Below are 142504 nucleotides of genomic sequence, written 5' to 3'. Positions count from 1 at the left end.
AGCTGGCAGGCAGAAAACGTAGGGTGGCAAACCCAGGGCTGTCTCCAGCAGAGGCAGCAGGTAGAGCGTGTCCAGTCGGGAGCCGCTGCGCTCCCGCGGCCGCGCTGATGTTCGTGTAACTGAAGGAGCTCTGCAGGAAGGAGCCAGCATAAACACAGCTGGAATGGGCGCTCCCGGCCGGCTGCGAGTCACAGCAGCTGCACTCAGTGCTACCGCTCCCTGGGCACCGGGTGGGGCGTTTCCGTCTCTCTGAGCCCGGTGGGATTGAGGGTTTGACCCTTGTTATTTAAAGCACAACTTCAGGACATCTGCTGTCAGAGCACCCGCAAAGTTTGTGGCTTAATGCAAGTCTAATTAACTGATTTGCCTATCCAAATCTGGAGATTTACACACTTCTATAGAGGCAGCTGTAAAGTTTAACTTCAGCGGTTTATCATGCCCTCAGCCTTTAAATCTCAATTATGAAAGGTGGTGTTTAATGGCTGGCTGGAAAATGGGTGGTTACCAGAGTGTTAATGGAGTGCGGCAAGCCAGGAAATGTATAATCTAATGCCTGTATAGAAATGAAAGGTTCTAACAAAAGAAAATATTGGGGGAGGAGGTACTTAGAGGCTGTTTGTGCTGTTTAGGAGAAAATCAGTACATGAGCAGTAGGGAAACAATGGGGACTGAAATACTGCCTGAAGAAAGAAATAAGAGCTGCTTGTTTTTAAGGTCTCTCTGACCCCCCACCCCCAAAAAAAAAAAAAAAAAGAAAACAAAAAAACAACAGCCATCCTTCTCTGGGTCTTGGGCTTTGCCTTTGTTGCAAAGGGGAAAAAAGGAATGATACGTCGCAGTGAGTTTAACAGAATGTCTGGACCAGAATGAAACAAAATAAAGGAAAAAATAACCTGCTATATATTCCTTTTTTACTGAAGCATGGTTTTACTGCCCAGTTTGTGCCATTGGAGGCAGAATTGACAGCCATGCTTCATCATGGCAGTGGGAGAAAGTGCTGCAAGGAATGCTTTAATTTAAATGAGAAATGCCCTAAGAAAAAAAAAAAAAAGAAGAAGAAAAGTCTAAAAGCTTGGTAATAACGTTAATAACCACTTCTTACAGGTTTTTACTAGCCCACTAAAGATCAGACAGCATGTTAAGGTCCCAGTGGCTGAATAGTAAAGACCTGGGCCCAGATTATTATTACTTAGGAAGATTCTTTTAATGATTTCTGTTATTAGTTGAAAATCATCTGAATAGTACAGCTGAATGGTCACCATGCTTTAAATTCATTTCAAATGAAAAATGAGAACAGGGTAGAATTTGGGTTTTATGTATTTCTGAAAGCACAAAACCAGCGTGGTGGTTTTCACAGCGGTAGTGCTGTGAATGGGTAGGCAAAGGGCTGAGGTTTCTCTGCTGGGGAGGAGCTCTTCTCGAGTGTGATCAATTCCTTCTGAAAAGCAATTTTGACTATGGCAACAGAATTTCTTTAAAATCAAATTAAAAGCTCCTAAACCACCACAGACTCCTTAATTTCTACTCCGATAACCTTCAAAACAGCAGAGACCTCCATTAGGGGTTAGGATGAGGTAAAGGGATCCAGATAGCATTTCTGGCTTTTGTGCTGCTGCTGCACTGAAGCCCGTGTTGGGGTCTTGCCTGGCCCACTTCTCATGGATTGCCTGCTCTTGAGGGAAGCAGCTGGCTGTTCTCAGGGCAGGGGCAGCGGGGTCCCCCTGTCTCTTGGGAGTTGCTACACAGTATGACAGTGCAAGTATTATCACAGCACAGTTTTTACTTCAGCATCTCGCTCCAGTGGTGGCAGTTCTGCTCGTGTTCAGTACCTTTTTGTATTAGTTTGAATTTGCATTTAAATGCAAAATTCAACTGAGAAGCCTAAACAGTTGTTTCTCTTGCTGTCTTAAGAGGCATATGTCCTCTAAAAAGAAGTTTTTTCCCCTCCAACATAACTCGTTCAGCTTCTTCTCAGAAATGCGATTCAAAAGACCAAAGGCCAGGAACTCTTTTAGTCTATAGGAAGAGCTTTTGGTCGCCACTGATCTGCAAAACAAAAGACCAAAGGAACCTTAAAATCTCAGCCAGGTCTCTCCCCAGCAGAGCATGGGGGTTCCTGAGCAACAAGCATGACTGCTTAGCATTGAGAGTAGGTTACCAGTGCGCAGAGGTTAATGACTCACACGGCATTATGTTGTGTTGAATAATGAGTAACATCTGAAATGACACATGTTGTAATGACTCGCTACTTAAAGTACCAATCTACTTAAGATCCCTTTAAGCTCGAAGAGATCACAGAATAGCGATGTCTTGTTCAGTAGGTGCTGCTTTATTTTATGCCTTCTGGTAGAAGAGATGTACCATGCCTGAGAGCATATGAACAAAACAAGTGAGGAATTGAGTAGGAAGGATTATTGCACTAGTTGTTTTGAATGCTTTTTGGGCACTTATAAAGCACCAGCTAGCATATTTCAGGTTTTGTTTTTGTTGATTCAAGGGTTTTAATCCTGATTGTCACAGTTCCTATATTTGTAGGTTGATTTTAGGAAAGGAAAGAAAGGGGAGCTTTGCCTGCAGGATGAGATTGTCAGAAACTGGTCTGAGATTTGCTGTGGAAAATAAACTGATGCTGGAGCAAAGCAGCAACACTGTCTTATGGTTTGGCTGCTGATGGGCGGGAGTCTAATTAAATGGCACTCTAAATTCTGATGTTAACCAATCTGTGACATAGCTTGCTCCATTAGGGAACTGAGAACAATCTATATTCTTACATACAAAATAAGTTGTTCATGCTGTCATAAGAAGTCTTACCTAATCTTACAGTAAAGTTTTAAACCTGTCAGACTCTACTTGCCTGTCTTACAGTTGTTTCTGCAGTCTGCTCCCATGCCTGGAAAGCTAGTGTGTGACTAAACTATACACTTTGTCTTAGATGTAAAAGCAAGTGTGACACCTAAATGTCTCCAATTGCTAAGAATGGCCCAGGGAGCCGCTGGACCCAACACCTCAAAATGTGGCCCTCTGCAAACAATAAAGGACTTAGTTCTCCAGCTGCTTTAAGGCTGGACTTCAAGTAGAGAAATATAAACACGTCTCTGCACTTACCTGCTGGGATTATGGTGCTTTAACTGCTTGTTTCTAAATATTTTAAGCTGTAATATTGGAGAGAGAAAAAATGTGCATATAAACTCTTATATTCAGGCTGGTTAGCACTACTTTAGACTTTGCAAAACTGTATGCAAGGGAAGAGAATCAGGCCTGCCTGCATTGCTTCTGAAATGTATTGCTCGAATTTCAAACAAACTTATAGGGACCCATCCTTCTCCAAACCAAATAGGAATTCTTTAAAAAGGGAAGAGAGATTCTTCCACTCTCACACTCACCACTCACTCACACACACACACCTTGAAATGCAGGTCATGAAATGATCATTATTTTTATGGGTCTGCAAAGCCTGTAGAAGTCAGAGCTGTGTAATATACATTGCAGAGTGTTCTGCTAATCCTATCTTAACCACAGTCGTGCCTGGCCCAGGGAAGAGGGTCTGGTAACTGAAAACCTGACACTGAAGGAATTCCAAACACAGTCCTCAAACTAAAAACAGCTCTCTCTGCATGGCATGTGCTACATGAGAGCCAGGGATTGTATTCGTTTATGTTATCTGATTTTTCAGCCTTGTATTGTTGATAAAAGAACGGGAGAAGGAAGCACCTCCACCAGCTCAGCCCATAAATAAAGTGTGTATGGTGTGCTTGAGGTTAGTATGACATTGCTAGACATCTGCCTTCTTATGTGGGGCACAAGCCTCTCTCACAGACAGCAGCCACTGAGCACTTCCTTGTGCTGTAGATTCTTCCCAGCACTAAGATACCAAATTTGATTCCCAGTGAATTTTAAATGCAAACCCTTTCTTTGGCTGTGGGAAGTATTGATCTGAAAGGGCAAAGAATATTTATTATAGGATTATCTCACCTATTAAGATACAGAGACCCACCTTAATGCATCTCAGTGATTTCTTTGAAATTTGCAGTGATTTGAAATTTCATTAATTTATTTATTTCATGTTATACGCACACTGAATATTAAGCAACATGAGTTCTTAGAGCCACTGACTACAAACAGCACTGCAGTATCTTTAATACTGTATCTGGAGAGATGGGCACTACATGGTCTTTCAGTTAATTGTTTTTAGTGTTTGTTGGGAAGAGCTTTATAAAGACACAGTGTAATGCATTTGATACTTCAAGATTGTTTGTTTGCATAATTTAATTCTTACATCAGCTTCTCTTTTCTTCTTTAAAAGTAGATCCTCCTGGCTGAGAACAAACATCACACAATCACACTGCATACAATGGAGTTCTTCAGTGAGAATTTGGACACAGATAGGATCTTGTTGCTTTCTCCTGTTCTTTAATCACAGCCTGGGCTGTCTGATGCCATCACCCAGAGTCTCTGAATGTCTTGCTTAGACATGAAAGAGACTGCAGCCAATTGTGGGCTTTCCATTTGCTACTTAGTCTGTGGCTGTCTTTGAAGTGTATTTCAAGAAGTACTCTCTAACAAAGTAAGAAGGCAGGTTTTCATGTGAGATTATATCCCTTGCAAAATATTCCCTCAGCAGCAAGGAGGAGACAGTGATGTAAGAAGAGAGCATTCCCTTCCTTGCTTTTTACCAGGTACTAAGAGGGTGACCTCTGTGACTCTCCCTATAGAACAGAGGGAAGAAAAACCCTTTGTCACAATGAAATCCAAACCCCCAACGTGATGGGGCACAGCAAGAGCAGTTAGACCTTCATTTTGCTTTCCTTTCCTTTCAGATAGCCCAAGCACATATCTCCAAAGATGTTAAAGGTGACCTGCAAATAGAGGTTATCAATGAAATGCAGTAAACCTGGAATGTAATTTTTTTTCTGATTTTTTTTTTTTGAAACATCAGGAATTTATGCCAGTCTACTCTGTAAGATTTTCCACAGTTGAAGAATTACTAAAATGGAGGTTAAAGAAAAAAATAAAAGGGAACTGCAGAAAGTAAAAATTGTTTAGATAGGGCTTTTGAAACCTTCAGATACCTGTGACTAAATAACGTTTTGGGTAAAAGAAGTCTTTCCTAAGTATTCCAAATCCTGTGATTCAGTTTTAAATAAACCCAGAAGCTCTTAAAAATTCTGTGGTAAAGCCAGAAAATACTATAATTTTTGTGCTTGGAAGATAAATAAAGCTGAGATAGAAAAACAAACCTGCTTTAGGCTTTACTTGTCATAGAGAAAATAACAACATGTTAATTGAATACCAGTCATAAGTTACCTGTTTTACTTGGACAAGACTTTTTTGTGCTCTTAATGCTCAAAATGGATCAGAGTTGTAAACTGCTGAATCATTTAAAAAGATAAACTGGTAGAGGTGCAAACCAGCATATGAAGAGAAACACGTTCACAACTGCCTGTGAAATCCGTAATTTCTCTGCAGAGGAAGGAAGATGAGACTTTGCTTCCTCAAAATAAGGCAGACATGTTAAGGGACACCTTGCTCATGACATATTTGAGGAGTGTTTTCACACTGCCCCACCAGTTTCACTCCTTTGTGGAACCTGGTGCTTCTCTCTCCCTTCGTTCAATTGCTTCCTGCAGCAGCAGCCCTGCTTTTAGCTGGACCCACATCCATAATGCACTTTCCAGTGGGACCCAGCAGAACTGAACTATCGGCAAAACCAGTTTTTGAGCTCTGAGATCAGTTCCTTCCCGGGATGTTGTGTCAGCTTCCCTGCCTTCTGCCTGCCATTAATTGCACTGTATCCCCAGGTCAAACAACTGGCCAAAAATCTGGAAAACAGCTGACGGTCAGAGCAGCTCCTACTCAGCATGTCCTCTCAGAGGGCACGCTCCTGGCCTGGTCCTTTTGAGTGGCTGGACCTGCTTGACCCAATTTGTGGATTTTTGATCACTCCCCTGGGTCACTGATTTTCCACTTGAGGTTATTGTTTTGACCCCCACACCATGGGTCACTTGGGAGGTGTGATATGGCCCTGTGAACTCTGAACTCATCAGAAGCCAACAAAAACACTGAGAGAGAGGAGAAGAATTTCATTAGGACCTCCTCAGAGGTGGCAGTGTCTGCTGAGGGAAAAGACAGGAGTTGTTTTTGCTCTTGCAGAAACAAGCACAGCATCTACAAGGGACTGCCGAGTAGAAAGTGTTTGGTTTGGTTTGTTTTGGCAATTTCTTTAGGGATAAACCACAGCATATACTTTTACACCAGGGGCTATTGAGTGAGAAGGGTGTTGGTTCAGAGGATCCATCCTCTTCCTGCTGGAAACTGCCCTCAGTGTCCCAGACTTGCTGCTAATGGTGACAGCATTACTGCAGCCAGAGCTTGGTATTTGCAGTTGTTTTTTCTACCTTAAAAAGATTAACTTTCTGATGGTTAATTTTTCATACTTGAGGAGGGAAGTGCAGTTTTTCCCTGTTTTTAAAGACTGGTCAGATAGAGGTTCATGGAGATTCTGTAGGCTGGTTGATTGCACTGTGAGCAGTTCCCTGAGAATGAACTTCACCAGGCATGGGTGGTAGGTGGGGAAGAATGAATCCTCAGGAAATAACTTTGCTTCAACATGCTGTGCTGATCATAAAAGGGAAAAAAAGTATTGTCACTGTAGCTTGTGTATCTGCAAGTGTAACACCCACTGGGATCGCTGGGGGAAGTGAGCTGGAGAGTGTGGAGCAGCCATGAGGAAATATTTTGTAAAATTTCTCTTAGTCATGCTGCCCAGAGTCAGCCTTTTGGACAGTTACCAGTGTTTCCCAAGGTTTTACTCAGGCAAAGTTCTGCTAATCATTGGCTAGATCACTGCTTGTATTATCCCCAAGGCTTCCAAAATAACTCACGTAGCTTCTGTCTTCCTGAAGCTTTCCTGAAAGGTTCGTGTGAAGTGGATTCCTGTCAGGTCTCAGTGTACAACCTGTCCTCCCAGCTGCTAAAAGGCATGGCTCTGGGCAAGACACTCAAGAATTACACCACCTATGGGTGTTTGCCCTCAGAGAAAAGAAACTGGTGCTGACAGTGAACAACATGGGGTTTTATCTTTTAAAGAAAGATTTTGCTCTTCCCTCATGTTCTTCTGCAGTTTGTCTACACAACCACAGATGGTGTTAAGCTGTAAGTAGAGTGATGGTGGATTTAGTTTGCTAGGAGAGGTAACAGCAATGGGGATCTGATGGGATTAGCTCAGGTAGCTTGGGGCCATTTCTCAGGTCTGGCATGCTTTGATTGCTCAGGCCCATCTTCACTGCCCAGTCCTGGGCCAGAGCAGCCTGAGTGCACAACTCTCTGCACAGTCACAGCTTCTGTGGCAGCAGTATAACACTGATTCCTAAAACTGGACTGGCTGAGCTTTCCTGGAAACAGCTCTTTTGGCTGGATGGCAAAGCACACCCCTCTTTTTTCCTGCACCTTGCAGACCCCTGGTGTCAGTTGAAGCATGAGTTGTGTACTGTAGGCTCAGTATGTCGTGCTGATGGCTCAGTCCTATTCTCAGATGTCATTTTGGTGCCAATTCATCTTGAATTTCTTTTTTTAGAGTAATTCTATTTGCAGTTAGAGCTCTGTCCAAAAGCTACCACTGGCTTTTCGGTGAATTCTGGATCAGGTTCCAAGCTCAGTCCTTTTTTAATGTGATTCATAAGAATTTCATTGATTACAACTGCCAATGAGAACACCTTATAAAACCAATATACAGGATTTTGAGCATGATCCTTATATTAAAAGGTGATGGGTGTAGGTTTGACATTTGTTCCTGTTGGTGTGCTACTTGACACAAAGCAGCTCCTACCATTGCAGAGCCTTTTATGATTGGAAGTACATTTTTGTGCACAGAGGCATTAAAAAGCTGAGTGTGATAGGACTGACTAGTGAACAAGCCTTCATGCAGAAATATGTGGAGCAGCTCTTTGGCCTGCTCTGGAAATTAGGCTTTGTTGCAAGGCGTAGGTGTGTGAGCAGCGACAGTAATTGTCTCAGTACATACGGTTAAGAGGGGTTTGGTATCTCAGAGGGTGGCTTCAGGCCCTTCAGCACTTTGTCTGGACTGTCTCACCAGGAGGTGGGGGGGGGAAGCTGGGAGTGCCTGTCTTTTATAATGTTCTGTTTTTAAAGCAGAAAGTCTCTGGGGAGCATAGGGTCCTAAAAGTCCAAGGCCTGGAATGCTTCCTTTTGCTCTTTCCATTTTAAACAGGAAACATTTGCACTAAGTTATTCCAGGAGGAGAATTGTAGGTTCATTTCAAGGCAGATAATGTTTGTTCATTGCCTGTGTCCGTGATTTACCCCATGGGCTTAAACGAGTGCAGCAGAAAACCACATGTTTTGTTTTACTACATGTTAAACAAGTTCCAGCGGAGTCTGGGAGCCCAGGTTAAGAAAGAAGCAGCATGCTTGTAAAACCTCTGTGTGAACAAGAGAGTCATTGACAAATTTTGAACACCTGATCTGCTGTACCAGAATGATGACTTTTTTCGTAATCTGTGCAAAGAATATTTAAACAGTTGATGAGTTCAGTCCCAAAGACACAGAGCAGGTGTAATTGGTTTATACTTCCAGCCCCTGTTTTGGGTCAAAACTCTGTCTTCTTACCAAAGCTCTTATTTGCAGAGAAGCTTCCTCTGCAGTCAGTGAGTGGTTTTGTCCAAAGTGCAAAGACATTTGCAGTCAGACTGGCAAAAACTCCTAATTAAATTGAACTTTTGGGGATGCTTTGGTGACATGTCTGTGAGAACAATTATTTTTGCCGTTTCAAAAGTATCACAAGTTAAGTTGTACTAAAAAAATATCAAGGCTTCATTAGTGCAAATCATGAAATTAAGATGCAGAAGGCTACAGAGGGGGCTCCGTGGCACATCCTCAGGGATGACACATTCACATGTTGCTTTTCACGTGAACTGGGGCTTGTGAGATCCATACTGATGCAGACAAGTTACAGGGCCGTTGTAATATCAGGCCTTTTAGATCACAGATTTTTTGAAACCTCATTGGCAACTTGCCCATTAAACACAGGTATTGTATCCTGACATCCCTAGTGTTTCTTCCCCAGTTTTTCCAACTATGGTGTTTGGAAAGTTTTACAGGCTGACATATTAGGAGAGAATGGTGGGAAATAGCCTGGAAAGCGTGAATATTTGTGCATGTAAAGCTTATGGGATTTGCAGACTTGCAGACCCAACTCATCTGTTTATCCTCAGGCTAGATAAGATTCAGTCAAACATGCATTGTTTAAAGGAGCTTTGTTTCCATTATGGCAAATGGATCACAGGAGACTGACTTTAGGAGCTGAAGGGCTCCAGTGCTCCCCCATTGTAAAAGGGCTGTGATGTGTGCTAGACCCTTCCTCCAGTGTCCTGGATGTTACAGACTTTTGTAGCATGCAGGTGGGAAGCTTGTTATCCTTCAGACGTGCTTTTCATTCATCAGGACTGTCATGCTTGAGGTGGCATTTCCTCTCCCAAAGTAAACATAGATTGTATGTACAATAATGTATCACTGAGCTAGTAGAATGTGTTTTTATGTGCTTTATTATGTTTTTTCCTCCTCAGGCGTGGACCTGCAGAGCCACTAGAATATTTAACAGGGCCACGAGTAACGTACAAAGAGAGAGATCTTCCCTACTACCACGGAGGACAGCCTGTTATCCACCCATCCAAGGGGAACTACGTCCGTGCGCCGGACACAAGAGTGGCAGAACTGAGGTACCCTCAGTATTACCCAGCCCAGCCCATCCCAAACCAGCACAAAGGACCCCTCCGGCAGGACGTGCCGCCTTCCCCTCCGCAGTCCCACCGAGCACCAGCTTACAGTGAAATTGTCCGACACCGTGGGACCAGTCCAGACCAGTATCAGTACAGGCAACAGGATCCCAGGCAGAAGAACCCCATGACTGCAGCTGTATAGCTGGGCACTGGACTTCCGGCACAGCCCGGGAGGAGCCCCATCGGACATCATCCTTGTAGAGTTGTTCCCAAGCGTAGCTGCCTGTAAGAATGGCACACGAGACCTGGAGTCGTTCTTACTGAGCTGGGCTCAGCGTAGGTGCTTTCTAACAGGCGAACTAAAGCCACGTGAGGTACGATGTGTTTTGAGTATGTGAGGTACCAGACAGTTGAGTGTTTTTTAATTCCTTTTAAAAATAGAAAGTGGCTGCTGGAAATGAAACACAACACTTAATACACCTCAGGGCTATTTACTGAATCCGGTTACACCTTTACAGTACATAGCTGTCTGTGAAAGGGCAGCAGACTCACCAGAGTTTTCTTCAGAGTGCTGTTGTAAAGCCTTTTAAGTGAGAACACAGCATGCAGTGTGGACTTCTTGCAGAGCTGGGCATCTTGTGTATCTAGTGTGTGATCATGACAAGGGACTGCCACAGGGATAGTGGCCACATTCCAGGCACGTCCTGACCAACAGCCCTGCTTTAAGGATGCTGCAGTTCCAGATTTGTGATCTGGCCTCTGTCTTCCTCCGCCTTTTTGGTGGTGGCAGCATTTATCTTGTAGCCTTCATTTTTTGCAGTTTGTATATCAAGAGTCTTCTCTTATTGCACCTGCTGCAGTTGGAGTAGGGCAAAAAGCCTTATCCCGTATGCTTGGGCAGGCTTACAGAGGGCAGGCAGCCACCTGAGAACCATGTCTGTAGGGGGGGAGTGTTGTAGGGGGGGGAGTGTGTGATTTTGAGTGTTGGTTACATATACAGTGTGCAGTCTTTAAATGTAAACGCTGGAGACCAGATCCTCAGCGGCTGTCAGGAAGTGTCGCTTGAGGGGTTTCAGTAGAGCCAGCCTATACGGAAGTGACCAGGGAGGTGGCTACAGGCATGGACTCCGTAATTCATATTAAGTTACTGTGTCAGGTGCTGCCTTGGCTCCATCAGGGCAGCCCGTTGCTGGCCCGCTCCAGGCGGTGTTGGAGCCAAGCGCCTGCCAGCAGCGTGCCTGGCCTGGCCAGCTCAGCGCCGCCAGAAGACACCTGTTCATGGGGGCCACCCTCAGTCCACAGGGAAGCTCGGCCTCGGGCAGCGCCGGGCCCTGCCGTGCCAAGTGCCAAACTACTCGAGTTCCTGCAACCAGAGGCCATCAGGTCACTGGGGAAAGCGGCTTTTCACAGTGGAGGATGAGGGAAAAGACAAGGAAAGTAACAGGAAGGGCTTCAAGACCCTGGGGCTCAGGAGGAAGACGTGAGAATAGCTGTTCGTGGCAAGTTATTTGCAGCAGTGCATAGGAAGAGAGAAGGTGTGGGTGGGGAGGGGCTGTCAGCAGCACAGCAGAGCTGTGGGTGGGGGGACAGGGTGGTGCGATATGTGCCTAGTTCTTTGCCCAAAACAGTCTGGGTTTGCTCTGCAGCCAGGAATGTGTGTCCCCAGCCACAGGGACCTGCGTGACCTGACCCAAGAGGGCTCTGAGTGCTTAGAGATCTGTCTCAAGGATTTTGTCACAAGGAAACCATGCAGTATTGCGACCTAGAAATATGTTATTTCCAAGTGTCCTTAATTCCTTGACTTCTGCCTTTTGGAAGTGTTACTAAACCATTAGGCCTCCTCTCCTCATCAGGAAAAGACTGTGACCTGGCCAAGGATTAAGCATAAGGATTTCTTTGATGTCATTTTGACACCTTTGGTATGCAACATATTAAATCACATAGATCAATTCCCAGGTGTTAAATACCACCAGGAAGGTTTGTCCTGCGAGGAGTGTGTCCTGCCAGCTGGTAATGGCCCTGATGAGAAGCAGCATTTGATAACAACCTACTTTCTTCTCTGCTAATGGTGCTGGTTAGAGCCTGGCATAACCCTCAGGCACAGCGAGCGCTTGCAGCTGCCTGAGTGGCTGGCAGGCTCTAGTGCATTCCCACCAGCCTCCACCCACCAGTAGGCTGGGAAGCAGGGAAGAGGAGACAGCTTTCCATGGTAGGGGAGCACCTCCATGATTCAGATAGAGGGCTGGACTCCCTGGGGCAGGGGCAGGCACAGCTCTAAATCCAGTCAGGAGGAAGCATTGGTGGGAGGGAGAGAGGAAGAGGAATGCAACTGATTATGAAGCAAGGGTGTTTGGTTCTTGTTCTATTTCTTTCTGCCCTCTTCCCTAGTAATGTAGGAGTGAAAAACCTCTGGAGGGAGTGTCGGGTGTAAAGCTGGATGTCTCTCAGTACCCTCCATAAATAAGGCGTATTCCCCAAGGAAACTGTGCCTGTCATGTACGTGCTCTGCACAGCCTTGTACTTCTCTCAGAAAGTTTTAGATGCTGTAGGATACTCAGCCAGGACTTGGCAGCCACAGGATAGCCGCTGGTGTTATAAAGGCCTGTTGAAAGTGAAGCAAAAACAAATTAAAATACTTTCCTTTCCCTCCTTGAAATATAACCCCTGATACATTTGATCCAGCTGTAAAGAAACTAATGTTTGCGACAGTGGCTTTATCAAGCCAGGCCACAATTAAGAACAGCTCTGAATATAAGCTACTGCCTTTGTAAATCACTCTCAACTAACCTTTCAAATGGCATCACAGCACAGTGAACAGAACTTATTTACAATATTTCATGAGCCAGGGCCAAATAAAATCTGGATGGAAACAGCTCCTAGGTTATTTATAGCCTTTGAGTGGCCTGCCCAATGTCTCCTCGTAACCTGAATCTTTCCTTAAGCACTCCCCTTGACTGCATCGGCTCCACTCAGTTGAGGCAGACAGATCAAACAAACACCTTCTGAGCTGTTAATCTTACCTTACCCAACAGGTTATTAAATGATGCTTCTGCTCAGTAAGCAGAAATCAGTAGAGAGCTTCTTCCAATAAAAAAAAAAAAAAAAAAAGTGCTATAATATATGGATGCATCCTACATGTAAAGAGCTAAGGAGGAAGAATAGTGTGACCTAGCTGGGGGAGCAAGACCAAAAAGTATTACAGAGCATCTCATCAATCTCTGGTGCCATTGTTCTGGGAGAAAATTGCCATTTCTTGATTTAATATCTGGTAGAGGTACAGTATTTTCAAAAGTATAATGTGTAACTACAGTATATATAGTCAGCTTTTCTGCAGTATAAAATGTATGATTTTAGCACCATATTGTGGAAAAATATGTACCGTGCAGAATTCACGAGGTGCTACAACTGACGGTTGAAAATACACACTTGCAAAATCCAAAAGAGCCGTTAAGTAACAAGTTGTTCTTTTCCCATATGTCCATATGTTTGGGAAAATTATGAGTCTGAAATGCTCTTGACACGTAATTGCCTCGCACTCCCTCATCCAAAATGTGCCAGTCCAGCAGTAGAGTTACTGACGTAGTGGGTGTGAAGGGAGAGTTGGGTTTGCCATAGGAGCAGCCCTGAGTGTGTGTGTGTGTGTGAACAGGCATCAAGACTGAGGGAGAGAGGCCCGCACTCACGTGAAGCTGAAGCTTTGATTTCCTGAGCTCGTGGCGTGCAGCCTGCATTTCTGGCTCTGGCACAGGGCCAGCCAGGCCCAGCAGTTGAAAGATTAAGAGATAGAAAAAGAGCCTGTGGATTTTCTGAGTGACCACCCACTAGTGAGCCATGATCTTGGCCTGTGAGCCGACATTACCACTGTGATATATTATGATGCAGAAGTCTCTGGACACCCCTCAAATGCGTAAAGAAATATCAACTGCCCTTTGTGGGGGAAACTAAGCATAGAAAAGAAGAAAAAAAAAGCTCTTGCCTTGAAAAAGTGCACACAGTCCTGAATTCCAATTCACTCCAGCTTCCTGATCTAGAAATAGCTTCACACGCTGCCTAATTTTTTTACAGATGAATTGTGCTACCTCTTCCTCCCAGCCATCACAGATTTGTTTATCAGAGAGTTAGTGCTGTGAGTGAATCGTAGCGACTGCTCTGCCAGGGCTGCATCCTGACACTCTGCTCTGAGCAGAGGCTGCTTTGCACTTTCAAAAGGCCTCAAAAGACCTGTGCTCCCTGTCACAGTTGTCCTGCAGAGTTCTTACGCCTTACATGCAAAATTAGAAGTGCTATTCACTATCTCTGCAGAGGAAAGAAGGCTTTGTAAGACACTATTCTGTTACTGTGAGGGAGAGAGAGGTTCTTGTGATCCTGACAGTACCTGTGTGTTTCAGTGAAACTGACTTAAAAATCATGTGTGATTGTTTTGGGGGAGAAATTCAACACATAATTTGACAGGTTTTTTCTAGTACCACATCAAAGGTTTTGATCTTTTGTTACATATGGCTATATAAATTTTACCTGGTTTATTTTGCATTAAAATAAAGGCTTTAAGACTATATATGATTATGTACTGGTTTGTAGAGTCTTTCCCTTCTTTGTGTCTACAAAGTCATCCTCAGCCATGGATGTGATTTGATACTAGAGGATGGTACATCATCAAGCTGGATCAGAATTGGTAAGATGACTTTTTTAACAATGAAACATAAACACAGTAGCCATGTGCTGCTTTGTAGGAGAAAAAGAAAAGGCATCCCAAGGTTTAACTTGATTCCATCTCAAGTCTGCATTGTCTTCAGTTGTATCACCTGAATCCTGATTCCATACCCCAGAACTGAAAGGAAGAGTGAGAAAGAAGTCCCTTGCCAGAGAATTTCAGCTTAGGCAGCTACGTCTTCATTGCTGAAGTTCCCCAGGCAGGTTCATCTCAACATTGAGCTCTTCTCTTGCTGTTGATACCAGCCAAGGTGCTCTGCAGCCTGTAGCAGCTGCCAGGCCCAACCACCTGAGAGGGCTGGAGGCCCTTGCCAGAGATTTGGGATGCCTTGAAAGTTCTGAACAGGCTCTTCACATGAGGTACGTTGGTCATTTAACATGAAGTTGGTAACTCTTATTTTCACACAGTATGCACAACCGTAGATCTTTGTAGGGTCAGGCTGTGGGTTGCAGTGAGATTCAGGTGAAGGTGTTATGTTAGGTGGAGTAACATTCAAAATAGATACTTCAGTGAAAAGACATTAGTACAGGAAGAAGGAATAATGAAGCCTAAGATGGAAATTATGGGTTACTACAAAGAAAAATGAAAGAATAAAGGAACAAAACAGATAGAGAGGTGCAGATTTACAACACAAGGTGTAACAGAAATGGCAGGAATGGGTCAATAAAAATACATGTATACTGCACTCCAGAACATTTTGAATGCAGGTCTTGGTGTTTACGGCCAAGACAGCTCATGGACAACTGTCAGTCAATTTTAGCATGTATTAAATTATAAACCACATAGAAGCCAATTTTAGAATCAGTCAGGTCATAACCTGCACTCACAGCTAAAAGCTGCCCAAGTAAAAACGATACCTCAGTTTCTCCTGCTGGAGCTCTACAAAGAGTAGCAAAAGACAAAGTAGGAATGTGTTAAGAGCTGGAAACTCGGTGACCACAGCTGGAGATAGTAGTCCTTCTGCCTGGACGGTCTCCTGTGGTTTCCCCACAACAGCGCTCACTTCCCTGGGGCATGGGCTCAAGTTAAAATCTATTTCGCAGTCACTTCTCTGTCTGTGTAAAGAAGTATGTGGAGCCATTTGACTGTTAATTAATTTTAATGACCGAGACTGCGCCCTCCTGAGACTTGTCTCCTGCTGTCAGCAGAGTGGGATGCAGTGCCTTTCCGCACGGAGGGTCTGGGAGCTGCGTCACCCCGGCAGCAGTGCAGTAACCTGCTGCAACGTGCTCTGACTGGGCCAGAACATCGCAGCCTCTCAGGCATGAGGAACGTGGCAGCTGTGCTGCAAAATGCCATTATCAATATTGAAGTAGAGCTGAGCAGCTCGTGCAGCCTCCCAGAAGGCATTCAAGGCTTCTAGAAAGTCCCAGAGGATTCTGACTCAAAGGCTCTGGAGGTCTCCTGAGGAGGGTACTCAGACTCCCTTCGCTTGGTGTGGTCATCCCTACAGAGAAGGTATGGAGGTGCTGAGGCATGTCTTGGGAAAGGATGGAAACAAGACTAATTCCCAAGTGTAGAATCTACTCCAGGGGGGACATCTTGGCTGATGGTTTTCTCAGTGGGCTGGATGGGAGTGATCTGACACAGGCAACCAGAGATACAGGATTGCTCTGGGAATGGGTAAGGAAAGGTGAAGGGATGGAGAGTGGGAAATGATAAGGACAGTCAATTGGAGCGAAGGAAAGGGGATGAGAAATTAAAATAGGTTGGAAGAGGGGGGCAGGAGGTGTCAGACCTGAACAGGAAATAGGTGGGAAGGAGAGGGGGTTGTCCCCAATGTCTGAAGTTCACAAACCAACAAGGAAGGTGGGACTTTGTGATGATGCTAACTAGTGCTCCCCAGTTTCCATTTTGCATCTCAGACTTGTGACATCCCTCCACTGTGTCCAGAGTCAAGACCAGTGACAAAGCAGCACAAAGCTACCTGTACCGGAGTGAGAAAGCTGAAGGGCAAGTAAGAACTGGGAGGGAAACCCATCAACCAGTATGGGGAGAGAGATACCCATCACACATCACTGCTCCCTCCCTAGACCACATGCTGGCACCCAGATCTCACAGCCTGTTCCACACACACTTCCCTTCACCTCCCTGTGTACCGCCAATATCACAGTCTCCTTTCCTGACTGCCTCTTTCATCCAGTGGTTCCCTCTGATCACTGATGTCCCCAAAGCCACACTGACCTTCAATATAACTTCTGCTTTCAGTGCTGAGAAGCCTTCCGTGCCATCTGTGAGCATAGCTAACCAACACCAATAATTTTGCTGGCACCTGAAAGAGTCAAAGTAGGTGGCCCCCAGGACCACCCCACATGGTATGGGGTAGGGCTGTGCTCTCAATACAGAGAGAGGGACAAGTAATTTCTGAATCAGTGCTTTGTGGGTATAGATTGTAAGAAAGACACAGATTTCATCTGCCTTTTTTCTTGTCTAGAATAAACCTTTGACATGTGCAAAAGCTGTTTTATTGCTGGCCTGGTACAAAAATCCTGAACTAATTTCAAGGGCCAAAAAGGTGATTATAGTCTTTAAAACAGAATTAATTCTCAAACCGTTCCCAAAATATGCCTGACAAACTAACCCAAGCCAGACGAGTTGGCTGTGCTCATGGTAAAAGGAAACCTCTGTGCAGAGGAAACAGCCCTGCTTCACTTTTCCAGAAGAGTATCTGCATCTGAAAGATATAATTTATTGGGAAATATGTACAGTACAGTAAAATAGCAGAATGAGACATTCAATAAGGCTTCTATATAAAACTGTGCCCTTTGCCTCCAGTGGATAATGAATAAAAATGATATAAAGAAGCAATGAACATTCAATGTTTTATATTTAAAATACATTTGTGTGGAAAACAATGTGGCATAGAAAAAGGACTGAAGGGATCTCCAAGATAATGCCAGAAGCTGCGAGATGTTAGCAGCTTTGTCATATAAGTTTCAAGGTGTAGGTTTTTAATTTTCTCTTACGAATCACAGAAGCAGTCGTGAAAACTGTCATTAAAATTCATGGCAAGAAAAGTAAACTTACATTAAAACCTACCCCATTCTTCTCTGAATTCTTGGTACTGACTAGGAAGAAGTGTCTGCTCCTCTGCCAAAACCTTACCTACACGATCTGATTTAGTCTCTGGGCTCTGTTAAACTGAAGTTTTCATACATCAGATCCTTCAATACGGAGTACAAAGGAAAAAAACCAAAAAAACGAAAAAACAAAAAACCAAAATTTAAAAATTGCAGCCTAGATTTTCAAACCAGCAAGCTATGATGTTAAGAGGTTTCATTGGCCACATTTTTTTTCAAGAATGAAAAGAAAAGAAAACATTGAGCAAATATGAAGAAATCAGTTTATTAAAATTAATAATTAATAAAATTCATAAAGTATTTAATAATAAAACAATAATTAAAATTAGTTATAACTTAATAATTAATAAAATTAATAAACCACCCCTCCCTTCCTCCTAGGTATAGATAGCCATATATATGTATAGATACAGATAGATAGATATACACACACACGTAGATACTGTTGGTTTTGATCTAAAAGCAAGTTTACTTTAACTGCTTATTTCTAGCCTCTCCCTGAAGGAGTCATTATTTACAGCAATGTATGCATGTGAGGAAAGCAGTATAAATGGTGATCACCTGGTTCATGAGTGGATGGATGTGCAGTGCCCCTGAGCCCTGCAAGCAAGACGAGGAGGAAGCTCTCAGAGCAGCATTTCCACATGCTGCATGTCTCTCCAGTGCATGCATCCCTGTAAGTGACGATTTGCAGAAGTGGGCTGAGTTTGCAGGGCAGCCCCTGCCCCTGCTGTGGAAAGGATTGGCAAGGCTGCTGCAGTGGGTCAGGGCTCCTGGATGGGCACCGGGGCCATGGTGCAGCAGCGGCACTCATGACCCAGCCAGGGTGGGGAGGGCGGGTGGCACCTCCGGGGAGATTGAAACCAGAGTATAAGTTAGAGCAGTCACGGGGCTGCTTTTAAGACTGAAGCTGCCTCACAGTCTGCAGGTTAATTTGGCAAGCAGGGGAAATCAAAGGCATGCTAAGCATGCTCGGTTTCCAGCTCTGTATTCACATTTTGCCAAATTAATCACAACTAATTCAGTTAGTGGGGTGTTAGGTTTAAGAAGGGTGTTTCTTATCTCTTTACAGAGGCACATGTACACATTCTCCTTACCATGGAGAATCTTTCCTTCCCTTCTTCTTTGTTCCTCTCTCCCCTCTGTTGGAAATAAGCCCTCCAGGCCAGCCATTTTTCTTTATATATAGCAAGAGGACAGTAAGGTCTCAGTCTAATGGGCATTTAACGCAGTCATGCCCCATCCCTCCCTCCTAGCACTTGGTCCCACCCCGTCCCCATGTCCTTTCTCCTTCCTCAGTTGTAGGGATTTTCATAGCCGTGAAAGGACAATGGAAACTGAGCTGCTATTGAAAAAAAAAGACTGATTTGTTTTTTCTTTGCTGGGCTGTTTTTGACATGGATCGTTTCCCAGCTCAGTTCCTCACATTGCTTTGATGGCACAACAGAGTGGATGGAGCGGTGAGGGGAACCAGGCTGGGGGTGAGGATGGGTTGGAGAGTGGTTAGACTGCTGTTGCTACAAAACAGAAAAGGGGAAGAAAAGAAAGGAAGAATGCTAAATCACAGCCAAAGCACAGTGTATTAGGGGCTTGGATTTGAAAAGTCAAACACCGTCTTCTGCAGCAGTTACATTCCTCTGCACGTTTACTTCTGGCCAGATTTCCTGAGAGCAGAGGCAGCATTCACCAAGTTTGAGTTCTTTAGGCTCTCTCCTGTGGATTTTCTTCTGTGTTCAGCATTAGGAAAAGATGGGAAATCTTGAGGTTTCATGTAGGTTGTGGATTTTCCCCTTCCTGGGATGACACATGGAGGCAGCAGGGAGCCCTGGGACCCCTTGCAGATTGGAGGTAACACACACATCACTCACCTCGATGGTCTGGGATAGGGATGCCCAGGAAGCAGTGCAGTCATGGGCTCATTTATGCAGAGCACACTGAGGTTTCCATGTATTTGGGCTTCCTCAGCTCAGGACAGCTGCTCCCAACGATTCCTGTGAGAGGGGCGCAGGGGTCAGCAAGGGTGCAACCAGCCGGTCCCAAAGCATGGTCAGGGTGCTCACTGTCACAGCCCCAGCGCTATCAGAGTGGCTTTTCTGTAGGACTTTTTCATCCTGCTGGCAGGAGCCTGCTCAGGGATGCCAGCAAATGATTCAAGTCACCCTGTAACATGGTTTGTGTAAGTCATGGGTTTGGCCAGCAGCACTGACATTTGGCTAATGCTGCCTGAGCCTCAGAGATGAGAGGAGCCTGTCTGCCAGCTGAGTTTCAGATCCTCCTTGGCCCAGCAAACTTTGGGAGAACAATTGGAACCCTCGGCCCACACGGATAGTTGTTTGGGGCAGTGTTTCAAGGATTGTAGCTTTTGTTTTGGCTGTTTGGTTACATGTCTCCTCTTGGATGTTTATGCCGAACAAAAGGCACTTGTTCACTCACCGACTTCAATGAGGTTGAGTCCAGCTGGATTTGTGCTTTAGGTGTAGAGTGCCAAAAATTACCCCATCAGCAGCCCCACTGGGAGAGAGCCCGGGGACAACACTGGCCTGGGCACACCCTGCTGTCAGTGTGCACTCAGGAGCAGCGATGAAAACACAATTTGCAAACAGCCTCACTGGAATGGGTCTGGGTACGGAGCCCAGAGGGCAGCTCTCGGGGCTCTCTGTATTGGGGAATGCTTTGATGCTTTGTGTGCCCAGGATGTTCAGGTTTATCCTCTAGCTGCCAAGTAACCTGCTTGTCTGCTTTAATTTGCTAAGCCTTTTTATTTTTAAGAAATCCTTTATTTATTTAAAAAGCACACATTTCCAATTAGTTCACTCTGCTCCTTCCTTGCCCTTCTCTCACACGTCCTATAGCAGGAGCCTCAGCTCCCAGGCCAGAACACCAGCCAGGGTGCAAATATAAAATAGGCCCAACAGCTGCCAAGCCCAGACAGGCACATTGAGTGGGTGCCTGCACAAGGCAGGCAGGCTCCAGAGACAGTGATTCAGCGGCAGGCAGACAAACATGCAGACTCCTGCCAGGTCTGTGTGCAGGGGAGGGCAGTGGGCTTGCCAGGGGCTGTGTGCTGGGGTCCCCGGCCCTATGGAACTGCCCTGGCACTTTGTGTCAGCGCTGGCAGCTTATTAAGCAGGGCATGGGCTCAATTTACTTTTACCCCTGCTGTCAGTCTTCATAAGCCAAGATGTTTTGAGTTGTCCTTATCCTCAAATTAATAAATTCTTCTCTGTAAGAGTGTAAACACAGGAAAATAACTCGACTGAAAAAAACACCCAAAAATTCAGGCTGGTGCTGTGCAGTCAGGACATTTCTTTTCCTGACAGGATATGGGATCAGAGTTTAAAAATATGCATTATGAAACATGTGTTGGGGGGTAAGGGGGTCAGTAGACAAATCAAGCTCATTGTTGTCTGAGCAGGAGAGCCTGTGAGAGGAGACAGTTTAGCAGCAGGTCCCGGCAGTGTCCCCACGGCTGCAGGTGGGCGAGGAGGCCGTGCAGGGCCAGCTGAGGTGACGGCTGGGCCTGTCTCCGCACCCACCGGGTCACCCACAGCCGAGGGGCGAGGGCAGCTCCCGCCGGGTCACCCGCAGCCGAGGGGCGAGGGCAGCTCCCGCCGGGTCACCCACAGCCGAGGGGCGAGGGCAGCTCCCGCCGGGTCACCCACAGCCGAGGGGCGAGGGCAGCTCCCGCCCGGTCACCCGCAGCCGAGGGGCGAGGGCAGCACCCGCCGGGTCACCCGCAGCCGAGGGGCGAGGGCAGCACCCGCCGGGTCACCCGCAGCCGAGGGGCGAGGGCAGCACCCGCCGGGTCACCCACAGCCGAGGGGCGAGGGCAGCACCCGCCGGGTCACCCGCAGCCGAGGGGCGAGGGCAGCTCCCGCCGGGTCACCCGCAGCCGAGGGGCGAGGGCAGCACCCGCCCGGTCACCCACAGCCGAGGGGCGAGGGCAGCGCAGCCGCTGTGGGACAGTGGCCCCAGGCAGAGCTGCTGCCCCGCAGGCACAGTGCGGGCCAGGCTCATGCAGGCCCACACGGTGGGTGCGATGGCCAAGAGCAAACAGTTCCTGGCCACTTCCCTCACACTCGGGGACACGGTGGGGTGGACTGGCATGTTATGCGCCATGGCCAATGTGGGCTAGCAAGGAGAGACTCCAGTCTCCTCTTCCACAGAGGCAGGGAAAGCTCCATGGTTGTGAGCATCTGCTCCCCTTACTGATGTGTCCCAGTGACACAGTATCTGCTCCAAATGCAAACCTCCCCTTGGGATGTAGCTGATTCTCCCCCTGACAGAGGTTGGTCATGGAGATAGTAACCCTGCTGTAGGTGCATTTTTACTTTTGTCTGCAAGGGTTCCCTCAGAGGTCCTCTCTCTCAGAGACACAGCACACACAGGACTGGCTGAGCAAGTGGCTGGCTGCCCCCACGCAGCCCCCAGGCCACACCAGGAGAGAGGTGGGATCCAGGCTGCAGGCCTGCAGACAAAGCCAGGAAGCTGTTGCTGGTCAGGCATTTCAAGGGAGGGCATGATTTCCACAACAATAAACACATCTGATTATTTGATTAGAGGGAAGATGAGGTCCCCAGGAGGAGGTCCTCACAGACAAAAGACAAATATCTTGTGCCTCCACTGGCAGTGACAGGGCAGGAAGATGAGGGCAATGTCCTATTGAGGCTTTGATCAGACAGGGTCAAGCATGGAAGCTAACACGGCTGAAGAGGTTCAGGCTGCAGTCCCACCGCAGGACCGTGCCTGGCCCTCTCCCAAACCTGCGCTTGTCTTTTCTGCAGTCTTTCACCCTGTCTAGGAAGCAAAGTGGGAGCCTCCCGAGACAGATCCTGCCTCTGGATGTCTCCTAGCTTCAGCAAGGTCATGTCCACTCCAAGCTCCTCAGTGCCAGGCGTCACAGCACATCCCTCTACTTCTGCCATTTACTCATCTGCATATGTGGGATAAGCGAGTGAAAGAGGCTTCTTGGTCTCATGTCATGCCTTTTGCCGTGGTGCAAGTAAAGAGCTGCTAAGATGCAGCAGTTGGAAGACAGGAGAGTGTTGGAAGGGCAGAGAGGGTAATTTTCCAGTTCCATTTCTCCTGGACTTCTACTTGGATAGTCTGGCTGTAGTCATGGGCACTTGGGGATTTTCCTGTCTTCTGGAAAGTTGAGCTGTCCCCTTTCGCCCTGCCATAAGAGACCTTGGGGACTCTGCATTTCAAGGGGTGGTTCTCAATGGTGCCAGCAGCTGCAGATCCTGTGATTAACTGATGGTCCTGGATGGAGGCTGGATAAGGTGCTTGGTGTAGCTGTTTTACAGCTGTTCTGTGCCTTCATAAGACAGGTGGCCCAAAAGCCTTGGTGCTCCAATAGCTTGACCCACATGAGTCCCTCTTGCGGAAGAGCCCCAGAGCAGGAAGGCACCATGTATGTATAGAAAAGGGTTTGAAGATCTGAGCTGTGCTTTTACTCTCCGTTGTACAGTATGTGTAAAAGTAATTTGTATTTGGCCCACTGTAGTGCTTGGAAGTGAGAGCAAGAAAGAGATGACTTGGCACTTGGAGACAAGAGTTCTCCAAGATCTTTACAAACACAACACAACCCTTTCAAGTGGGAGAGACCCTTGCTTATCTCCCATGCTGGGGGGAGCACTGGCTGTACAAAAAAATCATTGGTACTCTAAAAAAGAGAGTAAGCAAAGAAAAAAATAGAAACTGTTGTTTCAAATACAGGTTTCTACACAGAGTTGTGTTGCATAGATGCAGTATATAGATCAATGTGTGGGCAAGCTCTGAGATTCTGGTCCTAGCTTACATCTAAAGGTTTGTTTTATATATTAAAACAATCTGCTTCTCCCTTCAATGTATGTATGCTCTATGAGGATTTCTGTGCAGACATAGATGGAATAGGCTGGAGCACTGGAAGTTTGTGCTATGCATGCTTCATAGCCTCTCTCAGTCCCCAAGCACTTTTCAAGCTGTCTGAGTGGCCAAGGCCACAAGGAAATACTTGCCAGTCTGTTTGTCATCTTACACCATCAGTAAATCATCCCAATATCATCTGGCTCGGAGCTCTCAGAAATCTGGACAACCTTGACAGAAAGTGTGGGTAATGGGCTGAGAAATCCAGCAGAAGAGTTTTGGGGAACATGAGACCACAAGATACAGGTCTTCCCTGATCTGCCACAAGACCTTAGGTCTCTGCCCCAGAGTGCAGTTAGAAAGCAGACCCTTAAATGGATGCCACATCAGAGATATTGACTTACCAGTGGCTGGGGTACAATTACTCATGAAACTTCAACCTGGGATATGAGTATCACCAAGAGACAAACAATCCCATCTGCAGCCTGCCCCTTCGAGATGCCTACTCTGTTTATAGAAAAGAAGGGGGTGGTGAGCGTCTGTTAAAATGTATAACTTCCTGGCATCATCATTGAGGAGTCATATCTTTTAGTGGGACTCGTCAATCAAAACTGTCTGATGGCACTGCGGTCAGTGCTCCTCACAGTGGCTGTGGCATAGGAACAGGGACACTAAAAATACCTTTTCGGTCCCAAAATATTTTGACTTATTTGAGGGTGTATATGTAAAGAGAACACTAATATTTCCCGTGGCTGGTGCCCTGCAACCAGCACACCCCTGGGGAAGCAGAGATCTCTGGAAACCTGCAGGGAGAGTAGAGGAGGGAAACCATGACCTCAGGGAACAAAGAAAACTTTGCAAGGCAGAAAGAGATGCTTGTGTAACCTCCCATAACTACCGGCTCTGAGGGGATTGCCAGAAGAATCACTAGGTTCAGCTTAAGCTAATGAAAAAACAGGGAAGAAAGTTGTCTTTTCGAACCTGCACCCACATTCTCATTTACCTTGGGCAAAAATAAAACATGTTTAGATATGAATTCTGCACCAGAAGTAGTATTTTACACCAACTCACAGAGGGTAAATGACTTCTTGTGGTTTATAGCAGTGGGAATTCAGGCATGTAATGTAATAACAAGAAAGGATTTTTAGATTTGTCTCAGAAACCCTGCTAGCTCAGACATTATAAAAAAGAATGCCAAACTTTCATATCTCTTTGAACACAAGACAAGAGTAAAACTTTCTTTAAAAGAGTGAAATACATCTCCAGTCTGAGAAGAGCTGTTTATTTTGAAAAATTGCTGCAGAAAACATAGGCAAACAGCACCTCACATCTGAACAGCTCATTACTGTTCCTCAGTTCTTTACTCATGTAATTAAATGCCACAGAGCAACTGCTTAACCAGCTACTTTACTTAGTAAACCTTTCCTTGGTCATTTGCATGGGATGTGACAGCACAAGATCCAAGCCTCAATCAGGGCTTCTAAGCAAAATCACAAAGCAAATGGTAAGGAAAATCTTCTAGTGCTGCCTCTTGGGGTGAAACAGCAACACAACACAGCAGACCAGGATGGGACATGAAAAATACAGAATGCACTTAGAGCTGACAGCCATAGTGTAATGTGACCCCAGTCACACTGGTATTTGATTAGCAAACATGATTGGGAAACAGCCCTGCTGTTAGGAGAAAGAAATCTTTCATATTCCCTACAATCAAGCCCTCAGCTTTGTTTTATCGGGGAGATGGCATCTGAATGCTTCAGCAGAACAGGCTCTTCTACGAGGGCATACTACCCCCCATGTGTCTCTGTGCACAGGACTTTCCCCAGCAGGGCTGGATGGAGGAGACGCAGCCTGCAGCTGTCCCAAGAAGGTCTGTGCCAGACTCTGGTGGCTTGGTAGCCTCCCAGGCCCCCACTGTGTGCAGGGCTGAAACCATCACACTGCAGAGAGGGAGAGTTGTGAATTTGTGTGCTAGGCTGTTTAGTTCGGTTGTTGGGTGGTGACTGGCGGGTGAGTGGGACACAAAATTTGTGTGCTGCTGCAGGGTCGCTGGCCCAAGCCACCAGTGTTGAGCTCTGTCTCACTCTGTGGGGTTTAACATAAGGACAACCAACAAGTCCTCTTCTCCTCCACCTCTTCCTCCCAAGGCTGCAGATGGTGGGTTCATCCTGCACATGAGCCCGGACGCTAGCCTCTCCAGGGAGGAGGTCAGCATAGCCAACCATCATGAAAGAATCTTTTTAGGGGACAAAATTAAAGGCTTCAGCTTTCCTCTTCCCCCTCCTCACCCATCTTCCCCCCCTGCTGCTTCACCACACGTCTGTGATATTTTATTTCAATCAGCTTTGTTTAGTTCCTGAAAGCTGCCTCACTCCCTCTGTCCAGACATTTCATTTCCCTTGGAAATAAGGTAAATAAAGTAAATAACTGTAGTTAAAATCCCGTGTGAGTACCAAAGCCTGGTGTGCTAGGAAGCAACTAGTGTGAATGATTTTCCAGTGAAAATCCAGGTGCAACCTCGGCAGTGCGACTACTGTCTGCCTTTCAAGCAGATGTCTTCATCTAAAGCCCCCGCCACCACCCCACTCCCTTTGTGCATCCGCACAGGGAGGACGGGAGTGGGAGACAATATAAATTAATATCCATTGGAATGACAGCAGCTGGTGCCTTGCATAGCTGCAAACACGTGTCTTAGAAGTAGAGTGATTAGTGGTAAAACTGTAGAGCTGAATGTTTATGCTTGATCAATTACAGGAAAACAATAGATGGTGGTTTTTTCCAAGTGGGAGGAGTGAGGGGAGGGAGGCTTAGCCATGAGATGATTTTCTTCTTTTTTTTTTTCGTAATGATAGCTTCAAAGAATATGGGGTCCAGTTACTAAAGAAGCTGGCAAACAGCAGCTTCTGAGAAACCCACTGGTTGCAGGCAGCACTTTGCAGTCTAAACCTCACACAGATCTTTTCTTTCCAAACTTCTTAACATTTATGAGGGATGGATTCAGCTGCCCAAAGCAAGAAGCATGTGGGAATGAATTAGGGAGAGCTTTCTAGTGCACAGGCATGTATGCATTATGTGTAGAGGCCTTCAGCTGGAAAAAGTAATTTTTATCTATACTTAGAACCTCTCCTACTGCCCCAGTTAAGCAGAAGTGCTCCTGTCAGAGCAGTGTCAGGTTAGTGGCTGCAGTGTGGCACAGGAGTGTGCCTTCAGCTCCAGTTCCAATTCCTTAGCAGTACTAATTGCAAACACAGTCTGTGTTGCTCTCCTCATCCGAAAAAAAAAAAAAAAAAATTGAGTTACATTTTGCAATAATTCTAATGGAAATGCTAATGGGATGAACAGCAGTATGAGGCCAGTGGATGACCCAGCAATTTCATCTGTGCTGGCAACAGATGACCATCTAAACCATGTTCGGGTAATTCTTCCTCTCATTAGTAGCACAATAACTCATACACACAAATCCATAGGCATTTGCTATAATTTTTTAACATGGCTGGAAATAGAAGTAAGCACATGCAGTATGCAAGCGTTACAGCATGTGTTGGCTGTAAATCTGTCTGGAAGTGGCCTGATTCTGTTCCTGGTTAAAGCAGTGGGAATTTTGCCATTGACTTCAATAGAAGCAGGATGGGATTTTTTTGGACTTATTTTAAAGTGGGGCTTTGTTTCTTTGGAACAAAGTTTTCAGATTCACAGCTATATTTCACTACTTGGCTTGAACTCACATCAATTCACCTTTCATGTGTTTAACAGATGGGGCCTCTTTGCTGCTCACCTTCTGTTTGACATCAGCACTGTTACCAGTCTCCACTGGGTGACAGCCACCAGTGGCTGTGCTGTGGGACTGAGCTGAGAGAAGGCAGGAACTCACATGGACATCTCTGGGCATCTTTGATTCAAACATGTTGGAGCACTTGGAAGAGAAAGTCACTGCTTTCATGTATTCAGCAGGTGAAACGTAAAAAAGTTAAAGAGTCCCTAATATTGAGGTGAGTGGTGATGAGGAGCGTGGGGGCCTCTGCTCTGCCTAGAATGGGTCTAGCTAGTATTTCTGTGTTGTGTCATGTAAAATTGCAATCACTGTGGCTTTCCCAAGCTACCTGTAGCCCTCAGGGATAGCACGGTGTTGCAAGTACTAGGATATAACTATATACATGTATAGTATATACATTCTAGTGTGTAAGGAAGAGGCTTATGTATGGTACATGATCACGTGTTTCTCTGCTGCTGCCACAGGAACTTTTGAACCATTGGGCAATTTAATCAGAAATACAAATCTCCTGCAAGATTTCTAAAAACAGCTGGAGAGATAGATGGACCATGTTAGTGCCACCATGTCAGGAAAAGCCTGAGCTCGACCTTTATTATGCATCCATGAATCCAACCACATGCTAAGCACCTCTAGGAAAGCAGCACTCATTTGTTCCATTGCTCACACAACTAATTGCTTCATTGATATTAATTTCTGGTGGCCACAGTATGAGAAGTCCAGCCCTTCTCATCAAAGACTACAGTTTCATGCTGCTGTTTTCTAGCATTGTCTCTGCTCTCACCTGGCTTCCTTGCTGAGCACTTTCAGCTCCCCCTTCCCAGCTTTGCCTCGGCCCTGCTCCCTACAAAGAGCCTTGGGCTACTCTGTCAATTGTCTTCTCACTTACCGGGCAGACACCTCTTCTCCTTCACACTTTGCTAGCAGTGTGATATCTAGGCCCCCTCTCTCATTACTCACCCAGAACATCCTCTCTCAACTGTTGATGCTTTACAGCTTGTCCCTCTACGCTGCCATCTGAAATTCCCATCACAACAAAAAACTCAGGAATGAGACAATTAACATGTATTATTTCAATAGGAGCCTTAAAAACAAAAAGCTTTTACAACAACTTCCCAGTCAGAACCATAGAGACTATAGTAAGACAGAAAAACTTAAGAAACAGCAGCTGTAAAATATATTTAAAAGCCTTTATTCTTTCTTATCACAATGTGGCAAAAGAGACTAAATACAGCTTTCCATTTGTTTAACTAAAAGCTGCCATTCCTCAGTCTCTTTGATGATAATGATACCCACAGTTAAAATCAAACTGCAGCACACACAGAGAAAAGTTTGAGCTCTGTACCAACTTTGCACAATGTATTATTAATAGCAAGGTTTGTGAACCCAAATGCTCTCAGGTGCTGAGAGCAAGGGGAAGCCTGACTGTGCTGGGCTCATGGCTGATGCTGATAAATGCAGCTCACTGAGGAGGAAAAAGAAAACCCTGCACCTGAGGATTGTTTGTATTACAGTAACCACTGGATCCACTGTGCTGTGCATGGGGAGAGACCAGTCAGGAGTGCAACATCAAGCAAAGAAGTCAGACAAGGGGTGGGAGGGAAAAGGTATCAGCTGTCCCATTTTGCTGACATGGAAAGGAAACAGAGTACGGTAAAGGTCTGGTACTACCCACAGGGTTACACTGGGGTAGGTCTTGGGTCACTTGTCTGACTCAGAATGACCGAAAGACCTTACTGATTCTCCAAATCTGAAGCCACTTGGCCACAAAACCACCCCTCATTTCAGAGTGCCTGGTTATAGTTATTCTAGTGCACGTTTTTACTTCAGCAGATTCTTGCTGCTAAGCCCTAGGTTTGAAGTTCTGAGAAGCACAGCCTGAATTTGCAGAGGAGCCATGTGTTCCTAATGTCCTGTGAAGGCAGCTGAGCACAAGAGTGTTTTCACTGCCCTGCTGTAGAAGTTGGCCAGAAAATTAGCTGCTCCCTGACTGTTTTCATGCAGTCCCAATTCCCTGGAGGACCATCTGGTGCAGTTATTTGAGGCATGGGCTTCATGGCCACCCTATTGACTGTGAAGCATCCTTAGCACCATTGATTTCCAGAGGAAGTTACACTGAAAAATCAATAGGGTCTGTGTGCAGGATCCTGAGGAGAGAGGGGTGACCCCTCTTGGGAAAAAAGGTCTACTGTGCAATGATAAGGAAGCAGCCCCATCTCCAGAAGGACAGTGTGATGACTGTGATTCCAAACATTCAGACAGGGAAGGGAAGCAGGGTAGGGCTCCTTCAGGGCTATAGATTTCTTGTCTGGGAAGTGGCACAAATGTGAGATCTGTCTTGAGATGTGTGCTTATGTCAAAGGGAGGATTATGAGGATGATCTTCATTCGGCCTGATACATCCAGCAGGGCTGTCTCCAGCAAGACTATAGTGCCACTACGAACTTTTGGGGAAGGGTTTGTTTTGTGCCAAACATGCTTTGAAATGTTCTCCAAACACAGAAGAGTTTGGCCGTGGTGAAAACAGAGCTCAGCATGGCTTACAGTTATCAGCTAGGATTCTCTAGATCTGTTCTGATCTCTCTTTTATTAGCAGATTTTGCATGGGTTTTTCTGTTATGAGGTTGCTTTTTGGGGTCACTGACACGTGCTAGGTGAAGTCAAGTGAAAAGCAATGGTTCCTTTAGGAATCACTGACTTTCTGGAACATCCTCACCTAAGTGTTCTGTGTTAAAAACCATCTCCAAACAACAATTCAGCAGCATCAGAAGTTCCTAGTTCTGATATTGCACAGGCATAGTCAACTGGCAATCTCTCCCTCAACAGTTTACAACTTAACTAAATGCTAAAGTAATCCACAGGCTTGTCATCCATGTTGTATCTGGCTCTTGGGTTTTGTCTGCTTTGTCTCTTCAGACTGTAAACTGTTTAAGGCAAGAACTGTCTCTGAGTCTGTGTTTGGACAGAAGAGAGGTCCTGGTCCTTGCACAGCCAGGTACCATAATAAATATAAGGCACAATAATTTATTTTAAAATGAACATCAAAGAAAATAAAAGATTAAAAGGGAAAGAAAACCTTTCACAGATCAAGGCTTTCCCCCATGACAGTGCTCCAGAAGAATGTGCTATCTGCTGGAGGGAGCTAACTGCTAACCCCAGTTGCTGGGAGGGCTGTGTGACGTACCACCACAGAAGTCACGCCGGAATGTGCCTGGGATGGGGAAGGAGAGAGGGAGGGGTAAGAAGGGTGAGGTCAAAAGCTAAACCATGATAAGAAAAAGAGAAATCCCTTTAAAATACACACATGTGTTTTCTTGCCAGAATCTATCAAGCTAACAGCCAAAGCATGGGTAATGGCATTTTGTTTATAAGAAAAAAGAAATAGCTTCTGTCCTAAGAAATTTTTTTGCCAAGTTTCAGGCAAAGGGGGGTCTAAGTGACTTGCTGGTTTAAGAATTTGTGTATTTTTAAGGAGGTGTTTTAGTAAGACTGGTGGCGTGACCCCCTCTAACACTGAGCACACAGCCCTGTAAGTGCCTACTACAGACCATGACACACCATGGAAGGCAGCCTGGTGAAGGCAATGGCAGCACTTTAGTTAAAGATATCATGCTGGTTTTGCAAGGCTCAGCCACTTGAGTCACATCCAGCCATCAGTGAAGTTGATGGATGAACTCGCACCAGCTTCAGCAGACTTTAAATGAGGCCCTTGGTTTGTATCTCTGACTGTGTACAAGTGCACAAATGTGTCCCTCTAATGCTGTCTGTGGAAAATTTGCTGCTGACCCTAACTGGAGTGTGGTCCAACTGGAGCTTCCCCAGAATGAAACTGCCCATGTGCTGCTCAGTGGGTAGGAACCTCAGTCAGTGGGCCATTTGGGGTGCTTTTAGCAGATGAACATACAGAGTTTGGGTCACCTCACACCAGAAGTTTTTTGATTTTTCAAGAGTCTTTGCTGCACCCAACAGTTACAGTGGGGTAAGATACTCAAGTCCCAGCCAAAGCTCACAGTAGCAAAGCCCACAGAATTTCCAGGGTCTGTTGGAAGAACAGATGGCCTTTAGAGTCCCATGGTCTCCTCTTTGCAAGTGAGGAGAAGCTGTGAGAAATCACCACCTTCCTCACAAGCTGGGGGACCAGTGGGTGTGTGGAGAAGGAGCATGCCAAAGCGGAGAGGAACCAAGCAGGTTATTTGTGGAGATGGGGTCGAGAAGGATGGCTCCCTGCAGGCTTGGGGTTTTGCTGCAGTGGCTTCTGATGCCCTTAGCAAAAAGACATGCCTGCTGCTAAACTACGGCAATTCAGAATCTGTCCTTCCAGCCTGGCTCACTGTGTGCCCCCCCTCCCCTACCCCATTTTCTCCTCCAGGTCTAGTCACAGTGCCAAACAACATGCAATCATCTTGTGGGGGTTATTTCTGCTTAATATACCCACCCAGTGGGATTTCAGTGAACATTAAAGTGGTAGATGGAGCCTTTAATGAAGTTAACCTGCTGAAACCAGGAGAGCATTTGGTTGAAGTACACCTGAAAGCCCTGGATTACACAGCAGCTGCTTCAAAAGAACCCATTGCCTCCTTTCATACCACTGCTGTATTGAGAATTAATACAGCACCTTTATATTCTGCCTAATTTAGTCAGCTTGCTGAGGTCTGAAAGCTTTCTTTATTAACTCTGAAGATGCAGGGCCTTTCCTCCCCTGTGTCAGTACCACTTCCCCCCCCCGGCACAGTCTGCTGCACGGAGCAGGCCCCCAGCAGCACCTCTGTGCCCCTCCCAGGGCTCAGCACTCCCTGAGCCAGCAGGAATCACCCTCCCTCTCTCCGCTAATCCCATGATGGGTTTTAACTCCACTAGTTTTCTTCCTCCCTGTTTCCTGCCGTTTATGCTTTTCCCCCCATCCGCTTATTCTGTATCTTTGTTTCTTTCACCACCGCCATTCTCCACTCTTACCTCTGCTTCCCCGCCCCCCCCCCCCCCCCCCTTGTTCTCATTTCTTCTTTCCAGGCTGCCTCAGCACTTCCCTCATTTCCCCGGCAGCAGTCAGCGCAGCTCCCGTACTGTCCCCGGAGCCAGCCGCCAGCTCCTGGCACCGCAGCAGGGCAGCGCTGGCCCGGGTCCCGTGTGGCTGCCTGAGCTTCAGGCCACACCACGGCCGGGCATAGGAGCACTGCACGCCAGCAGTGCTCCCCCTGTGTCAGATACCTGTGTGCAGGAGAAGGCAGCTCCCTCCCGCCAGGAAGATAGGCTGGCAGCTGGAAAAATGGGGGGGACATGTTAGAAGGAGGTGAGCAATAACAGGGTGAATGGGCAATAACAGGGTGGGCAAGAGTGGGGTGGGAGGGCAGTGATGGGGTGGGCAAGCATTTGCCCACTCTAGCACCCAAGAGCTGAAGGGGCAGCCTTTGGGCTTGCTCTGCAGCTATTGCTTAGCACATTAGCAGATGTGGTACTCCCTGTGAAAAATTAACGGGCCAGCTTGCTAATTAATCCACCTCTAGCCTGGAAGTTTATGGACTTGAATGCAATGCGCCAAAGTGCCTTGTCCAAGCTGGGGTAGTGGCCTGCTTTTTGAGTATGGACAAATTCCCCAGCAAACAGTCTGGTTGAAGGCTATGGCTAATGGGATGCTAAGGTAATTATTGGCTATTTGTGGCTATAAAATGAGAGCTTGCAATCATGCACCTGAAGGGCTAATAAAAACATTTTATATGATGCACTCAGAGCTTTTTAGCTGAGGATCTCAAAGCACTGTCTGGAGGAGGAAAAGTGCAACAAGAAGTCTGCATTTCTGTAAAGAATTGGGAGACAGCCCACGCTGTCTGCCCCCGTGTCCTGCGCTCCTGCTCCTTGGATACCCTGCCAAAAATGTTTGAGTCCCTGCTCTCCTGCTGACTGACAATACTTATGGTTTTATCTAGGCTGAGTATCATTTTTCCCCTCTCTCATTCCTAACCCTGTTTCAGTCCTGCTGTGTTGTTTTCTCTGGAAGGCTGTCAAGATCTGCATTGGAAATAGTATGTTTTGACATCAAACTGGGGGAGACAACCTGTTTGTCCAACTACTCTGGAGCCCAGAGAAGGTTGCAGGAATACATGATGCCTTGGTTTTAATTTTATTTTCTTTTAAGCCAGGATTGAGAAAGGAAGGAAAGTTTTTCTGAGGAAAAACTTGGGGATTTCCTGCTTTTCAGACATCTCCTGATGGTCAGTTCATGGGGAGAGAAGGACTCATTTAGAAAGAGGAAGCTGTGATTGAAAATAAATGAGGCTACATGATCAATGTTTAAAAGGAGCTGCAATTAGAGGGAGGAGAAGAGCAGAGCTGCAGAGTGCCAGGGAAAACCCTAGGTACACAGGCCCTCGGGTCAGCAGCAGGGAACTAGGCAGTGTTTGAGGAGGCTTTCTGCTGGAGGGGAGGAGAGATGGGGGAAATTTCACTGCATCACAGCTCTGACTAATGCTTGGGCTGCAAAATCCCTTCAACCAAATTTAATGCAGATGGTACGTTAAATATTACAGTACCATTAAATTACATATTGTCTCATTTTCAGTGAGGTTTTGTGGATGATTCTGACATACAGACATGGAAAAATGCTGCAGTTCCCAATGGGTTTGGTGAGTGCTTACTTGTGGGTTTTAAATACCCGCAGGAAGACTGAGCAGAACCCAGAGCCCTGAGCCCTTTGGCAGAAGCAGGACTTCCCGACATGAAGGGCTGATGAGGTCCAGCCTCCCTTGGGGCACGGAGCTATGCCCACAGCAGCAGCTGCCCCTGGGAACAGGCAGAGGTAAGCTCACAGTACATAGCATCACCTTGTGCTCACTGCCTTCAAACCTGAGAGAGGGTCGGAGTATTAAACGCTCCCAAAAGAAGTATTTTTAACACACTTCTACCTAAGCTGGAATAATAGGTATCACCAGGTCTATTATCATCCTGTCCTGAACACCTGCAGTGGTAGAAACTACAGTAGCACTGCCTGGTTCTTTAGTTGTGCCTTTCCTTTCCTGACAGTGGCATGTTGGGGAGAGGAGACTTGAGATCCGACACTAAACACTGGGCTGGATTTGTGGAGGGCAATTGAAAAGCAGCTGAGAAAAACCTCTGTGGAGCAGCAGGTAACTTCATTTCCCATCACCATTTTCTTTCCTAGGGTTATCTTCTCTTCATTCAGTAACAGATCAGAGCTGTTATCAGTTCAAGGTTGTGTTTGCACTCTTCTATTGACCTTAACCAGGGGAAACAGAACATAATGGAAGAAAAATTGCCCCTGTGCCATATGGTACGTGAGATGGGGCTGTCTCTGATTAGGGCTTGGTAACCTTTTCCTTTTCCATGCATGTCTCAAGAAAGGAATGATTCATGCTGTGGGTTTATATTACACTCTGATATCTGTGTTATGTTTTGCAAGGGCTATTTATACACGCAAAAAATCACACTTCGCTAGCTTGATAGTGGTCTAACTATAAGCGAGTAGTAAATAATTGTTGCATAATTCCACATCAAAATACAATAAATAAGACAGTAGACTCTGTTGCCACTGGCTTTGCATTGACTTCAGCAGATTTTAGAGCACATTTGAGCCACAGAAGATGCAAAATCAGGTATCAAAACACAGAGAAGGAAAAGGGATGCTACAGCCCTCAGGGTAACGGCTGAAATATCAGATCTATCTGTCAGGCCAAATCTGTTGCTGTCAATGAACTTCCACTGGCCTCAGAGGAACTCTAAGCGTTTGTGTTGTGTGAATGTGCTTAAACGGGTTGGCATCATGATTTCATTGACGTGAGCTGGTAATGCTACTCATAACTGATAGACAGCAGAGTACAAAATAATTAGTCTCATCACCCTAAATGAATACCAGTGAAATGTTCTTATTCCCTCTCACCCACACAATGATGTATCTCACTTCTGCCACATGCCAGTATCTCTTCACTAATTGCCAACTTTAGAAATCTGAGATAACATAGCTTTAATCGTTTTGTCTACTGTTTATTTGGAAGTTGAAATCAAAAATCTAGGGACTCATCAACAACAAAAAGGAATTGTTTTTAAACAGCGTTTTGGTGCAGGATTTTAGGGCTCGTTTCACTTGCTTTGAAATTTCACCTCTCAAAGAGGATGGGGGTGTGCGTTAGCCCCAGTTTGCCAGATACCAGCTTTTAAGCCAGTTGTGGTCTGTGGATATAAGCAACAAGTAAACGCAAGGTGCCAGCAGTTCCAGCTTGGGTAGTGACTCCCCACCCTCACAGGGCAAAGGCGAACAAACTTTACGAGCACTGTTAGGATGACTATACGAACGCTGCTCTCGGCTTGTGTTTTTAAAGAGCATCTCGGAGCGAACGGGTTTGGAGCGCGGAAGCCAACTGTGGTGCAGTCCCGGAGGGGGTTTGCGTTTGTCCCTTGTGGCAGCCTTTGCACCGCAGCGCGGGTGCCAGGACCGAGGCAGCGTGTGCTTCCCGCGGCCGCTCCCCGCTCTGGCAGGCGGCTCTGGTCGACGCTCGGCGCTTCTGGGTCTCGGCCGGCAGCGGCGGAAGCCCACGAGCAGGGACAATCCTTGTCCTGATGCTCCCCCATCCGACAATTTCTGGGTGTCTCCCTTCGCACAGCCGACTCTTTTGCCGTTATTTCCATCGGGTTTGGTTCCCGCCTGCGCTGCGGGGCCGTCAGCGCCCGTGCGGGTCCGGCCGGCACCCGCGGCGCGGCAGCGCGGCCGGGACGCGCCCGGCTCCGCGGGGCCGCTCGGTGCCCCGCGCTGCCCCGGCCCCCGCGCTGCGGAGCGGCCGCGCTGCCCGCGGGCGGACGGGCGGGCGGGGCGGGGCGCGGAGGGCGGCGCGGTGCGCGGGCGCGGGGCGGTGCGCGGGCGGGCGGGGGGGCGCGGGGGGCGGCGCCGGCGCTCGGCGCTGACAGCCACATGCCGCCCTGCCTGAAAAGGCTGCGAGGCGCCGGCGGGGAGGGAGAGGAGGCGCAGACGGCGCCCCAGCCCGCACTACCGCCGCCGCGCCCCGGGGGATGCCGAGGCGCCGGCCCCGCGGGTCGCCCTAGGGGAGAGGCGCTCCGCCGGCACCGCCCGCCCCGCAGCCCCGGCGCGGGGAACGCCGCCGCCCCTCGCTGAGCCCCGCCGGAGCTGGTCGCGAGTGGGGCGCCCACACGGGGCGCGGCGCGCCCGGGGTAGGGAGGCGAAGCCCGGCCCCGCAGCCTCAGGTCTTGTGTTGTGGGTTTCGGGTTATTTTTATAATTTGTTCCGGAGGATGGATACGTTTTTTCTCGCCTGGGGATTTCTAGGGCTGTGCTTGCCCGGCTCTGGAGGCACGGCGGAGACAGGTAAGGCGCCCTCAGGGATGAGGGATGTCCCCGTCCGCCCAACTTTCGGGTTCCCGGGCGCGGTCCCGGTCTCACGCATAGATGCTTTGCGTGGGAATAAATTTAGGGAATGCATGAGCGATCGGCCGCGCCGCGCAGCTTTCGCAGCACGGGATTTGGAGCGGCTCATGGTGTGGCGGGGCGGGGATGGCGCACCCCCGGCAAGGAGCGCAGAGGTTGCCGCCGCGCGGCTCCCAACGCCCGGCGTGAAGGGGCGAGGGGATGGAGCCGCATTGGAAAGTTGTGTGCTGGTTTTTTGGGAGCTGCGGCCAAAGAAGGGGAAGCGGTAGGGACCAGCCACATGTCGGACACCCGCATCCGAATGTCCGCAGCCCCGCGCCAGTTGCAACCTCGGGAAACTTTACGTGAGAAATTAAAATCATCTGGCGGGAGCAGAGAGCCGGGGCTGTGCCGGGCTGGGAGCGGGCGAAGCTTAGCGGCGGCATCCTCAGGAAAGGCTGTCCGCGGTACGTGCGGGACCGGCACGCACTTTGCAAACGCTGGGCTGTCCCGGGACAAGGCGGGTTCATGGCAAGTTTTGGGACGCGAGTGTATTTTTCTGTTCCTCGCTGACGAGCTAGGCTGGACTGTTAGGAGGTGATGGGATGAAACCTGTCTTTGCGTTGCTTCGGCATGGGAACAGGAGTGGGGCAGGCTGAGGATGGGCCCTGTGCTCCCCGATCACTGGCTTTGAGTCTCGCTAGTGGGGGCAACAGGGTCCCGATCTGGAATAGTCTCTGAAGGAAAAAGAAACGCCATCCAGTGCTCTCTCGGGGCTCCTTCTGCCTGGCAGGACGGTAGTGCCAAGCCAGCAGCAGCTGCTGAGCTGTGGGTTTGCCTTCCTGTTAGTCGGGGCCTCGGGACATGGCCCAGGGCCCTGAGCTGCGGTCTGACCCGAGCAGCGTTAGATGATGGCAGAGTGCATTCTGCCTTCTCCTGCCCCGGAGCTGAGTGGCCTCCGGCTTCCCCTTGAAAATGGGATGTGAGAGAATCTCTGCTGCCTGGGAAAATCCCTCTCTGTTGCAGTGGGAAGCACAGATATTGCCGATAAACATTCAGCTGCCGGTTGGCATGCCCTCCTTCCTTACGCTTATAAAAGAAAGAAAGAAAAAAAAAATCCCATCTTTTGTTCAAGCAGGAAAACGAATAGGCACTTGATGGGGTGAAGAGAAAGGCAGTGTCCTGGGAGGCCCTTGCTGAGCGCAACAGTCTTTTCAGATGATCCCTGTTACAGAAGCAGTGTCTGATCTCCTGGAGTAGGTTTTGTGGTGTGGCAGATCGGGCTGTAACCTGAGGCTGGCTCGTGAGGGTGCATTGGGCAGTCTGGTTGTGATCCTTGTGGCCGCTGAGCCCGAGTGTGTGCCTGTGTCCACGCGTTCACCTCCTTCTCTCCTGGAGTGAGTTCGGCACCAGGACTGTTAACTAGGAAGAGGTCTGTGAGCAAACCGTGTCTCTCAGGCCATTCGGGCGCTGTAAGCAGTGTTTATTTGAATGCGGGGTTTTCCCGGCTAAGCAGAGCATCACATGGTGTTGGAACCAGCAAGGAAGTTGTCTCTCTGCGGCCGACACCAGCGGTGGTTTGCCGATATGATGATGTGTGGCTGCAAATCCGGTCAAATGACTTTATTGCCAGCAAAGCGAGCAAAGGTACGGGGTAATGGGATGCAAACCTCAATCAGGCTACACTCAGCTCCAGTAAATTAGCCAGCCTAGTAAGGGAAACATGCCAGAGGTAGATGGATTTATGTTTCAGTCTGGTGGATCTGAAAGCCTTCCCCCATTATGGAAGTCCCTCTTTAGATTCCCTAAGGGAGGTTAGTAGAGAGGGAAGACGTTTTTAATAGACAATAATATGATAATCCACATGGAAAAAAACCTCATGCAATATTTCTACAGTAAGAGATAAACAGTGCAGCTGCCAATTTGAATGTAGCCAAGCAAACCCTGAGATAACCATGGAGGAGAGTGGGTGGGAGACCTGTGAAGATAAATCTGAAGGTTGGATGGCTGTGTGTTTTTCATTTCCCCGTAAAAAGCAATGAAGTAAGAAAGTAACAGATTTGAGTGACCCAAGTACTGAGCCGTTCAGATGATGTTTATGCAGCTCTGAGCAAAGCTCACTCTGAAGCCTTCCGAATAGTTTACTTAAGAGCTATTATTTTTAGTAGTGACTTGGGAGATGTAGCAAGGTGGGGAGGGGGACCAAAACAAATTGCTGCCAAGCGAGCGCACGGCCACACATACAAACATGCACATGCACACACCCACACAGGCACTGAGTGTAGTGCCTTATGCCTGTGTGCTGTTAACTCAGCTCTTACTGGAAACAAAAGCTTTTTTAGACTAGAACTCAGATAGTTGTCAGAGCATCACTGAAAGCCACTGATACAAGCTCGGTGGGGGGGCTCTGACCCAGGTTAGGATGCTGCATTTTGTTTTCCTACTTTTACTGCTACAGAAAACCATGGTGTGTGGTGTCTGGAGTGACAGGCGTGCATATTGGTCCCAGAGGGCTCCATTGGAGGCGCTTCCCATCTCCCTGCCCTGCTCCTTTTGCCCCCCGCCGCCCCCATCCTCCTTCACAGTATCTTCTCTTCTCTGTGTTTGGTACCTTGTGTGTGGCTTTAGAAGGTTAAAATGAGAAAGTACCCCAGTTTGCTGGGCTGGAGAAGGCAGCACTTCCTCTCCCAGTAGGGGGGCGGGTTGGTTTCCTAGCAGAAACCTCCAGTGCTGCCAGGCACCAGGACGTGATGGCCTTGTACTGCAGATAGCTTGAGAGGAAAAAGCATCCTTCATGGGGTTTAGGAAGCTGTCAGGTTCAGATAAGGCTGGGATCCTATCCTGTGGGACCCCCAGTTGTATTAATAAGGAAAAATTAATTTTTAAGCACTGGGATTGCTGCCAAATTATATGACCTCTGACAGACCAGCTGTGCTAGGAAAATAAATTGTCTACATCTGAGACCCGTGATCCTATCTGAAATCGAAATAGAAGAAAAGTTGTCATTTAGCCACGGTGGTGGGGGCAGATTTCAGCAGCCTGAGAGCAAACTGGAAGCTGTTAAACTTGTTCTCCATTGTGTTGTGAAGTCACCGACACCGTGCCCCCCTGGGGTCTTGGGAATACAGTTGTCTAATCCGGGAAGTGCGGAAAGCTGATGTGCCTGCACACACCCAAGCCGGGGCTGATGGTGTCAGCACGGGGGTGGGGGCAGAAGTGGGGTGTGAGCATTTCCAGCTCCATCCTCACTCTGTAACAGCCCTTTGACACATTTCTAATTATAATACACACTCACAGACAAAGAGGTAGCTGGGCTATTTTCGAAATCCCTGTCTACACCCTGGTGGAAACCGCAATACTAGCAACAACATAAATCAGGCTGTTGCTAACAGTGTTGCACACGGCTTAGCGCTACAGTAGCATGGGTTTAATCACACTCAGAATCAAAGGGTCAGCCTGCTCCCTGCCTGAGCCAAAGCGCAATCTCAGAAGGCCAGATCCTGAGCCAGGCTTGATGCCTGTGCAGTGAAAAGACACAAACACAGACACGGAGGAGAGGTTTGTCAGCACGAGGTCAGCAGGCACGGGGCCAAATACTCGAAATCACCACTTGGATCTGTAACCCTTTCTATGTGCAGGCGGTGCCCCTGACTCAGGGAGGACAGCTAGAGTAATGCTAGGAGGCTGGGCCTCCAGCTACAGCCATGGTGAGTGACCTCTTCCCAAGCAGTTTGGGAAAAGGGGTACAAGCAACAGGTTGGTATGCAAAATAGCCTGAAGTATGACTTGCAGGGGTGGATAGCTGTAAGGACTTTCTGTCTGACTACTTCTTCCCTTCTCCTCATATTTGATGAGTCAGAGAAAATGGGCTCCGGAGATAAAGTATTGGGCTCCAGGTCTTTGAAACCTGCCCTCATTTCTTCCCGTGTATTTGAGACAAAGGCAAGACATCTGTCCAGCTGTTCTGGTGGGTCACCCGTAGCTATGAAGTGTTGTCTCTGTAGGGCTTGAATGCCTGCCCTTTTCTATGCCCCTTCTAGGAAGATGCTGTCCTTTTATTCTGCTTGCATTTTATTGAAAGGCTCCTTTGACACCCCCCCCCCCCTCCCCTTTTTAAAGGGATGCATGCAGAAAGAGGAAGAAGGAAAACGCCTTGTCCGTGTAGACACACATACACTTATCATCTCCCTGGTTCCTCCTCTGTCTTTACAGGCACAGAGATCTCTACCTTGCCTCTTACACACAGAGCCACGCCAGTCATGGGGGACTGCCTTGCTGCTGCCACGCATGCACACTTCTGCATCCATCCCTTGGCTGTGCCGTCCCTCACAAACCTAGAGCCCCTTGACAACTTTCACCCTCATGCACACCCCAAGCTCACTGCTGCTTTCCTCTCTTTCTGTTTGACTGCTGAATATGTGCTCAGCAGGTAACAATGTGTTTAAGACACTCACCAGAATGTGCAATAACTTTGACAGCGTGCTCAAATCCAGCTGCTGCTGAGCCTCACCACTAGCACCAAAGGCTAAAGCCACTACTGCTTGGCAGCGTGCGTGGGGGGACCTGCAGCAGGGCTCTCTCTGAGTGGCTCAGGAGTGGCTGCTTCCCTCCTGTCCCATCCATGGGGCTCTCAGCAGCCAAGGCACTGCATTGTGCTCTGAGGCTCCAACAGGGCCTCTGGGAGGGAGGGCCAAGCCAGGGGTGTTGTGAGATTGAGAGGCTCTGCCAGCTGCTGTGGGAAGAGACGGGGGTAAACTGCCACTGCCTGATGGGGAAAACAGGATTCAGTTTCAGAATGGACCCTGACAGATGAATTCAAAAGGTGTGAGGAAGCTGGGAGGGTGTGGGGGAAGATGAGAGATGAGATAAGCTTTTTTTTTCTTGTTGGGATTTTTGTAATAATACTACTAATTAGTATTTCAGAGGCATTGAACACCTTTCATCAAGCCTGAAGCTCTTTAGAGAGGAATCCTAGGGGAATGTTTTTTCCATGTGTACAACTAGAAATGTCTCTTGTCTCCGTGGCCCTTAAAAGAGTTCATTATTGACAGTATTAATGGGGGTGGCTCAGCAAATTTTCACCATCATATTTTTTCCTCATGTAGCCTATAGTAGGGTGGCAGGCTGCCATGCAGGAAGGTTCAAGCTTCCCCAAATCTGCAGTACTGGAGATTTTTACTCAGAAACTGCCTGACCTGCAACTTGAGGGTCTCCTAAAGCTGCCACCTATTCCTGGGAGATGGCAGTGTGTTTCCATGAGATTTCAAGCCCTTGGGTGCCTAACAGAGAGGCAGGCATGATTTCTCCAACTTCAAAATGCAGTTTTCTGCCTCCCTTGCCTTTGTGTGCACACACTTGCATGCTCTCCGGGATGATTACTGGAGCAGCGAGGAGTTGTAATTCCAGACCTGCAGATTACATTCACAGGCAAGCTGGGAGAATTGTGTGTACAAGTATCCATAGAAGGACTAACACTACTAGGTTGGTTACCCTATTGGAATTACATTTGCCTCTGATATAAGATGACAAATAATAAAGTTAGTGAAGGTGGATAAGCAGGATGTAGAATCTCATCAAAGGTATAAGAGAGGGGTTGGACAGGATGGACATTTAAAGGTCAAGGTTGTCACTGGCCCAAGTGGTACAAAGCGATGTCAGACCCTGTAAGGTGGCTATCCAGAGCCCCAGGGGTAGAAACAAGCTGAACTCCAGTGATTTCAAAGCAAATTACCTGGATTTGCATGCAGGATTTGGCCCTTTCATTTTCTATGGTGAAGCTTGAGTAGGTCTCCATTTCAAGGTTTCTATTTAATTCTTTTGTGGATTAACATGGGGGGAAAAGTGCGGGTATCAGAAGTCTCCTTCTCTCTCTCTCTCTTCCTCCCTCCAACATTCCCTTCTTATTTAAAAATAATTTGAAATGATCTCCTTTTGCAAAGGCTTACAGCTAAAATGTTCCATTTGCTGAGCTTTCCGGTGTTCCCCTTTCACTTCTGTCCAGTGCTATAAAATGAATATATTGCATCCCTTCCCAGTTGCCTTAGGAAGCAGTCAAATGGCTGCATTCCTCAACTGATGGATTGGCGCGCTCCTTTCTTGCTTAAGCCCAGACAGTGTTTTATGAGCTTGTCTCATGACAGACTTGAGACACTTTGAATTCAACAAAATCCTAGTTCAAATCACAAAAGCAGTCTTTAAATTCTACTTCGCTGTCTCTACTTTTAAATGAAATTTTAGTTAAACTGATAAGAGTCCTCAGTGAAATGTACGGGGACTCTCCCTGATTGCGTGAAATCTCAAGATGTGGATATGGGTAGTGCTCCGGAATGAAATGTGCATGTAAGAGCCTTGTGTTGTTTGGGTGTGTTTGTCCATTAATTTGTTCAGGAAGCCTTTGAAGCTTTATCTTGCAATCCAAAGCAAACACACTTCTGCTAAAATGATCTATGCTACTAGGGATAAAGCATCTAATCTTGTTAGCTTCCTCTGCACTATGTCTCTCTCTTTGGCCAATGGTTAAACTGTATGATTTAAGTCCGAGTGTTCATATTTGTGTTCCTGCCTCCTGCAAAAGTGCCAAGTGGTTGGGGGTGAGAGCTCCTGCCACATCAGCTGTGCCCAGCCAGGGTCAGAGCTTGGGGAATGAGGCAGGATGAGTGTTAATGGTAATGAATCCTTGGCAGATGAGAGATGTTTGTCTTCTCCATACCAGGGTTTGGAGTGCTTGGACACGCATGGACCTTGAAAAATTTGGATCTTTGAAGAGCTGTGTGACTAACAGAACTGGAACATGGGTTTCCTGCACAAAGGCTCGAGCCAAGTTCAGCAGCTCTGAGAGAAGTGGGTCATATATGCCAGTGCCTGTATTTTGCTGTGCCGTCAGGGGGTTGCAGGGCAAATCTCCTCTGCCCAGTGCTGAATCCTGGGACATGGAAATCTTCTGCAGTGGTTGAATGGGAGTGTGAAGTTGTGCTTGAAGTTGTGCTGGAGGACCTCATGCCAGAAAGGGAAGTGACAAGGCTAGGCAGTGCATCTGCCTGCTGTGGAACACCCACATCTCTCTCCCTTGCTCCTTGGCTGTCCTCAAAGGCTGCTCTTTTCAAGCAGCACAGACAGCGGTGCTGCTGCTGCTTATAAGGTATCCAGAACACCCTAATTTTTGTGTGTAGCCTTAAATGATATCCCAAAAGTAAACTGAACTCAGCAGATCAAAACACGTGGTAGTTTTGTGCTGGACACTACAAGCTCTGAGAGGCTGTAGTACGTATGTTTGTTGTGAAACTGGCCTCTCTGGTGATGATTATTTTTGTTACAGGCAGAGTTGGCTTTAGTTTCTGTGTGGAAGGTCCAACAATAACAGTGAGCCCTGCTCTCCTGGGGTGAGGGAAATCCAGAGGGGTTTAATCGGCAGGAAATTCAAGTAGGAGAATGCCCTGCTCCCAGCCTAAGGTTTCAGCATGTGCCTGATGAGCTGCAGAGCTGAAAAACCCCAAGTGTGGGTGAAGGTTCCTGGGGCCTGGCTGTTATTTTTGGGTCCTCTGAGTGACAATTGCTGGTTGTGGCCTGGGGGAGGCAGGAGGAGACTTTGTCAGCCTGGGTGTCTCCAGCAGGTCAGGGCAGAGAAAGAGGTGTCTGCCCCTTGTAAAGGGTGAGGAGCTCAGCTGCTGATACCCATCTCCATGGGAAACTCAGGAGTTGCACACTTAAAATGCAGCGTTTGCAGGATTTTGCACCTCATGACCTTCTCCAGGTCTTCTTTTCCCATCCCTGTGGCTTGGTTGTCATCCTCTAGTGTAGTTCCCCTGTTGGGGTGGCCCTACATGGAGGAAGTTGCAGGGATAATTTATGCGTTGGTGAGGGGGGTCTGCAGATTTCCCAACCTGACCATAGTCTACTCCAACACTGTCAGGGAGTACTGACCTCCCTAGCCTCCCTTGAGGAGCTCTGCTTCTCTCCTGTGGCCTTATTGTTGGCACAACACTCTACTGGCCCCTCTACCATGTGGACTGGCAGGGGCCCCAGCAGTTTGCTTTCAACACCTGCATTTTGCTTACTGAGCAACGGGATGTCCCAAGCACCTGGCAGACTTGGCTTGTACTTCAGAATTTAATTTTAATTTTAATAAGTGAATTCAGAGCTGGCAAAAGCTGCTGAAGCCCATTAACTATGGAACACGTCTTGCTTCCAACGCATACAGACTGAGCAGTAGCCATGCCACTAACCTTTTTTTTTCTTTCACATGGATGCAATGCATCAACTTGTAAGAATCCATATACATAGAAGCTTGAGCCTCTACTGTATACAAAGCAGGCCATATTTTATACAGAAAGACAGTGGTTGGCATGACTGCTGAGTCAAACCCTTTGCCCATCAGTGGACATGGTGATAGATTTTTGTGTTCTCATTGAAGGTGTTCACCTGCTAGATACCTGTGAGTCAAAAGAGAAAAAGCCCAACAGAACAATTAGAGAGATGTTACAGTAATTTTGCCTCTTCAGATAACTCTTAAGAAGCCTCAAGTTCCTGGTATGCTATTGCCCACCATGTGGGCAAGACAGTGCTGTACTGAAGTAGCCCCCTTCATTTCTGTGGACCTTCTTGAGTAGGAATGAATGAGAGGAAAAATACATAAAGACATTGGTAAGCTTTCCTGCAGGTGGGAGACTTTCATTGCTCCAGGAAGATGGTGACATTTCCAGGAACACCTGAGTTGTTCACTTAGGGAATTCACCCGCTTGTCCTGTTTTGGTGGAGAGACCTCAGTTGTAGAGAACTGGGCTCCAGCCCCTCTCACTCAGGCTGTTCTCACTGAAACCAACAGTCCAATCTGGGCACCAAGCTGACGTGAAATTAGGATCAAGCCTAGGGTTTTCCTTAGCTCGGTCCCACAGAACTGTGATGTGGCTTTGCAGGGCAAGGGAGAAGTTTCAAGGTCAGGGTAGAACTGTGTTTCTGCTCCTGAGTTCATTTGTTGGGGAAGTGCTGGAGCAAGCTGGAGGCTGACACCTCTGCTCACATGACAGTTCCCCTCCAACTGGTGGAGTTGCAGGGGCTCACAGGGTGTTCACGGTATCCGGCATGAGTAAGGGGCTAGCAACTTCTGAGTGGTGGGTGATGTTGGTGGTATCAGCCTAGCGGGTAGCATGTGTGTGAAAGCTGGAGAGACGGGGAGGGAATCACGAGGTGTGGAAGGATTGACTGTATTTTCATTGTTTCGAGGCTTCGCCCTTTCCAAGAAAAATAATCTACAGCTTGAATATTTTTCTTTGCTGGAGGGGGTGGACATGTGTGCAAACGAGGTGTGAATTTTTATGAGAAGGTGTGAAAGTGCGTACATGAGTGAAGCGTGAATTACACGTCTATTTGTACATTGATGTCAACAAGTCCGTGAATTTCTTCTTTCCACGTGAATGTCTCTTTCTCTCCCTCCCTCCAAACCCACATAAACACATGTGTGGGCAAATATGCCTTCCTGAGAGAAGATATTTGTGCAAGAATGTAGGTTTGTAAATGTTTGTGTGTTGAGCAATCTCTCCTGTAGAACAAAACCAGATGTTTTTCGGTATTCTCAGTTCTTCATGGCAGTGCTGCATTTTTTTCCCCTCATATTTTTCAGGATACTTACAGGATTATTTTAAGAAAAAGGGAAGGCTGCAGATCTGCCTTTGGGTGTGTGCGAAAAAATTTATTTTGAAGAATGAATGTGTTAGAGGGCATGAAAAACATGGGGAAAGAGGAGTGTTTTTTTTGTGGCAAAGGAAGCCTTGCTGGTCCATGAAGGGCCCTCCTGTTGCCCTTGTTTTTGCACAGGACACGTGCGTTTTCTGCAGGCAGCGTGCAGGCAGCAGGTTGTTTATTCAAAGTGCTTTTTTTCCAGAAAGGATTACTGCTGAGGGGACCTGCCTGACTCCTGCTGCTCGCCTTGGCTCTGGCCAGAGGGCAGTTGGAACGTGGGCTGGGACATCCCTCCCAAGAGCTGGTTGGCTTGTGACAGCCTGGCAGGGGACACCCCTGGGACCTGGCAAACCCTATGGCAGAGGAACAGAGCCAGACCCACAGCATGGGGCTGAGGCCACACAATCTGCACTGCTTTGCTTCTCCTGGGTGGTCCTGGGGCTTTGCAGTGAGTGCTGCTGTGGAGGGAGAAGAACATCCCTCAGGGCCAAGGCAGTGGGGAACACTGTGGAACACACCCTTCACTCGTGGAGCTGCTGGGATGTGTGGTTACCCTCCTATATCAAGAGTGATGCTTCTCTGTGTCTTGGCTCCCTTGGGGATGTGGGATATGCTGCAGCCTCCATCTCAGGGCGTGCACACATGAGCCTTGGGAAAACCCACTCGCACCCTCCTCTGTGTCCGGGGTCCTCCAGGGCTGTGAGGATAACCTGACAGTGGGGACATCCCATGAGAGTTTGCATCCCACATTGTACCCCAGTGCTTATTGTCAGGGAGGAGGATGTTCCACAGTGTGGGATCAGGGTCACCCCATATGCCTGCTGCCTGCCCTATGGAGGGACTTAGAGTTTTGTTGGGTTTTGCCCATTTTGGTGGGTTTTGTGTGTTTTGCTGGATATGAAGAGGCAATGCTGTCTTCAGGGGACAGCTGCTGCAGCCTGTGGGCTTGGGTGCTGATACAAGGGGGTGGCAGGGGAGTCGGGGAAGCAGGACACACGGTGGGGGCCCCATGGAGAAAGGACTTTGGGATTTGTAGTGCATTATCAAGTGACCCCGTGATGCAGATTTTCCTCCCAGCAAGTAATGCAATAATAAATTTGATTTGCAGCATTCATGAGATTAAATGTTTTTTTTGATTACGAAATCACCCTCTAGGGCCTGTTCTAGCCCAAAGCTGAGAGAGCTTCCTCTGCTTACCACGCAGCCATTGCCAGCCATTTGTGGGCTAGTCCCACAAAACCACCGCTGCTGATTATCTGTGTCTGCAGCTCCAGTGGATGGGTTAGCTTGCAAGTCTGCTGAGACATATTTGGTGGGGCAGGCAGGCTGGCTGGGTAGGGAGAGCACGGAAAACAGAGAATGGGTTTCATGGGTCTGCCAGCTGGGTCTGGGAAGGACAGGTACTGTCCTTAGCTCTGCTACACAGTGTGTGTGGGCCTGGGCTCACCAGCATCCGTGACATGCCTCAGTTTCCCTCCCTGGAAACAGCACAGCAGCTGGATTGAATCTGTAGTGTCCAAATTCTGGTGTCTCCTGAGGCAGCTGTGGGAGACTGACACAGAGCAACTTGCAAAGGAGGCAAAAGAAGGGATAAAATGACGCAGCTCCAGATGATCTGATATCAATCTGTCTCTTACTTTATGGCTCTGTAATTGCCTTGGCAAGAGTATTCATTTCTCTTTTCTGGTCTGTGTGAAATGTGGTATGTAAGTGTGGCAGGAGGTGGAGGGGAAGGGAGTATGTTTGTTCTGCAGAATAATTCTCCTTGCCCAGAGATTAATATCAATATTAAAGTACCAAAGGGATGTCAATGGCCTGGAGAATGGTGTTTATCAGGCCACCCCTATCAGTGGCCCAGAGAGACCTGCTGTGCACACCTGATGCCCAGAACGTGTTTCAGTGCCTTGTTCCCTTCTGTGTCTCTGCAGCTCAGCCATGCGGGGGTCGCCTGAACTCCAAGGATGCCGGGTACATCACCTCGCCAGGGTACCCCAACGACTACCCCTCCCACCAGAACTGTGAATGGGTCATCTACGCCCCTGAATCCAACCAGAAGATTATCCTCAACTTCAACCCTCACTTCGAAATAGAAAAACATGACTGCAAGTAAGAGCCTTCCTCTTCCTCTCTAGTACATAGTTACCTCCTCTTCCTGCTTTTGCCTAGTGGTATGGGTCTTGTACTTCCTTCCACTTGTAATCAAGCATCACCCTGAGCCCCCACGGTGCTGCGTCTCCTTGCCTTTAAGGAGCAAGTGTTGCCTGCGAGATTGTAAGATGCTGCTTTGGACACATAGGATGAGCCTACTCTGAGCAATGAACCTCTAGTTCTTTACTTGGCCTGATACCACCTGAAAGCAAGACCCAACTGGCTTTCAACCTGAGCTTGACTTTGGTTAAAAGGCCACTTGTTTTTCTGTGTCAAGGTAGCCTCACTGTTCTTTTAAACCATGCTGGGAGAGCAGAGCAATTTCCTGATGTGTAACTAGGCAGAGGTAAGGCAGAGAGCCCTGTGGCTCCAGACAGAGATTCGAGCCGTGTCAGGCTGGAGGCGTGGTGATCTGAGCTCTTCGGGCTGGATCTGACTTCCCATAGTACTTCTTCTGCTATGTTTGGTAAACTTGGGGGAAGGGTGGTTTTGTTTGCTTGTTTGTTTCCCTTTTTCTTCTAAGAAAGGATCCAGAAACAATTAACAACTAGTGAAGAATAATTAATGGCATCAAAGAGTGACATAAAAGACTGAGTTATTAACATGGTCTCAGCAGACATATAAACCTGTGGGTTTCATCTGGAATCCATAGCCAGCTATAGGGATGCCTGAGTGTGAAGGAGCTTAGGGTCTCCTAAAACAGGCCTGACATAGCAGTCCTGCTAGCTACACTGGTCCTGTTGATTAAAAGGGGGTTGCATAGGGAGAGGGAAATTCTGTTTGTAAAAAAAGGACAAAGGAACAAGGGAAGCATTTATGGGGTTGCAGAATCAGTCCTGTGGAGAACAAAGAATTCAGCATGGGTTTGATGATGTACTGAAGGTTATGAAGTGCAGAGCTGGATCCTCAGCTATCATAAATCAGCATAGCTTCTCTAACTCTAATGAAGGTGTGCTGATTGATGTCATTGGGGATCTTGTCACCCCCTACAGATAAAGCCTGGGCTAATAAGGCTTTGAACACCATGAACTCTCCCTGAAGTCACTGTGTGTGCAAGGTGTTTAGCGCTTTGCAGGATCAGGCCTGTGTATAAAGAAGGCAGAAGGTACAGAAAAGCTTAACATGGGCATAGACGAACACAACAAGGCCTTGCAGTGGATGTGAGAATGATAGTTGCTATCAGATTTTATTGTTGCTTGCATAGGCTGAACTGCACATCCTCCTCCTAGCTAATGCAGTTGCCCCAAATTCACAGTAATAAAAGCTGTATAGGCCCTTATTTGCAGTCTGAAGAGTACGCCATATGTGTTGGTCAGGACAGTTGTGTGCAGGGCAGGGATCAAACTGGGCAGGAGAGACTCCAGCTTCTGTCTCTTCAAGCTCTCAGGCAAGCAAAAGTAGGTTGGTCTGAGAGCCAGAAATCCCCAGGGGCACCAGGCTTTTCCTCCACCTGTAGGAAGATGTCAGTTGTAGCTCTGAGCATCTTGTGCAACTTTTGCCACGTTTTGCTGCCTGTGAGACAGCGTTGTCTGGTCCCAAGGTGCAGGTCGTGTGTGCACCCCCTGAGCACTGAGGGTGTTGGTTATCCCTTTGCTGCTTTCTGAGTTACTGTGGCAATCTTCTGAGTGGCTGCTGTGTGGTCTCACCATTTCCCTTTCTGCAGGAACGTGCACAAGGGAGCCTTTCTTAATGTGGAACATGATTTATCCACTGTGCAATTGAGCTTCTGCTGGCCACAGCTGTGAGCTGAGAGCCAAGCTGACTTAGGGTGCCTGCTCCCTCAAGCCAGCACTGAATAGGAGTGGGTTTGAAAGAGCTTAATGGACAGTGCTTGATAGGAAGCATAACAGAACAGTGAAAAGAGTGCATGATAAACATGGCCTGAAAGAAATGGATAGGAGTGTGATTTTTTTTTTAAGTGACCAACCAAAAGGAGGGAAATATGGACACTGTGTAAAACTTGAGCATTAATGCTTAGATAACATTACAATACATTTATAATAGGTGACCATCTAGTGGTAAAGCTCATCTGAGTGTCAGAGGGTTTTTTATGAAGAAGAAAAGACCTCATTGTATCTGCAGGTGTGAACCTTAACAGGAGCAGGAGATCAGCATCAAAGACAGTCTCAGGGCAGAGCCCTCCTTTTGACATCTCATCATTAATATAGAGCACGTTCACATCAAGGTGACAGGCAGATGGACTCCATGGAGGCACTCAATCTCTGGGCAGACAAGGTTCCCTGCTCTGGTGTGGCTACCTGGCAGCTATTGAAGCAACAGTGGGGCCAGTCTGTGCTTCCAGCTGCCAGAGGTAAACACCATAACCTCTTCCTCTGTTGCTTCTTCTTTCAACATGTCATTTTACCTTATTAGGCTAAAGTTTCTCCCTCATAAAGCATAACATTTACATTCCTAAAACCCATTCGAAAGCCTACAAAAATGTCTCTAAGAGTCTTTTCAGTTTTACTGTGTCGCATCTGGCCTTCCTTGTATCTGCTTTAGCTTTCCCTTTGGGACAGGAGACACTTCCTCCTGTGTTTTGTACGGTGCCTGGCACCCTGGGGACCTCTGAGGAAAGGTCAGTGAATTCCCCTCGGCCAGCAGCTGGCTGGGAGGGACCTACAAACCTGGTGTTGCCTAGATGGGAGAGCAAGAGCTGGCTGCAGAGAACAGCTTTGGCAGCCTGGAAGGTGGAAGCATCGGCCAGGGATGAACACCCAAGGTGGCAGCCAGAGGTGGCTGCTCAGTGCTGCTTGTTGCTATTGTTTTCTGCAGGCACATCTGGGCTTTTATTTTTCAGCTGTGTCCAGCTGCATTAGGAAGTAACTGCACTCTATCACCACCATCATGAAAGGAATAATTTGGTATAATTGAAGCCCCAGAACCTCTCTCTTTGAGTGCTGTATCTGTGCTCCAAGGAAGTGTCTTGCTTTGGGAGCACGTAGGTTAAGAAAAGTGGCCTCCTCCTGCTGTTGTGGCTGTTGTGCACCAGCAGGGATCCCTGTGGCAGGGAGGGTGGGCATGCTGTGACAGGGAGTACGGCCCCGGGCCTTTGTTCATGCTGTCCTGCAGCTGTGGGGCCACAGCAGTAATGACAGAGCCAAAAGGGAAGTTTGATGCTCTGATAAAAGGTCTGCCAAGCTATTTGGAAATGATCATGCTAGTGCCTGGCTGTTTTTTCTTCCCCTCTGTGCTGCGAGTGCAGCTGTAGCTCAGGTACTGCACCCCACGTAATTGGTATCTGTGCAATGAACAGGGAAGTGGCATCCAGCGGAAAAGAGCAGGCTGCTGCTGTGGTGAAATGCTTCCACTTCTGTGTGGCATGGGGGTTGCTGGGCAGTTTTGTGCATGCTGGGATTTATTTGGGATCATAGGAGTGACCTGAACCATTTGCAACAGGTGGGCAACAGACGCAGCTATCCCCCAGCTTTTGCAGTCATGTAGCTGAGCTGTCCACTCCTTCTTAATTGCCATTTTGCTGTTCTGTCTGTTCTGCTTGCTTGGAAAATCCAAATACAAAACCTCAGCTATGCGTGAGTCATTGCATTTATGACCAACCACCTTTTCTGTTTGTGCCACCCTCCCACTGCTGGAATTCTCTTTGGACCACTAAAAGCTCCCTCCTGCGTTTGGCTACTGACTCTGCCACCCCCAGCCACATTACTCAGCCGAGCTGCCCGAGGATTAGGCTGGGCAGTGCACATGCAGCAGAGGCACACTCCCTCCAGGCTGCAGTGGACGTGCTCATTCTTCCTCTGCCAGCAGAAGGCCTTCCAGCTGACTCATAACATCTGCTCCAGAGGAACAGTGTTTTTAAAAAGCCCAACTGGTAGTCAGACCATGCCCAGGGGATTTTTCTGCAGCCATTTCCAGCACATGCTGTGACTGGTTTGCAGTCGGTGGGATCCCTGCCTGGGAAGGAGCTGGGGACCACTGCCGTGGCTCGCAGCCCCCTCTGGTGGCACATGCCAAATGCTGGCGAAGGTTTCTGGAGAGGGGCCAGGGATTCCCAAAATAGGCTGGAGGTGGCAAATTGGAAATGGAGCTGCAGTCAGGCTCTTCCTTTTGACTTTGGGTCCCACTGCCAAGCCCAGAAGATTTCAAGAAACAGGAACTGGTGCCACTATCATAAGGAAATTTATGCAGTGGTCACTGTGACCCCCTAAATGCCATAGTGGTGCCAAGAGAGTTGAATCAAGCACAGGATCCTGATGTGTGCTGGATACAGGGCAGGCATGGCAGGAGGAGACACGTCTGCTCCCACCCTGAAGGGCAGAGGGAACCAAGATTTGGCCAGAGAGACAGCACGCTCCTAGTGCCCCTCTCACAGAGCACTGCTGGCCAGGAGACACTGGCAGCAACATGCTGGTGTTCCCATGCCACAGCACAAAGGGTGAGACATGCAGCTTGAAGGCCTCTTATGGAAGCATGGCCAGCTCCTGAGCCTCCAAAAAGCTAGGCACTGGAACCAAACAGCTCTGAATTTTTCCTAGAGAGCCACAGACACTGGCTCAAATTCCTCTGAGCTGAGGTGGCAGGGAGAGCTGCATCCAGACCCAGAACCCACAGCCAGCCAGGCAGCTGGGGGCTGCAGCATTCAGCCTGCCTCTCTTGCCATCTCCTTCAAACAAGAGCGTAATATTGTGAGAAGCCATCCTTCCATCAGTGAAGGTTAAGAGTAGACAAGGCAGCAATCATGGACAGATAATTAGTAAATGCTTTGAAAAGTATGCATAATTAGCTTATTAGTAAACATTTTAGAAACAATGCAGTTCGTCTTGTGATTGGCAAAATGCTTAGAAAGGAGAAATACATTTGGAGCACTAGAGGATGCCAGGGGTTGGAGGGGCTCTTCGCTAGGATGTAAGGGAAAGCGTAGCTGCGTCTCCTGAAGCACTGGGGGAGTCAAGCTTTAACTTTGCAGTGAGGGGAAGGCAAAGATGAGATGTTAAGGAAAGCATTTGCTTGCTCATACATTTGTGGCATGGGTAGCCAGAAGCAACATTTCTAACGTACAGGAAATAATTCAGTCTGGGTAACATGACACTGCAGCTCAACTTGTCTTCAAATGAGCTTCTACTGTTTTCTAACTCCATCCAGCATCCGCTGTATGGTTCATAATTCCCATCAAGCCCAGCTCATCTTCCAAAATGGAACATCAGTGAATGGGTTAGCTGTGACAGTGAGTTAACAGCTCGAGGTTGTTGACATCCTTCTTTTCTGCTTCCCATCTCTGTTTGCTCTGTGGCTGTACTTCTCTAAGCCCCAGAGCTCCACAGAAGGTGCTGGCCCCAAATACACTCTTGTGGGGTCTCCTATGACCTGCCAGCTCACTGACATCCGGTGCATAGGAGTCAGATCTCGTTTTGCACCTTGTTTCCTGTTGGTATGATGACAAATTGAGAGCCAGCTGGTGACACTGGGAACAATAGGATTAGAGACAGAGACCTCTCCCCCTCCTTCCTGCTGTTGAGGAGGAACTGGTAGTGGTGGTGGTGTACTCGCTTCTTAGTCAGCCTCTCTGTCCGGCAAGGGAAGGAACAGGACCTCACAGCATCTGGAGTGGGAGCAAGCACAGGGCTGGCTGTGGTGATTCCTGATTAAGTGGGTTCAGAATTCAGCTAAAAGTGTCAGAAACCTGTGCCTTTTTTGAGCAAACACTTTAAGCTATACTCCAGATCTAAATCCTTTGCATCTTTGCAGACCCTGCTCAGTGCAGATGCCATAGGATAGAAGTAGAGCAATACCACTGGGATGCCTGATAACCACAGTGTTGAGGTGCTCTTGCTTTCAGCAGAGCCTGAGGCCCTTGACTATCTTTGCAACAGTGCTCCTGCCCACAATGTGACACCAGGTGACACCCTTCACAGAGCCTCATCCCAAACAGGTCTCAGGAACCTAAATAAATGTCTGTGGGACTATGAGTCTTGGTCACTTTTTTTGTGTTGTACAGTGGGCTTAGCAATGCTCTTCTACATCATGGGTTTGTTGTCTGGACGCAGGAGTTAGAAGGTTTAGTGAATGTAAGGGGAGTGCTAGAATGATATCTTAAAAATTATCCTGTTTTGTTTTATTAAGGAGTAGATGCAAAGCCCTGTAAAAGAAACAAGAGATTTTACCTTGATTTACATAGGAGCTAGTTTAGCCTTTTAATGAGCAACTGTTTGACTTAGCTACTTGCAGCCTTTGTAATGGACATAATCCCTATTGTCAGGCTGTAACAGGGGACTGGCAGACTCCCCAGAAAATATCATTTCTGGGAGTTGTGAGATTTGCGTTCTTCCCCTTCCCTGCTATTGATTCACTGTTCCTGCCTTGGTGAATCACTTAAAATTCCCTGTGTTATAAAGAAAAGAAGATCTGGGCATCTGCAGGCATAAAACCCAGTCTAGATAGCAACAGTGCAAAGCACACTCCCCTCCGAAGGCTGCTGAGCAGCAGCATCACACAGGAGCAGGTCAGAGTGCAGAAGAAGGCAACCAGTTCGTTCTCAGTCTTTTCTGGCTGGGTGTGAATTCTGCAATTAAATATGAATGCAAAATAAAAAGAACAGACTGCAAAGAGCAGACTGAAAAACAGAAGAAATTTGTGGTTGCTTTTGGCCAGGACTCAGCATAGAACATATTTGAAGGAGTTGGGGGAGGTTAGGTTTTAGTCTGAGGCAAGTTCTCAGTTTCCTTTAAATCAAGCGGCTGCACACCACCGTTGAATGGCAATGTAATAATATGTTGCAAACCACAGTCTGGTGATCCTGGAATTCCTTATAAGTTAATAGTAGTCACGGTCCACTAATCACAGCTAGGATGGTTTAAGCAACTGTCTTTGACACATCAGTTCGAGCACACCACAGAAAGCCTTCCTCATGCTGGCTTAGTCAGTAGATCATTAGAAAGAGTGAATAACCTAGGGTTTTTCTGTTGGTTTCTTACCCCACCCCACTGCTAATCCTAAGGAGTTCTTGAGATCTACATGCAGCCTTAGCGAGCAATCACAGTACAGTAGTATGGTGTGATTTTGAAGTAACACTGGGTCAGACATGGAGATATTGTTTAATGAATTCCTAGAAGCAGAGCCTGAAGCAGTGGGGTCTGACAGCAGAAATCCTCTGCCAAAGACTTCGTTCTGTTACAAATGGCACAGAAACTAGCAGGGTGGCTGCTCGTGTTATGTGACGGCCCCCACCTTCTTGCAGCAGTACAGAAGACACTGTGTGAGGAATCTTTTGAGGTGGAGTTCTGCTTTCCTGAGAGAGGCAGTACTATTCCCCTGTGGTGGGAGAGCCCCTGTTCTCAGCCCCGTGCCTGCCGGGGCCATGCTGCATGCAGGGTGTTTGCATGGGAAGTGCTCCACGTGTTAGAAACCTCCAGGGAAACCTCAGAGCTCGGGTTGTTGATGGATGTCCAACAAGGAGAAGTGCCCTCCCCCCCGCCCCGTATCCCCTCTCCACCAGCAGCACGAGAGTTTGAGGCATGTGCTCAGCTTCCTTCCTCTTCTGTGAGTGTTGGTATGAGGTTTCATTTACATTGTTATTTTGCAGTGAGAAGGAAGGTGTAATGAGTGTCTCTTTGGTAATACTGATGTTTGGCTGTTAATCATGGGCGGGAACAAGGTCTGGGATCTCCATCAGCAGAGGGGACTGACTCACCATTGATCTAAGTCCACTGCATCCTGTTGAAGTTTTTTGACCCATTTGATTTCTTAGGTTTTCTTTTGTGAAAACCCTCTGATTTTTCTGCCGTTCAGGAGCAAAACATCTCTCTGTCTTTAAATATGGCAGATGGGGATTTCTTCAGATGTCCAACAACTCAATTGAAGGAGACCTTAGGAGACCTCTCCCCTTCCCTGTCCCCCTTCTCAGCCTGTCTTTTCATCTGCAATCTGGAGATGTAAGGGCTATAGTAATAGAGTGTCAGAGGAAGTAATTGATTCATCACACGCCGAGAGAGGAGTCTGTTGCCTTCAGTGTCAATGGAGCTGAACCACAGCCTGGAAGGGTGAGGGAGGCTTGTAAACACTCCATGGCTGAGCTGGCAGGACAAAGCAGACGCACTGCCATGGCTGAACGGGAGGGCGACACAAAGGGTTGCTTGAAAAAAAATCTTTCTGAACAAAGCAGTGGCAGGGTCCTTGTTTGTGGGACAAACAGGGACAGTCCCATCCCCCTGCTCCCAGAGCACATTGGGGAGAAAAAGTACCAACCAGCCGCATGCTGCATGCCATTCCCTTGTCCCTGCCTCCCTCTTCTGTCTTGATGTGGCTGCCTCTCTGACCTGCTGTCCTGGGCTGGGCTGAGATCACCTCAGGGGTACCAACCAGCCCCTGCCAACAGCTAATTCCTCCCACACCCCCAGATAGTCACTGCTGTCAAAGAGAGCCCTGTGAGAGATCACTGCTGCTGCCAATGCACAGCAAGGTGTGGCACGTGCATGGCACAGCACTCACCCTCACTCAGGCATTGACTGTGCTTAGACTTGACGCCGTTTGATTCAGGTGGCTACTGAGCTGCAAGTGCCCATATTGGGAGGGGAGAAGGGGGTAGGAGATGCTGTGCTATGCGGTAAGCAGGGAGGGATCAGGCAGGTTTGGTGCACTGTTAGCCCCAGAAATAACTCTTACTACAAGCTGGCACAGCCAAATTGTGGGAATGCCCAAATAGCGGAGGCTGCAGGCCAGTCTTGGCAGCAAAGCTTACTCACTTGTGCCTCAGCTGAGGCAGGATCTGGGCTGTGAACAGGCTGTGTCTGAGAAAATGCAGGGTCAAAAAGTCATCCTATGGTGGGCCAGTCCCAGGGTGACCATCCATCATTAATGAGGGATGTAGACAGCCAGGAGGGTAAGGGTGGGCTGGTCAGGGCTCTGCTCTTACAACTGCCTTTATACAATTGGTGCTTAACGAGGTGTTTATTTCAGTTTTGTGCTGAAAAAAAGCCAGTGCAAATGAGTGATAGTGGAAAGCCCAGCTACCAAGCTCTGATCCCCATCTGATCCCAGTTTTTACTCTTTCCTTTTACTTTTCCCTTCGTGTTGTGTCTAAGGACATGACTGATACTGCACCAGCAAGGTGTGATGGGACATCACTTGCTCCTCTGGGAATAGGACTGGCATAGTAGGCCATGTGAGAGTTCCCTAATCCTCATCAGCACCCGAGAACTTGGACAGCCTGACCTAAGCTCGCCTCCACCTATTGCCTGGGCTGTCAGTTGCTGGATCCCATCAGAAAAGGGAAATCTATACCCCCACTGCAAAGAGATCAAAGTGAGCATTTGCCCTTGCCTTCTGCCTACTCCGCTGCTTTTTGGCAGTAAATTTTCCTTTTGTGGTTGTTATCTTTTATTATATTTATTTTTTCTTTCTGTTAGTGATCAAGTGCCTGTGAGTGGTGACAAGTAAAATGACATAGAAACCAAAGTCTAATTTTTTCCACAGATGGATTGTAGCAGAAGGAGAAAAGTGCAAATGCATTTTCTCAAGTGTCCTGCGTTTTGGGGTATGAAAGGGTTGTGAGTTGCTTCAGTTCCCTTAGAGCAGCAACAGAAGGCAGAATGCCATGGAAAGGGGGCTTATTCTGAACATGCTTTATGTATTTTATTCCTGAATTCACCATGATTCTCCCCCCACCAATGCACACCACAGACATCTTGCAACAAAAGACCCCTGTAGCTAAAAATGGAAGAGTGAGGAATTTATAGAGACAGAAATAAAATTAAACAGCCATGTGCAACTCCAGAACAACAGCCTGCAGAAAACCCCCGAAGTGCACATTAGCACATCTCTTTTCTTATGTAACGGTCGGCTTTCCAGACATGCCCCAGATGAGAGCACTTCTCCACTCTCCAATGCGCCTTTCTGCAGAGATCTGGCAACACAGCTTGAGGGAGGCAGCCTGGGGATGAACGGCAAAGCGCAGGGAAGCCTTTGCTCTCCTGTCTCAGGGGAGGGCAGCAGCATGCTAGGAGCCGAAATTCCCTCCTGAATCAGAACTTGCCTCAGGAGCACTTTGCAGTTATGTTTTATTCCTCCCTTTGCACGAAGTATTTTGGCTACCTTCCCCACCCCCTTATAAGTTAGCAGTAACTGCTGGAAGCCTCTTCCCACCAACAGTGCTTATAAGAGGGTGGAAAATATCAAAGCAAAGAGTAGAAATAGAGGGTCCTTATAGTTTCCATTTTTTGTCTTCAAGACAGTTTTGAAGAAGTTTTCCAATCTAATAGGGTTATTTTCTCTCCTTTTTTTTTTTTTTTTTCCCTTTAACTGGATAGCTAGTTTTGGTGGTTTTTTTCAGTTCTCAGAAATTCTGGTCAGATTTTTTGAGGAGATAAGAAAATAATCCAAAGCACCGTAGAATGATTACAAACCCCCACAATACCGCGATTACACAAGACGTAATTGGATACAACAAATTTAAAACAAACTTCCGAGAAATCCTAAGCATTTTTGCCTGTGCCATCACCCCCCACTCCCCCACACCAGCTGAGCTCTCCCCCTGCTGCCATTGGATTTTTGTCATTTTAGTCACTCAAATCCAGTGAAATCCCTTCAGATTCAGAGCAATTATAGCCCATTTCTCTCTGTTGTTGCCAGAGTCAGTTATTTCCATAAGGGCAAAACAAGGGCAAGCTCTGTGAGCGTGTTTTGCCTCAGCATTGGCAAAAATGGCCCCAAAAGGTTCAGACTGAGATCAGATTCATCTCTGCATTGTTCAGACACCCAAAGCCCCGGTCTAGTCAGTAAGAGTGATTTAAAGTACTTCTGTTGTCAGTGCAGAAGAACGATTAATCCCATCCCAAGCTGGGTGAGAGAAATCTGCTTCCACGGAGAGCAGAGGACGTTTAGCTGGCTAAACCTAGATGTGGTACAGGCTTTTTAGTTCTGTGCACAAATCCATATCAGGGCCTGTGTCTACGATGACTGATTCTCTTCTCACACCAGGATAAATTAGGAGTGATTACCCTTAAAATGATGAGTTACACATGTGTAAAACCAGTTCAAGTCAAAGGAGAATCCAATTCATCGGCTGTATTTATAATTAATTACTCTGATTAAGGGCTGGCAGCTAAGATCAAACTTCATTGCTCTTGTTTCATTAGACAAGAGTCGTGCTTGCCTCTGCTATCATAGCTGTAAAAAAAAATCATTTAAAAGTCCTCAGTAGCTTCTGGAACAATTTAACCTTTGAAGGGTATGTCCTGCAGTTACTCAAGATTGTGTAAACATCATGGAAAAGTTTTTTTGTCTTTCGCAATGTAACCACCCATGAAATAAGGATTTGGTTGGAAGGTGGCATACAAAAGAGTATGAAGATGGGTGGTGACACAAAAAAATCGACTAAGCCAGCTAGCATTTAATGGACATTAATTCTAGCCACTTCTTGATTGCACAACAAGCACAGAGATGCTGGTTCACCATTTCTTAACTATCTCTATACTGCAACTGCTATTTAATTTCTAGGTAACTGCCTGTTCTTAGAGGATGTTCAAATAAACTTATGATTTTTATAACAATTTCTGAGAAATAAACCTCCCACCACCTTTTCAAAGGGGGAACAATTGCATTTACTAGCCGCCATTGTGGGTAAGCACAGACCTTCCCCAGCTACCTGCAGAATATTAACACCTGCTGAATTTCACTAGAATTGCAGTTTCTCTTCCTCTCCTCAGCAGATGCATTCAAGATACAGTGACATATGGTTCAAGCAGATCAGAGGTCTTGAAGGCTCAAGTCAGCCCTGGGCATTCCCCAATTTAGGGTTGTTGGCATGCAGTCTGTACCTATTTGTCTCCCTGTCTATCTAGGCCAGATTTCCCCAATATAATATAATCTCTCTAGTCAAGACTGGCTTCTATTCTCGGCTGTGCTGCAAACTTCCTGTGTGACCTTGGGGCAGACACTGCTCCTCTCTGCCTTCCTACCTCCCAGGGTCTCGTGAGAATCCCATCAGTACTGTTTGCTAGCTGCAGTCATGAGCCCCATGGAAACGCCTATAAATAATAGCTCCAAACTAAACATTGGGGAAGTTCAGGTTAGAGCCCTGCCTCTGTCTCCAGTCCTGGCAAACACTGGAAACTGGGCTTTGCTGAGTGTAAGTCCTCACCTACTTCAAATCATAGCTCTAGAGAGAGACAGAGAAAGCTGCCAGCTAGGTCAGGGACCTAGTCCTGGACTAGGACAGTCCTCCTTAGGCTTTGAAGCAAGGCTTGCACGAGTTTATGTATTCAGAGGACTCGTGATACAGCTGTGAACATTTAAATAATTTGTTATCCATGTTTCTCCCCATCCTAAGCTGATGTCCCTGTAATGCCCTTGAAGCATGTTTTGGGGGGAAGGACTCAGCATCTCTTAGGACCTGGGGATGAAGGTCAACGGTGTTGTTGATTTTGTGTTCGGCGGTATGGATCACTAAACTGTTTGTGTCGAGTGTCCCTCTGGAGAGCAGCACCCAGAAGAATGTTGCAGGCTTTCTGGCGCTGCTCCCCAGATAGGCTGTAGTGCGTCTGGAGCTCAGCAGTGCCTGGGTGGGCACCTGGGAGGTCTGTCCTGGCCCCAGGGGATCATGGAGCACAGCTCAATGGTCAGGGAGCAGATTAGCTATTTCGCAACAGAAAAGGACTGAAAAGCTGGAGGTCTTCTCATAATCACTACAGCTGGGGCTTGTTTGCCATTGTTGCGCCTCATTTGGGGAGCCAGCAGAAAAGTGACTTAGGAAAAATAGAAAGAAAAGCCCGGGAAGCAGAGAGGTTGACTGGGGGAAAAAGCAAGCAGACAAGCATGAATAATACAGGCTGTAGAAGTGCCTTATAGCAGTTTATAGAAGATCTCTTAACATCAGCAAAACACTTTCTACTAAAAAATATGTAATTAAAATGCAGCAATATTTGTAAGCATTGTACATTTTTCATTTAATTCTGTTAAACAACTTCAAGGAGAGCATCTAAGCCTTGTATTTCCCTTCTTTCTCAGCCTCCATTGTCTAGGCAGTTAAACGCACTTCAGCGTTGCCTCCCAGCCTCAAAACTCCCTGGTGAAAAGCTGCTTGAGGTGGTTTCAAACCGACTCACTGGCCTTCTCACTCAAGTGGCAGCTCAGAATGTCTTGCCATTGTGCCATTGGAAGAGCAGCCAACTGTGGTCACCTTCCCTGCAAAAGAAGAGTTGGTTAATCAATTGGTTATACCTGTGAGTTACAGAGGTTGCACCCTGCTCTCACACGTTGATGCTTGTCTTGTTGGAGTAATGCCTAGAAGGGGAGAAGTGGCCATGAAATGTGCTTGGAGGTGGCAGCTTTCCCAGTGGAGGTAATGCCAGAGAGGTCAGCCCACAAGAATGCTGGTGCATGTTAACTGAAACAATGGATTTGGTTATATGAGTGAAATGCAAATTGCTGGGCACTGTATGAGACAGTTTGAACACCATTGCAGCATCAATGTCCCACCCAGCTGTGCCCTAGGCCATTGTTATCTGAAAATGAAATGGTTAGAGTAGAAAGCATGATTGAGTTTTCTTCCTTCCAATTTTTCTTCTTGTTTTTCACAAGGGAAGAAGAAAGTCTATAAACCATGCTTAAGCTTAACGGGAGCAAAGATTTGGCCAAACTGGATTGTAAAATGTCCAGTGACCCAGAATGAGGACAATGGGGTTTACCAGTTTGTTTGTTTGAGGGCCAAGGCATGGACATGACTGAAGTGCACGGTTCCAAAAGAATCTGTGGTGGGGATTAGCTGGCATTGTTGCTGAAGTTTGGAAGTTTAATAGTTTTGCTTGGATGTCGTTTGTGTTTCATTTTGAAAGCCTAAAGTTTAATTGCTCTCATGGAAAGGAAGTAGGGGCTCCTGCTCATCTTGGCAGGTGCTATCTCCCAAGTGTAATACTTCCCCAATTCACATTCTGTTTATATGACCCAAAGAAAAGGTTTTGCCTCATGCAGAGCAGAGGACTTAGGCCAAGATTTTTTAACTAGGGAAGAAAACTCTTACATTTATATTAATTTTACATTTGGAAAAAAAATGTTTTCCTGACCTTCTCTTAAGGGCTTTTTTTGAGTTGTTTTTAACATTTGATTTATTAAGGATTAGCTCCAGTATGAGAAAACTAAGTTAGATGCTTGAATGAAGCTAAATAGGGTATAATTTATAAAGGCAAATATTTCCTGATGATTTACTTACTAGATTAATTCTTAATTTTCCATTTGCAGATTGCCCATGAGCAGATTGCAATATTCCCTATTGTATGTATTATTGGAAGTCTGTCATCCATTCAATAAGCAAAAATTTCTTGGTCCAGAACTTGCTTCTGTAATTCCAGGGCCCCCACAGAACTGGGTGGCTTGAGGAGCCATGTGGACAGCACTAGGACATTTGGTGTGCTAGCTACAGCAGAAGCTGTGATCATTGCAGTCAAGTAGCTGAAGCCATGTACTGTGTTGGCAAGGTACAACCCCACAAGGACGCAAACAGATGTGATTTCCTGGGATGCAGCTAACCTCTGCCTGTGCATGAAAATGGCAGCTTTTACAGTCCACTCCATTAACTGTGTTTTGCCAACATTCATGTTTTTGCCAAATTAATTTTTTGCCACATACTCACTATTTCACTAGTAGCCAGTAGCTCTGCGGCACAGATGTGCACTTCAGATGTGGAAGGGCTGCAAGCACACTGAAAGCAAGTAGTTATTTAGAGAACAAAATGTCCCCGCTGTTTGCTCAGTACTACTTTAAACAAATAGACAAACAAGGAGGAAAAAATTCTACTTAGAAGAAGCACTAACACTGCCTTCTATGTTCCTCCTCCCTAGAGAGATGGTAGGATGAAGCCACACATGATGGACATTAGTGGGGGTCACACAGGGTGCTGCTGACTGGTGTCAGGGTAATAAGGGGTCACGAGGTGATAGGGGCTAGGCAGAGCTGAGGAGAGAGCAGGGGGAGAGATCTTCATTTGCATTGCTGTGTGTCCACACACCAGCTAAGCCAAACGCTTTTCTTCTTCAAGTGCCAGTTCTCAAGACCGCTTGGATTTCACCTTGGCCAAGCCAATTCAGTCTGTAATGAAGTTAAAGGCTGGGCGATTGCAGCTAGTTGAGTGCTTGGTCCAGCGTAGACAGGATTTTATCTGCAGGCATTTTGCTTCTGGCTCTCAGCCTGATTTAGTCCCAGAAAGGAGTGAAACCAAAGCCGTCTGGACCATCTTTCTTTGTGGAGAAGCACACTAAGTCCCTGTAAGTTTGTTTTGAGGTTGTAGCTCGCCGATATGTGCTTTGCAGAACGGGAATGAGTCACATGAGGATCATTCTATATCCAGCAAGCTACTTCTCCTTTCAACTCTCCATTCCCAAACAGAAGATCTTGTGACAAAGAAGAAAGGCAGATTCCTAGCAGCCTGGAAATGCTTTTTTCTTCCCTGGCCCCGTGAGAAGAGCTGTAGCTTGTTGTTCAAACAGGTTGTTACAAAGCAAATAAACAGTCCTAGAGAGATGGTCAGTTTCTGTAAATAGCAGCATGCTGGCCAGAGAGGAGAGAGGCGGGAGAATGTGGGTGTTAGAAGGCAGCTGAAGAACAAGATGTACACATAAAAGCTGTTTGTTTCTTCAGAGCACGAAGAGCCTGATACTACTACCTTGCCTACTCATGGCCTAGAAAATACTAAGGGATCTGTGGCAGTTTCCCCTTCCAGCCAAGCTTCGCAACAAGCTTTTGTCTCTGCACCAGGAGGCAATTCTAACCCTACACATTCCTCCCCACAACCAGTCAGACACTCAGGCCCATGGGCAGGTGGAGCATCTTCAGGTAGGGTTTAGCAAAGGCAGGTTGCAGTTACAGGGTGTACAGCAATAGTGAGTGTGGGTACTCAGCTTTTACACAAAATTTCTCATCCACAGAAAATCTTCATTAGCATTTAATAGAAGAAGACTAATATTAATGTTCAAGTGCTAAGTGAGTGTACTTGCCACGCTTGCTAAAGGACCAATATGTTATCAGTGCACAAAATAGCTCCTGCTCACTTAGATTGAACATGGACAGTCTCACATTTGGTCCATGCTTGGCCAAATCCCACATGGATACTGGAATAAAGTGAATTCTGCCAGACAGCACAATGGCACCTCAGAACAGAGGTCAGGGGAGTAGAATAGCCCCAGTAGAGTTGCATCTGAGCTTCTCCCACGCCAAAGAAGTTTTGTGGAAATAGAGGTAGTAAAGCGAGTCCTAAATTTTGCATGTTGGCTGTGAAGGTGAAGCGGATATATATGCAATGAATTAAAGATGTGAATGGCAGCAGAGGAAAGGACCTAAACGTAGTCAGACAAAAAGGTGTCTTGGGGTTTGTGGTGTGGTGTGAATAAGAGAGTCGCAGGTACCTGTCTGGAAGATATTCTGTGAAATATGCAGATACCAAGAGTGGTTTTTGTTTGTGCCTGGCATCCTGAAGCATCTCCCTGACAGATGGTTTCCCTGCCATTTCACCTGCCTCCGCAGGTACGACTACATCGAGATCCGCGATGGGGACAGTGAAGCGGCAGACCTGCTGGGCAAGCACTGTGGGAACATTGCACCTCCTACCATCATCTCTTCTGGCCCCTCTCTATATATCAAGTTCACCTCAGACTACGCACGGCAAGGCGCCGGCTTCTCTCTGCGCTATGAGATCTACAAGACAGGTGAGTATCTGAGTTGGTGCCTGTCCCCAGACTATTTGACACAATTATCTTCATCTGGAAATGCCTTTGACCACTTTTTCAATGTGATTTTTAGCATATTTTCCAGAGATAAAGGACTTTTTTTTTTTTTAATTTAAGCAAGTCTGTGCATTACATTTGCAAGAAGGTAAAGATGTTAGTCTCACATGACAGTGCATTTTTGGATCACAGTGTGGCACTTAAAGCAGAGTTCCTCCTTAAATGTTTTATTGTATTCAAGAATTAGAAACATACACCTTTACTCCCTGGCATGTGCAGAGCTTGCTAGGGCTAACAGGGGTTTGTCCCTCTGTTAGAAGTGCATGGAGCTCCCCCTCCTGTGGAGCTGTGATTCAGGGTTGATGCTGTGTTGATGCTGTGTTTTCTCTCCATGGATGTGGGGTTTGTAACTGAGGAGCTCTAGTTTTCAACTAATTGCGGTCACCAATGCTGTAAATGTCTGAGGCAGCGCCCTTCCAGGCTGATATAAGACGAACTGTTCATAATTCTGTTTAATACTGAACTATTACTGAGGAAAGAAAAATCTGCTCAAAGCCCTTTTAATAGCGTTTCTGTCTAAATATTTGCCAGAATTTTGTGCCTGAGAAGAAAGAGGGTTTAAAAATAGCCCCTAGTCTGTGTGCATGTGAGAGGTGTGCCTGCATGCTGAGGGAACAGGAGAGTGTTTTGCGTGGGCATGTGGGCACCTGCCCCATGCCCACATTCCTTAGGTGATGTGTTGGAAGAAAACACACATGGCTTTCCATCATTGTGTCTAGCACCAGAAAAAAAAAAAGTCTGTGCCATGGGAAGAACCAAAAAGGAACACAACAGGGTTGCTTATCCAGCCTCTCTAAAGAAAAGATGGGGAGCACAGGCAGCAGTGACAAGGGGCCCTGGGCCAGCTGTGCAGCAGGAAGAGGTGCACAGACAGCCCACAGTCTAGCCACAGGTAGATGTGAATGTGGAGACTTTGCTGCAAGAGAATGAGACTCCCTAAATTCATTTTGAATAGATGAGGACAGGACAGTGTGAAGATTCAGATGGATGAGGAAAGTGCTGTTGCCTGGACTGTATAACTGACCATTGAGCTGCTGGGCAGCCAGCTCACCACCGCTGTTAGTTTATGGTTAGGATGCAGATTAGTCCTGCAAGTCTAGTAATTTAGTCAGATATTGGGGTTTGTTAAGGCCAGTTGCCATCACAGAGGATGGCAAAGGATACAGGTGGGAAGACCCACCTCAGCCCCCCTTGCCTCTCTCTCTGCTCACACCTCCTGTGAGCCCAGCAGGCTGTGCTGGGTTCTGCCTGACCTCACACTGGGTCCATGCCCCGACTCAGGACACGAGGCAATGCAGGGTGGTCCAGCTGGCTGAGGTGACCCAGCCATGCTGTGGGAAGAGATGGCAGGCAGGAATCCTGTCAGTCTGGTTGGGAGCCAGTAAGGGACCAGATTTATGAGGAAAGGAGAAGTTGTTACAGGGGGGGAGGGAGGGAGAAGAATCAAGGGCTGATCTGGAAGAGAGCAGATATTGGATGGAGGCTGGAGCTGAGTTTGTGTCCCTCGACGTAAGTCTCTGCAGTACTGCCCTCAGGTCTGAAGTGGTTCCGGGGCTCCTTTTGCCACCCTCACCCCTGCAGGCAGCCATCCTCTCCAGATACAGTCACACTTTCTTACAGCCACAGCCCACGAAACCGAGCCTGGCAAGGCAGATTTTGGCACAGGAGTGTGGATGAGCCCATGATCCGGGAGCACTCCCAGCCCACATCTGCCCAGCCCCATTCCCTGCCAGGGCTCCAGAGAGGGCAGTGGGCAGTGCAGGCTGCAGGGCTCCTGCAGTATGTTGGCAGGCAGGCAGGCAGGCAGGCATGGGCCAAGTTTCCATCTGAGCTGTCAGGGTAATCAGCAAGGGTGTCACCAGCTTTAAAGGTCATCAGATTGTCATTGTCCACATCAGTAAAGGCAGCAGTGGTTGCAGATTCCTTCCATCTTAAAGGTGACATAGAAAACCAACTCTTTTCAATGGAGCATTAATTTCCCCACCTTGTACTAAATTTCCCTTATCACAGTGTGAGAGAGGAGCAATCTGCATACAAACAACCACATACCAGTCTTTGAATCCCCTGATGGGTATCACTCAGCAGTCTATGGGCTGACAAGAGCCGCCTGCCCGGGCTGGTCCGGCCTCCCTGCTGCTCCCTTTGTGAGTCAGTTTGGCAGGGCCGGCCGGAGCTCTCCAGCGCTGGGCATCAAAGTCGCCTCTCAGGCTGGCCTGTGCTGCCGAAGCCAGCATGACTCCCGTTGATTATCTGCAGCTTCCTTATAAAAAGCTGATCATTGTGTTTGCTGCTATTAGCAAAAATGCAGACAAAGATGCCAAATGCGATAAGAGCCCCACATGAGGTAACTGTTGTCTAATGTGGTGACATAGTTACATCTTGCCTGTTACTCTAGAGGACAGTCCCTGACTCTGAGTTTAGCCTTTGCTTTTCTCCCTAGCTCGGAGCTTGTGTTATTTCCACTATTTATCTGTTCATCTTTCAGGTTGTTTGGAACGAAGTACACCCTTATCCCCGTTCATGGCATTATGCTGTGATTTGTGTTTGGCCTTTTTTTTTTTTGCCTCTGCATTTTACCCCACAGGTTCACACCAGAAAAGCTGGCTGCTTCATTAGGTAGTCAATTAAGAGCCTCTCCTGAGCAGCTCTCCAGCCAGGCACTGCATAATGCAGTGCAAGATCCTGCTATTACTTCGGGCTGCTGGCCTGACTCCATAGGTTAATGCTGAATTGAATAACAAGTCTCCCATTAGTACTGGGAAGGCTTGTGCTGCCTGGAAGAGCCGGAGCAAAAGGGTTTGTAGAGGAGAAGGAGACTGTCCCAGTAAAAGTGAAGCAGAAACCTTTGCGAATGCTAGTGCCGGGTTGCAGCAGTGGCCAGCAGTCTCTCTAACACCCCCTTTCTCCTCTGTTAGCTCCAGGCTGCAGATTTCTGTTGCCTATTGTCCTGGCAAGGGTTTCAAAGACACCGTGGTATGAAAATGACACAAATTCCCCTTTCCCCAACCACCCGAGGCACCTTGGCTGTATGAGAGGGGGCACGGAGCTGGCCCGGCTGCGGCTGAGGCCAGTGCTGAGGTCAGCAATAAATAAGAGGCAACATTGTCTGTCCTCCCCACCACGCAAAGGTCTTCCTTAAGGATAGAAATAACTTGCATTTCTGGTGTGGATGGCTCATTCTGTGAAAAAGAGGGCTCTGTTCCTGCTCTCAGCAGAGACCCCCCTGCCACAGCCTCTGTTATCCCCAGTCTTAATGTGGCCACGCTGTGGAAACGTATGCTGGAGCTCGCCCCTGTCCCTTGTGGGGGTCTCAGGGAGCGGGGGGGGGGGGGGGGGGGGGGCTGCAGGCTAACTGTGCACTTCCCAAGGGTTTGCTGCAAACAGTGGAGACATTGGCACCCTCCCACAGGCCTTTTCATTGTGTAAATATTTGTGTTTCCAGATTTTCTCAAGGGGAAATTGAGGCACAGATATCTGTGCTGGAAAGCTGGAGTTTGCAGGAGACTGGTCCATGGGAATAGCCTTTCCAAAAACAATACATCCCATTAGTCCTCTCTGCCCCATCCCCAGGCAGCTCCTTCCCCAAACAGGGCTCCTCCATCAGATCTGGGGCCACAGTGGTGCCTTGCCTGCAGGTAGCAGCTGTGTCATGAGTACTGTGGATGGCAGCTCCCTGTGTCCCAGCCAGCCTCTCTGCAGGCTCTGGAGCAGCACACAGGTCAGCCAGGTCAGTGTTTGGGGGACGGGTTAGAGTGGAAAGGGCCAGCTGGGGAAGACAGGCCAGATTGGTGTGGCCTCCCTGTCCACTACCACTGGTGTGAGGGACAGGGATGTGGCAGGGTGCTGCCCTGCCAAATCACAGCAATGACTTTGGATAGGATTGCTTTTCTAGTCCTGGTTTTGAGATAATTGTCAGGAGGATCAGCAGTGGTGTACAGATTATGTCTGCAAAGCTGTCTAAGGGATTTCGAACCATGTTGTCCACTACAGTGACTCATGGACCTTGTCTTTCCACCTGTGGAAAGCGTTGCAAATCATCTTCTCACTTCTTGCAGTAATTCCCACAGCTCTTGAGCTGCAGGACATCTCCAGAAGTGAATACACAAACTTACTAAACTCAGAATGGGGTTTCCACAGTATCAAGTTGTGGGCATTAAGCTTCATCGTTGCTAAGGCTCTGGGTTTTTCCTGCTGCTACAGGCTCTGAGGACTGCTCCAGAAACTTCACTGCCTCCAACGGCACTATTGAGTCCCCGGGTTTCCCTGACAAGTATCCACACAACCTGGACTGCGTCTTCACCATCATAGCCAAGCCAAAGACAGAAATCCTCCTCCACTTTCTGCTTTTTGACCTTGAGCATGACCCACTGCAGTCAGGGGAAGGAGACTGCAAGTATGACTGGCTAGACATCTGGGATGGCATCCCTCAGGGTAAGCCACGGGGTGCTGCATTGCTTTCCTTGGCCCTTTCTGGTGTCTCACAAAGCTCCAAAACTTTCCTTGGCCCTTCCTGGTGTCTCACAAAGCTCCAGTCTGTGTTTGAGCACCAAGGGTGCCTAACTTCAAAGGTGGCTGCAGCCTGCAACCTGCCATCAGGGCACTCCATGGCCAGCTTGGGGACAGTGTGCCTGCAGAAGGCTGCATTCATGAAACCACAAACTACTGCTCTGTTGTAAACACTGATCTGAAAAGCCCCATGGGACACTCCAAACACCAGCAGTTCTCCCTCAGGGGAGGGCAGTGGGTTCATGCAATGATGGGAGGACCTCCCTACCTTATAGCAAAACTGAGAAACAGAGCATTCTGGAGCATTTCCCAGCAATTGCAGAGCAATGCCTGCTGCAGTGGATATTTCTGCACTGCATGGCAACAGGCCAGTGGATATAAAAAACAGCCCATCCCTGAAGCCTATCTTTTTATCCTAATCAGCAATGTGTTGGTGACCCAGGAGGCTGATGGAAAAGCAGGCATTACCTTTGCTGCTCTTTCTTTTGCAGTTGGCCCCTTGATAGGCAGGTACTGTGGCACTAAGATGCCATCGGACATCCGCTCCACCACCGGCGTCCTCTCTCTCACCTTCCACACTGACCTGGCAGTGGCTAAGGATGGTTTCTCTGCTCAGTACTACTTGATCCACCAGGAAGTCCCAGAAAGTAAGTTGGAAATGTGTGTGTATGACTCAGTTGTGTCCCCTGTGTTTCCTGTCTTTCATTTGGCATATACCAAAGTGAAACAGACAGAAGTGTGTCCAGGGGCTGGTTCTCCACCAGCAGTGCAGACAGCAGTTTCATTTAGGTCTGTTCTCTCTTTCTGACAGAAGTCAGATTTCAGTAAGAATTTCACTTTCTGACCTTTTGTTGACTTTTCACTTGCTTGTGAAGTTTTCTCAATATCTTGTGAGTTAGAATCCTTCATTTATGTGCTCAGCCCAAAGGATTTAGGGGAGACTTCAGCCCAGCATGTGCAGCAGATTCATTAAAGCATGGGGGAAAATATGCACTCTCTCTCTCTCTCTCTCTCTCTCTCTCTCTCTCTCTCTAGTTTCCCAGAAATTTACAGCCCCAAACCACAAATTGGAATTTCTTGGCTGTCTAATTAAAGACTGCTTAAAGTTTTAAGAATTTCAAGCCCAATTTTGTTTTATAACCCTTAATAAGGGAGGTAAATTGATGCGGAGTGAGGAAGTAAGTTGTGTATTTTGAGAATGAAGAGGATTTTGATTCTTTGTGATAACACTTGCAGGCAAGAAAAGGTTCCATTTGTTTTCCCATGGTATTTTTGCATCTTGACCTCTGTTCGCAGTGAACCTCTGATACAACAGAAGATGCCTTCGGGACACCCCTCAGTCCCAGAGAAAGAGAGGGAGTCCCTGATCTGCCACTGAAAGCCTGTGGCAGAGAGCAGGGCAGAGTAGGGATTGTGCAGCACCAGGGCAGCAGGGTTACAACCTCTTACTTTGTGATTGAGTAAAGGGTGTTCTGCTGAGGCTGTGGGAGTTAGAGACAAGCATGAGCTCTTCACCATTACCTATTGCTACACTCAGTTGATCTGTTCTTTAATCCCTTTTCTGTTCTGGATTTGGAAATAAGATGTTGAACACAAACCTTGAGAAATCAAGTACAAGAGCTTTTGTTAAACTGTCAGGCCTGTTTTCATTTATGGTGGTGTGAATTGAAACTTTAATGATAGCACTGACATCCTAACTTGCCCCATCATTTCCACCCAAGGTTGACTTGGCCACATTAAAAACACAGGCAGTTTGGTGGAGCTCCGTTGGTTTACAGCAGCAGCACGCTTGGACCCATGCAGTATTTTCTATCACTGTTTTCTTTGCTATTTTTATAGGACAGCTGCCATAAAATAGATGAAACGTGCCATAAAACTGAGCTAATTGTGACTTTTAAAGCCTTAGAAGTGAGGAGATCCAAAGAAAAGCATAGCAGTATCTCATAAATTTGTCTGGTTAATGCCATGGACCTGATACCACATACAGTGCATGCAGATATACACAGGCACATACACACGTGCATCCCTGCTCTCAGATGCACACAAAACCTTTAGAGCTGCCCATTGCTGATGTTCCTGCTGGCAACAGTAAGCATTCTCCTAATGTGTCTGTCTGTACTCCTTGCCTTGTCAGTGCTTAGATTTCATCTACAGCCTTCAAGAAGATGGGAATTTTGTGGCAAGGGTACTTGGAACATCTTGGTGGAGGTGGAGGGAGGGAAAGGACAGAATTGTGTCAAAACTGACCAAGGTGAAGAAGACAGAGAGAGGGAGAAAGATCCAGACTGTATTAGTGTTCAGAGGGCCATGCAAACACAAAGCTGCCCTACCTATTATTTTTCAGTGCCGTCTGTGAACACACACAACCTGCAAGATGGTGCAGCTCTATTCACCTTTCCAGACGGGCAGCTTTGCTCAGGGTTAGCTGGAGAGATTAGTTCAGGGCTGCCTTTCACTTGGGGATGAAGTACTGAGACTGCAAACCAATCTGAGTCTGTGTATGTGTGTGTCTGCTCTAGACTTTCAGTGCAACGTGCCTCTGGGGATGGAGTCTGGCAGGATCTCCAACATGCAGATCAGTGCCTCCTCCACCTACTCAGATGGGCGATGGACCCCTCAGCAGAGCCGGCTCAACAGTGATGACAACGGCTGGACCCCCAATGTAGACAGCAACAAAGAGTACCTCCAGGTACCTTTCCAGCCACCTCTCCTCTTCCCTCACCAAATGGAGTGTCACGCTGTTAAACCGACCCTTGACCATAAGGCTTGTTGAATTTTTTATTGCCTCTGTGGCTCATGGGGAGCAAGCAGCAGGGGAGCTGCAGTGCCTCAGTGAAATGTGGCAGGCTGGCTCTCCCATTAGCTTGCCTGCACAAGGACTGACTCCAGCCGCTGTCTCTCTCCCACCCCCTCCTTTCTGCCCAAACCTTGATGGACTTTCGATCAGACTGACAGAGACTGAGAGACCTCTGCTACTTACAAGGGCCACTGACTCCGCCACTGGCCTGAGGACCAAAGTCTCCAGGGGGTGCATAGAAAAACAACTAGAATAATATTTATCTCATCAGCGATGCAGGGAGCGTGAGCGGGCTGATGTCAGGCGGGGGGCTGACAGAGCAAAAGCTTTCCCTGGGAGCTGGTTAGAGCCACAGTGTGTCCACACAGAGCTTCTGGCTGTGTCACATCGCCGGGAGACACTGCTTGCTAAAGGGCACTATGAGCAGGAGGTGGTGAATGTCATTGCCTCTAGCAGACGTCTCATTCTTCATTCATGGCAGGGCTACTAAGCCAGCTCTGCTGACCTTTCTCAACCCATGTTGTAAAACAAAACAAAACAAAAAAAAACCAGCAAGGGAAAACCAAGAGCTGCAGCACTTGCTAATTGGATATCATGCTTTTATTTTACATGAAAAAAGTCAGTCTCTGTCCTGCTTTAATGCACATGCGCTTCTGTGCAGATCCTATTGCTTGGTCTGAGGCAGGAAGAAGGCTTTGTGATGGTCGCCTATAAACAGACATCAAGATCCTTAGCTACTCTTGTCCCAGGGTCCTATCCTGCTGAAGTCAGCCCTGGGAAGGGTCGTGGCTGTTGAACTGCACACCCACAGATAGAGTGAGGCAGACTGAATTTGTACCTTTTTATTTTTCAGAGACAGAGAGAGGAACTAATTAGCTACTCTGGACTCTCAGATGGTCACCACTCTCTTTCTTGTGTTTTTTTCCCCTGGAAAGGTGGACCTCCACTTCCTGACTGTGCTCACAGCCATTGCCACACAGGGTGCCATCTCAAGAGAAACCCAGAAGGGCTACTATGTCCGTACCTACAAGCTGGAGGTCAGCACCAATGGGGAGGACTGGATGATGTACCGACACGGGAAAAACCACAAGGTAATGTCCTTTTTGTCTCTTCTGCCTGAACCTTGGTGAGTCTTGCAGCCAACAAGAGGGAAGAGAACTGAGAGATTTTGCAGGCCCGGAGGGTTTAATCTAGGAGGGACCCTTTTTCTGATGAGGCTAAAAGACTGATGATGCTCTGTGCAGAAACAGTCCTTTCTCCTCTGCACAGCAATGAGGAAACACTATTCCTTGGAAAACCTGGCTGCTGCTGCATCTTTCGTGGTGGTGATAGTATGTTCTTTGACTGCAAATGAAGGAGAAAATGTTTTCGCAGCCTGTGTTTTGCCATATAAGATTCATTGAGCTTTCATGGTCGTAGACCCGTCTGCATGCTGGGTTAACAATCACAAAACCACATGAAACTGTAGTTCAGGAGTTACTGAGGCCTGGAAATGAAAGGGCACAAATCCTAAGGGGCAATCGCACCGTCCCAGAGAACAAAATGAACAATAAATAATGAGAAACAATTCAGGCTGCCAGAGCTGTGAGATCTGCGCTAAGCAGGCACAGTCAGCAAGGGTGCATTGAGCCCTGGGAGTTGTGCATGCTCTTGCTGTGTTTCTGGGACACCCACAGAGGTGGGAGCAAGGAGGAGGAAGAGTAAATATGGGTGTTCATCCATTTCACACCATATGGGTGCTGGTGTGTTGCCAGGAAAGATAAACTTGGAGTGGTCTCCATGGGGGGTTTGGTGTATGGAGAGAAGGGCTAAGGAAGCCATAGTGCCAGGCTGGTTTTTCTCTCAGTTTTTTTGGTCATGTGTTTGTTCCCTGGTTAAGGGTGCCTCAAGAAAGCCCTTCCCTGCTCTTCTGTGGCACCCAGAAGAGAACAGACTGCTGCTGTGTTCAGGTCCTCCCTGCTGATGTGCCATAGCGTGTCTGTGTGAACTCTGTGGCTAGGTTCCCACACACCTCCCCCCCACACATGTCCCAGTAATTTTTGATTGCTCAGCACTTCTATTAAATTAGCTGTCCCTTCCCTTTGCTGGCACGAGCGCTGCTGGCATGAAATGCAGTAGCCTGCCTTGTCCAGGATTCATCCAGACATTTCCTTCCCTTCCGGGCTCTGTGATTTCCCCTTCCCCACAAGTGTGTCTTAGGTTCAAATTCCCTCTGCTTCCCAGAATGAGTCCTCTCTGTGCAGAGGTCCCTATCAGGGTCTCATACCTGCAATATTTGGAGTATTTAAGCTCCTCATGTGCCAGTGAGGGAGTGTTAGCCCTATTTTAAAAGTAGGGAAATGGAGGCACAGGACAGCCCAGCACCACATAGTGGAGTCCTCAGCTGGGCTCCCCCAGATCTCAGGTGGGCTGGCTCCAGGACAGTAGCTCATGGCAGAGCTCATGTATAGTCCTAACACAGTGCCCATGTAGCGGTGTGGAGCCTCTGTGCTCTCCCAGGACCCTTGGTCACAGCAGACCTTTCTGTGAACTGGGGCCATCTCTTCTCACCCCAGGTGAGTTTGAGGTCTCATTGGGACCTTTTCTGTGAGTCAGGCAGGAGATGCTCATCATGCTGGGCAGAGAGATGAGCTATATACACAGCTCAGTATTTCAAATAATCACTGGCAATAAATTTACCTTTTCAAGTCTTAACTGGAGCAGGAATCTGGCCTGGAGGGTGGTTTTAGTTGCAGAGGAGAATAAATATCCCATCCTTGTGGTGCTGGGCGTTGGACACTGTATCCTCAATCAGGGTGGAGCAGGACAGCATGACTGGTTTCAGTGCTGCTAAGCCAATTTACATTGCTCCAGCAGGACCCTAAAGCCTGGCTGGTGTCAATCCAAAACAATCCCACAGCCACCTGAATTGCCACCATTTCTGGACTTGGCCCTTGATTTCTGTCAGCTTTTTTCTACTCTGTTTTCTCTTTTCATTAAAAAAGTGGAAAAAATCAAACCTCTTCTTTTTTACTCCTCTATTCCAGTGTCTATTTGTTCCCACATTTTGGCCTTAATTTAGCAGACATTTCCCAAGGCTGGAGGATAAGTAACTGCTTTTTGGTGGCTTGCCTACCCCTTGCATCTGGGTGACTGCTTTCCTGCCCCACCAAACAACTGGCTGCCAGCTGCTGAGCACAGTGGGGCCAGGGCAAGGCCACTTGCTCAGACCTGGTGCCGGGGGCCTCTGGTCCCACATTCCGTGCCCACATTAATCCCACTGTTCCTGTGCTAAGCAAGCTCCCAGATGTCTGTGCTCGAGGTGCAGATCCCTCCCTGCATCAGTGCGGAGCTCCGCACAGCCCGGGCTGCAGCGCTGGAGCAAACCATGCCAAAGAGATTCGTCAAGTCTGCCGCAGCTTGATTTGGTGCCATGAGGAGCAGGGAGGGAGGGGAAGGTGTGGACAGACAGGGACTCTCTATATCCATGCAGACAGATACATATATATAGAGACACGTACATATATGCACATACTTATAGCTGCACACACACACAAATATATATGCACATGCACACACAGGCATATGGGGTGTACCAAACACTGCTCTGAATTTCTGCCAGTTCTGTGGGCCAAAAGCAATGCTCTGCCATGTATGGGTGGGTGAGCTAACATTCACATCTTCATCGGGGAGCTAATGAAAGAGAAAACCGCGAGTGCAGGAGAGGTGGGGAGGGGATGATGCTCCCTGCAGACGATGGGAAGCTCTCACCACCTCTCTGTTGCCCCCTGCTCCCCCTCCCTCCGGTGTTTCAGATGGCAGAGAGGCCAGGGTGTTTCCCTGCCAAATGTGATGGCTCACCTTTGAGTCCCCAGCTGCTGGCACTCAGCAGCAAAGGAAACGGGAAAGGCAGGATGGAGCAGCGGAAAATGTGATTAATACGTGCTTGCAGCAGACAGGGCTGGCTGAGCTGTTTCCGTGCCGAGCACTGCTGCGTTTCTGGGATGGGGAGGCAGTGGAAAGGCAGCCGGCAGGAGTGGAGGCTCACACTCACTCCCTCCCCTTCCCACCGCATCTCTGACAGGCTTTCTCCCTTCCTGGCAGGCCACTCCCCACAAAGCCTGGCCCACACGTCCCCCTGTCCAGGGGGTGGTGCTCTGTCTTTCCCTCAGGCATGAGGGACGAGGGCGGGAGGCTAACCCAGCAACCTGGCCAGAGGTGCTGCGCTGTTTTCCTGTGTGTCCCCGAGAGGGGAGACAGGGAGGAGAGTGGCCACTGCCATGTGCCATCCCATACTTGCTCCTTACTGCTTACCAGCGTGCCCCGACTGGGGACAGGGCCAAACCAATCCTGCTGCTGCAGAAAAGTTGGTCTGGCTCTTGCCCTCCCTGTTGCCTCACTCCCTCCACCTCCTGTGACCTGGGGCCAGCCTGATGGCCTCTGAGGTTATCTTCCAGGCAGCGGCCCTGGTGTGCGTGCCGAGATCTTATCTAATGGTTTGCAAATGTCTTTAGAAAACAACAACTCTTCTTGAACCCAAGGAAGGAAAAGAGCACCTGGCAGGATTTGACCTTTTATTTTTGTCCATTTTCTTTGGACAGACTCAACTATGAGGATTTCATCAGATAACCAAGTTCTCATCCGTTCTGATCCACTTCCTTCTTTGTAGCGCCTCTGATTCCAGCTCCTGTGTGATCTGAGCTGCTCCATCTTAGTAACTGTGGAGATAAGCTCACGGGAATCATCTAGTGTTGCAAGGGACTGGGGATGGGATGGATTTCAGGATTTGGAGTGGGTTGGGACCACGATGAGTGATGCTCTCACTTCCTTCATTGCTCTGTGTGTAAAATGCTACCGAAACAGTTGTTTCCAGAATCTATAGAAGTCAATGGATAAGAAATAGCAGCAAGATCCAGCTGATGTGCATTTTTCATTTCTTACTCATTTTGATGGTTTTGTGCTTGTTATTAGGTAATTTCCTGGGTGGCGTTTCAGGTGGTAGCTGCACAAAGATTGAATTGCTGCAAAGAGCAGTATCTCAGCTGTACACTGGAGCTGGGGACATCAGAGGTTTTTGGTGTTGGCAGTGAATATTGAGGATGACTCTCTGGAGACCCTTGTGCCTTCCCTTAGGAGTGTTCCTCTGTCTTTTCAGTTCTTAATCAGATCTCCTGTATTTATTCACCTGAGGAAGGAGAGGAAAGCTTTCAGTCCTGTGACTTTTTTTTAATCTGGAAAACTCAGGAAAAGCTGGTGCAATGAGCCAGAGGGCCACTGGTGTTTCTGTGCAGAGACATCATGGTGCAGCAGATTTGCCCAGAAATATCCAGGTCCCAGCCTGCTTTTGCTGCTTTTGCAGGCAGGACAAAGACATCAGGCTTTGCCAAAGGCAGCTTTGCGCATTCACCCTTGGTGCAGTACCTGGGGAAAATTACAGCCATGGCTTTCCTAGCAAGGCTGCAGCTTTGTATTTTTGGGCCTGGTATCTCCTTTGCAGGCTAACATAGTACCACTCCTCCCTGATGACTCCCAAATCTGAGTGGAGCCTCTCAAAGACACGGAGCTGGCAAGCCCAGCCCAGCACACTGTGCCTTGCCCAGACACTGTGCTTTGTTGAGTGTTGCCAAGTATCATTTTTCTTTTAACTCCTTGTTCCTGGATTTAATAAATCCAGAACTATCCACCCTCCACTTGAGCCAGAATCCTCCCACCATCAAACATGCCCCATTTTATGCCTTCCCTATCTGACAAGGAAAATAATCTCCCCTACTTTTCTCCTTCATGCTTCTCTGTCTAAATCCTGAAGCCCTAATCCTGTTAGCATGCTCTGTTCCAGGGCTCTGTCTCCACAGGAGTAACATAATCCTGCAATAAATCTAGTGGTCCAAAGAGACACATACGTACGGACGAAGGCAGAGCTGCTGCCATCCTTGGCCTTCTCCTCTTCCTCCCTCAGCCACTTTCTTCAGCACCCCAAGAAATTGCATAGTGGCCAAACAGCATAATAAATAGAGCAGGAGAGAGATTACCTCGTACTCTCTCCCTGACTCGCTGCCTTTTCAACTTCATGGCAACTTTTGTCTCCCTGTCCTTCATCTCTTTCACTCCAAACTGCCAATGGCACAATTCCCATATCCACTGGAACTAATGTAGCTTCAGCAATCCTCCCCATCACCCTATGATGGTTCCAACATGTCAAAAATGCAACTTGTAAATGCTAGTGTGGAGCTTGCATGTGTATGCACATGGAAAACTTTCACAGTCCTCCTCTAGCCTGGACATCATGTCCCCTTACCACTTGCTTTCTGCAGCAAATTAATTAGGCAGGTCAGCTCTCATTGATTATCAATTTAGTTTCACATACAGACCTGCTGTCTGGACTAAAACAGAAGTAAACATACAGTATGGGGAGAAGATAGGCAGCTTTTTGATGCAGCAGTGAAAGCAAGTTCCCTTGACTGTTTCTTGGAAGGTGCTTTTAATTTGTTAATGGTTTTCCCATTCGTCTTCTGGCTCCATCACCCTTGAGTGTGTGTTCATGTGCATAGGCATGTGTGCTCTCCACTGAGTGTATATCTATTTATCTATCTATCTCCCTAGATCACAGCCAGGTATTTTTTTTTTTTTCTGCTGGTGTAAATTACTGTGACTTCTTATACTTCGATGGTGATATGTTGATTTACACCATTCGAAGACTTGGCTCAAAATATGTGCTGAGTGGGATGGGAAGCAGATAGGACGGGAGGAATAGCAATGTTCTATTTTGGTAGAGAGGGAAGAAGTCTTTGCTTTCTTGGCACTCCAAATTTCACACATTTTCTTGCTAGTTCTTCCTATGCTGTGAGTGCTAATTTGAGGCAGGATGTAGAGCCTGTTGAACTCAATGGGCCTCTCTCCACAGTGTGCTGGGGCTCTGGGGTCAGCGTTTTCAGTACAGGGAAACCAGACGGTCAGGGTCAGACCCTGGTTAGCAGCACCAGGACCTGCAGGCTCACAATGCATTTCCACTTGGGAAGGAGGCTGAAAGAGCAGGCATGTGGGAATACCTCAGGTCTCTAACAGCACCAGGCACATGCCCTCTGGAAGTGGCCCCTTTCTGTTATGCTGAACAGGGTGCGAAGCGATGACTTGCCATGCTCAGTTGGGGCTGTTCAGAAGCGAGGCTCAACAGAACAGATCCTACCAGTGCAGCTGATGGCAGAGCTGGAAGTCAGGTGCTGATTCTGCCCTCACAAGCTGGCAGTCTGGAGTGTCACGGCCCGGATTCAGAGTTCATAGCTTGTTGAATGTGATCTAGCATGAGTAAGTTGCTGATTTCTTAATCTAAAGCAGAATTGAAATTGCTCTTGGAAGCAGGTACTTGGGGCCAAGGTTGTCTAAGAGATGTTTTCAGCGATGCCTATAGTAGTGATAAAGTTTTTGGGCTCAGTCCTGCTTCTGCTTTCTGTCAAGCTTGACTGTGCAGAAGTCAGCAACAAATTATGCTGGTGTAAATTTGGATTCTGGCCCCTGATTCTCGTATGTGCGAAGTGAGCTAAAAAAGAACAAAACTTGAAATATGTTAAATCAAAAAGAGCAGCAAACCTCGTCAGTGACTGTTAAACATGCTGGTCCATATGCAACCTTTGGCTCATGGAGTCTTCACACTGCTGATGTTGGGAAGCAAATAGAAGTTGCCAGGAGAAGACTCCACTGGACTTACTGCCCTTGGACATCTGCTGGGGCCAGCATTAGGAGCCATCCTCTGGGACAGAGGGACCTTTGGTCTGACCTGACATGCTGCTCCTTGTGCTAAATAGTTGCACTGGCTCAGACAGACATTTCCTGTCCTCCGGTGTTAGGTTCAGAGGTAAGGTGTTGTGTGTCAGCTTCTGTGTTGGCATAAAGCTGAAGGCTCTGCTGTGGTGTGGAAATATATCCATTTAAATTGGTTGTGTGTGTGTCTATGTGTCTGTGCCCACGGGTTTACAAGACACACACACACATGCACACACACACATATGCCTGGAGAGTGTTTCACAGTAACCACTCTTCTTATAGCCCTCCTGCTGGAAAAAAAGGGTATTTGGTGTCTGCTGAGCAAGGAAAAGGATGGGAAGTGAGGTCAGACAGGATAAAATAGGATATTAAAAACACATAAACCATGCTGTGTTGCTAAACGGTAGCAGCATGATATATATTCTCTAGATTAGCATTTCTGCTCAAGTTCACATCAACCCCTCATCCCAATTACCAGCCAGATTTGCAACTGATTCCCTCTGTGGGGTGGCTGCTCCCTACCCTGAAGGAGTGGATGGCAATGTGCAGGGGCAGCCCAGGGCTATCTGGGGTGCTGTGAGCAGCCCTGTAAACATCTTCTGCACGCCCTGCCGTGCTGGATCCTGGGAGAAGTAACATGTGCCATCTGCAAGCCTAGAGCCACAGGAGGCTTACAAAATGCTTCCTAGCTGCTATTCAAGGCAAGGGGCCAGGATACTGCCTCACCCCTTCTTCTGTCCTCAGTAGTTTGACTCCTGCCTCCCACAGGAGACTGGTGCCAAAGATTACACTCTCCTGCTTTCCTGAGATAAACTTACTCGGAACTCTCGTGCTTAGTACACATACACATGGTGGGAGCTTGCAGAAGAACCCAACCAGCATCTCCGTGTGGATGTGGTTCCTGGCTGAGATAGGAGGATAGTCTAGCCCTGTCCTGAAGTGCTTGGAGTGAAAGCAGGCAATGCTTGCAGCCTTGGTCTGTGAGCTCTAATGCTTTACGCTGGGGCAGAGAAAGGGTTGAAAATTACCCTCCTCTTGGATATTTCTTTTTTCCCTCCCCTTTTTTTCCCCCACCCACTATGGCTTTGCAGCCTGAAATAGAAACACATGTATCCAGTCCATGTCCGGCCTATTAAAAGAATGGGCAGAAGAGGTGGATCTAACATCCATCTGGTAGTTATTGATTATGGCCATCTGGTAAGGCAGCAGCCTTTTCATACCATGTGGGATCGTAAACTCCCAAAAAGCTGTCTCCATGTGGCAGGTTGCATGTGCATGGGAGAGGAAAAGGCAAGGGGCTGGCTGAGGCAGCAGCTTGTCACGCCAGGCAGAGGTGCACCCTTCCTGCTCACACCACTGCTTGCACATGATGTTTCCCGGTGGAGCTCAGCATAAGGATGCGTCGGGATGTCAGCCTGTGTGGGGGCATCTGGTCATTTGTGCTGGAGCAGATCTTGGTCTGAGGGCAAGCTCGAAGCAGCTGAGGCCTGATAGTCTGAGGTGCCTCAAAGTGCTGTGAGAGGCATTCAGCCAGAAAGCTCCTGGCCCTCCTGCTTGGTAGGTGAGTCCGTCCACCATGCTCTCCTGACAGCAGCCCACATCTCCCTGCAGGCCCCTGGTGCTTGCCCTGGTTGGAGGCTGGCCCTGACCAGAAAGCCTTTCCTTGGTTTTCCCTGGTGAGATTATTTTGACTGTTTATCTGGTGACGATGTCACAGTGTGTGCAAATAGACATTTGTGCCTCCCTTCCCTTGCAGACATTTCAGGCCAATGAGGATGCCACAGAGGTGGTTCTCAACAAGATCCACAGCCCAGTGCTCACACGCTTCGTGCGCATCCGTCCCCAGACCTGGCACAACGGCATTGCCCTGAGGCTGGAGCTCTATGGCTGCCGCATCACTGGTGAGGGTCCCCTCCTCCTCTTGGCTCCAGTGCTCCTCTCTGTCCCTCCAGCAGCCTGTCCCGAGGTGCTATCCCTTGCCACTGTCATGGCTGCTTGCGGTGGGAATGGTGACACTGTGACTAGCATGGGGACAGCCATCGCAAGGGATGCGCTTGGAGGGACAGGACTCCAGGTCCTGGAGGGAGGGGGAAATGCCCAGTGCTGGTGTTGGTTTAGCATGCAGAGCTTAATGCTGTGAGGAGAACCACGAGCACTTCTCTTCAATTACCCTGACTGTTCATGGCCTCTCCTCCCCTGCAGATTCACCCTGCTCCAACTTGCTGGGAATGCTCTCTGGCCTCATTCCGGATTCACAGATCTCTGCCTCTTCCATCAGAGGCTATGACTGGTCTCCCAGCATGGCCCGCCTGGTGAGCAGCCGCTCGGGCTGGTTTCCCCGGGTGCCCCAAGCCCAGCCTGGGGAGGAGTGGCTGCAGGTGGACCTTGGCGTCCCGAAGAACATCAAAGGCGTCATTATTCAGGGGGCTCGTGGAGGGGACAGTGTGACCACCACTGAGTCCCGGTCCTTTGTGAAGAAGTTTAAGGTGGCCTACAGCATGAATGGAAAGGACTGGGACTTCATCCAGGACCCCAAAACAATGCAAGCCAAGGTAGGCGCTGCTTGGAGCAGCTGCAAAACAGGATATGTTTCTGACTAGCTTCAGTCTGCCTGTTGGGGTTTTGGGAAATTGGCTGTCCACTCCCACAGAGACCTTTGGAGCTTGGAATTGTCTCCATGAAATCCCAGGTTGTGTCCCTTGTTGCTGCTCCAAATCTGTACTAGTGGCCATAAGTTCCACCTTTCCCCAGGGATGGCAATTTCATTTTCTGTTGTGGACCAGGCGTGGGGATGTGGTTATTACCTGCTGCCTCTCCCAGCTCCTGCAGGTCAGAGTCCAAAAGATTGTGTGTTTTATTATGTTTTTTTTATGTTTTGTGTAAAACAATTATGTTTTACAGAAACTACTTACATATTTTATGGGGAAAGGTGTGGCTGTTGTGGTGTGCATCTCTGAAAGAGGAAGATGAGTCACAACTCCTCTTTAGGAAATTTCTATATCTGAAGTCGCTGCTGTGACCCTGGAATTCCCCATATTTTTTCCTTATCATTGGAGTTCCCCAAAATCTTTCTGCTTAGTGGTATGGGAGTGGCAAGGGGCTTGAGTAATAAATAAATTATCTGCTACTGCCTGTTCTGTTTTTATGCATACTCCTCTGCTTTAATTTTGGGTAAGTTTTAATTTTTCCTGATCCTTCAGATGAGGGCTGATGCTATCTATAGCCCTCTGTTTATTCCCCACAGACTTTAGTTCGTGCATGTAAGCTGAAAAACAGCAGTACTTGGACTGTGAGGAAAACCAAGCATTTACACCATCCTAGAACATACAGTAGCCTCTTTATTTACCAAAGGACAAATCTGATCTCATTTATATGTGAAGTTAGTGGCTATTCCCCAGGTTTTCCCTGCGTGGCTTGGATCAGAATCTAACCCCTGGATTCTGAGCAGAGGCCAGGAGAGATTGTGCAAGTTTCTTAGAAGTAGCCTGGCTGGTCCTCTTGAAACTTGAGAAGGAACAGCACAATTTCTGCTCAGCTAGGTTCAATGGCCTGGACTCGGGCAGCTAAACTACTTGAAACTGCGGCTATGTTCTGCCAGACCCAAAATATCAAATCTGTTTGAGAGCATGTGAAATGCACACGTCTTTTGCCTTTTCTCTCTCTCTCTTTCTCTCTGTAGCTTTTTGAAGGCAACATCCACTATGACATACCCGAGGTCCGGAGGTTTGACCCTGTTCCTGCCCAGTACATCCGAGTGCACCCAGAGAGGTGGTCCCCAGCGGGAATAGGAATGCGCCTGGAGGTGCTGGGCTGTGACTGGACAGGTAGGAACCCCTACTCCTCTGCCCAATGGCTGCTCTGGGGCCAAGCATTAAACCAGCAAGGTGCACACCTAAGGTTATTTCCTGCTATGGTCTTACCTCAGCCATGCTGTGACAGGGAGACTGCAGCCATGAAGGCAGCACCCATCGGGTGGCTTGGCCCCAACTTTTTATTTCCACCTTGAAAAGAACTGGCCTTGATGCAGGATGTAGCAGCAATGTTTGGAGTCCAAGCTTTCACACAGAGCCCCATGCAGAGTATGTCCTCAACTCCCTTCACGCTCCTTTCAGATATTTTACCTGGACATTGGGCAATCGTTCACAGTCTCTTATGTTAGAGGACATTTGGGCTTTTTAGTCCAAATAAAAAGTGGAGGAGAAGCAGAGGTGCAGTGACCAACACTTCATATCCTGAGCTGCCACAACAAGGCTTTGCTGTAATAACAACTGTCTCTCTCTCAGTGAACCCTATGTGGAAACCTTTTTGCAGACAAGGTTGGGGAGTTAACTCTGTGGCATCTCTACAAATATCCCTTAGATCCTGGAAATCTGTTCACTTGTGTCCACCTGTTTTTCACACGTGGTGTGCCTTTCAGCCACCACTGTTTTTAATACAGAGATGAAAACTGACTTCACACGTTCACTGGGATCAGTAAGAGGTTGTGCCTCTGACCCTCTGAGGTTCAGTGGTGATTGATTTCCCCATAGTTTCATCTCCAACAGCAAAAAATGCACCCAAAAGGTCACTGGGTCTGATGCTAACTTTGCAGTGCCAGCGGCTAGTTGTCCTCTTTTTAATCTTTTTATTTTTTAATAATATGCTTACATATGAATCTGGAGTCCAGATGTCAGTGATCAAGAGGTATGATTTCCATTTTATAAACACATCTGTAGAAGGCATTTTCTTGTAAGAATTCCCATTCTAGGAAGCTTGAAAGACAGAGCTTTTTTTACCCTCTTGTGCAGTCTTCACTAGAATTTCCTCCTGTGACGTGCTGCAAGATGTATTGCAAATGCTTAACAGCAAATCACACAACACATGTACACACTATCAATAAGGATAATTTTTCACTTTTGAAGTCAATGGTAAATATCCCTGTGGACTGGCAATCCACTGTAAATTATATAAACTTTAAATCAGATTAGATCTTAATTTAAATCTTACGACATCTTAGGATGTTGTGGGAGAAGCAGGTGCAAGAAGCAGGAGCTGAGGGCTTTGTGCAGAAGTGGTCAGGCAGCTCCCACATTGCTGCTTCCTGCAGCTCCCAAGAGTCTCCAGCTGCCAGATCTCTGCAGATTGCTGCTGAATGGTGCATCACAGCACTGCATCACTGCCACAAAGGGAGGCAGTCACACAGGACTTCCAGCCGTGTGCATGCCAGCCCTTCCACTGCACTCCTCCAGCTTAGAGAGTGTGAGGGGTTTGTCATCTTTAACTTCTTGTGCTATTTTTGGCACAAATTTTCTTTTACATATGTGTCCATGCTCATTTTCAGTATCAGTAGCAACAAACAGCACATGTTTTTTCCAGGCAAGGTGCTTTATCGTCATTTCCCAGTCTGGGTAATAATTTGCACATTGTAATGTTTAAAACTCAACTGCCAGGTCATAAATATCTGTAGCGTTATTAATCTACAGCTTTGTAATCAGAACAGGGCTTGTAATCTTGTGGATTCACCATGTTATAAAAGTATTTATATCCCTGATGCAACCTGGAGAGCAGAGATAGCCCATGGCATTATCTGCATGTGTAATCCAGGCTGGCTACATGCAGCAGGTCTTGACAGTCCCCAGACCGGGCCCTCCTTTGCTGGGAGGACCGAAGCACGTTACAAAAGTGGCTGTGAAAACCCAGGCAATTGCACTTGCTTAGGAAAAAGATTAAGAAATGGATTAAAACAAGATAATTAAAAATATTTTCAAGCGAGGGTCTAAGCCCATGTGCCCAGGTGTTTCTATTTCTTATCAGCAGCAAGCATCTTAATTACTTGGCTAAACAGGTAACAGCCACAACTGGGCTCACAAACTAGCTGGCTACTAACTCAAAAATTGGGAAGCAGGCAGTCAGCAATTGGCTTCTTTCAAAGAGCTGCCAAAATTTTTCCTCTGAAGAGTGGAGAATGATGAATGTTCACTTGCAGCTGGGTTTCTCTCCTTTGAAGTTCCAAACATCTGGTTTCAATTGCTCAGTGACTTTGCATTTTGATTAGCAGTTACCACCAGTCGAACAGACACTTGCAGGGGCAGGGAGGAGTGAGAAAGCGAGCAAGCAAGACCTCTCTTTTTCACTTTCCATTTCACACATGACACTGTCCTGCCTGTTATTTTCATTATCTCTTGTAACCATCATGTTGCAGCTCTGCCATGGTAACTGATTTTTCAAGATATATTTCTGCGGCTTGTCCAGGGCAATGCAACACTGTTGATTTACATCCGCTCAGCATCTGTGTCCCATATGGGACTTGGCTTTCAAGGTCCTTCCACATTGTCACATTTCAGCTATAAATCTTGATATACAGGAACAACAACCTAAAAAAATGTACCAGCTCTAAATAAGTTCCAGCTTTTGATATGTTGCTTTCACCTGCTGCTTTTTTTTTTCTTTTCTTTTTTTTATGACATTTTTCTGTGCCTGGCTGCTTGCAATTTGCTTCTTGGTTGCATTTGGAGTTTTATGGGGCTGCAACAAATTTGAACTTACAAATTAAAAGACTTTGAGGTTATTTGGTATTTTATCCTGTACAAAAGACAGCCACTGGAAAAAAAAAAGTAAAAAAAACCCCAGACAGTTGATGTACAACATGTTTAATAACAGGAAAATAAAAGGGCATAAAGGAGCCTATGGAAAATATTCAATGTATTTAGCCATTTCCTCCTGCTTCTGGCTTTATTAAATGATATCCTGAAGGGTGCCGACAAAGAAACACAATCACACATAACTGAGCAAAGCTGCCTCTGTCTAAAAGTGGAAAGAATCAAGTCTGCTGTACTCCACTTAATGCACCCATAAAAGGAGAGTTTGCTGGAACCTAATGTCATTTACTGTTGATGTTAATATCCTTCCCTTTCTTGCTTAAATTTCCCCTGACACCTGCTTAGAGGTTGTTACACATGGGCCACGTTAGAGAAAGGGAAATTGGACAGAGACCCTTTGAAAGCATCGTCAGGAGCCTGGAGTGCGAAACCAGATGCTTTCTGCAGTGAGCCAGAGCTCACTAGGGGATCCTCTGGGTCCGTTTGCAGTTACATCATTTGTGGGTTTGAGTGACTTGTTTTATAAATTGGCACAACTGGTGGGAATGTTGTGTGTGTTTTTTCAACGTGTCGTGTGCCTTTATGAAAGAAAAAGATGTTCTGCCGGTGATCTCACTTATCCAGTAATGACAGCTAAGTGAATTGCCAACACCCGTGTAGATTGTAGATTAAAAAATTAAGAGAAAAAGTGGTGTGTATGTCTGAAGAAGAGGCTTGTTCAGTGGGAACTCCAAATCCATAGAACTAGCATATGGAAAGACAGTTCACTTGAAGTTCAAACTATGCTGATGTTTGTAGCACGTGGAAATCTCATGGCATACTTGTTCTATCTCTTCCTGCCATTATAAGAACGTGAGAAAAAGATTTTTTGCCTTGTTTCTACTACCTTGGCTTCTTGTACTGTCTGTTGCCAACAGCTTCTCTACTCCATTTTTTTCAGATGACAGGCCCACTGCAGAGACACTGGTGCCCACTTTGAAGAGTGAAGAGACCACAACCCCCTACCCAACTGATGCAGAAGCAACTGACTGTGGTGATAGCTGTGGAGAAGAGGAGGGTATGTATCAGAGCAGCACATCTTTATCTCAATAACTGATGGGTTAAGAGCTAGGAAAATACTCTTATCTTCCCATTAGCTCCAATACATGGGGCTGATTCCTGGAAAGCTTAGAGTAATATCATTAGTGATAGGCCAGGATTAAAAAAAACCAAAACCAACCCATAAACAAATCTGCCAAAATCTGATAAGTTCTATCAAGGAAGTAAGGAAGAGCAACAGATAGCAACTAATTCGGTCCCTAGGGTACAAGACATGAAGAGCTGGTCTCCCAGCTTCCTTACATGACCTGAAGAAACTCATTTAGTGCCCTGTTTAGAACCATCTCCATTCCAGATCACCTCTTGGCTGGATGTTGTAAACTCAGAAGGTGATTCAGACTGCCTGGCATGTAGGGCTCCTTTTGCAGAGGTCACAAAGTAAATCGTAAGCTGTACTGAAGACTGATGTCCTGAATGCTTATCTGCTTAAGGATCATTTTCCCTAATATCAGCAGCTTAAAATTTAGGAGGACAGTCTGGGCTCCTTGTGCGGGCAGTAGAGAGAGGGGAACCCTAACTCCATGCAGGATTTCACCTACCCAGTCTTAGATGGCTGTCAGATGTACATGAAATGGTTTGGTATCTGTAGGACTTGACTGCTGCTTCTGACAATGGAAGAAGCTGCATGTTAGTTTAGACCCTGTGCTGTGCTTGTTAAGAGCCAGTGCTGGGGGAGGGCTAATCTTCTCTGCCTCAAACCCCTATCTGTAAAAGCAGACATCATATTCTTCTGCTTCTTGCAAGGGAGATGTGAGCATCTAAAGGTTGTGAAATGTCCAGATGAAGAGCAGAGGGCTTGACAGAGCTGTGCAAGGTTAGTTGTATAGTGCAGTGTTCAGGAAATGCATTTCCCTGGGTGCAACAGCAGAGCCAGGGCCTCAGCACTGGAGCATTTACACTAGAACTTCAATAAGAATCTCACAAGAAAAAACCATCCTCTGAGATAGCTCCTAGGACTTCTGTCACTTCAGCTTTCAGTCCCAGATAAAAAAATTAATGGCTTTTAAAATAAATAAATTTATAAAAGAACATTAATTGGCTTTTTCACACCTCCCATGGGGATTCTGCTGTACTTTCGTTCTAGAAATGTAAGTTGCAGAAGTAGCTCAAAGGACCTGATTCTCATTGCTTTGCCTTAGTGATAAGCCTGTGCAACTCTGCAACCATTGAGGCACTTGGGAAAGTGCTGAGAGGAAATTTAGGCCAGTAACAGTCTCTGCAAGAACACAATTCCTGGGTGCAATCCAGGGCAAGAGAGCAAGCAGAGTATGCCGGAGCGTGGAACCAGCCTCCCTGTCAGCTTCCCTCAGATTTAGCAACAATTTTCATTCTCATACTCCATAAAACAATGAGTGTGTTCCTCTGGACAATCAGATTTATGACAGCCAAACAGAAACAATGCTGCTCTCCAGGGTACAAGATTAGATTGGAATAAAAGGATCCATGATCTGCATTGTTTTATTTTGGAGTGGGAGCATGTAAAAACAGCCCTCTGCCCCTTGCAGTGAAGTTCTCCTGATGCCTATCACTTGAGTCACTCACCTCCTTCTGGTTATTGCTCACTTTGTGGGCACTGTGATTTAAAACTTCCTCTTTGCTCAGGAAAATCCTGGCCTATAATTAGGCTCAGACATGCATGTCCGCTGAGTGCTTGGTATGGATTCAGCCCATTTCTGCAGCCTCCATGCCACATGACTGATTCCCTCAACTGAAGGAGCCAGCAGCTGCCTCGCTGCCACATGCAGCCCCTGGCATGCGCCCGCCTGCCCACAGCCCTGTCTCTGCAGGAAAGCTCTCCAGAGCTTTCAAAGCTGTTTTCACAGGGGAATTAACTCTGCTCCTGTTTCAAGATGGAAAGTTAAAGGACTTGCCCAACGACCATGTGGTGAGTCCATAGCACAGCTAGAAATAGAGGCTGGCTTCTTACACTCAGAATCCAAAAGCTTGAGCTCATGATGGCCCCACGTCTTCCCTGGTAACATTTCCACGAGAAGGTAGGAAGCAGTGAGTGACAGCTCTCCAGGATGACAGACAGCTCCCGTCTGGTGCAAGTGGCTAGGTCTGTCACTCAGGAGCTGGGTTTCTGGAGCACTTGAGATTCTCCTTTTGGAGCCAGGCAGGAACTGCTGAACATAGGGCACTCAGGAAGGACTCTTCTCTGACATTTAGAAAGGCATTTAATATTGACCACTCTTGGGGAGGAAGAGAAGGTGCTGATTAGAGTCTAGAAGCATTTGGTTGTTGCTTTTATATTTGCTTAGTTTGGTGGATTAGCCACAGGACGTGGTGTGAGCGTTTTGATGATGCAGAACTTCAGGCTGATCCTTGGAGCTGAGGAAATGTGAGATAGGTTAAAAGCATCAGTGTGAGTGAGATTTCATGCTTTCTTCAATTTTGATGGCTTGCCAGCTATTTTAGTTTTTTAATAGCAACGCTTCACGGGTAGGTCATTTTTTTAATCTGACTTTATTTTGCTTTTATTTCTTTTTATAAGATTTCCAACTCCCTGCAAACTTCAACTGCAACTTTGATCTTCCTGAAGACCTTTGTGGTTGGTCACACGACTTGGCAACTGGTTATACCTGGTCTTTACAGCCTACAGGCACCTGGATTGGCAACTCTGAAGCAAGCCCTGACACTGTGCCTGGTAAGATGATTAATGCCAAAGCAGGGAAGAGAGAGTTGACGGGGCTTGCTCCTTGTGAACAGTATGAATGATTATTGCACAGCTATCATGAGTTGCGAAGGCTGTGCAGGGCTGAACTTCTTTTATGGAAACTTTCAGATGCTTTACTGTATGGTTCATGACTTATTTATAGGACTGTGACTGCTGGCACTGAATTATACTAACTGTCCTCTTGAGATAGCCTTGAATCAGACACTGGGCTTTGAATCCTGTGGGACTGTGAAGGCTAGCCCAGGCTTTGTTCCACATCCTGATCCAAATGTCCTCTGTAGGATCCAGTGCTTTTTCCCCAGAATGCATTTCTTCCTCTCCCATATGTTACTCAGATTGCCTGTAGTCTTCAGCTACTCTGCACTCTCGGCTTGCAGAGGCTGGATTTCAGTCTCCTCCAAGTGAAGGATGAGCTAAGCCCATCCAGCATCCAAGAGTGCTGGAAATGCCAGCTTCTTGCTGTTTGACTTTTGGTCTTTTTCTCTTCGTGCTTTGGAAGCAGAAGATTTGCATGACTCTGACAGAGCCTAATTTATGGAGGACCTCACTGAGAAGTGCTGGCATAGGTTGCAAGGGTGGCCTGCCTCTGGCAATGCGGTTGATAGATCAAGTTCTCCAGCTTCACGTCTTGGAACTCACGCCAGGACTGGTGTGCTTTCCTTATCCCTCATTGACTTTGTGGCATGGTCGGCACGAAGAACATTTGCCAATTTCCTTATAACAGTAGGCTGTGTCACTGTAGCACCACTTCACTCTCAGTCATTGCTTGTGAAAGTCAAGGCTCCTGCAGGCGAGCTGGCTGATCTTACCTGTCCTGGGCTGTGCCCTGATGCCTGGTGATTCCAGTGTCTGCACCCAGGGAGGGAGCCGTGCATGATGTGGGCCCCTCCTCACCCTCCCCTGGGTGAGGTTGAGTCTCGGAATGCAAACATTCAGGCGAACCTGTTAGCCACCTGGCAGAGTCGCTGGCCAGATTGGCAGTGCCGCCAGCCAGTTGGAAAGCCGTGGAGCCAACACCTGGTAGGCAGTGCTAAAGAGGAAAATATGTATTCCAGAAACATATGGGAAGAGGAGAATCTGCTACATCTCCACACACAAATCACCCCCACACAAATGCACACATCATTTCTCTCTTCGGCTCCTGAGGTGCTTAGCTTTTTTCTAAGAGACACGGTAATGCTGTAAGTGCAGCCCATATGGACATCTGAAAAATTCTTTGGCGTGACATAGGGATACAGTGTCTGTTATGGAGAAAAATATTTTCATATTTCAAGTGTTTATCTCTTCAGCATTTGAGTGCTTTAGAAGATTAATATCTGGAGCTCAGTGGAGCCTCAGGCAACAGGAGAGAACACTTACAGTCAGCCCCAGACTTAATAACCCTCCCCATCTCATTCACTGTAATAATGTTTAATTAATATAAGTCTCCTACAAGTAGGATAAAAATTACTTATTTTTATAACTCAGACTCAATTTTTCATTTCATTTCCTCTCCCCTGAGACTCCCTACAATTAGTTGGCCATAGTTTCTTAGAAGATCCTGTTGTAGCCCAGGAGAGGCTGGTGCTGCCTCAGACAGCAGCGTGCAGTCCTAGTTTTTACCCTTCTTCTGCTCTTTCTCCTTTTTCTCAATTATGAATGGCACAGTTTCACTGTTGGGGCTGGGGAACGTCGTCCGGCTGAGTTCAGTGGTCTGGTTTTGTGCCAGTGTGGAGAGCTCTCCCTCAGGGTGCCGTGCAGAGTAGGCACTGAAGCACTGAGGGCACTGAAGCCCTGCAAGTCATGGGCTGTGTGGGCAGAGGAAGAGGTGGTGGCTCCAGGGGGCTGGAGTGACTTACCCATAGCATTGGGGGGCCAGCAGCAAACACCAGCACAGGCTGAGGGATCATTGGCTCTGTCATGGATCTGCCTCCTGGCTGGCTCAGGCAAGGGTGTGCCATCCTGGCATCTGTGGGCATTCGCTGTCTCGTCCCCAACAGCACAGGGCTGCAGAGGAGTTGGAATACAAAGGCATCACTGCTATGCCACACTTTGGTCCTGCTTTTAGAAATTAAGAAGGCTTGACACAAAAAGAAGCAACTATTTGCCTTTTTTCCTCCCAAAAGAGCTTTTAAAGGCAACTGGAGAAACATGAAAAAGAGCCAATGCCAGCTCCTTGGTGGGGACAGAATCAAAGCATTGTTTGGTTCACACTCCCCCATTCTTCCCCTGCCCTTCCCTCGTGCTCCCTCCAGCACTTTGTTTCTAGTTAGAAAATTCACGCTCAGACTCCAGGGAGCAAGGAATGAAAAGCTGTTGTTCGGGGTGGTCTTTGCTTGTGAATTCCCCACCCTGGGGTGAGCAGTTGGGTGAAAGAGAGCAGCTGTGCTTGGTTAGAGGCAGGGCAAAAGTTAGGGGGAACTCAAGGCTGCTGGAGCCCAATTTACTCTGATTTAAAGGTGCTGGCCCAGGCTAGAGGCCATGGCTGCTCCACAGTAGCGAGAAAGTGTGCTGTGTCTTTAAGAGCTGCATGGAATGTGTTTCTACTTCTTTTGAAAATGGCAAAACAAAAATTAAAATTAAAAAGGAAAAAATAATAACGAAAGGAGGAGCCTGGCTCAGTCTGCATAAGAGAGAGGGGGAAGGAAATGACCATGGTGAAATATCCTCTGTGAGGCGCTTGATTAGAAAAGTCTGCTGAGAGACAGGCCTGAATTCCTCAGATATCTCCCAATTTCATTTTGTGCGCTGCATGCAATTCCTCCTTGTCTTTGGCACGGAGAACTTCTCAAGACTGACAAGACACCCACTGCTCTCATTCCACTATTTTTATTTCCAAGATACTCTTTCAGGCAGCTCTGCATTTCTTTTTTTAGCCCTGTGTTCCTTGGGCTCTTCACACCATGGATTAACTCCACGTCCTCTCCTGCAGGCTCCCATTACACGTCTGGGGACCTCATTGGTGAAAGTGGACCCAAAGTGCCCAGCTCAGCAGAAGCCCAGCATGGTTCCAACTGCTACCTGCCCTTTGCAAGCCTAGAAAATACCACTGGCTCCCTTTTCCATGCCCCTATAAGAGATTGCCAGGATTTTTTCCTCTGTGGACTTTCAGATGCTTCCCATCTGTAGAAAGATTCCCCTTAGCTGCACCTAGCAAGTTTCAAGGAGCAACAAGTTCAAGTTTCAATGAGATTTCATCCTCCCTCCTGCTGCACGCAATGGCAGCATGCCATTGGTGTCAGGATAAAGGTCTTAAGACCGGAAAATAAATCTGGGTTGATAACTTGGGCACCTCAGCTTTTCACCATCTTCGAATTTCACTGGAGTCTTGACCCTGAAGGGTCTAAAGATCCTGGGCTGTATCCTTAGCTGGTTGATGTGATTGTATTGCTCTCAGTGATGCTACACGAATAAGCCAGTACTGGAAGAGCTGGAATTTGCATGTGTTGCCCGTTTTTTCCTCTTCCCTTTTCTTGCAGTGCTTAAGTAAACACCCTGTAGTTCTAGGAGAGCACTGTGGGATCTGCAGCTTTACCGTGCATTGCTTCTCCTTCGGGTGAGCACAGCATCAGGGTCACAGCCCTGGCAGCCTCGTGAACCCTGTGTTGTTCGGATGTTGGCAGCTGTATGTGAGCACAGAAAAGGAAGCACTTTTAACCTTGCAGCTCTCCTGACCACACAGCTTTTGGGCTGGGCTGCAAAAACCCACTGAGAGCTTCTCTTGTGGGCCACGGCCTTGCTGGCTTTGAGGGTCAGGAATGCTGCTCATTTGAGTTGCGGACGCTGCAGGGAAAGGTTTATTTGTTTCAAAGTGTTTTCAGCAGAGGAGTGTTTATAGTGCTCTGAAGTTCTGTAATAGCTTATTTTTTAAGAGAAACAAATGTTAAGCTGTTTTTAAGCTGATGGTGACCCCTTACCATTCCTGTGTTTTTCCCATGGGATCTTTAAAAGGAAAAGTTTCATATTTTTTCCTGCGATCCATGAGAACTGCTGCCTGAAGGCCTTGATTCTACTGTGTTCAAACCAGCAGAAAGATTTTCATGGTGTTAACAGGGCAGGGCTGAACTGAAGTGGGTCTGCACTTACTCTCATGAGAGTCTCGGGGCTTGTGCCTTGGGGACACATTTTGACCTCAAGGGTCAGTCCTGTGTCCTTTGAAGTAGGAAGGAGTTTTACATGTGGGGTGGTATGAAAGTCAAGAATTTCTGTGCAATGGGTGAGCAGCTGCACACTGTGGGAAGACCGCATATCCATCTCTGTCTCTCTTCGCTCCCCTCATGTGCGGTGCAGACTGCCTCTCTGCAAAGCTGTACGTGTCTCTCCTGACTCTCATTTGCACAGTGAGGACAGCAAATGCTAAAAAGTCTGTCATGTCCTGGCTGCCCACAGCATGGTAGAGCTGGGACACCCCAGCACCCTAATCACAAGTGGTTTGCTGAGTGTCAGCGGGCCTGTGTGAGTTCCCTGGCTGCAGGCTAGGGCCAGGCTCTGGCTGTCCATGTGCCCATACTGTCTTTCATGAGAGAAGGAGGTATGGCCACGGTCCGTTCCAGCAAAGCTCCTGCTTGCTTGGGCTGGGCTGGAGAGAGAGGAGAAGAAACCATTTCTCTGGGGCTCACTGCTTGCCTCAGTCAGTTTTTGAACCCAAACAACAGTGACATTCCTGCTTAAAAAAGCAGGCTGGAATGCTCTTTGCAAAGCAAGATACCGTCTCTCAGACCTCAGCGTGTGCACCACGCCATGGCTCCGCAGCAGTGAGTCACAGAGCAGGGCTGGGGAAAGCAGGTGTGTGCAGGAGCAAGGGGCAGCGTGCAGCCTGTGCAGTGCAGCACCAGCCTGCTCATGGCTGCAGCTGTGCAGGCACAGCCGCTGGGCTGCTGCGGCTGTGCACACCTTTCGTGTAGGGGCAGGCAGGGTGCCTGCCACACTGCCAAAGGACGAGTTTTGGTGTCTGGCAGCTCACTTAGCATAAATGTCGGGCTGTAATTGGCAATTGACTTGTCAGGGACACTGTGCCCGCCCTGCACTCCCTGGGGGAGGTAGTAGGACTCACAGTTGCACTGTGCTGTTGAAGGCGTGAGGCTTTATTGAGGGGTTGTAATGGTGGGTCCATTAGAAAGGCTGCGGAGAGCCGGCTGAGAGCTTGGTTCTGGGTAAGTGTGGGATTTTATGCCTTTTGACGGGCTGATTTAGAGACTGAAATGGCAAGGACTTGGCAGGCTAATTAACACATAATCAAAATTGAGGGGATTTTCCAGTAGATGCAGTGATCTAGTTAATAGAAATATTAGTTTTATGGAGGATTGATTTCCCATCCTAAATGAAAGTCTGTCATTGAAGAGAGGCCTGTCATGAAATTACAGTGGCAGCCTTTTGAGGTGAATTTGCATGATTTGCCAAAAAATTTAAAAATATGGTAACTATCCAATTTCAATCTGCATATTCATGCAGCTGCCATTCCCTTGCTACCACACCACCCTGCAGTCATGAGGGCATCTGAGCTGATTTCCTCCGCAGGCATGGCAATAGCTGATGCAGCTTCCACCTCACATGCCCCAGAAGAATAGCAGGATCATGCCTCACTGGGATGTTCCCTTGGCCATGACACAGTGTGGTTGGGGTGGTATTTGGGGCTGTGCAAGCAGCAGACAATGCCCACAGCAGTGTGGTCACCTATGGGACTTGACAGACACGAGGTGGCTGCCACTGGGCTGCAGTGCTGCCAGCTAAAGCACGCCATGCAACAAAGGAGAGTGCAGCGACCTTTGGAGGGATGTAAGTTAAGGCAATTCACATGGGAGCAGCAGCTGTAACTCAACAATATCCAATGAGGGGGAAATGCAGAGGGAATCTGAAATCTCAAGAATTGCTTGTGTGTATGCTGCCCAACATGTTTTGCTGGAACACCTCCAGATGTGCTGCTGAGATCCATGAGGGAAGGTACTTTCCTTGGGAGACGGGGTGAGATGTGCAGGACCCAAGCACAGGCAGGCTGACCTTGCAAAGGGAGTGGCTGCTGTGGTTTGTGCTTGCAGTCTGACCCAAACTGTGAGGCTTCATCCCCCACTGCCCCTAATGTCCTCTCAGATGGCTTCCTAGCAGGAGGGGACAGGTGTGCCAAGAGAAAACCGTGTTGCCCAGATGGTTGGTTTGCAGAGCCCAGCTGGTGATTTATCCGGGACTCACTGCCATGCACACACGAGGGGCTCTGCCATCATCTGGCTGGGGTGATTTCATGTTCACATTACTGTCTCCCTTACATCCAGATGATCCCATAAATCTTCCATGAGATTTATGCCGTAGCATCAGTTGCAAAACAGCAGTAAAATGCCTGAATGGATTTTTCCTGCCTTTTTTTCGCCAGTGCTTTGAACTACCAGTGCCAGTTCTGTAGGGGATGTAACTATCGTGTTAGGAATAGAGACTGCAAAGCAAAGTTCTGGGAAAGAGATTAAAATGCATTTCTGATCCTGGAAGAATTGATCAGCTCATCGTTGCAAAGCTCCCTTCAAGTGTTTTAACAGGGGAAATCAGCCTTTCAGATGCTTTCTGTGCCAAAGGCTTCCATTTACTGTATCAAACAGAGTGACTACTGGAACCACTGGGCTTCCACATGCTGTTCCAACAATTAGCTCCAGAGTGCCTTTATTCAGTCAGTCTCAGCAAATTCGTAGGGCTTTTCCAAAGGTCCAACTAGCCATTAGAGTGATCCAGCCATTTCATCTTCAAATGACATAGAAAGTCATGCCTGCCTGCACTCGGCTTTCCACCCCAGAAACTGGTACTGGTACCAGGAGCAAGAGCACATGGTGCCCAAACCACTGCTACTAGCAGGGGAGCAACTGGAATCACCACCCAAACACTGAGCCTCCTTGCAGCCCTTGGGACTGACAGTAGGTCCTGGAGAGCTCTTTGGGCCCCAGAAAGAACTGGGCGGGAAGCACAGGAGATGGAGGGTTCCCAAGTCTCTGAAAGATCCTGTGTTACTAAGGGGAGCATTCGTTTTGGCTGCAGTTTAGGAGTTTCTCTGATTTCACAGTTTGATAGGAATGGAAACAAAAAGAAGGTCACTGTCAATCCTCGCAGGAGGGATGTGACCCAGAGGCACACAGGCTCTTCTGCTGAAGTGGCAAGGCACTGGCTCCCAGGGTGTGGATGATAGGAGGTGTCCAGCTGTACAATGAGAACAGTCCCCTCTGGTCAGCTGTGGGCTATGGGTAGATCCAAGGATGGCTCAAAACCCTGCACTCAGCCAGGCTGCTTAAATACTGGCACCAAAGGTTGGTCCTGAACTTTGAGGAGCTGGATTTGATCATTCTTGAGCCTGGCTAGTGCTTTTATTAAAGATTTGCCTGTGAGACCATTTCAGCTGTGAGATAAGCGTATCACTGCAGTCTGATTTGCTCCCTTGTTTATTTTTGCTGTTCTTTTCTTGTTTTCTTGTTGCTGCTTTTTTTTTTTTTTTTTTTTTGAAGAGGCTTGTAGTGAATTACAAAAAGAGGATTTTAATTCAGGAGACCTTGATGACTTATTATGCCTTATCACTCCTTAGGCATGGAGTACAGCTTGTTCTTTTTTTAAATTCCTCCACTTGTTTATCTCCCACATCTCCTCCTCCACTACTACCACTCTGAGGTAAATCACAAGAACACTCCTCCATTAGAAAACGGCATGGTACTTTTTCAAGTGATTCACTCAAGCAGGAGTGGGCAAACACACTTTCATCCTTTTTTTTCTGCTACTGTTTGTTGGCATGAAGTGCCAAGTGGCCCAGGGACATTTCATAGGTGCTGGAAAATTTTGCTAAAACGTTGCTGTTTCTTTATGTGGCCAGTCGGGAACAGATTTGTCCTCCGCACAGCAAAATCAGTGAAAGTTCATAGGAGTGGATATCCTTTGAAGTACTTTGATCACACATGCTAGGAGTAGAATGATGGCAAATGTTCCTGTTATCTTGTCCTAAATTTATTTTAGAAGGCTGCATAGCTCACAGTGGTTGGTTTCTGCTTTCTGGCACTTACAATCTTGCAGCAGGGCCAGCACCACTGATAGATCTCCCTTGGGCTGCGATGTCACCTGACTGCTGAGCAGCACTGAGGTCAGCTGCGGTTTTCTGGGTGGGACCAGTCTTTCCATGGATTCCAAGTTCAGGTCTCTCTAGTTTAAGTTTTGGAAGTGTTTTGAGTGCACTTTGCAAACATTCTGAGTATAGACACTGCTCTTGCCACTGCTGTGGGTACAGAAGCCACACGGGGAGCAGGGCAAGCAGGGACAAGCTGCTGCTCAGAGCTTGGCCCATCAGGCACAGCAGGCTAAGATGTGGGTGAGGGACACAAACAAACCCTTCAGTGTAGTTCTGGGGCAGAGATAATCCTCTTGTACCTGGGCTGGCACATGCTGGCATGAAGCACCAGTGGCACTTGCCCACTGTGTAGCAGGAGCAAGTGTGCGCATCCCTCTGTTGAGCAAAATGCAAAATCTAGCAATATCTGTAGCTGGCCTGTCTGGGTCACCTTGCACTGCAGCTCTGCAGCTGGAGCAACCCAAGGGACTCTGTTGTGACATTGGTCATGATGGAGGGACTGGTAAAGATCACTTCAGCTACTTGCTTGGCTTTCAGTCTGTGCTAAGGGACTTCAGACATCCAAGCTGCAAATGGGAAACTCCTTGAGGAGGCTTTCCATCAGAGAGGGCTGGAAGCCACTGATTCCAGATAAAGTCAGGTGTGCCTGGGGATTTGTATCCATGGGCTTCTGCTGCTATTGGTATTCAGATCAAGTATCTCCCGTTCCAGCCTCAGCCTGGAACCTCTCCTGGGATATCAGGTGTATCAAATCTCTCCTCCCTGAGGACTGACAAAAAATGTGGCACAATTTAAATGTAATATTGGAGCAAGTGAATCTGCTGTTGTATGTATTTCAGCTACCTTCAAGTTTGCAACCACCCAGTTGCCACCTATGCATGCTTCACACATTGGATCCATGTCCTTCCTCTGTGCTGTGCTTTAGAGACTGTTTTGCTGCATTACAGAAAAACTGAGAGCCAGAGTTTCATTTTGCTCTATGTGTCCTCAAAACAAGATGAGTTTTCAGCACTGGCATTTAGAAAAACCCACCTCAGGCATGTTCACTGAGGAAGCTCCCAGTGGAATAAACACACATACCCCCTGCCAATGCAATTATCGTGGCATCACTTCCTCTGACAGTAACTTGCTCCAGCTTTTTAACTTCTTCTAATCATGTCAGTCTTTTTCTTAACCACTTTCTGCTGTTGGTCTCCTACCCAGGGAGAGGGTGGTGGCTGGTGAGGGAAGTGAGACTTGATGTCCTGCCTGGGCTGCACAGGGTGCAGCAGTGGTACAGCTGGATGAGCGCACAAAGGGAGTCCGTGTGAGACCCCACTTCTGCAGGCATGGGGCTGCACTGCCATGCAGCACTGCCAAAGCCACTTGGCAGAAGGTGAGACACTTGTTGCCAGAGGCTGCAGAAAATAATAGAATTGTGTTTTCTTCTCTGAACAGATGTCAGGAATTACCTGCAACTGCAAAGCAGCGGAAGGCGGGAAGGCCAGCGAGCTCGGCTCATCAGCCCCACCATCTATCTGCCCCAGAGTGCTGTCTGCATGGTTTTCCAGTACCAGGCATGGGGCAGCAATGGGGTGATGCTGCGGGTCTGGCGGGAAGCCAGGCAGGAGCACAAGGCACTGTGGGTCATCACAGAGGACCAAGGGGAGGAATGGAGGGAAGGCCGCATCATTTTGCCAAGTTACGACATGGAGTACCGGGTAAGATGCCTGCAGAAGGTGTGCTGGACTAGGTAGACTTCTCCAGCATCTTGATTTCAGTGTTTCAGAACCCAGGCCCATTCATCATTAGGGAATGTGGCTGTTTCATTGTGTTTCTCAAGTTACCATAGTAACTAAGCTACACTGTTTGTTATTCTGAGAGTGCCTGTCTTCTGCACAGACTTGGGCCTTTGTTCAGCCTGTTGCCTGTCATATTCCTCAGATCTCCCGTTTTGCAAATATTCTCCCTTTTTCTTTTATTTTCTTCCTTTTTTTTTTTTTTTTTCCATTTTGTTTTGTGTATATCTTTCCCCTCCCAGTGAAGGTCATCAGAGGCAGATGTGCCGCTCCAGGGAGCAAACCCAGGAGCCAGGAGAAGTGGGGAGCTGGGAGGGAGCACAGCCAGCTCTTAAGGGTGGGCAGCAGCTTCAGCTGCAAGTGTTGACATAAAGAAGGAAGAGGAAATGCAGGCTCGTTCGTGAATCCTCTTCTCTGATACCTCAGACTAGATCAGAGGGCTGGGTGCAGGGCTGTGGGATCAAGGCCCTGTCCCACTGTCAGGAGAACAGTGGAAGAGAAGGAATGAGCTGGAGGGAGGAAGGGAGCTGTGCTGGCTTGCCACAGCCACCTGAGCCCCTCTGGCACAGCTGTACCAGCACCCTGTGGAGAAGCTGGGGCTTCCAGGAGCGTCTTTGGCACGGCTGCCCCTTCCAGGCAGCGTGCCGTTTGCCAGGGAGACAGTGCTACTATTGTCACTTGTTGATGAGCACCAGCACAGCGTCCAGCACCCTCCAATGCAGCAGGAAACATGGACTTGCAGGCTTGAGGCAGCATTTCAGTGACCACCCTGGTGGAGAGCCTTGCTCCAGCCAGCTCCCAGCCCTGACCTCGACCCAGGGAGCTGTTGCTGTCAGGCCACTGACCCCCCAAACTACTGCCTACCACATGGGTTGATGACCCGAGCTCAGACATTCCATTGCCTGTGCAGTCAGATGGCAAGCCCTTCAGGGAGGTGTCCTTGCCAGCAGGCATGGATACCAGGCACCCTAGGTGAAAGGGGGCACCTAACACAGGGAGAGGTTTGTGAAGTACATAGCCCTAGGAAATATTTGGACCCTTAGAATCCTGGTATCACTGGGGTTGAAAAAGGCCACCAGGATCATCAAGTCCATTCATTAACCCAGCACCACCACGTGCAGCACTAAACCCTATCCACAAGTGCCACATCCAAATGCCTTTTGAACACTCCACCACTTCCCTTTGCAGCCTATTCCAATACTTTCGGAGCAGGCAGGGGGATATAAAGCACAAGCTTTGCACTGGAGCTGCCTGCATAGTTTGCTTGTATGGGTTTGGCTTTTAAATAAAATCCAGAAAACACAATATGCCTACAGATAGGAATGATGGGCACTGGCTGACTATGTTGTGTGCTAAACGTGAATATACCAGCATTAGCTGAATAATGGCATCATTATGTAAATATTGCAAGTGTCTCCACTCAGCAGTTCTTAGAGCTAACAACTCTACTTATTTTTGTAAATATATTTTGCCTGTGATTAAGTAGGAATAAGCTGACCCTTCTCCTCTGACATTTCAATCCTTATGTAATGTTGATAGGAACAGCACTTTACAGTTAATGTAGCTGTGCATTTTGTGTCCTTCCCTTCCTTTTTGTGATCATAGCTCAGTTAATACCATGGGCTAAAGCTGCTGCTGCAGTAACTCAGAGTTACGCTACTTGCACCATTTGTGCAAGGGCTAGGGGGGTTCACAGAATCTTTATTCCTCATGAGAGGTATTTAACTGAACAAATTGCCAAGAGCTGCCAGGCCAGGCAAAGATCTCCGTTGAACCTGTCTGTGCACAGCAGCTTTCCCTGGGAAAGGGGTGCCAGAGGTAGGGCAGGGAAGCAGGACTAGTGTCAGGTGATCCACAGGTCTGCAGGGAAAGCCAGGAGCAATTTCCCACCCTTTCCCTTGGCAGCAGCAGCCACTCTCTGCTTCCCAGCTTAGCATTGACATTTCTGTCCCGATTTCCCACAGATCGTGTTTGAGGGATTTATCCGCAACGGCCACTCGGGAGAGCTGGCTCTGGATGACATCCGGCTAGGCACTGACATCCCGCTGGAGAACTGCATGGGTACGTGCTGCATCCCGCCATGGGGGCAGGGAGGGTGGGGGCAGCTCAGGCTGGAGAGCCTTGGCTTGCAGGCTGTCAGTGGGCCCCCTCTCCCCTGGCTGAGTTTCCAGGAGTTTCTGGGACTTTCATTGCCCATGAAAGAAATGAGGGCGACTCAGCCTCTGGGGGACAGGGGCTCTTGCCTGCGTTGGTGTGAGGAGAAGGAAGCACATGTCTCCGCCACGCTGAGCTGAAAGAGCAGCTGAGGGTTACTGAGGACTATTCTATGGGATAAGGACATATACCAAATTTAAAAGGAAAGTTCTGAACAAAAGAAGCCAGCTGTCAGTCAGTATTACACACTTAGAGGGGCCAACGAGTTCAAAAGAAGTCTTCTCTAATAAGAAAAAAAAAACAGCAGAGAGGTTTTACAGCAATGTTAACAGCATAACAAAAGAAATTTTTCCCCTAGAATTCACTATTTCCCAAACCAGGCCAAAAGGCAGGTAAAAACAGAAAGGATTTGGGGGGAAAAAAAGGAGCAAAAAAAGTGTGTTTCAGCAGTTTGCTGGTGGAGCCATTGCCCTGCACTTTTCCTCTAGCTGGCATATCCATGCAGTCACACTGATGGCTCAGGCTGCCATCTAGCTTGGGTATGGATTTAGAGGTATCCCAGTTGAGCATGGGACCAGCAGTATTTAATTAGTGGGATCTGTGCTGAGAGCTGCCCCCAGCAGCAAGGTCCTGCTCTTCTGCGTGACCTGGGAGAAGCGTGTTTCACTAGAAAGTGTCTGACCTATCCTGAAGCCAATGGAAAAAGCAGAGAAGAGCCTCTCTCCCTTTTGGACTTTGAAAGGCCCCATTCAGTGAGGCTGCTCTCCTCACCCCCACCAAGAGAGGATCCCAGTGCCTCCTAACCCAAGCAGGACAAACACTCCCTTCCAAGGGGTGTTTCTCAGGGGAAGGAAGCATGAGACACACTGTGCTTGGGCAGAGCTGGTTACATTGCTTGCCCCCCTGTGCAGGCAGGTGAGGGTAAGGACGGTGCAGGAACCAGCACTGATAATAAAACAGAGGACTAGGACTGCCCCAGAGAGGCTCTTAAGCACCGTCAGTCCCCGTTCCTTTGATGCTTTGAACTCTGCTGGTCTCCCATCTGCCAAAGGAGCTAATACTTCAGATGTCAAATTCCTGGTATTTAAGGCTTGACAGTGGTGTTTTAATCTCTTGCCTTCTATGGCATTAAAGAGAAGCAAGACCCGTGATTAACACTAATAGTATTTCCTATCTAACTTCTTTGGAGCTCAGCAATTCACCTAGCTCCAGCCTTATTGTATCTTGGGCCTCATGAACCTAAAGCTGAATATTTCAAAAACAAAAGCATTAATAAATTACAAAGTTTCAAGCATTTTCAGCCCAACAAAACACACTCAACTGCTACACGAAATTATTTTACCCAGTCTAGGAAGTTGAATGTGGATCTTAAAACCCATAAGGATTGTTTGTTTCAGATCATTTCCAGCAAAGGGCTCCCACTGCAAAATTTAACATAACTTAGGGGTCATTTCCAATTTCACCAAAATAATAATGAAATGGTAGCAATACCATGCTGCTCTCCTTCTTTCAGAACCATGAGAATAGCTGACTCCAGCACAGGCTACTGTTTTTTCAAACATAATCCTTGGAAGTAATCTGATTCCTCTTTAGCATGAAAGAACGCTAATAAGTCACAATAATTTTTTCCTTTGACAAATGTGTCATTTGCATTTTGAACCCAAGTGATGATTTCATAGCACTCAGTAGAGCCAGAGTCTGCTTCTGTGACTCACAGGCATAATGCAGAAGTAATCTAAAAATAATCAGAAGTCTATTACTTCTGCAAGAAAGTAATCAGTAGTAAGTACCGATTATTGCTTTTCAGATCCAGTAATTTGTAATAGATTACATCTTCAAAGTATCTTGAAAGAAGGAAAAATATCACTTGCCTTTGTTTCTTGTCACTGGGAGATGGAGAGGAGCAGGGCACCACTGCCCAGAATTAACACAGTTCCCGTGCGAGTAACAGTGCCAGAGTTGAGCCAGAAAGCAAAGCCACTTTGGGAAATTTAGAGATTTCAGGGTTTTATCACTGGGCCAGGTGAGGCTTTGTCATTGGATGACTCAGGCCAGCCAGGCTGAATCCAAATGACCCTCAACCTCAGACATATTTTTCTCTGAAGTGTGTTTGAGTCAAAGCTGTTTGTGTCTGTTTGGTCCCTGGCCGGGGCTGGGGTTCTCACGGTCCTGGCTGAGGTTGGCTGGCTCCTGGTGCTGTTCCCAGCAAGTGGCTCCTGTGGGGCACAGCCACCCACCTGCTCTGCTTGGCCACTGCAAGTTGATGGGGAAGGGAACTGGGGGCTTAGTGTGTAACACTCCCCTCTCTAATATGAGCTTTTGTTTTTCCTCTGCAGAACCCATCACAGCTTTCCCAGGTGAGAACTCCTACTTTCCAGGTAAAACTGCACTTCTCTTGGTGCCTTTGTTCTGCTGGCATGGGCTTTTACATCGAAGGAAAGCAATGTGTGTGCTTGTACAAACAGCAAATGTTCTGAGCACTGAAATGGCAAGTGTGTACTAAACCTCCCCCACCAGAGCAGCAGGAGATGGCATCCTCTGACTTCTGCTAGGTGACAGGGAACAGGCAAGCAGGCAAGTCCCCTGCCTCAGGACTGAATAGCGTTAGGAAACCTGCCATCATAAGAATCACTTAGATCCTGAAGAGCAGCTAAGTCCAAAATGGGAAGGCTGAGGAGTAAAGAGTAGTTTTCAACTGACTTAAATGGAAAAAAAGAGTAGTCAATTAAAAGTGAACTCTGATGGCAGCAATTCACATTATTGTGAGGGAAGATGGTTCCCTAGCTCATGGATGCTCCAGCAGTGGTGTGCAGTGCTGGCAAAGGAGGGTGGGGCCAGTCTGCTCAGAAGGGGAAGGGAGTTGGGAGGTATAAGTGAGAGAGCAAACTGCTATGAGAAGCTCTGAAGGTGACAGTGAATAAAAGGAATACAAGGTGAAAACGGTGCATTTAACAGCTTAATACTAGCCTGGAGAATAGAAACAAACATTTCTCTGATCAAACCTGCAGGGTAGGAGAAAAGGCGAGGAATTCCAAGAAACTGCCTCTCTCTTTTCGGGGGATGTGCTGTTTGTCTTGCTCTGGGGTGGGAAAAATTATCTGCTTTTGCAGACATCAGTTTAGTCTGAGGAGTTTACCTGTTTTTTAAATTTGGATTTTGTTTTCCTGTCTGCCTCTTCAGGAATGTGTCTGGGGGTTATGTTGTGATGAGCACACTTGGAGCTCCCCTTAATTTTGAGAGCTGTTTTGTCAATTCAACCAACATGCCCTTTGCTTTCGTTGGGACATGATACATGTACTCTGTACTCTTTCCATCCCCTACTGTGCTGGTGAACTGTAAGATATGGCTGGACTCTACCCTAGAAGCAGCTGCATTCCCATGTGGGCAAAGCTGTCTCTCCTGGGTGCGTGCATTGGGAGCTGTGGCAGTGAAGCCAAAGCAGGCGCCGAGACTGCAGTCACATGTGTGACTCTGTCCCTAAGGATTCAGGCTATGGAGTGTTACCAGTGTGAGGGACAAGTGCAGGGTGTAACACCATGTTTTACAGTCACAGCTGTACTGTAACAACTAGGAATTTAGTTCTGCTTGTTTATAGGCTGCTTATTTATCTGATATTCAGGCTTGTGGTGTTACTGAAAAGCTGCTGCGATATTCTCAGGTGACTGTTAAAGCCTCACAACCATTTGTGACTTCCACCATTGCTCTATATTCTCCTAGGCCTGGTCTGGGATCTATTTTGCAAACACCATCCTTGTCTTTTGGGACTTGTTACAGTTCAAACCTCTCTCTGGTCCTCACATTCTACTCTAAAGTCTGTCCTAAGGTCCTGCTAATTCGTATTGTTTGTCTTCCCCTTCACCCCTGCCCTGCTGCCTGAGTGCCTCCACTTCCCCATCATGTTCCCCAGGGCACACTGGCTGGGGTGAAACAGTGAGGTCCCTGAGCACCACTGGCAGATGCTGTTACAGGCACACCTCCCCTTCCCACTGGAACTTGCCAACTTGTTCCAATGGCTCCTGCCCATTCCTGGCTCCCTCAAGGACATCCTAGCATTGATCATAACAGGGGAGCAATTGCAATTGCAGCAAAATATTGAAAAGGTTTCCCTGGATGATAGGCAGGAATAGATGGCACAGAGGGATGGAGTGACCTGGGAAAGAGAAAAGTGCAGAGGGAAAAGATGAAGTGAAGATGAAGACTGGAGGCAACTACATGATAATAATTAAAATGAAGGAGGGACAGACATGCCCAACAGAAGGAGAGGGTAAAATGAGGGAAAGAAGTCCCTGGCTGGAGAGAAAAATGGAGCTGGAGAGAAAAAACTGTGCACAAATTACTGAGATGTTCTACAGCCCCCACTCCTGCAATTACAGATGAGCTGAAAAAGTCAGATGCCACTAAAAATAATAGCAAATCCTTCCTCTCCTGGCTTGGGAGCAAAGCTGAAAATATGCACCTTACAGGCTCCAGGATCACAAAGCAAATAATAAGAAGAGAATTTGTGTAGGTGGAATATGTTTCACCTAGTGGGTTGGGAGCTTACAGGACCAGGAAAGCGTGCTTCAACTGCACTGCATTTGAGCATTGATGCATTCCACCCTTAAAGAAAGGGTACAACAAGTGTCTGGAAGAAAGGAATTAGACAAATATCAGGCTAAAAATAAGAGTTATATTCCAAAGAATGCATGGAGAAAAACCATGGGGAGTATTTGTCTTTGGGACTGGTGGATTCTCTCCCCGCGGGTATCCTGAAATCAAGATAGAGATATCTCCCTGGAGCAATGACAGGTAGCAGTTATGGGGTTGAGACTGACACTGGTTTTGTGACATTCAGATTAGATGAGTGTAATACCTGCCTTCATCTGTGTCATCTATGAAAAGTCCAGCTGTGTTGCTTGTCCACAGCAGTTAATGTCAGTGATTCCAGGAAGGAATATGAGCTGTGACACGGCAGTGGCAGAGCAAGACAGGCAGCCCTCTAGGCAGCTTTCTGGAAAGGATTTTCTCCTTCTTTTTTTTTTTTTTTTTTTTTTTTTTTTTTTTTTTTTTTTTTTTTTTTTTTTTTTTCCTCACAGATGACGATTGCTTTTTCTTCTTTGGGTTTTGATTCTTACAGCAAAACTCCAAAACTAGTCCCTATAGAGTGTTCCCTATTGAAAAGAGAATGGGGCAGTACCTGGCCAGGATGGAGGTGTGTGCACCAGCAGCACAACAACATAAAATATCCACCCTGTAGGGATTAAATCAGGTTTCCACTGACTGGTGTTCCAAGCTGTGCCATAAACACAGCAGCCACAAACTTGACAGCGACAGCAGGAGGCAGTTCTTTATTAAGACAAGAGCACTAGTGAATAAATGAGGAAGGGCAAGTGTGTGTGTGTGGCAGAAGGCAAAGGGGAGTGGAAAAATTATTAAGTTAAGAAGATGAATTTTTTTTTTCCATCTCCCTGAGCAGTGAACTTTTCCACTGATATAACAGAAAACTTCCAGAGAGCAGCAGAGCCAGTAAAAACAGAGCAGATAACATCAGTTCTGTTGCTGAGTGGATGGGCAGCTATATTTAGTGGCTGGCAGTGTAAGGAAGAGCAATCATTAATGTTGGGAATTGGCTTCGTTAGGGGCTTAGAGACAACTAAGTGTGATTCCTTAATGACTTCAGTTGCTAAATGAACTCTCCAGACTTTTGCTATCTCCTCAGCAGGACCGTGCCGTGCGGAAACGGGGCTGAGGAAGGGCTCTGCACCACCCCCCATACTTGAAGCCCTGGCTGGAACACCTGGAGTGGGTCAGGGCCAAGCAGGGGCTGTCCTGAAGCTGCAGCCAGCTTGAGTTCCCCCAGGGATCGTTCCCACAAGCAGGATCACCTGCAGTACATCATACTGCTTCCCTCCATCCCCAGGCAGGCAGAGGGCAGAGGTGCATAGGGAAGGGGCAAGGGCTGCAGGCTGGGCACTATGGCATGTGTCCCTCTCTGGCCAGACCCACCCTTTGTATGCTCAGCCTTCCACTGGGTAATGTACAGCCATCAAGAGGAAGCCTTCCTCCCGCTCTCTTGAGACTCAGGAGCTGTTGTCACCCCTGACACCTGCCCCTCTCCCCATCCCAGCTTCCACCATGGGACCTGGTGCATATCAGCAGCATGAGAGGCTGTTTGTCTGTAAATCTCTCACTGGAACAAGGTGCTATGTAAGCAGAGACTGTCACCAAGTGTAAACACAAGTGGCCTCTACACAGTGAGCAGCCCCACCATATCCTGGGGGTCAGCCCTGCACCCCTGTGCTGTCAGGCACAGGAGAGGTGTTGCTGATCCATTGGGGATGGTGGTGGGTCACATTCAGGTCTGGGCCAGCTCAGCCAGCTGGATCTGTGGAGGGAGACAGTGGGGGTTATCAGTGAAGCTCAAGGCAGCGTTGAACATGCTCAGCCTCACAGGGAGCTGGCGGCAGCCCCCATGGGATGTCCCACACTGCCACCCCCGTGCAGACGGGTGAGGGGCAGCAGCTGCTCAGGGAGGAGCAGGGATGTACTGCTTTCATTCCCCCACACCAGCATGGCCAGTGGAGTTAGGGAAGGAGGTCACAGGGCGGCCTGCTCCCTACTTTTACCATCCTCAACACACAGCCCAGCCTGTGTCCCCCTTCTGCAAGCACTGCTGGGGGGCAGGAGGGACAGGGCCACCCCCACTCCTGATGACGAGGGGCAGCTGGGGTAAGACAGGTTGAGAGCAGCATATCTGACAGTTAGGCTTCTCCTGAGACATCCGAATTTCTTGCCTACAATGACAAATATGTGGGTGGTTCCCAGCCTCCTGCTCTGTCAAAGCAGGATTTATCTTGCTTGTGTGTTTTTCTTCTAGCTTTTGAGGTTTTTGGTTTTTTTTTTTCTGTTGTTGTAGCTGTTCATCTAGGTGCAGTGTTCATTCTTGGTTTTAATCCCTGTGCTCAGGTTTTGGGAATGGGGACAGGAAAAAAGCCTTGTGAATGGCAGAGGAACCATCACTTTGCCTCATCTTCTGTGTCACTAGCAGCAAAGCCGTCACCATCCCAAATTTCCAGCCAGTGACTCTGCTGTTAGGCAGTGTTTGTAGGGGAGGGCAGAGGCTGTGCTGCAAGATGCCCTTGCTGCTGGCAAAGTTGAGTGCATCCTGCACTGTTTTGCATTTCCCCCTTGGCGTCCTCCAAGTCTGCTCAGGAAACCAAGCTGGAGTTTAGTTAGCACAAAGCTTAACAATGTGCTGACACCAAACCCAGGAGCCCCCAAAGCACCAAGTCAGGGGGCTGCCCCCCACCAGCCAGCCAGGGGCAGGAGGAGAGGGTGAGCACAGGAGGGGGGTCAATGTGTCCAGCAGCAGAGAAAACCCTCCTGAGAGTTTTCCTGGGCACTCCAGCCCCTTTGAAGTAACCAGTAAATAAACGTAGTGCAAAAGTACATCCCTCCCTTGTTATTTACAGCTCGCCCCCACGAGTGCTGTTGGGGAGGTGACAGCAGCGTGTGCAGGAGCAGCAGCGCAGCGCGGTCCCGCCGTGGGCATGCAGACCCCGGCGCTGCTGGCGGCGCCACTGTGCACAGGCTCTGCGGGTCCGCCCAGCGACAGGGGTGTGCGGGGCTGTCCCGGTGTCACCTGGCCAGGGACAGCAGCCCGCAGCCGTGCCCTGCAACTCGCCAGAGCTGCAAGAGTAGGAAGGGCTGACCTTCGCTGGGCTGAGTCTGGGCACTGCCTGCCTGTGAGTTCACGGGAGGCAGGTGCTTTTCCAGCCCTGCCGAGGCGTGTTGCTCTATCAGCATGAATTCATAGTCCTGGCTTGCTGAAGCTGCAGAGAGCGTGAGTTTCTTGTCTGAATACTGAGTTGAATTTTGCAGCCCATGCCCTGTAAATAATTATAACCATCCCTTCTCGCTTCAAGAAATAGTAAGGAAATCTGTGTAGGTCTGTGAATGGGGCACCTAGTGAGACTAGACCTGTGTGCAAAGCACTTTAAGACAGAGAACTTCTTCTCTGTCTTTTCAGTAAAAATGACAAATGCTTCTCCCTGTAACCTCTTTCCCAGTCTCCTGTGGTAACTTCCTTGGCCATCTGAGATTATGCTTTTCTTCCAATTACGAACGTGATGTGTTTTATCACTGCTTAACAACATCTGCCATGTGGAGACAAAACCAGGTGGCTGATCTGGAGATGGCCAAAATAAAGAAGGGGAAAAAACATTAGTTGATGCCAGAAATAACAGTAATAATAGTGCATATGGAATTTGTATTGCGATCCAGGCAGCCTGATTAATTAAAAGGGAAGAGGAAGGCTCTTGAATATGCAGGCTCAGCAAATGCCAGGCTGTGCCCTCCCCTAGGAGCACGCCCTGTATCTGGAGGCGGCTGTGGGACCTCGTGTTGCTCCGTGCTGTACTCTTGAAAGCATGTGTGTTTCTTTTTGTGCGTCTGCATGCCTCCCACCTAGCAACCCTGTTCTGTGTCTCCTCCCCAGGGGCAACCCTCCTGCCAGGGACCAAGCCCACAGTGGACACGGTGTCAGTGCAGCCCATCCCAGCCTACTGGTATTACGTTATTGCCGCCGGAGGTGCTGTTGTGGTGCTGGTCTCCGTCGCGCTGGCCCTTGTGCTCCACTACCACCGGTTCCGCTATGCGGCCAAGAAGAGTGATCACTCCATCACCTACAAAACCTCCCACTATGCCAACGGGGCCCCTGTGGCCGTGGAGCCCACCCTAACCATAAAACTAGAGCAAGACCCCAGCTTGCGCTGCTGAGAGCCGAACAGGAACGAGAAAGCAAACAAAACACAAAACAGACAGACAGACAGAAACTAAGACTTCAAATACGTTGCCTCAGTTTTGCACTTTTTTCCTTACCTAGCATACGTGTGAACTCTTAGATATCTCCATCCCTTCTCCATCCCCGAGCCCTCCCCGAATCTTTTACAAACTCTAAACTAATGCTGCATCTTGGATCGCCAGAAGAGACACACCACCCCTTCACTTTAGAAGTGAATGCTCCCTTTCTATTACTTTTCAAGGATACTTGGGGTGTCAGGTGGGGGGTTATTTTGTTTTGTTGTGTTTGTTTGGGAAGTATATTTTTTTGTTGGTCAGCTTCTTTGGGTTTTGGGTTTTTTTCCTCCTCCCAGTAGGCAACCTGCAAGGGAACCTGATGGTGAGCCTGGAAGCTTGTGTGTGAGGCTTGTGCACATGCGTGTTAAACCTGCGTGTGTGAGTGTGCATGGGACAGTGTGTGTCTGACTGACTGAATGTACATTTAGAAACAGCCCCTTTTTAATTTGCTTGTTGTTGCTTCTACTTGCACAGGGAATGCTTTTATTTTTGTTTTTTGTTATTGTTGTTAATTTTCCCTCCTTCCCACCTCCTCACTAGAAGGCATGGGATGTGTTTATGGTGAATGCCCTGATTTGTTTACTTGGGGAAGAGAGCAATGCTTTTTTGTTGCCTTATCTAGCTTTGGCTGGGTTTCTTGTTTGATAGTGTTAATGTCTTGGGTGCAAATTGAGAAGAGGCCAGGCTGGACAGTAGGAATGTCCACCTCAGATGGCTAGAAGAATCCAGAGAGGTCCATAGACATTCAAAATGTAAGATCTCTCCATTTTATTCTTTCTGCAGCCAACATGATAACACAGCCATTGTTTGGAAGAGGGAGGGGAAGCCCTCCTCTTCCCCCACCTGCAAGTGAATCTATTTAAAAGTTGCCTTATATCAGAGAAGCTCATAATGAATGTTTTGTTTGTATCTGTTAAAGCCAGCCTTAGGGTAACACGTAGACTTCAGCAGGTCTTAGTGGATGCTAAATACTGTAGCTTCTTGAGAATTGAAGGTTTATTTATTTAATAAGTATCCTCACTCTGGGTGCTGATGGTTTTGCTTTTACATGGGGAAGGGGGAGAAGGTTCCTCCTTGTCTTTCTGCTAGAAATGCTCAAGGGACAAGTATTGTTCCCCTTTCTGGGTTTGGTTTTTTTCCTTCTGCCCAATTCATAGCTGCTGAATCATAAAAATTGCCTGTTGGCTTTCTAGAATGTCAGTTTTGCGTTTGCTAATGTTCTGCTTCCTTAGAGCGCCAGTAACATCTAGGAAGCCAAGCCCAGCCAGTGCACCTGGGGGGCCCAGCTATTGCTGCTGCTTTAACTGGGGAGGTGAGGAGGAGCCTCCACACGCCTCCAACTGTTGAATGGCCCAGCGTATTGTAGTGGAAATGCCTTATATAAATTACTGAATGATAACATGCAAAAGTGGTTTGAATTGTTAACCCTAACCTGTTTGCAGGCAAAAAAGTACCTCCAGTGAGCAAGGTTCTCCATCTTGTTTGTGTCCATCTGTGACGAATGATCAGATTCCCTCTCCCCTTCTAAACTTGCTAGTGCCCATCCCTCCTTTGCCCATTAATATTGCATAAAATGAATCAAGATGAGCAGCTCTGTTAACTTCCCTGCAGTCTTGAGCTACCTTTTGGTCTGGGAAAAAAGTAGAAATACAAACTATGCTGAAGGGGCATTGGCCCCTGTTGCAGCATAGCCCTATCCCCAGGGGATGTCTGTTGATGGGGGTGTCACTCTATCCCCCTCCTTGCCTTAATTCATGCAGCCAGTTTCAGTTGCCCATGCTGGTTTCACAGCAGATTTCAGTGGGATCCTCTCAGCTGCAGCAGCAAGTGTCTAAAACAAGCAGGGAGTGCAGAAAAGCCCGGGGTGATGTGCCATGGTGAGCACATTAGGCATGGTGGGTGCTCGGGGCACCACTGCACCTGGGCCTGGCTCCCACAAGGTCTTTAAGGGCAGCAGGGACATGCCTGTCCCACGGGGCCAGAATGGACCCAGGGAGCTCCTGCAACCTAGAAGACAGTGCCATTAAAAAGTCCCTGGAGAGGGGCTTCCAGGGCCAGGGTGCTTTCACCATGATCCTCCTCATCACGCAGCACTGGTGTTGCAGTGCATCTGGTTTGGGATGTGGAATCCCATCCCCCTCAGGCAGCTGCAAATTAAAACTGATATGAAATACTGGCATGCGCTTGCTGCGTTTTCAGGTCAGCCCAAGCCGTGTCAGCAGATGATATTGTCCCATTTCCAAAGTCAGTTCAGTTTCCCTAGTTCAGATGATCTCACTTTGACCAGGTTCACCCTCACAGACTTAGCAAGTGTGCATTGGTGTGTCAGAGAGGATAATGTGGCACCCTGTCTTTCAAACCAAAATCACCAAAGACAAAACAGAAGGTCACTTCGAGATTTTTACTCCTAGTTCTCCCCTGCTCCTTGAGCCCTGACATCCCCAGCGTTGCCCAGTTGCCTGTGTGTGAAAAATATCTTGTGGAAATTTGAAATTCTTTGAAGATGTATTGTGTGGAATGTAATAAAATGATGATATTTTTATACAAATATCTGGGGTTTTTCTTTCTTCATCTTTCTTTGCTAATGAGAATGCTGTTTGTTGAAGCAAAGCAGAGTTTCAAAACTCTTTGGAGCATCAGGGCTATTCCTTTTAGCCAAGTGAAGCTCCAGTTCCTGCTGCGTGCAGACCCAGCTCCCAGCAGCACAGCTGCTGTGTGCTCCCTGCCTCTCTGCACTCAGGATCAGGCCATTAATAGCAGCTTTTAGATCCATTACATTTGTATCAGTCCTTATGGGAGTTTTGAGACGCTGGACTGACTCTTGGGATTGTTTGGGGATTTCACCAGCATTGCCTAAGTGCTAAATTGCTCAGTGTGATTATGCAGAATTTCTCCAGCTGGGGCCCCTGGAGACAGGACATCCGACTTTCCAGGGCCCCTGGGGCTGGCCTGGCTGCCAGCTCAGCTGAGCCACATGCTCTGTCCCTGAGCTCAGCAAAAAACGGGTAAGCCATTACCAAAATTAATAATGAAAACAGCAATGCTTTCCTCTTCTGTGCCATCCCTGTTTCTGCGTGCCAGACTGTGCAGGGGACATGTACGGGGGTGGCCCGGCTGCCACAGCACCGGGTGTTTAGACATTTGTATGTCCCCTGCTTTCCCTCCACCTGAGTCCCTCCAACTTGTTACAGGGACCTTGCTGCAGCAGTTCTGCTTCCCATTAACTGGGTGCACCTAGGTGCACCTTTCACCCCTTCAGCAGAGTCAGCAGCATCACATTTCATGTGAAAAATATTTTGCTGCCAGTTTGAGAGGTTTTCCTTCCCTTCTTCATTTATTTTCCTTCTCTCATATTCTTTACCCTGGCATAAAGCTCAGCTTTGCAATGAAACTTCCTGACTTTACTAGGAATTCAGGCCATCAACAAAAAAATAATTCAAATGTGATCCTTCACACTGGCTATTCAAACACAAGCAAAGCTGAGTGCCCAAGCTGCTTTTTTGGGAGAGGGCTTTTTTTTTTTTCCCTGTAATTGTACAGCAAAGCAAATTACACTTGTAATTTACATTTTGTACACTTCAGCGACTGTTCAAGCAAAATTCAAAACAAATATGCACATGTGAAAAACAGGGAGGGTGAGACTGACTGATGGCTTCCCAACAAGGAAGAAAAAAATTCTGTTAAGTAAACAGACGAAAAGGGAGAAATCGTTCAGGATTAATTATTCCGTTCATGCGCCACAGACAGATTGGCCGGAGAGCTGGGTGCTGCTCAGGCTGCAGCACATCCTAGGCAAGAAAGCAGCTAAAATTAGCATGCTTTGTTTAAGGAAATAAATGCAGCTTAGTGTGATTTTCATGCAAACTCTTCTGCCAGTAACTTCAGGCATTTAAGTGTCTACCTAGAAAAAAAAAAAAAAGGAAAACTTTTTGGGGGAGCAGTGAGGGCTCTATTTTCCAGGCAACAGCATTGTGTCCTGTGTGTCGTGGGGAGGCTTTGGGCGGGGCTCCCTGGTGGTATGTGCTGTGATGGTGTCAATCTTTTTATCTTATCTCTACAGTTGGTGTTGTGTTGAAGGAGCAGAAGGGGGTCCATGGGCACTCTCTCTAAGCACTGGGGCAGAGCCAGTGCCTAAGGGGGATGTGAGAGAAGGAGCACTGACCTGGCAAAGCACAGGGCGCCGTGGGAAGGGCTGTGCTGTGCCTTGGCAATGTCAGAGTGCCCGAGATGGCCGATCAGGCAGGGGCAGGCTGCAAAGCTCACTCACCAGCCGAGGCACCAGCCGCACAGTTGGGTCAGCCTCCTGCCAGGGCAGGCACCTGCAGGATGACACTTGGCACAGGGACCCCAGAGCCACTTGCCCCCCGGGCTGTGGGGGGGGGAGATTGGCTTTTCCTGACCTGGTGGAAATGCCTCTGCTGCCCTGTGCAAGGGAACAAGGTGGAAACCAGGCTGTGCATGGGGCTGTTTGAGTTTTTTGTCCCTCTAGAAACCCTGTGAAAACCTACTGACTTTGTGAGGGCCAGCCCCCACTTACCCCGTGTCAGGGTGGCAGAGTGAGGCATGCAGACAGCAGGAGAGGCCCCGAGGCGAGCTTGGACAGCCGCTTGGCTTTCCGCCACAGCTCCTCCATCAGTGGCTTTGGCGGCTCTTAGCAGAGACTGCAGGCGTGACTGCCAGTTTGAGGAATCGTGTAGTTAGCCACTGCACTGTAAAAACAAACAGTAACAACGGGGAGGGTGATAAACATACCAGGGTGCCACAGAGCTGCCAGCTTTGCCCTCAGCTCCCAGTCCTTGTGTGGCGGTAGTGGGGGACAGTGCCGCCCTTGTGCCGAGGAGCTGCTCAGTTTGGGGTAGGTGAGCTCCGCATGCAGCACAGAACCTGCGTGTCAGCTCCTTACCCGGGCTGTCCAGAGCTAAGGGAGAGGGAGAGGATTATGCTGTGTAATGCCACAGTCACGCCGTACACACATGCCACCAGCACTGTTTCCCTGGCCTGGTGCTGCTACTGAGGAGAGAGGCAAAAGCAGGGCTGGAGAAGGGGTCAGGCTGCAACAAGGGATGTGTCTGCTGCAGGGACAGTTCGGCAGGGTACTCATTTTGGGTAGCCACCTTGGCCATCTGCCATGTGTGCAGCAGGACCAGGTGCCACATGTTGGAGGGCAGCACCAGGGCTGGAAATAGCTGCCTGCTCATGGCCACCTCCACACAAGCACCCATCCTGGCTCCATGTCTCCAAATGCTTTTGGTGGGGGGTCTTCACCTGTCCAGCCATAGTTTCCCACTTTATCTTCATATGGGAAGCCCAAGGAGTGCAAGAGGCTCATCCGTGCCCCCAGTTTGGCAATGGTTCTATGGTGGTCTGAGGTGTGCGCAGTTGGCCACCACCAGGGCAGCCCCAAGGCAATCTGAGAATAAGGTCCAGCAGTTCCTGCACTGCAGAGGGAGGCCAGGCCAGGGAGTGGCAGCTTGTTTGCTTTCTTTTATGCTCAACTGTAGCCAAAGCACTGTTTTAATTTGAAATTTGGCAGGGATTTATCCCTTCTGTAAACTAAAGTAGTCCTCTGTTTCTGGAGGAGCGGGAAAGAAAGAAGTGAGGTGGATTTTCAGCTGGAAATAGAGCAATGGGGGATTCAGAGGGAGTGTTTCTGCCTGGAGCCTGTGCTGCTGCTTTGAGAAGTGCTTCTCCATTTGCCGAGGGTGGGAGGTGTCGCCCCCAGCCCCCGGGGCTCCCAGCCAGAGGAGCAGCGCTGCGCCGCCGCCAAGCAGAGCGGTGTCAAGGCGAGGCCACGGCGGCTGCTCTGCTGTGTCAAAACAAAATGATGTGTGTTGGAGTCACACTACTGCTGTGGAGAGAAAAGGACTGGGAATGAGCAAAGAGAGAAAAGCAAGGATGAGAGCAGAGCCGGAGCTCTGTCTCTCTATGCCAAGACTGGGAAATGGCAATTTCTGACCCCGTTTTCCTGGCTTTGGCTGCGTTTAATGTTTCAGACCCTCATGGGCACTTTTTTGGCTGCAGAGCAGTGGTGTACCTCCTACGCCCCTTTCACTAGGCAGGGTAGCACTGGCCAAGAGGGATGTTGTAGCAGCAGGAGAGAGGGGTGAGCATGTAGCTGGCTGCCCTGGAGTCCTTTCCACAGTGGGGAAACAACCATGTGCTGCTTATTTCCCCAAAACCAGCAATTTGTTTTTCTTCCTCCTACACACTCTGGGTTTTTTTGTCCCAGCAGGCACAGCCACAAATATTACTGGGAATGAATGACTGTAGGGAGCAGAGCTCACAAAGCACCTGGTGCATCGTGTTCAGCCCCAGAGCTTGTGGACTCCTGCAGAAAATGGGGAGCAGCAACACAGGGATGGTGGGAGTGCATCCTGGGTGCTCTCCAGGCCAGGCTATCCTGTGCCAGAGTGGCTCTAGGCAGGCAATAATAAGATCTGGAAATTGCTGTAAGTTTGAGATATTGTTTGGGAAAGGCACCTCCTGCTGAGAGGCTCATTTTGTTCAGCCAGAAAGACTCCAAGAGGCCCCACAGATAATCTGCAAATGCCTATGTGTAGAGAGAGATGCCAGGTGATGGAGCTCTGCCCCAGGGTGATTGACCTCATCCCAGCGACCTGGCAGGAGGCAGCACCTGGTGCCTGGACTTAAACCAGACAAAGTCAGGCTAGAAAGAAACGGCAATTCTTTTCTTGACAGTTGTCATTTGCCTTGGAAGAATGTGTCCAGTTTCCAGCAGTCAGGGCTGGGTGTTCTCCCCTGAGCAATAGCTCTTGGCTTGGTGTGGAGGTCTCTGCCAGAGGTGGTGGTGCTGCTGGTAAGCCCATGCAGGAGGGCTGGCATCAAGCACTTGTGGTGGTGGGAAGTATGTGCCAGGCCGTAAGACATGCTGAGCTCAGCTTTGGAGAGGTGAGCTGCCTTGGGCAGGTTTGGAGAGCTTTCCTGCAAGAGGCATGTGTATGTCTGTGGTGGGACACCAGAGAACCTTGTCTGCTCTCCTGCCCGCCTCATCCACCCTGGCACAATCCCCCTCCCACCCCTGCTACCATTTTAAAACAGATGTACACTGAAACTCTTTAATCTTTGGAAATACTAATTCTCTACTGCTCCCCCTCCATGTTAGTTCATACAGACATGGTACTTAAATCAGCCCTTGTCCGATTAGAATTTTATCTTTCTTTTTTCAGGTCCCATAAATTAGCCTTTTAGCTGGCAGTGCTCTCAGATCCAACAGATAACAGACTTTCTTGGCATCCGGCTGTTTCCAACATCATTGCTAATATCATCTTTTGGCCATGACTGGCTAGGTGCTCACAGTCATCATTTGGTACATGGGCTTTTAAATGGCCTTGCACTCAGGAGAAATCATTCCTCATATTTAATTACAGTTGCCCCCTAACTTCCTTGACTACCTCTCTGCAGAATATTTTTTTTCCCTTTTAAAATGCAAGGTAAATTGTGCCTGAAGTCTGCCCTTTAAGGAAGCCGCTTTCCACAACACAGAACAAGGCATGTTTCTCCCACTCTGCCCACCAGCTTGCAGGGCTTTTCTGGGGACCACTTTCTAAGGGAGTTGCCTTCTGTGGCCTGCTCCACTTGTGACAGTCTGGCTGAGATTTGTCCCAAAGGAGCCTAATTGATGACAAACAGCAGGCTAGATTCTGTGACAGGCTAGATTCTAAATCATCTCCACTAGGAACTGAACTGAGGCCACCAGCTTCAATTCCCACAGACATCCACACAGCCTGAGCTGATTCAGTTAATGACTCGAGAAGCCCCAGAATGGAACAAGAAACGTCAAATTATATTTTTCTAAAGCTTTCCAGAGGGTGTAGAGCGCTGCATGATAACATACAATCAAACAGCAATGAAATGGCATGTGGGGAACAGAAGAATGAGGGCCTGAGGAGGAAGGAAAATGGGCAAGTAGGAAGATATCATTTAAGCAGGACTTAAGACTTGTATTAGCATGGGGAATTGAGCAAATCACTAGAAGAGTAAACAGATTCTGGGCTGGGCTTTTTGTATAAATGTTCTCTCTTTTCAAGTTTTCCCAGTGCTCCTTCCTTTCAGGCTGGAAGAACTGGTGTTCTTTTGAAAGTGTTGATTAACCAATACTTTTTTATTTCTGGCTTTTCCCTCAAGATTACCCTGGGAAATTACAAAAGGATCAAATCGCTAGCTTGTTCTCACACAAAATTTAGAGCAGCTACAATATGGAATGTCAAATGACTTCCAACTGCCTTTCTCCACACATGGACTCCTTGGGCAGACTGTCATCTAATTTCGACCTCTGCTCATCTCCGAGCAACATACAGTTTCTGTAGGGTTGTGTGGGTGACACGGATGGCAAATCTCACTGCTTGTCTTCCAATGGGTGACTAGCAGTTCAGACATCTCCACGTGTGAACTGCTTTGCAAGTTATTTTTCCACATGTTTGGTTCTAAATGTTTGCAAGAGGCCCTCAGGCAGTTCTCCCTGCCCTGAGATGTTGCAATCTGGGCCTGTCAGTTCGAGAACTGTTGTGAAATCATATAAACTTGCTGCTAAAGTGAGGATTTACAGAAGGCAGTGTGCACCTGTGTTTCTTCAGCAAGGTACCAGCAGCCTTGAGTCACCTTCCCAACTACCTGACTCACTAGATGCAGAACTCATTGGCAGGAGGGGCAAAAATGTTGGGCTGTGAGCCTTCCTGTTGCCAGGTTCACTTGCAAATTCAATAAATCCTTTAGTTCTTTGGGTGCAGATCCAATTCTGCCCAAGGAATGAGAAGGTGTCATTAATACCAGCAGAGGATCAGGGGTCAGGTGGTGTTGGGGCAGCATGGCTTTCAGCAGAGACCCCACTCTGGAAGTGAACCTTGAAATGTCGCTGGCTTGGATTGCCTGACACAGTTGTCTGGGATAGAAAAAAGTGTACTTGACAATTCAGGAGGCCTTTTCAAGTCCTAAAGATCCATGCAAATACACAGAAATATTTTTTTACAAGGTTTTGAATAATTTCTTTGCATGTGGCTTTTTAGGTACAAGTTACAATATTTAGTTTTGGCTGTTTGTAAATAACCTCTTTAAACTCTTCTTGCCATTTTGGCACAAGACATAAAGTAATCTTGGTTCCAACCACAACTACTTCAAAGGTGTGACTTCTGTCACTTTCTAGTCCCTGATTTTTTGCATTCCTGATCATTTCGAGACACCTTCTCAGTTGAGGACCCCAAGTTACAGTCAGCTTTGAAAACACTTCACAGATTGAAATGAAAAGACATTTTCTTTTGGAAAAGTGGAAAAGAGCCATGGTAACTGTATGCAGAGAAAATGATAGGAAGACTGCACAGGAAAATAACTTACTTCTGCTCAGATTATAATATGTGCATTTGGTTACTAGTCCTTGGTCTGTGCTGAACAATAGAAAGAAATGTCACCACTAAAAGGAATTTGGATCAGGGAAATGTTAACACAAGGGCCTAGATATGGACACCCATTTGCCTCTCTCTCCATTTCAACTAGCTTTTGCATTAAAACATATAATGAAGATACATAAATTCCTCAAATTACTGTGAATTTATCTCAAACCCAAAGAGGAACTGGGTCATTGAAGCTCTATATCCAGTCAGACGTATGGGAAAAGATGGAAAGTAGAGTGTGTGCTAAATGGATCCAGCATTAGTGGCAAGTAATGATGGGCACTAAGATCCTATTGAAAGGTGTAAGGGTAATACCCATGAGCATGCTAATAGTGAATTATGGCCATTATGGAGGCACCAGTGACAACATTTTAGTGCTATTCAAGTTGTCTGCTTTCTTTGCTGTTCACTCGCTCTCTTTTCTTCTTAAAAGCTGGTGATTTGGTGGTTATGAAATGTGATGTAATGTGAAGATCCTCTTCTCTCAAGTGTGCAAGAGTCTTCATTGACTTTGGCCAAGGGAAGAAGATAAAGAGTTCCTCTTCCTTCTGCGAGGAAGAGCCTTGTAGTAGTTTCAAAATTGCTTTCTTCTGGCTGGTCTCACAGTCCAGTGAGCAGTGGCGATGATGCCCCCAGAAGCCTCTTTTAACAAACAGTGCTTCCCATTTTGTTGTTCTAGTGAATTTCCCAAGAATGGAGGATGACTTCCCAAGCTCTGAGCAAGACTTTGAAGACAATGATGATCCAGGTTGGTATCCAAATGCCACATGGACAATTCAGCTGTGGCAGCTTGTGTTTCAGCATCAGATGCTAAGATTACTCACAAACATTTTAGCGGTGTTAGGAGCTAGAACACACTTGAGAACATACATTGAAGTGGTGGCTTAGTGTTCAAAGGCGTTGGTTTTCTTTTCCTGTTTTCCTTTTCCAACAGCCAGCAACCTTGTAAAGTCAATATATTGTATTTGTGTTAGGACAAGTGAAACTGATCTTTTAAGCATTAATTGCTGCTTGCATGGCATTTTGACTTGTAAATGAAGAAAATTAAGTCTGAGACCTGTGACAGATTGATTCCATAGTTTTGAACCTAGTAGCAAAGAAAGGTCCAGAGTTTTGGTGGGTGTAAAATGCTTGCATGCTATGCTATGTCAATAGTCTGATGTCTAAAAGTGAATCAGGGTGCCTAACCTTCTTGGTAGTTTTGTGCTTCACATTATTTCTAGACCTGGGTTAGTGAATCCTCCTGAGACATTCCCATATACACACTTTAACTCTTGTAATGCCATCACAACTCCAAGAAATGTATGAAGGTGAGGGGAGAATAAAAAGTGATTCCTGGATAATAAGTGCCCGTTCCACTGCAGATTACTTTGGATCGAATAGGAACGACACACTGTTCTCTACTAACTCTCCAGGAACCCCGAAGCTGGACAAAGAGAAAAGCTGGCTCTACACCCTGGATCCCATCCTGGTGACCATTATAGCAATGAGCTCCCTGGGTGTCCTCCTTGGGGCCATATGTGCTGGTCTGCTCCTCTACTGCACGTGCTCGTACGCCGGGCTGTCCTCGCGGAGCTCCACCACGCTGGAGAACTACAACTTCGAACTGTACGATGGCATCAAGCACAAGGTGAAGATGAACCACCAGAAGTGCTGCTCGGAGGCCTGATGGGTGCCTGGGGATCACCCGTGGCACTGTGCCCGGTGAGGTGGGCTGGCAGGGGAGTACTTTTTTTGCTGTTTTCTATGGGAACTGAATGCCATAACAGGGAATGAGGGGCGCAGGAGTGAGAGGAGGCACTGCTCCTGCCACCAGGTCTTGCTGCCAGGTCACACTCCCCTGGGGCCAAGTGGCTTTCGTGCAAACCAGACTCTGCCAGGTGAGGGGGGACTGAGCCCCTTGTTTGTTGGTTGATCTTCATTTTCTGCTCACGTGAGTGGCTGGGATGTGGTGAGGTAGCCTGGTTTACCTTTTGGATGTGAGAAACTAAATGTTGATTGTTATTTCCCACCTCCTTTCTCTGGTAAGTTGCTGAGAAGGCTGAGGGATTTCTTTAGAAATAACACACACACACATGTGGAGCCCCTGTCCATTTTAGACTCCGTCCAGATACCATTGTAGGGATTTGTGCACTTCACACTAAGAACAGGAAGCTGCAGTTTTCAGTCCTGAAAATGGAAGCATATTGTTACCTTCAACTTTCCTTCTCCTGGTAGCAGGGGAAAGGTGGGATACTGGCTTTACTGTCAAAAGTAACAACAGTGCTTTCTGAAACCATTAAGAAAGAAAATAGAAGGGAAACCCTATGTGTAGAAGCACCTCTTTGAGAGAAGCTGAAGAGCCTTAAAGTGATTTGTGAATAAGAGCCATTTATTAAATCCAGATCTTTGATTGCAACAGCTGAGGCCTTCATCAGGAAGGCCTTTATTTGAATCTCCCACCCCTCTTGAGCCTGCCATTTTTCTTTTTGCTATAATGAGAAAATTGCAGGAAACAAAAAGGAAGAGCCTGTCAGGTTGCTGGCGCTTAGGCAATGGCTTTGAGAAGGGGGCTTCACTTGGGGTTTGACTTGAGGTACAGTGCTGAGGCCTCTCCAAAGTGCCAGGAAGGGAAAATGAACGAGGAAGGAGGCTGGAGCCATACCCACACCCCTGGGGAGCCTGGCCATGGTGCCCACTGGCACCCCCTCACCTTCCTGGTGCTCCCCTTCTCTCTGGAGCTGGGGGGTGTGAGCTGGTGCCATCAGCACCACTGGGCCAAACAGCTGCTGCCACATGCCCTTCGGAGCAAAGCTGCACTGCTCCTGATCAGTAGCAAAAACCCCAAGTTCTATCTATGAGCTGTGTTTTTGGTTTGTTTTTTTTTTACTTTGAACAAGTGCCTTAGAAGTATTTTTCCTCCAGCTGATGATCAGTGCTGTAGCAAACAGCAAGTGAGGCCTTCATCCTTCTCCACAAAATGCTCTTCTTCACCACTCTGCTGGTTAGAGCCCAGCAGAAATCTGGTCCTTCTACTTTCAAATGGTCTGGCTACATTGTGTGGCAGCTGGTACCTCTCCATTTACCATTGTGGTGTGGGAGAGGAGTGTTATGAAAACAATTGAATGGAGAAAAAGAGTTGAAATGCTGAACCCAAAACAATGCCTTCATTTCCAGTTCAGTACAGATGGATCACTGATATCAGCTTGCACATACATGAATAAGAAACCTTCCTGTCACACTGGATTTGCTTTTCCAGGGGCTCTGTGGTAATACCTGGCATGTCCTGATTTTTACATTTTACCTGGCAAGTCGTTTGGGTTGGGGATGGCATTATTTTCCTCACCTACTGCAGTTGACAAAGGTGTGATGTGTTGTGAAGCTCAGTTTACCCAGCCCCACAAACACATTGTGCAGGAGTCCAGGTGTCTGGGGACACAAACAACATCTGGAGAGGACATGAGCATGGACACATGAGCAGTGCCACAGCTGCTTCTTGGTACTTTGGGAATAGGAACATTTGTCTACTGTTTCATGAAGAGCTCCCTCAGACAATAAGATTTTAGGGGAAAAAACCCTTCTCCGCTGTAAGAAAGGTGCACGTGTACTGGGGGAGCAGATAGAGCAGCTGCGTCATCAGAACATCCACAGTTCGTACACACACGCAGAGATACACACACACAAAGGCCTTCGTTTTTTTAATTCACACTGTGCACCCGACAAAAACAGCCATAAATGTGTCTCTGATTCTCCTTTCAAATCACCTTATTTCTTTTGGCGTTTTTCACAGACAAATTCCACAGGGGTGTTATTTTACTGTACAAAAGAAACAGAGGCAGTGAGAGGAAATGTGCCAGACCATTTCAAAGCTGGATTGCTGCTGCTCAATGATTTTATCCCCTTCAAATCACCAGAGAGGGGAAGGATGAATGGAAAAGGACCATACAGTAGAAAAGCCAACTTAGGCAAACAATAGGTGAAAATATATAATTAAAAAGGTGATGTTATGGTGTCTAGTAGGCGTACAGAGAGAAGAGTTCATATATACATATATTCAGAAATAGTGTGTTTGCACACGCACGTGAATTCTCTGTATGTATCGTGTATGTGACTTATTCCGTGGGACTGACTCGTGTTAATGTATCTCTTGATCTGGGGCAGGAGAGTACTGCTGACCTTGGCACTAAGGTGGCACGGGCCCAGCAAAGCCCCTGGCAGCTGGGGCAGGGCCCACGTGTGAGCTCGCCAGGCGAGAGAAGGCCGATAATGCTGCACAGCCAATACCTCACTTACCTCTGCCGGGTGCTTTACTGTTCTATGGAAAACTGTGTTTGATTGTACCTTCAACAGGGAGGGGGGGAAAAGTCACCGGTGCATTCAATTCATTGCATCCTCCTCTGCAAATAGATTACGTTTGCTGATTGCAATTCCCTCTGTGAAATTCAGAAAAGAAAAAAAAAATCGACATTAATGCCTTGGCTTAAATGGGCTGTTGCCTCCACACGCTTCCCATGGCAGGACATGTTGCTAATGGGCGGGCTGTAGTTCTGGGTGACTTCATTTTGTGGGAAGGTGCCGGAGGTGAGCATGGGAATTAAACCATTAAGAAATTATATGCAGAAATGGAAATTCTCCAAGGTTTGCAGTTCAAGGTATTTGACAAATTACTGGCTGAGCCAGGACTTAAGGACTTAAAGAGCTTTTACTGTGATTCTTCGGTGTAATAAACAAACAAAACAAAAAATAAAACTGTGTTTATATGATTTGTATAAAAACCTTTTAAAATTACTATTTAATAAACATTATGGTAGAGATTTTGTTTCAGTGGCTTTTTTATTCATGAAAGAGCAGCAACAAGGAAACCCAACTGAAGAGGGCTGTGGGTAGCAGAAGCCCCAGCGAAATGAGGTGCAACCGGAGGTACACAGGGCCATGCCCACTGCTCTCCTTTGCTGTGCACTGCCTGTCCCTTTGGATTACCCCAGGCTGCGTGGCACACCAAGGTGACGTGGGGTTTTAACACAGACCCAGTGCAAACACACAGCATCTCCTATCAAAGCTGGGGATGGCTAGAAGCTGTTCTGGCCCAAAAGCAGCACTGAGAGCAAACTCCAAAGTGGATGCAGGTCCTTTCCTGTCACCCTGTGCCATGGCCCAGTGCTGCCAGTGATCCCAGAGAGGAGTGCAGTTTTAGGCTAAAAATCCTTTAGAAAAATCATTTAGAACTAAAGTGCACTGGTGAGGGCCAGCCTGTCACAGTTTGTCCACCTCATAAGGGTACAGGTGCTGGTATCCCAGCATGTCCCTGTCTTGTTTCCATGAACCTGCCAAAGTGGGCAGTGGGTGGGATGGGGTGGTGCTCTGCAGTTGAGCTTCAGCCCTGCTCTTCATCACAAAGACAGTGGGGACTCCTGGCAAGCCCCAGTGCCAAGCCGGGCTCCACATACTGTCTTCCCCACCCTCCCTCTGCTCTGTCACACTGCCCTGGTGGCAGTTCAGGCCCAGAGGAGCCTCATGTCTCATAGGGGTCCCAGTACCCTGCAGCGGGCAACCAGGGGCCACTGCAGGGCTGCAGAAAGGAGAAGCTGTGGGGCTGAACCTACAGCTTGGAAACTCTTATTTATGGGCACCCTGACAAATGAGAGCCAATCCATCAAGCTCTGGGCACCTTGAGAGCAAATGAAATTTTGCTGCCATCTCCAACAGGGTGACTCCCTCCCAAGGCGTCTGTGTGTTAAAGAGGGTCTTTAAGCGATGAAGGGTGGCTGGCAGCTTAGATGAAGATGACAGTGTAGCTGCAACCTTGACAGCTCTCCTCTCACCTAGGAATAAAGAACTGATGTGCAGATTGATACCTGGGGGAGAGGCTGTCAGGGAGCAGGACGGAGACGGCAGATAAGCGACTCAATCAGTGTCAGACCTGTCCTGCCGTAACACCGCCTGTAAATCACTGCGGTTTAAGGAGAGCAGAGAGCAGGTAATAGAAACACGGCGAGCAAAGCAGATGGGTGCTCTGGCTGAGGTTAAAAGCCTGTGAGCTGGGTTGAAGCTGCTGCCTGGGCACCAAGGGGTGGCAGGCACCCACTTCAGGAAATTGAAATCTTCGGGTGGTTTTTTTTTCCGCCCAAGCTGGGATTGCACTTGCATGGGGCTGCTGCGGAGCTGGCAGGATGGGGTGGGACCCGAAGTGCCCTGGCGTGTTTGCCGGGCACACAAGGGTACCCATTGCAAGCTGAGGCCAGACTGTGGGGAGCCATGGGGGGTGTATCACATGGCACAAGAGTAATCAGGGGCTAAGCAGGCTAATGAAATCGATTTCATCATTCTCGGGTTGCTCCAAGATGGGGATCCAGCCACTCCTGCACATCCTCTAGAGCTGATTGCAATCGTGTGTGCACCCTTGCTGTTTCTCTTGCCCCTTCTTCTTTCAAATATTCCGTTGTTTTGTTTTGTTTTTTTTTAATGGGAAATCTTTTCAAATAATGACTTGCTCTCTGGACAGCTAGGGGTTTGGCAGTAAGGGGAGCCATGGGGCTGAACTAATGAGTGGATTCGTAATTAATTAATTGCAGGCAGGTGCAAGTAGAGCCTCCCGTTGCCTCACTCTCTTCTGTTTCTCTCTGAAAAACACCTCTGTCTCCTGGAGCCTGGCACTGTCACCAGCCATCCAATGGGATTGAGCAAAACCTGGTGCCAGTTTTGCTGTGACAATGACTTTGGCAGTCAGGGAGCCTGGTGCTCCACCTCCTTCCTGAAGGAACCACAGGGAACCTGTCCACTGCATCCATAACTGCCAGGCCCCCTAAACAATGATGACAAGCACCCATAAAGGCACCTTCTCTCCATTGGCTCCCAATGGCCCCTTCTCATGAAAGTTGGATGGCTCTGTTCAATAGCTGCACCAAAATAGTTCACATCTTCCCGCTTTACATCCCAAATGGACAAACCCACCCGGTCATGAGAGGTGTTGGTGAACCTCCAGGCGCTGACTCCTGGTGAGCTGAGCACTGGGGTCCTGACTGGCAGCTGGTGCCACCACTGCTGTGACCCTGCTGTGTCCTTTCAGCCTTACTGTTGCTGTTCAGTAGAGCCCTGTGGTGTAAACTCAGAGGGTGACCCTGAGTTTTGGTCTGTATTCATCTGTAGCAAAATTTGCATTGAATTCAATAGGTCCCTGTTGTCACTCACACTGATCAGAGAGGACTAGGCTTTCCTATCAACTCCTGTTACATGCAGTGACCCATTTGAGGCAACAAACTCACCGTGTCTAAAGCAGTTTAATGGGGAAATAACTAATCCTGAATGTGTTGAGAGGGAATGACTCCTCTCTTAGCTCCTGTGTCATAACTCAGTCGCACTACTAATATCCGAAATGGAATTAAACACTCAGCAGCTCTACCCCCGCCTTGGCCCCGGTGCCAAAAAGCAAGGGAAGAAATACAGCTCTGCTTCCCTGTGCTGCAGCAGTGGGTGGAGGGCTGCAGGGTGAGCCAGCCCATGCTGGTGGCTCAGGACTGTTTGCCGCAATAGACTTTGCTAGCATTTCCTTGGTTAAATGTTTACAAACCTAGAGGAAATAGCTGTCCCAGATGTGGCTGATGATTTCCTATCAGGTCCCTCCTGGTGCAGTGCAGGGCTGCTTTGTCACCCATTGGATCAGCTGCCAATCTCATGCTTAATAACAGACTTGACTTCTTTACAAAAACTGTCAAAATTTCTAGCACTGTTCTTGCCCTCCTGGTCTCTAGTGTCTAATACAGAGTAACTCTGCCCTGGCTCTCAGCCCAGCTCTTTGCAGCCCTGGAAGCACACTCCCAGGCAGAGTGGCTTCAGCATAGGCACAGGACACCTCGGTGATGGGTTGTGTTGAGCAACGCAGCCGTTGCCAAATGCATTTCAACCTCATATTTTAGGAAGACATTCAATGTGCTTACCAAGGCTGGGGAGCCTTTTACACCACGGCAATAATCCAGCACTCGGCCGTGAAATCCTCAGCACAGTGTCACATCCATCCCTTTCAGCAGAGAAGTTTTATTAACTTAGGGTGTGAAAAGTTTTGGAGAGCAAAAGTCTCTCTTCCCTCTGAGAGAAATAAGGATGATTTAAGCAGTCTGGGTGTATTTGAGATGGAGAGTGAGTCCCTCAGCTGACACATCAGAGGGAAAAACTGTAAGCCGAGGCTGCATTTATTAAAGAAGGAAGCTGAGGCTGTGCAAAGCCAACCTTTCTAAGCACTCCACGAGAGCATTTTAATAAAAAGCACAACAAGCCCACAACAAATCATGTCTTGAAAGAAAAAAAAAAAAAAAAGGGAAAAAAAAAAGTCAATTCCTGTCAAGGTTTGAGGAATCGTTTGAGCTTAAGGAAAAGCGAATTCCTGCTACGCTCCCCTCCCCTGCCCTCCTCTCCCGTGCGTGGAGCAAAGCCATGGCAAACGCCGCCCGTGACACACCGCAAATCACGGCGGAGAGCGGGGGGGCCGCCGCCGGCCCTCCGCGGGAAGGCCCGCAGAAGGATTGAAGCTTAGAGAAAATGGAATTTATAGTCAGAGCATTAAAATATTAAAGGGCCTTAAAGAACAGCCATGAATCTGATTTCGGAGGGGGGTGGGACACAAGTCTGTCATCAGGCAGAGACAAACGGCTTCTGGACTTGACAACTCACATAAATCTGGCAGAGGAGAAGAAATAAAGCCCAATCAGACCGAAAAAAAAAATATATATAGTGATGAAAAGATTTTAGGGCATGAAGTGTGAAAAGGAGAGGGAAAGCTAAAGAAGATAAGGAGTTGAAAGCAGAAGAGTGATTATAAAAATAGCAGCAGAAGTACTGATGGAGGTAGAGAAATTATTTAAAACGGCCAGAAGTGCCCTGGTGGCATAGGTATTTTTGACAATCTTGCCCAAGACTGCATGATTTTCTTGCACAGCAAGAATTTCTTGGGTTGGCTTCAACAGCTCAGGTCTGCATGGACAGGAGGAGGAGCAGCCCTCACCATGCAGAACACCAGCTCCGAGCCCCCCCCCAAAGAGAGATGGGCACAGGCAGCCCCATATAGCCCCAGTGTCTTTGGGACTGAAACCTCTCCATTTCAGAGGCAGAGCAGCACTCACCAGGCTAATCCCCGCATCCTGCTCCCCACAGGCAACAAACCCCATTTCTAAACTGGAGATTTTTTTCCCCCTGGGATGTGGCTCCAGGCTGATCTCAGAGCTTCCTCAAGATCCATGGGCATTGCACACGGCCAGGCTGTAGATGGTCTATTGTGCAAGAAGTCAGTTGGATGAGCCTGCCCAGCCCCCCAGTTTTCACCACACCTCACCGGGGACTCCTCCAGTGGGGGCTCCCCCAGAGGCAGCCGTGCCCCACTGAGAGTGGGAATCAGCCCCTCAGCGCCTCAGAGCTGCTGCCACACTGTGTGAGGAGAGACCGCAAACCCAGCCAGGAGACACAGCCAGGACCCGCCGTAAGTTGGGAAACAGCGTGCAGTGAGGACTGGATTTATGAAATGCTGTCTGTAAGCCAGCCCTCCCTCCGAAACACTAAACAAAAAACAACATTCAGATACATTTCGGAGGAAAACACAAAGCATCTGGTTCCCTTCGCTGGTGTACATAGCAAGAGAAAAGTTGGCAGTACATTTGCTTACCATAAAAGAGAGAGCTCTGCAAAAAAAAAAAAAAAGCCACATTATAGTAACGTTGCCCAAAACAGAGTTAAATGTCTGCCTTGTTTTGAACGTGCTCATGGTGGAAATGTGAGCAAAGGTCAGTCCAAATTAATGAGAACTGAAAACGAATTGGCTGTGCTGGGACTGGCACCCTGCCACCACATCTCGCCCAGCAATTCTTATTTATCCATTTATTTATTTTGTTGGATGCAGAGACATTCTGCAAACACATAGAAAACCAGGCCTGGTGCTCCCTGTGGGTGACACATGCCATTTCAGCCAAGGACATGTGGCTTGTGGCACCTATCCCTGTGCTCACCACATCCCTCCCTGACACCCACTCAGGGGGTGATGGGAGCCTGGTCTGAAGCCTTCTGGGGGTGCTTCCCCAGGTGGTGGTGACCCTGCCTAAACACCCCGTGCCCAAAGCACGTCTGAAGCCTCCCAGCCCTCCCAGCCTGGACGGGGATGAGGATGGGGATAGGCAGGGAAACTGTGCCACTTCCTGCCACACGCTGTCCCGTTACCACTGCCCATTGCTGCCACTGCAAGAAAATCCCATTGCTGGGAACCTGTCACTTCACAAGGCCAATCGTGTCAAGGAGGGTGACAAACGCGCTGCCTCAGTTTTATGAAGCAAAGGGAGTTTTCTGTGGCTTTTTCTGACGCACAGGCAGTGATTACCTGCTGAAGCAGCTAAAAACTTCTGTTTGTTTTGGGTAAGAGGAAAGAAGGAGAAAGAAAAATCCAGTTTCAGTTCTGGCTTTCCTCCTGGAAGGGGATAGCCATCTCAGTAACTCTTGCTTTTCTGAACTTCAAATACACAAGTACTCAGTGGCATTCAAGCAGTTCCTTCCAGCTGCAGCAGAAGGCACTCCAAAGGACTAGGACAGACATGGAGGAAACATGCTGAAGTGCCCAAAGGCAAAGGCAGCAGCACAGTTAACCCTTCCCCAGGCACTCCCATGGGGCTGCGTGCCCTGGGGACTCAGGGAAGGAGATGGTGCAAAGCATCCCATTTCCCTGGGATGAGGAGCCCAACCCTTGTCTCCACCAGCTCTGTGGAGGCCAAGTGCAGACACAGGTATCAGCAAACAGCATCCTCACCTGGGCCTGGTAGCACTAAGGAGCGAGTCACAGAGCCCCACTTTGGGATCTGTTTTTCAAAAATAGTCTTTTTTTCTTTTTCTTCCAAAGGAAGAAGTTAGACTATGAGCTTAGAAACAATGTTAGCCTCAATTTAAGAGGAAAAGATGGGTAAGAGTAGGCCCCTTTAAGGCAGTTTCACATCTCAGCCACAGCCCATCCACGCTGTTGGCATTGCCTCAGCTGGCATTGCCCCAACCGGGGCCACAGGCAAGCAGGGGACTCCGGGCACACACGGGATTAATTATCCCCAGTGGCCATCATCAAACAACCAGGGCCCTGCTGACAATGCCATGTCCAAAGCTCATTAAAACAGAGCAGTGCCACACTTGGGAACAAGCAGTGTACTGCTCTGGGATAAAACCATTCCAATAGTGATCTGCAGTCCCTGCCATGCAATGATGCCAGACCACAGCACATAAGCAGGGGGCTGTAATGGGACCTGCAGCTGAGCAGCCCTAAATCAGGATCTATTCCAAGGACTGAGGAGGATAGTGAGGCTGGGTGGAATGGTGGAGGGTTTGGTGTGTGATTTGGGAGGATGGGAAGGACTGCTGTATCTTGTATTTCTGGATATCCTGTATCACAAAGAGGACATTGCTCAATGACTTAAAAAATTAACACCTCTGCCTGAGGTTATCAGCTTCAGGATAATGACAAGGTTGTGAACACAGCAATGTTGCTGGAATTGAAGACATTCAGCATTCTGACTCAGGAATAAGTTATGATGCTTTCCTCAGATACTGGAGATGAAGGAAAGATAATGCTGATGAAGTGCAGGGAGCCAAACAGCCACAGTGACTCATTCCAGATGCCCAGGTGACTTTGCAGGCTGGGGAAATATTTGCACAAGTTTTAACAAGTGTTCCTCCTGATGCCAAGGGATGCCCTGATGAATTTGGATGGCAGTGATAGGGTACTGGGCTCCTCTGATCAGGCAAGGGCACAGAGTTCTCCTCTGGGCATACAGGGATATTCACATCCTAAAAACCTCTGGTTAGGAGACCAAATGTGCATTGTAATACTGTCCCTGACAGAAACAAGCACTTCTTCAAACAAGGGGGTAATTATAAACTAATGATAAAACACCTCCAGTGGATATCCCCATTTAGCCTAGGCAGAATACATTTTGGCTCGGCCTGCAAACATGGACAGCACTGCCAGCCCTTTGCCCATGCCCAGCTTGGCATCCTGCACCTCTTCCCTAAGCACAGGGAGCTACAGGATTTGGTCCACTGCAGGACAAGGGCAGGGGGACCTGTTGTCTGTCCTGGCTGTCCCCCGGCCCCACAGTCCCCATGTGGAGGAACTTCACAGACACAGTCTGAGACACCCACCTGCATCCACACAAAGAAGCCACAACCTGCAGGTGAGTATCCTCACGTGGATCCCAGCAGCTGCTCCATCATTCATGGTGAATGGGTGGTGAGGCTGGAGCTCACATCTGTTGGACACACTGCCTAATATGACTCAGAAATATTATCTAGGGTCTTAAAAGTAAACTTTTGTTTGTACTTTCAGAGGAAGAAGATACACCCAGAAACCACACCAAAAAAAAAAAAAAAAAAAAAAAAAAAAAAAAAAAAAAGGAAAGGATAAATACAATCCATTAGCAAATTAAATAAAATCAAGGCTGGGATTGTGTTTTGGTGGCACTGGCTTTTGCAAGAGCCCCACGCTCCAGCCTCAGAGGTCACTGGCAAGGCAGGATGATGCCTTTATACTGCTCCTTCGGTGCTCTGCTTTACAGTGGAGATTAATTTAGAAAAAAAGAAAAAAAGGATTATTGAAAAAAAAGCTCACCCCTCTCTCTCCTCCACCGCCCTCCCAAAGCAGTGATGGGGGATAATGAACTGCTGGGACTGTCATCCAAAGAGTGCTTAATGACAGTATTCACTCCGTGTGTGTAGCATTGGCTGTTCTCAGAGCTCTCATTATGAATAGTTTTCAAGCTGTTTTGACTATTTTCTGTTACAAAGAGGAACTCACTGCTGGCTGCCTATTTTCATCACTGAAGCTGGCCAATGTAATCCATGCGGAGCTGTGACACCATGGCCAACAACTAACGTTCCCATCCTCTCGCCTCCAATTTATGGCAGTGGAGAAGGGCCAGGCTCTCCTTCCCTGTCCCTTGCCTTCTCTTCAGTGCTTCTTTTTTGGGCTCGCACTCTGGTTTTGCAGGTGTTGCTTCTCCAGACTCTCTGGGTACAGTGTCCCGAGTCGCATGCCCTTGTGGTGCTGGACCTATGGGTGTTCATGGCACTGCCGAGTCTGCGCCTCCGAATGTCCACTTTTGGGGGCTGTGAGTCCTCACTGCAGGCTTGGCAAGGGGAAGGGGACCCAGCCTGAGCTTCATCTGTGCCGCAGAGACACCATGAAGATGCGCTAAAGCAATCTGTTCTCCCATCTTTTCGCAGACCCTTTGCCGTGAGACACAATATTTCGGAGGGGCAGCTGAAATCTTGCTGGTGTTAATTTAGTTTCGGTCTGCTTGCTGTTAACTTTGGGCTTGCTGTGCTTTTTGTGGCTCCTTATCCTTAAAGAAAGACTATTTCTCTTTAAACAGGGCGAGAAGCAGCTTGGCACCACAGACACTTTAAAGATGTTTGAACATTTGCAAGAGGAAGCAAACACATTTTTTAAATATTATGAAAAGCACCTTGAACAACAACTTCTCAGCAAGATTCTCTCTCGGGCTCCATCCCTTGCTGCAGAAGCCCATCACTCAGCCTGGGAGCAGCTGAAGCTCAGTGCATCCCTCCACACTTCTGCGCTGCCTCTCAGAATCCTATTCTGGGCAGGCCAGCCCCAGGGCTGGGACAAGGACTCAGGGCACAGAGTAGGAGATAAGCTCTGCTGAATCCCAGTATTATTAAAAATGATGAGGGACACCCCACAGCAGCTCCTCTCTGCATCCATACTCAACTGCCAGCCCTGGGGAGTTGCTCATAAAAATAAAGAGGAAAATAACTTCACAACATACTCCAGCATTGCCAAGTGAGCAGTGGTTCTCAGCCACTCCTGGGCCTCTCTGAGGTTTTCAGGTATGCTTCACTGTACTCTACTTACATAAAACTGGGATATGACTTGTCTTTGTCTTTCCTTAAATGAGGCTTTCATATTGATGCTTTTATTTCCTGGTCAACAAAAAACTTGAGGGGTGGTTTTATTTTTAATGAACTGTGAGGAAAATTAGGGGTAGCTAAGCACAAAAAAATTACCTGTCTGCTAATGTCCAGAGATAATCTGGTTTTTTTCATAAAAAGCCTTTTTCTGGCTAAAAGCCTTTCCTTTCTAGTATTTTGATTCTCCACATACACATCAGTCTTCGCTTACCTTCTTGTCCCTTCTGACACAGTGCCACGTTCCTCGTGTTTCTCCACTGATTTTTCTTGGTAGAGCCGTGTCCCTGCCAGCTGCCTGGACACAGGCACACAAATCACAGCCTCCAGGCATGGGAGCACTGATGGCCAGCAGAGACCATTAGATCATCTCACCTGACCTTCCCTGATGCAGGACCAGGTCTGGCATTCAATTACTCCTTACCAAGCCCGGCAACTCCTGCTTGGCTCAAGTGTATGGGGCAGAAATGTGTCCTGTCTGCATCTAAATATATCAAAGGCAAGGGAATGCACGGCTCTCCTGGGTAGTTTAATCTTTATTAACATTCTCTTTTTAAAAGGTCTGTTTGATTCACAATTTGAATTTGTCTGGCTTCAGCTTCCAGGCATGGGCTCATGCAATGCCTTTCTCCTCTAGATTAAACAGCTTTTTAATACCTGCCTTTCTCTCCCCATGAAGGTACCTCACACAGCACAATTAAGTCACCTCTTAATCTTCTTTTTAATAAGCTAAACAAGCTGAGCTCCTCCAGTTTTGCACTGCAAGACATTCCCCCAGTCCTTCCCAAGGATCAAATCTCTAATTCCACCTGATCCCATGCTGGGGGGGATGTGTGGTGAAGCAGACCTGTGCAGCTGATGAAATTAAGAAGCTCGCAGGAGATAGCAGCTTCTCTCTGCTGCCTGCTCCCCCAGCCAGCCTGTATTGGTGCAAAGACTGCTTAGGGGTATCCAGTGATGTTTCACATCCCTCCAGGGACACCTCCGACCAAGTTCTCCAGCTGAGCAATGAGGAGGCAGTACCACAGCTGGGCCCACATGTATGTAGTAGATGCCAGACAATGAACAGAATTTAAGGCTGTTTCCTAATGTGGGGAAAAATGTTCCTATAGCCACCACCTGCTTTACACCACACCAAGCCTCCCCATCAATTTTAGCCATCCCTAAAACTCACAACTCCCTGTGGTTTTAAGTAGCTTCCTCAAGTTTTAAGCCTCTCCTCATTCCACATTTACCTGGAGGAACAACAAAACAGCATTGACAAAAAAAAAAAAAAATATGGAAGTCAATGCACATGCAATGCCACACACATTATTGGCAAGAGTCATAACTTTTGATCCATTTTTTAATATGTTTCCTTCTGAACTGGAGCCCAAGTGCCCCAAGTGCATGCAGGGAAGGGGATATTTTGGATGATGCAGCTTTACAGCCAGCCAGCCCACAAGACGGATTTTAGCCACGGGCTTCAGCAATACGATTTCACACAGCGTTATAACATTTTAGCTGGGAGAGTAGGCAGGGCCCCTTGCGCTCTCCACCGGGTATTTGTCCTGCCTGCAAATCAATTACAGCAGACACAGCGTGCATTCGGATTGCTGCTTGGCACCTATTTCAGCCCTGATATATGTTGCTCTGCTCCACAACAAACGACTCAGATAAACTTCCAGGAGGTCGTGTCTGTCAGCAAGGTTTTTATTAGGTGAGTCGTGCCCATTCTCACAACAGTAGGGCTACCTGGCAGAAAATTGTAAGCTGTTTCCCTTGGAGGGGGCGAGCCCTAAATGAGTTTCCTGGTCTCACTTTGGGAACACACTCAGATATTAAAGGGACCAGAGAGTATCATTACTGCCAGGTGATAAAAACAACCACTATTTGGGAAGACTGATGGCCTTTGTAAAGGCTCCCAACAGAAGCTTCATTCTGCACAGTGGATAATAACAGCCGTCTTGGGCTGAAATCCCAAAGCAGCTGCATTTTCCAAGGCTACAAAAGTGACTTCAGGATTCCTGGCGCCACATTGCTCAAGCATCACTTTTTGGCAGTCAGAAAGCCCAAGTGCGGTTAATTTTCTTCAATGATCACAGCTTAAAGATGTCATCTGCTCCCTCCCCACTTGCAGATCTGCTTTCAGGATTGCCTCCCTGTCTCAGCAAGGGTGAAGTGTCAGCAAGAGCAGAGGCTACCTGGAGCAGGAAAACCAGCAAACACATCATCCCCCTTGCAACAGGAAGTGGAAGGTTTAAGTCTAACTCTCTGTCACTAAAATAGCTGCCAGCTTGGGTTATGACATCATGAGGACATCATTGATTCACACTACAGACATGACCTTGCACAACAGCTGGTGTTCTGGGAGCAGGCTGCACCTTCTGGTACCATCTCCAGCCAATTTCACTACTTGCAGTCCCCTGTCTGTCAATCACAGCTCCCTGACCACTGGTCCTGGGGCAAGGCACAGGCTGGGACATCTCATTTTCCTGCCACTCTTTCGGCCACAGCCACACTGAGCAAGTTGTCCCAGCTGAGATATAGTCACCCTGCTCAGAAGCTACTGGAATCTTTCCAGGATTTTTCCAGTTCTTGGACCAGGGCTTCTCAACAAGCACAGAGCTGGCCCAGCTCACCTGGGTGCTGATCAGATCCCCATTGATCTACCGACCAGCTTAACATGCAGTTAATTTCTGTGGCCATTTCCTGCACTCCTCTCCATTCCCACATCACGGCCCCACAGGTGACCCTGTGAGAGCCCAGAGGGAAGGTGGAGCAGCATGGGGATGGGGTGAAGCTACGGTGTGCTAGCACCCCACCCATTGGGATGTCCACTGTGGTAGTCCCAGCAGCCTGGAGAAGGGTCTAAGAGACACAGATGCCTCTCACCAGTGTCCCTGCCTCAGGGCAGAGGCTGAAACGGGGCAATGTTCACCAGAGGGCAAATTAAAAAGCCACCACACATTTCCGCTCTGCCCCATTTGTGCCCCCCCTTGTCAGTGCAGGGGTGTCAGGTGCGAGGGTAGGAGTGCTGGCCAACCCCTTGCTGGGCTGCAGGCTATGCACAGCACCCACAAGCTGCCTCCTGCACCAGAGCTGCCCCACACAGGGGACTAGCTTCAGCTTGCTTTCACAACAAGGTGCCCCACTGCCGGTGTCACTCGCATTCATCCCTGACACCTATTCATCCAGCTCAAGTGCTTTCTTCTGCGTGGGTTTTCTTGGCTGTTTTCTCTAGATGAAGATTTTCTGAAGACTGCTGGTTGCCTTTGTAACCTTTCAAGAGTCCTCTCTGTATGAAGTTCTCTTCACATCAGCTCCAACAGATGCAGGCAATAAAGTCGCTGCAGATTTACGAGTTTGAGAATCTCATTATATCTATCTATCCATCAGGAAAAAGAGCTGTCTTTAAAAGAGGCAGGGGATGGATTCTGCCATTACCTATTGTTTAAAAAGATGAAGAAATCCTCTTCAATCCTTCCCAGCCACAACTGTGTAAAAACATCCTCTGAATTCAGTAAGCACAATGCCAGCCTATGCCAACATCAGGACACAGTGTCACAGCTCTTTGGAAAAGTGAGAGCACCCAGCTCCAGTCTGTGCATCTCAGCCAAGTGTCTCAGCTGGCTCCAACTTCAGGCCCAGGCACAATGCTGCTATGGATGACAATCATTCCAGGCAGACTGTGCTCTTGAAGCCCTGCTAGAGACAAGTTAGAACAGCTTGTGAAGGACAATGGCAGCTCACTGTCTGCCTATGGAGGTGAACATCCTCAGCAAACTGCAGGGTGGGACAGGGAGCTCCCCACATGGTGTCCATGCCCTTAAGGGTCCCCAAAATCATGACACTGTGCCCATAAAGCATAGAGGTTTTGCTATGGAGCCCAAATAGTACTATCATCCTACCTCTATCCATCCCATGATAGACTCCACACCACAGCCATCCACTCTGGCAACAGCTTACGGCGAAGGACAAAGGCTGCAAGCAAACAAGGCAGAAGAAAGAGATCCAGAGACAGATTCTGACAGTTTTCAGAAGTCAGGCAACAGGAAAGAGGTGACAATCCCCTGTCCCACCCTATGCAGCACTGAAGCCACTACCCTAATGAGCCCTCACAGCAAGAACTCATTCCCAGGCTCTGTGGGAGCAGTGCAGCCAGCTCCTTGCCTCTTCCCATGCTCTCCACTGCTGCTTTCCCAGCAGCCAGGCCAGCTCTCCTCCGGGGAGCTCCCATCTGCCTGTGCCTGTGGGGATGGGGGTTTGTACCAGGAAGGGCTGACACTGGAGACACTCAGAGGCAGAAGCTTCTGGATAGTGCTAGAGAGGGTTAAACAAGCACATTAGCAGGATCCAGCCTGGCGGATCATGTAATGGGTCATGTGTTTGCCATGTTCCTCGACCACATCAGTCAGGGATTTGTAATGGCTGATGTCCCCACTTGGGAAATACATTTTCCAGGCATGGTTCCAGCCAAAAGGCAGCTCTGCAGCCCTATTGTGAGCATGATTTTGCAGCTTATTTGCAAACGGTCAGAGACCTGTCTAGAATTTCTCCCAGCCCAGCTCATTCCTAAATCGCTCAGCAGCCTCTGCTGTGCTCAGCCTTGGAGATGGAGAAGCCCTTGGGCTCATCCCCAAGTCTGTGCTGAGTTACTTTGCTCAGGGCAGGTTGGGAGGGGGGCACCAGGATGTGACAGACATCTGACATGAAATAGCGACTTCTGCAAGGTCAGCAGGGCTTTGGTCACCAGCTTACAGCCGCAATTTCAGCTTGAAAATGCTGGTGTCTGGGGCCTTCAGTCACACTCTGCTCTGTTTCACAGATCTGGAGCCTCCTTCTCTGCAAACAAAACAAATCAGTTTTGATCTCTCCCATCAGCCTCTTTTGCAAACACACATCCCGTGCGACATCTCTGCTCATACATCAAAACACTTGGAGAAACAAAGCAGAAACCTGTCAACTAAAAAATTAATTAGGACAGAACCCTGATTCTGAACAAATAAGTAAAAACCCCACCTCCCTCCAGCTCTTTAAGCAAAAACCTCCATGCAAGGATTAACTGCCAGTGAGCAGTAACAGCCATTTCATTTGAAAGGTGACTAGTCGGTAGCTGAAATGTCAGAGTTTACTTTGCAAACGCTTTCTGGTTTCTTTACAAAAGAAGAGTGAAAAAGCCCACCCTTGGCCATTGCAAATCCTCACTGTTCTATGAAGCAAAACACCGCATCCCATCTTCGTCATCTTCGTGATGATATTTTGTCTCATGCTGATCCAATTTGTGAGCTGTGGTGAGGCACAGACTGTGTTCGAAGAGTTACTGTACCTGTATCACTAAATCCAGACCCTGATGGAATGGGACCCCCCATCTGCAGTGCCCCTGGCCTTGGTTGCCTGGACACTGTGCTGGGGATGCAGCTGTGCTTTAGCCCCACCCGGACCCTGCAGCTCAGACACCCACCTCCCTCGGGGGCTGAGGGAGTGTGCAGCAGATGGGGGGCTGGACACACACAAGAACTTTCACCCCTGCAAACCTCTTGACAACAGTAGCAACTGAGGCGAGCACCGCTTCCACAAGCCATGCCAGAGGAGGAAGGCTTTGGAGGGGAGCAGCTGTGGGGCACTGCCTGAATGGCAGCTGAGAGCAGAGGTGCTGGAGTGCCGCAAGAGCAAGTGCTCTGCACAAACCCAAGTGCACCACAGCCCAGGCGCTCCCAGGCCACCATGCCAGCAAATGGTCCAATGCCAGAGTGTAGGACTCCACAATGTCCCTGTGGTCCCAGTGATGGGCCTGCAGTGACATTGATGGAGCATCTCACTGGTTCCGAGTTGTAGGGAAACAAGGAGCTGCAGCCCCACTGTACGCTGGCAGTGACCACTACCAGCACACCAGCTTCTGCCTCTTCCCTTAGCACAGCACAAAATACAGCTGATAGAGGAGTTTTGGTGCAATCTACAGACAGATTTCAATGCAAGAGTCAGCAAAAATGTCTTCTGCTTGAAAAAAAAAAAAAAAGCCAATCAGGAGCAAAGTCTGATTTAGAAAAGAGGGGGGAAACCAATCTGCAAAGAAAAGAGACAACAGTTTTGGCCAACACACCATGGCATCCATTAAATAAAACAACCTGCCATTTGCATTCACTTGGCAAGTGACTAGACCTGAACTTGGCTGCACACTTGATGATCCACCATTACTTTCCAGGGAGGAGGTTGAAATATCCTTATTCCTATTCATTAGGCCAAAGTAATTCTCTTAATGCCACTGAACCAGCCATGGACAAGATGCTGCACATAATGTCATTGGCAGTGTTGCTAAATGAAATCCCTCTGCAAGCAGTCAGGGGAATCAATACTCACAGTAATTTGTCCTTCCAAGTTTTCCTCCCACGCCCTCTTATTTGTGGTGTCAGCCTGTGCCAGCTCCATCTACCTCAGCCATGCGTGGGACATGGAGGGTCCTGGGACTGGGTGGGCGCCCCAGCTAGGTGGGTGTTCTGCCTCTGCTACTCTCCTTCATTTGTGAGCCCCCTCCCAGACTCATGGGCAGCACTTCTGTATGGCCCAACATGTTGTCATGGGGCAGGCAGTCTTTGTTGTAGGACTGATTCAAGAGCCAAAAGAGAGATGTGAGGTGCTCTCCCCTGGCTCCTTCCAGTATAAAGGGCTGATTTTATAACACATATCAGAATAGAATCATGGCTTTTTCTAGTAATTGGAAATACAGAAAAGCCTTCATTAAATTATTAGTCAGAAATTCAGCTTCTGTTAGATGATGCTGCCACACCACGGCAAACATGTCAGGCCATCAGTGAGTGCAGGGCCCAGGGACAACCCAGCCCTCACACATTAGCTGGAGTAAATCTTTATTGCTTCCTGAGCCCTTGCTTTGGAGCACATTAAACATCAATATTGCAGCACTCAATGTCACCCAATATTATATCAAATCATTAGCAGAAGGTTAATGATTACAAAAAGAAGAGGTCCCAGATGACAAAACACACATTTCCTGTGTGAAAACATTACCATTACAACAGCAGCACAAAGGTTTGGGCTCAGTGGCACTGCTCACGATGTGAATGTTCCACCATGACTGGTAGGTGTAGGCAGAAGGGCCCCCGTCTGTCCACAGTCAGAAGAAGGGACATGCGCAAGGGACAGACAAGTTCTGTCCAAATCCCCATCTTCCCCAGCCAGCGTGGGAGCCAGCTCAGTGGCAGAAACCTCCCTTAGGATTAGGCCTGAAATGGCATTCCAGTTGCAGCCGCCGTCACCCCACAGTGCAGCCAGCCAGGAGCCCTGCAAACCCAGGGAGGTCTGCACAGCAGGAGGGCCCCTTTAGAGTTCTGTCCTGTCATAAAAAAATATATATTACCAAGTTCAAACCCTTGTGTTTCTTTTCTGCTGGCATAATAACTTTGAAATGTATTATTGCTGAGACACTCGCCTCTCTCTCTCTGCCAACAACTCCCTGGAGAAAAGCACTAGCAGAAGAAAAAACTTTTTACAGCTTCTTCATAAAAGAAGTCAGCAATCCACTGGACCTAATCAACTTTTCCTAGAGATGATGGGAACAGAGCTTCAGCTGCAGCACACCAGTAGAACCTCATTGGCATGTCACAGAGAAGGCTCCAAATGTGCTGTTTTAGCTGGTCTCTGCCATGGAAGCAAAAATTTATACTGCTGCCTCCTCTGCCAGCTGTGCTAGGAAAGGGTGGAGGACCAATACTGCAGTCTAGGAAGAACTAATAGGAAAAGAGAAGCATTTAAGTAAAACCACTCACTAACACTATAGATCTCCTTACCAGGTCAGTCTGCCAACACATCAGCACAGCTGGATGGTGTATGTGAAGAGACCCCACAGCTGATTTAGGATAACAGCCTAAATCAGGTGGTTTTAGGCTGCTCTTTTCACTCAGCCACAAAAGAC

The 142504-nt window shown here is 47.8% G+C and overlaps 2 protein-coding genes across 6 annotated transcripts in view; both read left to right on the top strand.

Annotated features, from left to right (window-relative positions):
- The window catches only part of PARD3B (par-3 family cell polarity regulator beta), a 393257-nt gene extending 378971 nt beyond the window's left edge, over positions 1-14286 (top strand). For both annotated transcript variants that reach the window (XM_066189749.1, XM_066189748.1), the window contains one exon: positions 9581-14286. In XM_066189749.1, coding sequence (XP_066045846.1) covers positions 9581-9935 — 355 coding nt within the window. In that variant the 3' untranslated portion in view covers positions 9936-14286. The remainder of the gene's footprint in view (positions 1-9580) is intronic.
- A 21791-nt stretch (positions 14287-36077) lies between these two features.
- Positions 36078-125098, top strand: NRP2 (neuropilin 2). 4 transcript variants are annotated; one of them, XM_066189745.1, is made up of 17 exons: positions 36078-36463; positions 48106-48283; positions 64790-64971; positions 69250-69480; positions 70047-70202; positions 72075-72244; positions 73288-73443; positions 81846-81990; positions 82292-82641; positions 83769-83913; positions 87608-87724; positions 90260-90412; positions 99942-100204; positions 102247-102343; positions 104773-104793; positions 121358-121426; positions 122094-125098. In XM_066189745.1, the coding sequence occupies exons 1-17, from the start codon at positions 36391-36393 to the stop codon at positions 122345-122347; spliced, it is 2760 nt and encodes a 919-aa protein (XP_066045842.1). In that variant the 5' UTR covers positions 36078-36390; the 3' UTR covers positions 122348-125098. The 4 variants fall into 4 exon arrangements, with proteins under 4 accessions (XP_066045842.1, XP_066045841.1, XP_066045844.1 ...); XM_066189744.1 differs by having other exon boundaries at positions 122043-125098; XM_066189747.1 differs by lacking the exons at positions 121358-121426; positions 122094-125098 and adding an exon at positions 110913-113810 and having other exon boundaries at positions 36079-36463.
- The last annotated feature ends 17406 nt before the right edge of the window (positions 125099-142504 follow it).

This window comes from Chamaea fasciata, unplaced genomic scaffold (genome assembly GCF_029207755.1).
Source record: "Chamaea fasciata isolate MVZ Bird 193981 ecotype frontalis unplaced genomic scaffold, bChaFas1.0.hap1 SCAF_8, whole genome shotgun sequence".
In the NCBI taxonomy this organism is placed as follows: domain Eukaryota; kingdom Metazoa; phylum Chordata; class Aves; order Passeriformes; family Sylviidae; genus Chamaea; species Chamaea fasciata.
The sequence above is the reverse complement of the archived record's forward strand: the minus strand, read 5'-3'. Positions and strand labels throughout refer to the sequence as shown.

Coding starts and splice junctions, on each gene's coding strand:
- NRP2 (XM_066189744.1), top strand. CDS start 36,391: ATGGATACGTTTTTTCTCGCCTGGGGATTTCTAGGGCTGTGCTTGCCC. Junction 70,203..72,074: donor CCACCAGGAAGTCCCAGAAA/GTAAGTTGGAAA, acceptor TGTCTGCTCTAG/ACTTTCAGTGCAACGTGCCT. Junction 121,427..122,042: donor TGAAGACAATGATGATCCAG/GTTGGTATCCAA, acceptor GTTCCACTGCAG/ATTACTTTGGATCGAATAGG.